Genomic DNA, 144,179 nt, shown 5'->3' on the forward strand with positions numbered 1-144,179 from the left:
CCTTGCCTTGAGATGCCAGGGAATTGAATTTGGGATTTTATGAATGCAAGGCAAATTCTCTGCTGCTGAGCTACAGCCCCTCTGCTCCTCTTTCACACTCCACGAAGCCACTTTTCACATTCCATTTAATTGCTTCCCCTGTGCTTATTTAAGCTCCTGAGCCTCAAGAGGCCCCTCATTAGGCCCTGTGACAGCAGCTGCACCCCGACATGCTTCTTGCTGTACTGGCTGAGCAGCAGCAGCAGTCTTGGCTGCTGAAGAGGTGGATTGGAGCCACCTTAAAGAAGCAGAAATTCTGGAAACTGGTCCAAGGAGCAGCAGCATAGCATGGGTTGCTGGAACCCAGGATGGGGCAAGTGTTGCACCCCCCCATTGGACTGGACAGCTGGGGTAGGGGCGAATGCCAGGGGTGTGTGCGCAGAGGGTGTGAACAGAGCCCATCTCCAACAAGCTCTCTGCCCGCTGCCTCCATCCACCTGACCACTAAACCAACCTGTCTGCTGCCACGCCTCAGCTGCCAGGGCTCCGTGCCTGTCATGGGGGCACCTGACTGCCCTCCTCAAAAATGTGCACCCTGGGCCATGGCCCCCTCCGCTACACCTTTGCCAAGGAGAAATTGGTATTATTTCAGGGACTGAGGTCTCACTCCCGGGTTGTGTCCTCTTTCCATATTTTCTGATCAAACATGTTATTTACACACAATTCGTTATTGCATTTTTGGTTAGCCCCCACAACTGGAAGGATGCACATAATCTGACTTGAGAGGCATGGTGCAAAAAGCGTTTATTGAGGGTAGGGTGGGAATTAGAACATCATTTAAAGGTACAAACAGGTAAAGCTGCTCTTGAGGATTTTGAAACTGTCTGGTGGCCATTTATTAATCATATAAGCGATTCACACTGAAATTGTATCTCTTCCATCACAGGCCAGGAATTGATGTCTAACCTATCCTTAGCTCTATTATGGCTGGAAAGTGACCCAAACTCAAGAATTAAACACAGGGACTTAGTTTTTGTTGTTGTTAGCAGCAGTGCAACTGGCTGTTGTTATTTCACTGGAAAGCCAAATCAGAGCCTCAAATGGAGACCTGGATTAATTATATTTGGGACACAACTCTCTCAGATTACTTTCTGGAGAGAAAGAGAGTAATAAAGGGAGTCTCAAAAAGGGACAGGTCTGAGGAGGCTTGGTTTCTGTTCTACTCCTTCATAAATAAGGGACAGCAAACTCTCCACCCCCAGTCTCTCAAACCCCTGTGTAGAGAGGCCCCGAGGTCCCCGTAAGAGGAATGAAGCATGAGGCACAGGATTCCTGTGATAAGAACCTTCACATGCATGAGAGCAGAGTGCTTACAATATCACATTGATGAATACTTTTCTTGCTTCTACACTATGTTTTGCTTTGTATATGCTTGTAACTGAAAAAACTTTGTGTGGTTTTATTTGTTGCTTGTGGTGTTTAACGATTGTTTTAAATCAAAAAATTATATCCTGAAACATCAGTTATTTATATTCAAAACAAAAAAAAATCATTCCAGTAGCACCTTAAAGACCAACTAAGTTAGTTCTTGGTATGAGCTTTCGTGTGCATGCACACTTCTTCTTTCAGGTGGTTCATAGTCTAACAGAACCACCTTCGCCATCAGGTTCTGGTAAGGACTCAAAGATCTCCTTGCAAAGTTTTTTGCAGATAAAATCAATCAAATTTGGAAAGAGGTAAACTCCACCATGGTAGGGCTAGGGCAGGAGAGTGCCACAGCTCTGTCTAGTCAAGTTGTGTAGGATCAATTTCAACCTGTCACCTCTGAGGATGTGGATAGGCTGCTTGGATGAGTGAAACTGAGCACCTGTCTGCCTGATCCTTGCCCACCCTGGCTCATAAAAGTGAACCAAGTTGGGCTGGGCAATGGGCTCTGTGGGGTGCTGAATGCTTCTCTCTGTAAGGGAGTCTTCCTGGACCCCCTTAAAGAAGCAGTTATTAAACTGCTTCTTAAAAAACCATCTTTGGACCCGGCCATTATGGCCAATTATTGCCCAGTCTCAAATAATCTATTACTGGGGTTGAGCAAAGTAATTGGATGGGTGGTTGCTAAAAAACTCCAGGCATGTCATGAGGATGTGGACTATTTGGATACCTTCCAATCAGGATTCAGGACCTATCATGGGACTGAACCTGTCTTAGTTGCACTGGTTGTTGATCTCTGGTGGGCATGGACTGAGGTGAAAGTTGTTTTCTGGTTCTGCTGGATCTCTCAGTGACTTTTGATACCATCAACCATGGTATCCTTCTGGACCATCTGGGGGGTTGGGAGCTGGGGGCACTGTTATGCAGCGGTTCCACACCTTCCTCTTGGGCCGTGTCCAGAAAGTGGTGTTGGGGGGATGAGTGTTCAGACCCCTAGGCTCTCACTTGTGGGGTGCCTCAGGGTTCCGTCCTCTCCCCCCTGCTTTCAACATCTATATAAAGCCACTGGGAGAGATCATCGGGGGGCTTGGACTGGGTGTTCACCATTATGTGGATGATACCCAGCTCTACCTCTCTTTTAAATCAAAACCAGAAGGCGGTGAAGATCTTGTGTGAGTGTCTGGAGGCACTTGGAGGATGGAGGGTGGTCAACGGATTGAGGTTGAACCCTGAGAAGACAGAAGTACAGTTTCTGAGGGACAGGGGGCAGGTGAGTATGGGGGGTCTCCCTGGTCCTGAATGGGGTAACTGCACCCCTGAGAGACCAGGTGCGCAGCATGGAGGTATTTTGAACTCACAGTTGTCCATAGAGGTGCAAGTTAATTCTGTGTCCAGAGCGGCTGCCTACCATCTCCATCTGGTATGCTAGCTGAGACCATACTTGCCCATGCACTGTCTCATCAGTGTGGTACATGCTCTAGTTATCTCCTGCTTGGACTACTGCAATGCACTTTATGTGGGGCTACCTTTGAAGGTGATTCAGAAACTATAACTAATCCAGAATGTGGCAGCTAGATTGGTGACTGGGAGCAGATGCCGGGATCATATAACAGTGGTCCTAAAGGATCTACACTGGCTCTCAGTATCTTTCTGAGCACAGTTCAAATTGTTGATGCTAACTTTTGAAGCCCTAAATGGCATCTCCACCCCCATTGTTCAGTCTGGACACTGAGGTCCAACTCAGAGGGCGTTCTGGTGGTTCCCTCACTGTGAGAAGTGAGGTTACAAGGAACCAGGCAGAGGGCCTTCTCGGCAGTGGCGCCTTCCCTGTGGACTGCCCTCCCATCAGATGTCAAAGAAATAAAGAACTACACAACTTTTAGAAGACATCTGAAGGCAGTACTCTATAAGTAAGTTTTTAATGTTTGATGTTTTATTATGTTTTTATATGTGTTGGAAGCCACCCAGAATGGCTGGGGCAACCCAGCCAGATGGACAGGGTATAAATAATAAAGTTGTTGTTGTTGTTGTTGTTGTTGTTGTTGTTGTTGTTGTTGTTGTTTCACCTTCAGGTGCAACCCTCATCTTTGATAAAACTTTTCATCAAGTTATTGGTTTTGTTACTGTGCTAGGAGATCACCCTTTAAGAGTGAAGCAAAGGAGGGGCGGTGATGGAAATACAAAGAGTATTGTGGAGACGTGAGATTAGTGGGGAGGCATTCTTGGGAAGAAAAAGTTAGAGTGGGGGATGGACTATCCCCATAACTTTGGAAAGTTGTCACTGCCCACTTTGCTGGAAAAATACAACCAAAGGTGACAGGACTTAGTTATGAAAGGGGAATTTAGGTCAACAATCAAAGCGGCAGTCAGAGGCCCATGAACAAGGAGTTAAAGGTTGGGGCTGTGTTCTTTCTCCTCACATGCTTTAATCGCTTAGTATCAAAGTCACGGCGGAACGCTTGAAAGCGCAAATATTCTACAGGAACCTATAGAAAGCTTTTATCTGTCCAGAGGAAAATAATTAAAAGAGACAGATTTGGGTTAAGTATTCCCATGTTCCATGCAATTGGATAAAGTCGAGGAGGATCCACCCAAACACTTTCCCAAGTTCGGTAGAGATTTCCTCGGATGACTTTGAACCCATTGTGGTTTGTTTGTGTGTGTGCATCTGTATATATGTATGTGGTGTGTGTGTGTGTGTGTGTGTGTGTGTGTGTGTGTGGTATAACTTAGCCTCTCAATTTCCCTCCCTTCCTTCTTCCCCATCACATTCTTCCACGAGACCCTTAAATAATTCAAAATGTCAATGTAAACAAAGCAAAGATTCAACCTGCATAATTGCTAACACCAGTAAAGTGGCCTCAAGGGTCACACAGGGAAGCTTATGGCCTATGAGCAAAAGAGTTATTGCAATTGACAATGGCCTTAAATAATCCCCTCCAATAGAAAGTGCATTCAAGACCCACCTTTTCCACACACAAAACAGCAGCTCCATATAAAACAGTTGTGAGTGGACTTTCCATGGTCACTTTGGAACTGGTACAGCATTAGGCAGAAGGCCAATACTAGGTGGTGCTTGAGTTCCTCCATGGTAGGAGGAACAAAATACAATGATAGGTGAAGACAATTCTAGCCTTGTCTACACTTTCCTCTTCCTTAGTTCCTAAAGTGCAACACTGAGTATAAGCAGGAGGAAGCTGGCAGGTAAGGCTAGCTATAAGAAAAATTAGGCAGGTGTGGGTTTACTGAGGGTGGTGGGGCACTTTTCAGACCATTTCTGACTCCCAAAGTTAAACTGACACTCCTCACTTGCCCTGTGGTCCAAAGCTTGCTTTTCTGGGTAAGTCCACTGTTTCCTGCTTGAGGATAAACTAAGTTTATCAAGAAAGAGTTAAAGACAATGGAGGCTCATGCCCACTGGGACTTGGTGGGGCGGAAGGAAGGGAGGCTAACAGTAGGAGGAACCAGAGCAAATGACTGGCAGAGCTGGAGCCAATGATATGCGGTGAGAACTAATTCATATTTTGTCCCCATCTTTCCCTCTGACAAGTTCTGCAAAGTCAATACTGAGACTCAGGAGGCTGACAGCCAGTCTCCACCCATAGATTATATGCAAGTGAGTAGGCAGGTAGATGCTGGCTGGTTGAGGGCAAACTCAACTAAAGAACCCCTGGAAAATGCCCATTCAACCATTATTTAAAACCAACCAGTGAAGGAGAGTCCATGACCTTCTGAGGTCATCCGTTTGAAGGTCAAACTGCTCTCACCTTCAACAGAAGTTGGGCAGGAGTCACTCTGCCTTCTTTTTAACACCTGTTAAAAATTGTACTGCCCAGGCAGTTGTTGATATCTTATTGTGCATTTATGTTTTTGTTACATATATTGTGTGTTTTATGTTGCACATGGGGATGGTGGATAATTCCAAACAAAAAGTGGAAATTCCCTTCTTCTTTTTTGGTTATTCCTCCCATTTCCAGAATGGAAATCAAGCCAGTGAATACCATTGGTACTCAATTTTGCTTTCACTTTGCAAATGATACGTAATTGATTGCAGCCCCCCTCCCATGTGCATTGTGTTTCCTTTGCATTGTAATTATAGGATGGAATAGCATAATGACAATGTAATTTACATAACTTACATATTTAATCACGTAAGTGACCTAAATTTGTCACAGCAGGCAGCAAAGTGACTGACATTCTTTGTTGACATTAGATGAACTGCAGTGGAAAGGAAACAGCGTTGAGTAACCTGGAGAATAGAAGACCGAGAGGCAATAAGATAGCCATCTTCAAACGACTGAAGGGCTGTGACATGGAAGATGGAGCAAGCCTTGTTTTCTCCTGCTCCAGAAGGTAGGACCCAAATCAACAGATTCAAATGACAAGAAAGGAGATTCCTATTAAGCATTATGAAGAACTTTATGACAGTAAGAGCTTCATTGTGGGTTTTTAAGATGATTAATTGTGATCCCTGCAGTGCAGAGGGTTCAGCTAGATGACCCTTGGGGTCCCTTCCAACTCAACAATTCTATGAATTGTTAAGGACAATTATTTAATTTCCTAAAATGGGAATGTTTACTTATGTGAACATGGATCCGCCCCCCCCCCTCTGGTAGTAGCTCTCATCTGACTGTGAGTTACATGAGAGAGGCATTTCATTCTGTTGTGACTGTTATTCCAGTAACTGTTGTTTTTAATTGCTCTCTGTCCTCTCTCTGTGTGTGAGGGAGAATGGCTGCTGAGAGGCTTCTCTGGATACTGCTGAGGGCAGTGTTGTGTCAGTGTGATCTGTCTGAAGTGAAAAATACAGAGGAAGATCCCTAAACATTAATTGGGAAAAACCTGTGCAGGAGCTCTCTGTAAGGAACAGAGAAAATACTGCTGAGGCGAAAGTAAAAACCTCTTATAAGAAGCTGTAAGGCCTGAGTGAGGTAAAACTCTGGTGCAAGTATCACCACAGTTTTTATTTATAAGTCTAAGGAAGAAGTCTTCCATCTACAATTCAAGTGAGAACGTACCCATGTTTGAATGTAAATATATTATTATCAGTTATATGTTTATGAAAGTAAAGTTCTTCTGAATATAAAGAGTCTGGACATTGTACATATAGTCTTTACAAAGAAGCTATCAATCACCTAGAAGAGTTACTTAGCTCCCTAGCTGTAAGCTACTCTGCTCCTTCACATATCATCAAAATTTATTTTTATATACATGACATGAATGAGATGAACACAGGGCAGAATGCAAAACAATTCTGTCTTGCATTCCTAGTTGCACACCACCTTGCTTATATTTTCTTATAAATATTTAAATAAATATCATGTAATTTTGCCAGCTGAAGGTCACAGTTTCAGTCTCTCGTTAAAGACTCTCAGCAGGACTGGGGAAGACCCCTCTCTGACTCAACATAAGGCAGCTTTGAGTTTTCTTAGGTATGCGCTGCAATCTTATGCAGTGTAGCATGGAAAGGAAACCAGAGCAACTGAGCTGGGTGTACGTCGGCAGTTGTGGCTGTGTTGCTATGGGACATGGCTGGTTTGGGCAAGGGTAATGAAAATGCAAACAATGTTTGCTATTAAAAGTGGCTTTTTCAGAATAATATTAGAGTAGCTCTGCAGGGTTTTGGTCTTTTCTTTTCTTTACAAATGTGCCGTCCCACAAAATACCCCCCTCTTTTTCCCTGTATGATCTTCTGAGACGGCAAAAGAAGGACCAATGACAAATGAACACCAGGGTGAGAGGCTAGTAAATGAAAACAAGGGGCAAAGAAGAACCTATAGATTCACGTAACAGGCTGGGAATGAGAAGTCGGGTTGCCATATTTCATGAAGTGAAGATCTGAGCAGTGGCTCAACAAAAGTTGTTGAGCTTTTAATCAAAGAACATTTTTTGGGAGGTCATAAAAAAATTGTCCACAAACAAGGCAGAGGAGCAGCTCTGGGCACTCTGTGGGCTCCAGCAGCTCCAGCCCTACCACAGCTAATATTCCAAAGAAAGTCCAAGTTCCTTACAGCACAGTTTGGAAACCATAACGCTGAGGCAACATGAAATGCCCCAGCTCAGTGTCCTCCCTCCCTCCGCATAAACCACTTGAAAATTGTTTAGGGTCTTGGTGGACCACTTTATATTTTTGTGTCCATTGTAGCAATTATAGTGCATTTTGCTGGATGATTTTATTGGGGACGCGGGTGGCGCTGTGGGTTAAACCACAGAGCCTAGGACTTGCCGATCAGAAGGTCGGCAGTTCAAATCCCCACGATGGGGTGAGCTCCCATTGCTCGGTCCCTGCTCCTGCCAACCTAGCAGAACGAAAGCACGTCAAAGTGCAAGTAGATAAATAGGTACCACTCTGGCAGGAAGGTAAACGGCGTTTCCGTGGGCTGCTCTGGTCCGCCAGAAGCGGCTTAGTCATGCTGGCCACATGACCCGGAAGCTGTATGCCAGCTCCCTCGGCCAATAAAGCAAGATGAGCGCCGCAACCCCAGAGTTGGCCATGACTGGATCTAATGGTCAGGGGTCCCTTTACCTTTACCTTTATATGATTTTATTATTGAATCAAGGTTAAACTTCTTAATTCTTGCTGCCCATTAGGTAAGCTGCTGATCTTTACCACTCCTTTCAAGTGCAGGGGTTGGACTAGATGATTCTTTGGGGTCCCATCCAACTACAGTGGTGCCTCGCAAGACGAAATTAATTCGTTCCGCAAGTTTTTTCTTCTTGCGAGTTTTTCGTCTTGCGAAGCATGGTTTCCCATAGGAATGCATTGAAAATCAATTAATGCGTTCCTAGGGAAACCGCTTGCCAGGCTGGCGGTGCGGAGAAGGGCTTTTCTCCCCACCGCAAGCCTTCAGGACAGGTACGGGAACAGAGGGGAAGGCGCGCAGCGCTTTCCCTCTGTTCCCGGGGCTTGCGTGGGAGGAGGGTTTTTCCTCCCCACTGCCAACATTCAGAACAGCATTCTGAATGTTGGCGGTGGGAAGGAAAACCCTCCTCCCACCCCAAGTCTTCAGGAAAGCCATCCGAAGCCGGGCGGCGGGAGAAGGTGTCCCCGCCCCGCCGCCCGGCATCAGAGCTTCGTTCCGATGCCGGGCGGCAGGAGGAGGCGTTCCCGCCCCGCCGCCCGGCATCAGAGCTTCGTTCCGATGCCGGGCGGCGGGTGGAGGTCCGAGGACAGTGGGGAAGAGGCGCTGCGCTTCCCTGCTGTCCCGGAGATTTCCCTATGGGCTTTCGTCTTGCGAAGCAAGCCCATAGGGAAATTCGTTTTGCAAAGCGCCTCCAAAACGGAAAACCCTTTCGTCTAGCGGGTTTTCCGTCTTGCGAGGCGTTTGTCTTGCGGGGTACCACTGTATGGAACTAGAAAAGCTGCATCTCTAGCACAATGTTTCTGGACATTTTTTAAAGCATCTTTATCATGTCCCCAAAAGTGATTTAGTAGCAACTAGAAAAATCCGCTCTGTCCCTGGTTGGAATTGTGGAGGAATTTGTTCTGCCCACATTTTTAAAATGGATTTTTATTGAATTTCTCAAAAAATAACAATGTAATAGAACAAATGTAAAACAGTTAAGGAAGAATATGCCAAATCAGGAAATACATAGAGATCTAACTGTTGAAAGGCATGTGCTATTGCAGTTATTGGTTTGGGGTAAAAGGATCGTGCCAAAAAGAAAATTGGGAGACAGGTGAGTGAAAGTTTTTGTCTTTTGTGTTTGCATATATTAGTGACTGAAACCATATTGATGCAAATTTGTCAGTTTTAATTTCACCCCAAGTTTCTCTAAATCGCTGAGTCGGCTTTTCATCTAAAGCTAATTACCAGATCCTAGCATGCCATGCGTTTATGGAGAGATTTATGGGATCTTTCCAGTTGGAGGCTACTTTGAGCTTAGCAGCCAGCAACAGTTTTAGAACCAAATCTTTATGAAGTCACGCATTCCCTCTCTGAAGATATAGAAGAGTGCTAGAGTGGAGTCAGATACCATAGACTGTTACATAATCTTGCTTACAGTAGCAAAAACTGCTCTCCAGAAATTAAAAGCTTTTTCGCAGGATCACCATAAATGATACAGGCTGCCTTTCATAGGACAGCTTCTCCAACACAAAGGAGAGGTGGCAGAAATGCCACCTATGAAATAGTTTTAAATCTGCTTTGTGTATCTTCACAGAGGTGGACTCTAAGCGTAACTCAGTCCAAATAGCTTTCCATTGTGAATCTGTGAGCCTGACACTAAGGAGTTTTTGTTGGCATCCATCTGTCTCAAGCAACAATGGAGTGCAACTCTTGGGGTGAAGTCAAACCAGTGTACTAGTAGCACCAAAGTGACCTTCTGGGGACATAAACCTGAGAAATGTGTATGGAGGTTCTGGGCTGCCCAGATGACAGATCACAGGCCTCCCCTATCGGAGTATTGTATATCTAAGTTCAGTCCACATTTTAAAGCCAACCTACCTAATTTGCTGGTCACAGACTTGCATGCTAATTAGAACACATCTTTCAACTGGATTACTCAAGTGCAATTAAGCTTTGATTTTTAAAATGTGTATAAAATATGGGTTGTATTCAACCAAGTGCTACTGAAATTAATTGGCATGATTAAGTTGGATCCAATAGTTTCTGTGGGTCTACTCTGTGCAGAACTTAGTTGGATGCAACCCCATGTATTTAATGGGGGGAAAGGCATACAAAGTATATTGTGTATACTGAAGGCATACGTTAGGGGAAAGTGTGTACAATTTAAATGTGAATTTTAAAACCCTACAAAAATGCATTGGAACAGATCTATAATTGAGTACATGTGAAACTAACCCCAAATAGAAATGGGCTGATTCATCTATCTCCAATACTTGGGGTGAGATATCTGGACAGTTGTTCATGTTAAACTGAACACAGGTACAAGTTGTCTCTACACACGTACAAGTTTGAATGCATGCACACTTATTCATCTGTACAGCCAACTGTTAGGAGGGTTCACACAATTACATTAAATGAGTATATAATCTATGTACATAAATCACTGCTCACTAGTTCAGTTTCATGTAATATTCAATGGGTGTATAGATTGTGAACACAACAGTTGAGCTACACAAATCAACAAGTGTTCCCTTGCACATGTGTAGAGAGAGCTTGTGCCAGTGTTCAGTGTAACATCTGAACAAGGCTTACATATTATATGTGAATTCCTGTACAAGTGCACAGGTCAGATATTTCTGTACACAGATTCCATGTTGCATTAAACACCCCTTATCTTGGATTTTCAAATCATTTTTAAGTGGTAGCTTTGGTGGGGGTTGTTGTCAGCCCCCACCCCCTATTTTCTGCACATGCTTAAGAATCTCCTTCCACATGATGGAAGGGTACATGCACAAGACAGACCTTTAGACAGGCAGATAGTCACGATCTGCCAAACAGATTTCTACAAGCGGACAGACCCTCCAAGTGTCCCTATTTTCCAGGGACAGTCTTGGATTTGCAGACGCCATCCTGGTTTCTGATTTGATTCCAGAATGTCCTGCTTTTAATATGCCCCTATTTTCATCAGAGAAATGTTGGAGAGTATGGAGTTATATATATATATATATATATATATAGTGATTCATAATGAAGTATACAGTTTCCATTCGCTATAAATGAAAACTGTATACTTCATTATGAATCACCCTGTATTATTATGGAATAGGATGTCCCTGTTTTCATCTGAGAAATGTTGGGGGGTATGGGTGCACTATTGGAAACACCCTGTAGACCCACTGACTGAAAAACCCAGAGAAGGAGAGGGGTGGTGTTTTTCATTTTGTTAACCATCATCTTTCCTTCTGGATTTCCCCTGTGGTAGATGTTTGTAAATGGGAGAGGAGATAATAATCCTGGAGACTGCAATTTAGAACAGTGTTAGAAAGCAAGCTTAGAGCAAAAGCTTCACATGTGTGTTTCTCCTCACAGACACACAAAGGACTCACTGTATAACTTGTCCGTTGCCTGGTCTTTTTGTGTATGGTGTGGGGGGGGTATTTTTGTTTTTTTTACAAGCCCAATAGGAATACGATAGGTGAAGGTATAAAAGCATACAGGCCCATCTTGGAGAAGTGTTTCCCGCTTCCAGCCGCTGAAAGCACAACACACCCAAATTAAATCATTCTCCACAGCAAACAGAGGTCCCGGCCCGACTGACAAGGGCGCTCCTCCACACAACACTGATTTCCCCTGGCGATCCCCATAAATCTCGAGCCTATTTCAGTTTGCAGTTACGCCCGCACACGCATCAGGGAAGCGCCACTAACCTTTGTTCCATGGGTTCATCCCTCCCCCTACTCCCTATAAATCCAGAGTAATTGAGAGCAGAGCTAGGCCCTTGGTGTGCATTATAGGATACTATAGATTGCCAAAAATATGTATATTTCAAGGCCCCACTTTATGTTGGGACATTTCAAGGCCAAAACATTCTCCTTGGGGCCTGTTCTCTCTTTCTCTCTGCCTGGATCTGACCCCACCCATGGTGAACTGCCTGAAAAACCCACCGAGAGCAGAAAAGCTTGACATTTTTTTTTGCAAAGCACAGCAGTTGCTATCCTTGATGTAACTGTTTCCCCAAAACAGGGGATGAGTGGGTTGAGAATCTGGGGATACTGTGCCAGATTGTGTCTCAATCCAGTCTTTGGAATCTTGCCTTCTGTGCCACCAACATACTGGGGCCCCAGAAGATCAGGCAGACGAGGCCATATAAATCCTAGGACTGCAGCTGCAGGACAAAAGAAGTCAGCTGGCATACAGCCTCAAGCTTTTGCATTGTCAGCTGATTCCACAAGCCCATTGCCACAGACCCGGCCCTACAAAACCCTGGAGGCCAAGCCAGCTTGTTAGACTAATCTAAAAGTGGAAATGCTGATCACCTTTCCGCAGGCAAAGCTAGCCAAGTGTCCTATTCTCGAGAGGATGCACTTCAGTTTGAAAGGCTGTCTCATGGAAGTCCAGACAAAAGGTCAAGAAGCGTGAGACGCAGAGGCCTTGATGTTGCCCATCCACAGTTAGCATCTGGACAGCAGACTCAGCAGGCACACTGGTCACAGTCTTCCACACTGTGGTGTGATATCCTAGATTTCTAGTTCAGTCTATTGTCATTATTCTAAAGTTGCCACTATACATATACATTAGCTTATGAAAAATTCACACAAAACGGTACCCTCTTTTTGTCTGTGATGCCTTTCCTCTTTGTTGGCAATGTGTAAAAAGCTTGGTAGAACATCCACACTGCATACAAAAGATCCCGGGTTCAATCCCTGGAATCTTCAGGTTGGGCTACAAAAGAGCTCTGGCCTGACAACCCGGAGAGCCAATGCCAATCAGTGTGATTGATACTGAGCTAGCGGGACAAATGGTCTGACTCAGTACAAAGTTACTTCCTGTTTCCCTATCATCTGCGTGTGTTCAGGGCAACGTTTGAACAGAGAACTCCAGAAAGGTTGTGTTGGAGAAACGGGCATTTTTAGGTGGAGAAGGATGTGAGATGTACACATCTCTGGCATAGAGGACCTGTGGCCTGCGCACATGCGTGCACGCATGTGCACACACACACACACACACTCTGCTGGACTCAAACTCCCATCATCTATGACCATTGGGCATGTTGGCTGGGGTCAGTGGGATTTGGAAGGCACTATGTTGAGGAAGGCTGAGATAGAGCTGTGAAGGAGTTGGCGGAATCCTGAAGAACAACTTCAACAACTCACATGACCCGCCAAATCCCAACTCAGAATGGTGTTCAGAAATTAAGAGTTTACACCAAGGGATGGCAAAGAATATGTTATTTTGCTCCTTTGCCCCTTCATGGTGAACAAGTCTAAATTTAGATTTTCCTATTTTATCATAATATAGATTAGAAGATATAAGTCCGTTAAGTCCAGTCGTGGATGACTATGGGGCTGCGGCACTCATCTCGCTTTACTAGCCAAGGGAACCGACGTTTGTCCGCAGAGTTTTTCTGAGTCATGTGGTCAGCATGACTAAGCCGCTTCTGGTGAACCCAGAACAGCACACAGAAACACCGTTTACCTTCCCGGTACCTATTTATCTACTTGCACTTTGACATGCTTTCGAACTGCTAGGTTGGCAGGAGCTGGGACTGAGCAACGGAAGCTCACCCCAACGTGGGGATTCGAACCGCCAACTTTCGAACCGCCCTAGGCTCTGTGGTTTAGACTACAGCACCACTCGCATCCCTCATAGAAGATATAGGAGAGGTTAAAAACAAATATGACATTCACTGAAAACCAAACACATTCATCATTTGAAATTCACCCTTCTCTGAATTTTGCAATTAATGTGTACAAAATACATGTACTAAAAGTGTGCATATAGATTAGTGAAAACAACAAAGAAAAGTGCATTATATTAGGCAAAATTATTTTGGAAATATGTGTATATTTGGCAAGACTGCATACAAAAATGTGTGTAGTAGAATTTCTCACTAAAATTTAGCTGATGAATCTGCAGGAGGATCACAAACTGATGTGGAACTGTAGAGAACTGAACTTCACAACTGTGAGAAAGAGAAATAAAAATTGACAGATTTTCCCTTCCCTTCTTTCCAGTTGTTCCACCATGACAACTGGGGCTGATGGGAGTTGGAGTCAGCACTGAGAAGTGAAACACATGAATTGTTGCTTCAAGACAATCAACCAACCAGTCAAAAGCCCTGTTCCCCTCTGCAAAGAGCTTGTCTTAACTCCTCTGGAGTCTAGGATGGTGGCTACACTCACATAGTAAAAGGTGAACCGCACAGAGATTATGGTTATCGGGTCCTCTCTGTTTGCTTGTCAAGCTAAATCAAACAGATGGAAATTCTGCCTATCAGGACAGATATGTCAGGAGGGAATCAAGGACACACAGATAGCAAGTAAAGGAAGGAAGGGAGATAAGGGTGGGAGTGAATGAATCAAAAAGTTACACACGTACATCATACAGCTGGGCAAAGTGTCTTGAATAAATATCCTTATTTTTAACACTGGATGAGAAATATTTTGGGATAAGCAAACACTGCTTTTTAAAAATATATTATTTTGGATAGCAGAAGTGTAAGTCAACCAGATCTTTACCAGTCTGCATCTGTATTGGAATTGGGTTTTTTATGTTTTAATCTGAATCTGTATTGGAATTGTTTTTACATCTTTTAATTGTTTTCTCCCTTGCATGTTCGACACCCTGGGCTCCTTTGGGAGGAAGGGTGGTATATTAATCAAACAACAGCAGAACACACCTCATACCTCACACCTCACACCAAAGTCTCTGGTTAGATAAAGCAGACTTAGGATATGTTGAAGTTCCAGGGTTCAAATATTGCCATGTCCACCCATGAGTGCACAGGGTGGTTATGAGCCAAATTGCTAGCTCTCACAACCTCAGTTTTCCCATCCTGTGGAATGAGCACAATTCCAGCTTAGATCACAGATGCCTTTTATTATTTCAGAGAGCATTAAGGCTGTTTGCCTTCCACATTGAAAAGTCTGTTGCACTGGGTTAGCAAGTTGCAGGGACTTCTTGTTTCAGGAATCAAATGTGCTAGATGAGGGAGTAGAAACTTTTTTTTAGTTAGAGTAAGATTACCAGATTTTTTTCAATGAATCCAGGGACACTTTTCAACTTCCTACTAAATAGATGGATTTTGTCGGGGGACTGATTTGTAAATCCGGGGCCTGTCCCCAGGAAACGGGGACGTCTGGTAATCTTAAGTTAGAGGGACATATTCCCTTCTGCCACAAGCCAGCAGTAGGTGGGACCTGAGGCATGAGTCAGTGCAGCAATTAATGTCAAGTTTACCTTTGTAAAGGTAAAGTTTACCTTTTGACTCCTATGGGACGCGGGTGGCGCTGTGGGTAAAAGCCTCAGCGCCTAGGGCTTGCCGATCGAAAGGTTGGCGGTTCGAATCCCCGCGGCGGGGTGCGCTCCCGTTGTTCGGTCCCAGCGCCTGCCAACCTAGCAGTTCGAAAGCACCCCCGGGTGCAAGTAGATAAATAGGAACCGCTTACTAGCGGGAAGGTAAACGGCGTTTCCGTGTGCTGCGCTGGCTCACCAGAGCAGCTTCGTCACGCTGGCCTCGTGACCCGGAAGTGTCTGCAGACAGCGCTGGCCCCCGGCCTCTTGAGTGAGATGGGCGCACAACCCTAGAGTCTGTCAAGACTGGCCCGTTCGGGCAGGGGTACCTTTACCTTTACGTTTACCTTACCTTTGTATAGTAGACTAGTTTCTACACATACTTGGTCATTCCTTTTTATTCTCAATCCAGGCAAGCCAGAGGCATGATCAGATTTGAAGAACACATTCTAGCCAGGCAAAAGCTCTCCAGGAGGGGACAAATCTTGGCCAGTTGAATGTGTGTGGCCTGGGAGGGGTATAGCCTGGAGAGAGGGAGACAAGCTAGGTAGGAGGTGTGGTCTGAAGGAAATCCAAATCCAAAGAGCCAGGCAGAGGGGTCTGGAGGCTGCATTTGGCCCCAGACCTGAGGTTCCCCATCCTTGTGCTACATCACTGAATCTAAACCTTACACGTTAGAACTCAACGTGCTTCAGTTCTCTGTCTACATGTGAACATTAAGGGTGACAGATGCGAACAGATGGATGCCCAAAGGTGGCATGAATTGATGCTCCATGCTGTCTTGACATTTTTCTGCACTGCCCCATAATTCTGTCCTAATTTTCACCAATAATAATAATAAATAATAATTTTTTTATTTATATCCCGCCCTCCCCAGCCGAAGCCGGGCTTAGGGCGGCTAACAACAATAAAACAGTACAAAAGTACAGCATAAACAACACTCTAAAATCATTCATTATAAAATTAATGTGGCTATTCGTTGTCCAGATTGTATCACTTCAGTCTGTAACACATATTGAAGGGGTAGGCACCCTTTCTTTTTTTGTGAAGGGCCACATTCCCTTGCGGACAATCCTGCATGTGGGATGAGAAAAAAATCTTCTCTGAAAGTGTCTTCTGAGAAATTTTGCCTCAGGTCTAGAGTATATATTGTATTAAGAATCTTCTTGTGTGGTGTTTTTACTGATGCTCAAAAGGAAAGCACTTTGCAATAAGAATTACAATGAAGTTGTATGTACAGTCAATTTAATACTGCAGTGTTTTGTTAATGTGCCCATGTGCCACTTGCGATTTTTTTTTTGGGGGGGGGAGATATAAAAGATGCAAATGAATCAAATGAAATTAAATAAATGAAATCTGCTGCAGATGGTGCATGTTCCAGCTCCAGAATGAATTGTAGAAATTCTTCCAGTTAAAATGGCATTTAGAAATGGAACATATAGTAGAGTGAACTTAAGGTAAAGGTAAAGGTACCCCTGCCCGTACGGGCCAGTCTTGACAGACTCTAGGGTTGTGCGCTCATCTCACTCTAGAGGCCGGGAGCCAGCACTGTCCGCAGACACTTCCGGGTCACATGGCCAGCGTGACAAAGCTGCTCTGGCGAACCAGAGCAGCACACGGAACGCCGTTTACCTTCCCGCTATAAAGCAGTACCTATTTATCTACTTGCACTTAAGGGTGCTTTCGAACTGCTAGGTGGGCAGGAGCTGGGACCGAACAACGGGAGCTCACCCCGCCGCGGGGATTCGAACCGCCAACCATGCGATCAGCAAGTCCTAGGCGCTGAGGTTTTACCCACAGTGCCACCTGCGTCCACAGCACCACCCGCGTTGTGGGTGCAATAAATCAGTGGAATGGGGGGCAATTCATTCAACCACTAATGAGGAATGGTGAAAAAAATCAAATCTGTTTGCATTTAAAGACAGACCTACCTAAGCCACACGTTCTGAAATAATATGTGAACCAAAATGCAACCGTCCTTCAACATTCTCACTTCTCTGACTTTTGCAGTGCAATTCTCCAGCTAGGTAATGTGAATATGTGTATATACTAGAGGAAAGGGTGCATATAAAATGCATATGATTGGTGGAAATAATGGAGAGAAAAGTATTACATTTGGGGGAAATTTTTTTGCAAAAATGTGCATTTTTTGAGAGATTTGCACTGATGAATTTTCATGAAGACTCTAAAAAAACAACAACACCACAAATGGATGTGAAAAGAAGCAACTGAGAGCAACTGACAGATTTGCCCATCCCTGTCCCTAACCAGAACTGAGGGCTGTCAGTCTTGAAAGGTCATTGCCTAGGTACTGAGTGCTTTCTGTGCCTGTCCAGTAACGGGCTCAAACTCAGAAGCTAAGCATTCCAAAAACTGCTTAATATGCACAAAGGCCACGATCTGAAGAGAGCTCTGCTGTGCTACCTCTGGAACCCTTCACCTCACTCTCCCCTTTCATCTTGAACCCTGCTGCAACCTTGCTTTCATCAGAGAATGAAAGTTTGGGAAAACGGAGGCGTTTCCTGTCAAGCTGGGCTCCAGTCACTCAGGATCATGTTCCTTAAGCTGGCAACTGGAAAGTATGGAGAGACAGTGAACAGCAGCAACAGAGAAACTCTCGCTTCTCTTGGCAAACACGCCTTTTCCACTCCAACTCATTCATCCAAATTTTGTTTTCCACTCCTGCCCATTAAAGAGTCAACCATCACTTCGCCAAGACTGGAGACCACATAGACGAGGGGTTGTTTGTTTGTTTGTTTGTTTGTTTGTTTGTTGAGGGACTACCCCCTTGATTGCACTAAGAGTCGAGAAGGATTTATTTCTGGTGAGCGCAACCAACTCTGGTTTTGTTTGTTTTGTTTGTGTTTTCATGTATATCTGCTGAAGCAAAAAGAACAACACATTGCAATGTCAGAAATGGCATTTACATCCGGAAAACATACTGAATGAATGTAAAAGACCTACTCACATTTTGATGCACAGATCTTAAAAAAAACAACCCAACCCCAACAACCTCATTTACTTCCCAGCTTCAGCAGCCCCAAAACAAGATAGATTTGCAGCATCTGAGGTGTGGTAGTGTAAACTCCATTTTTGGCATATGCTTTGGGACACAGCGGGCTGAGTCCAGTGCTAATCCTACTCAGAGTAGACTCACTGAAGCTAATGAGCATGACTATAAGTTGTAGTCAATACTAATCCTACTCAGAGTAGACCAATTAGGCCCCCATCTGCATTACTAATTCAAAGCAGTATCATTTCACTTTAAACAGTCATGACTTCCTGCAAAGTATTCCAGGAACTGAAGTTGAAAGCTGTTTCTTCACAAAATGGCAATGGCCAGACTGCCCTATGAAGATGGGTTGACTGTTCAACCACTCTGGGTCTTTCAGCACCCTTATCTCAGCTCCAGAATTCTTTGGGGAAAGCTATTTATTATATATTTAGGGCATTGTTTATTGTAGTGCATTTAGCACATTTGTACCCAGCCAAAAAGACTCCCAGAATGGCTTACATGTAATCAAAACAAGACAGGCTTACAATCCACAAAAACATGGCACACAAGGGAAAAGGAACAGGGAAGGAAGAGGAAAACCAAAACTGAGGGACCAATTTCTAAACAGTTGTTCCTATAATGTCCAACTGGCATAGTTCAGGGGGCAGAAGATGTCTGGTGAAGTTGGGCCTCTGACAAAGCTGAGCCTTGCTTCTATATCTCTCCCTCTGATGCAGTCAGACGGAATGACTGCCCCCAGATAATAGCTATGGGGAGAGGAGGCCTGATAGAGCTGGCCTGTTACAGTGGATCCGATGGAGTGAGCTCTGCTTCCCAACCCTCCCACTGATGGCATGGCTTCTCCAGAGGATGGCTATGCCTGCTTAAAGTGGTACGATACTGCTTTAAATGTCTAATATAGACGAAACCTTATACATGTCTAAACGCCAATGGATCTACACTGATTAAGGATAGCACTCGATAAAGCCCAGTGTGTTGTTGCACACAGGCTATCTGCAAAAGTTATCACACAACCCAGTGGCAAAACCTGTTGGGAGCCATTGATGTGGCTATTCTACACTCTCTCTCTCTCTCTCTCTCTCTCTCTCTCTCTCTCTCTCTCTCACACACACACACAGAGAGAGAGAGAGAGAGAGAGAGAGAGAGAGAGAGAGAGAGAGGGAGGCTTTGCTTTGCTGAACACTGCAGCTGATAGCACCAAAGTCAAACGAGTTCAGAAATAGTCTCAGTCTCTCTCTCTCTCTCTCTCTCTCTGAAGCAGTGTGAAAACTGGCAGCCCTTTGCATCAAGGGCCACCTCCCCCTCCTAGATGAGGGATGGCCCGGGGAGATGACGAGCCCTTTTAATAGTGTTGTAAAATTAGCTCTTTAGAAAAGTCACACACACACATACCACACACTGCAGCTGATGGTGATGCAAAGACAATTTCAACTCCAGAGGAGCAAAGGAAACATGCTCGAAGGCCAAGAAAGGAGGAGGGTGATCCTTTCTTTCAGGGAAGAAAAGGATCTTTGGCACTTTGGATTCTACACCTAGCTTTTATTGAATCTTTTTAAAATATATCTATAATCTATCCACATTTGGCCTAAGAAGTACACCCCCACCCCAAATTCCATGTCTATGCCTATTCTGAAGCCCAGACAGAAGGGGAAGGAAAGAGGCAAAGTTGCTAGGAGAAGACAGTCACCTAAGCCTCCAAGATCTGGTGCAAAACACACAGGTGGCTGCCTCAGGGATTTGGTTTGGGTGGCCATGAAAAAGCAGCAAATCATCAAGCATAAAGTTATTTGTTACTGCTATTAGGGTGTAGGACTAACCCTGAACATTAGTCCATCTGCCTCAGTATGGTCTTCAATGACTGGAAGTCCCCCAGGGTTTAAGACTTGGATGGTTCTGTCCACTGTGGCACTAAGTGATAATGTGAGTGCAAGGACTTATACTTCCCAACTCCTTCCACAGTGCACACCCTAAATCTGTTCTGGGGTTTCACCAGCGCTCTGGAACATATTTGGGGAGGGCAGTGGGAGAAAGGGGAAGGTGTGTCCTAACAGGAAGAGTGCACAGGAGGAGGTACAGTGGTACCTCAGGTTACATACGCTTCAGGTTACATAAGCTTCAGGTTACAGACTCCGCTAACCCAGAAATAGTGCTTCAGGTTAAGAACTTTGCTTTAGGATGAGAACAGAAATCGTGCTCCGGCAGCGTGGCGGCAGCAGGAGGCCCCATTAACTAAAGTGGTGCTTCAGGTTAAGAACAGTTTCAGGTTAAGAACGGACCTCCAGAACGAATTAAGTACTTAACCCGAGGTACCACTGTATTCCCAGTATTACCTCGAGGCAAAAAAACAGATGCCCTGACCACTGGGCTATAGTCCTTCCCCCAGCAGCATAGTATGGGTTGCTGGTGCCTTGGGGCGGGCAAACCACCGATGCTGATGGAGTGACTCTTCCACCATAGCCAAGCTGGGCTGCATTGCACCACCTGCCCTCCAGGCCTATGCAGGCAGATAAAATACATCTTTCCACAGTGGTTAATCGGTTTCTGTTTTTAAACTTTATACATGGTTTTTATTATAAGCTGTGAACCACTTTAATTTTTTTAATGAAATACCAGAAAATCAATACTTTTTCTAAAAACAACAACAACTGCCTCTCCTTGGGTTTGGCTCTCCAGGGCTTCAGGCAGTCTCTCTCCCGACTTTACTTGGAGGTTCCAGGGCTTGAACGGGGGCCTTCTGCTGCAAAGCAGGAGCTCTACCACTGAGCTACAGCCCTCCCACTGAGAAGGCAAATCATTATACAGAGGCAGATCACACACCCATCTAGTTCAACATTTGTCTACATTGTTGGAATTACGGAAGCCAAGACCCAAGTCTGGGGCAAGCACTCTTTGGTGAGAGGACCCCAGCAGAGATTTAACACAGCAAAGCAAGCAGCGAAGAAAAGCTTGGGAGTATAGGTAGTAAAATGGGACGCGGGTGGCGCTGTGGGTTAAACCACAGAGCCTAGGACTTGCCGATCAGAAGGTCGGCAGTTTGAATCCCCTCAACGGGGTGAGCTCCCGTTGCTCGGTCCCTGCTCCTGACAACCTAGCAGTTCGAAAGCATGTCAAAGTGCAAGTAGATAAACAGGTATCGCTCCGGCGGGAAGGTAAACGGTGTTTCCGTGCGCTGCTCTGGTTCGCCAGAAGCGGCTTAGTCATGCTAGCCACATGACCTGGAAGCTGTACACCGGCTCCCTCAGCCAATAAAGCGAGATGAGCGCCGCAACCCCAGAGTCGGCCACGACTGGACCTAATGGTCAGGGGTCCCTTTACCTTTACCTATAGGTAGTAAAACCTTAAAAACATGCGCTTCCAGTGAATCCCAAAATGTCTCCTTTTAAAAGCTCTTTCCAAGCTATCCCATTTCCCTTGCATAGAGACATACCACGCATTAGGGAAGTCATAACAAAACTCTTTGAAGGTCAGATTCATGTGTTTTTCCATGCAACAGCCAGAAAAGATGCACAGGCAGCTAAAACATTGCTTAGTTACAAAATTTAAACGTTTCTAAACTATTGACAGAGGGAAAATGCTAGTTTTAGACTCCATGCTGGCCTGAAACAAAGTAGTAATCAGTCTTCTAACATTAATCATAGAACTGTAGAATTGGGACCGCAACAGTCATCTAGTCCAACCCCCTGCAATGCAGGAATCTCAGCTACGTCTCTTATATTTCACCTGCTCCATTTTGAATTTTAAAAGTTTAAAATCAGAGATATAACCATAATATACTCTTCCTTTCTTAAAGGGTTGTTTTTTAAAAAATATTAATCAATCAATCAATCAGAATTTCTTGGAAATAAAAATCCAACACCATGGAAAAGGAATGTTACCATTAGCAAATGATTCCCCCCCCCCAAAAAAAAATATGTAATCTTTCATTTAAAAAAGTTAAAGATAGCTCCCAATGCAAATGTTATCTGGTATTTATTTACATTACTTATAACTCACACTTCATGTGCAAAACCATTGGGAGGATCTCAAGGTTCACCATTCCTGCCATGATCTACTCTTCAGTTATCCAATTAAATTTCTTCATTTATGTAAAAAAGTTATAATATATTTATAAAAATAGTTATATCAACAAAAGAGGGGGATATCAGAAAGGTTCCGAACAACTGTATCTATATACAATAACAACCACATAAACGTATAAAACAAGAGGACAACAGCTGTTATGGAAAGGTGTTTTCTTTATTGCCTCCATAAGCCTGGCAACATAGGGAAATTTTTCAGAAAGGTTTTAAAGGCTGAAACAGAAAGCGCCTGGTGAAATCTCTGCTGGTGGAGCATTCCACAGAACTGGACCACCGACACTAAAAGCTCCATTTCATGTTGTTAGATGAGTCTCACTAACTAGGAACAGCCAAGTTGGTGCTGAAAAACATTCTGCACCACTGGTCTATATATCTGTATCTAAGCTTGCACTCCACTGTTTTCTATCTCATAAAATAGTATCAGTTGCATCCCTGAGACCCAGAAGTCACAACATTGATGAACAAAGCAAAAAGATTGGAAGATTACAGCTGAAATTATCTTCCTTGCTTAGGATTGCTTCTATTCTCTTTCTTTACAAGATGGGGACCATTTGGTGTACAAAGCAGAAGGATGGGAGAACATGGGGGCCACTAGCTGCTCTATGACTACGATTCCCACCATCCTTAATAATTTGTCCATGCTGGCCAGGGCTGATGGGACCTAAAGTCTCACAACATCTTCAGCAAGTTACCTCCTACAGCATTCTTTCCCCCTCATATCCAGCTGTTTTAAAAGAAAGCATTTGGTTTCTTGAAGCTCCTCATTTTTCTGCCTCAAAAAAGTCCACATAAAAATTAATACACTCAATTTGTGTGCACTGTGTTGTTTGATGCACACATTTTTGTGCTAGTTTGACTAATATGTGCCTTTTGTCTGACTGTACACTTCACCATATACATATGGGGGCGTGGGGGATGGGGGTTGCAGAACAACACCACAAAATTCAGAGCAGTTCAAATTTCAAAGGATAGCTGTGTTTCACTTCACTGATCAGTTTCAGAGAGTGTGAGTTAGGTCAGTTTCACAACTAAAAGGCGAGCCAGGTAAGTTTCTCAAACACCCAGAGTTTAAAAGTGGGAGTGGGGCAGAAAGAAGGACTGTGGCTCAGTGGCAAGGCACCTGCCCTGCATGCAAAAGGCCCCAGCTTCAATTGCCAGCATATCCAGGTAGGGCCGGGGCCATCACATTCTCAAAATCCTGGACAGCAGCTGCTGGTCTGTGTGGACAATATTCAGCTAGGTGGACCAATTGTCTGACTCAGCACAAGGCATCTTGAGTGGGAAAGTGGAAGGAGAGTTAAAGTCTCTCTCCCCCCACCCACTTTTTGCTGTGGCTTCTGTTTTCTTTGCTTCGGGACAGACTCCTCTGAGTGACAGCAATCTTGTAGGTCAAGTATAGGGCAGTCGAGATAAAGAAATAAAAACACTGTAATGTGGCAGGAATGACAGAAAACAGCCCCAGAGACAGAAAAAAAGAGAGGGGAAAAAGCATCTGCTGCCAGAACAGTGTGTGAGAGAAAGGGAATCCCCTCCTTTTTCCTTTAAGAGATCTATGGCTTGGTAATAACAATAAAGTTTAAGCTATATTTAACATTTGCATAGCTCTGCAGACTCTTTCATGTATATCATTTTGCTATAGTCCTTACAACAACCCTGCAACATTGAGAAGTATTTATTTATTGTCACATTGCAGAAGCGAGGGTGAGGGTAAACTAAGACTGAGAGAGTGGGAATAAAAATATGCAATACAAGGGTAAAATTCTTGCCCACCTTACAAGGTTGTTGTAAAGAATGCAGCAAAACACAGTAAATTATTTGAACCAGGGGCTTCCTCAGCGGTATCTCAGGGTACTGCCACAGGTTTAATAGAACTCATTACTGGCTCTCATTACTGACACCCCCCCCCCCCCGAAGAAGCACTATAGTGTACTGGTTAGAGTGCCAAAATAGGCAAGGAAGACCTGGATTCAAGTTCACACTCATCCATGAAGCTCACTGGGGCATGCTGCCATCTCTCAGCCTTATCAACCTCACAGAGGTGTAGATATAAAAGTTGAATAGTGGGGAGGAAGAACAAATGTATATTGTCTTGAGCCCCTTGGTGGATAGTCAATATGAAACTGTAATAAAACAAATTAAAAGTGTTCCAAATCACAGACTTTCATACTCATATCCCAATCCTCTATCTCTAGGGAACAGGGCAAGCCTCTCAAGTCCAACTCCACCAGAGAATATATTCCCCATTTCTCTCTCTTTACTCTTCCCAAGAACAGAGGGATATGTACTGGATGTGTCCAAGCTTCTCCCGGGGCCTCGTTGAATGAAAAACAAGACACATGTTCCAAGACCTCATGATTAATAAAGCTTACAGTTCAACAGTATTTTTTTTTCTTTGGGGGGGGGGAGCGCCAAAACTTTTATAGTGCAACATGATATTGTAGTCAGCTGTTGACATTTGCAATATTGGAAAGAATTTCAAAAATGCTGAAAAAATGTGTGTGCTTTTGGGAAAAAAAGATCCTTCACATATTCTGCCCCGTTGCGCGATGAGGTTTGGGAACTGCAAGCGCTCATGAATTATCACTTTTTTAAAAACTGCCAGCACTTTATACAGTTAAAAAGCACTGCTTTAGGAAACCACATGCTTATTCTAACATCAAATAGCAAAAGTAAAGCAGGGAAGCTTTCCAACATATTTGGAAAGTGAGAACCTTTAAAGAGAGGAAGATAAGCTGCCTGTCCAATCCACTGGAGTACATGTCTAAAGAGACATCATTTCCCCATGATCCTATTCAATATTTCTCTTTTTTAAATGTCCCATTATGAATTCACTGGTGAGGGGAGGAATAAGCTATATAGAAGGCTAACAGGACTCTTGAACAAAAATGAGCAGGATCCAGTAAAAACTTCACCGGGTTATATCCGGCGCTAGTCTTACGCAGAGTAAACCCACTGAAATTCATGGACATGACTAAGTTAGGTTCATTCATTTCACTTGGTCTACTCCGAGTAGCACTTAGATTGGGTACAACCCAAGGATTCCTATAGGACAGAGCCAGTGTACGCTTTACTTAGAAGGCAAGCCCACCCAGTTCAAACGGTTTACACAGGAGGAGGACTAACTTTTTCCTGCCACATCAGCGTGCTTTCCTTGACTGCTGCCCGATCCAGCAGCGCACGTGTACTTAGGGATAAATCCCGCGGGTTTACAGCACAATCCCAAACACACCTACTCTGGAGTAAATCATATTGAATTCAGTGGGCTTCACGCTCAGATTCAGCGGGGCTAGGATACTGCAGTCTTATGCCAAAGCAGCCGTGCTTAGGGCTGAAGCCTTTTTACAATACGCTCCAACTCACGTGGACTAATAAGTTACCTTTCCTTCCCATACCAGCGGGCTTACTCTCAAGTAGGGGCGTCCGATAGGGAGGCACCGTTAAACGCGTGCGGTTAACTCATCGAAAATGTATGAAACCACACTTAAAAGGCAGCCCTTAGGCAGGATCGGGATCAACCTGTCTAAAGGGGAGACGCATAACGCCCTCTCCACCTTATCTCATCCCTCGCTCGCTCGCTGGCCCCTGGGCTATTCTCCTAGCCACGTTTCTTCGGAAGTAAGCACAAGGAAGAGGGTGGGGTTTTTTTTGGGGGGGGGGGGGGAGTTTAGCCTGCTGGATCAGGCCAAGGGCCCGTCTAGTCCACCATCCATTTCTCAAAGTGGCAAAGCAGATCCCTATGGGGGTCCCGTGAGCAGTACCTGTGCATAGGTTTCTTTCCTCCTGCGGTTTTCCCCAAACTTCCTAAGTTTCTGCCCATTCACAAAATAGAAGAGACAGACAGGCGTGCATGCATATACTGGAGACACAACAGCACGTGGCTTTAAAGAAACAACAAACCACGACATAAACACTCAAGAGCCTCCTCCTGCCCGCCGTACACTTCGCATTCAACCAGAGTTGAACAGTAAGTCCAGATGTGGCACGCACAAACGTGGTCTAAACGTCGCCAACGTTCAACACGTAATTCCTTTGGGCAACGGATAAGATCCAACGCCAGTTCCACTCGTAGTAGACCCGTGGACCCGAATGAATACAGCTGAAGTACATTCATTTCAAAGGATTGGATCTCCCGTCAGCCTCACTCAGAGTAGAGGTCTCGAAATCCACGCGTAAAAATCTAACAAAATACATTAATTGCAATGGGTTCTTCTCAGAATAGACCCCGTGGAACGAATGGTCATGCCTAACTGAATTCCATCCGTTCCAATGGATCTCCTCTGGAGTAGAACTGGAGTGCTCAACCCAAGTGTGTGTGGAGGGGTAGGTGTCTCTGGACGCCCCCAGTAGAGGAAGTCCTGCTTACCTGCGACGACCGCCGGAGTCTTCTGTCCGCCCTCGGGCCGTAGCCACGCTTGGACCGTGAAGGCATCCCGGGGTAACTCCACCTCCGCCTTCAGCCGCAGCTGGTCGCCCTCGCCGCGAAAATAGAGCGCTCGGCTGACTGCCGGCTGCTCCCCGCCCTCCTGAGCTCGCCTCCTGCGGCGCGGAGCCCGCGGCGCCTCCGGCCCGCCTGCGCCCGCGGAGGAGCGTCTACCCCGGGCTAACCTGGTGGCGCAGGTGCCCGGGGCGGGGTAAGGCGAGTGGAGAGCGGCGTGTTGCTGCGCCGCCGCCGCCGCCTGCTGCTGCTGCGCCGCCTGCCGGGTGTCCCTTCGAGCCCGGCCGGAGCGCTCGGCCAGCCCGCACTCGGCGCCGCCGGCGTGGGCTGCCGCCGCCGCGGCCGCGCACACCAGCAGAAGGGGCAGGAGGACGCTCCGGCGCTGCATTTCCAGGCTTCCCCCCCACCCTGCTCCCTTGGAAGTCCTCGCGTGCTGCCAGGTTGGGGCTCCTCCTCGCTTTGCGCTTCACTCTTCTGAGGGACTCGCTTTTTTTATAACCCTTCTCAGTGGCTTCTCCCCCCCCCCTTTTTTTTTTTTTGCTTTGAGGATTTCTCTTTCTCCCCCCTCACCTTTTGAAACCAAAATAAAAATGAGATTTTTAAAAACTCAGAGCTTGTCGTCTCTCTCGGTTTTCTTCCTGCCTCCTCCTCCTCTCCTCCTCCTCCTCCTTCCCTCTCTCCCTCTCTCTCTCTCCCTTTCTCCTTTTCTCTTTTCCCTCCTTCTTTAAAAAGAAACAGCTTCGGCTCCAAAGATTCGAGCACACACGAGGTTCCCTCCCCCTTCCCAAAAGATGCTCTAATTCATTTAATTTTTCTCTCTCTCTCCCTCTTTCTTTTTTGGTGCCTCCTTTATAACGTAAGCCACAGCCCCCTTTCTCCCCCTTCTCCCCCTCCTTTCTTCTCCACTTAAATGAAAGGGGGGAAGAGAAAGAGTGGGGGGAAGTTGCCCCCTCCAAGATGATGAGTAAACAAGAAATCTATTGGGGGGGGGGAAGGGTGCTTCACCTCGACAGAGAGATTCCCCCCAAACTGCAGTGATCGTGACTAATCAATCACTTTGAAGTAAGCGAGGTGGGGGGGTTAGAGAGAGCTACATAGGTTGGAGCACTTCGGCGGGGTCTTACAGCACCACCTTCGCTGTTACTTCCCTTATTTATTCGTATTTAAAAGGGGCAGTCAACGTGAAGGTAGTATACTCCAATGTGAATTTCCACCAGAGGTGCTTTAAAACCTGTCCCAAAATACACGCACGCACACACTCCTACCCCCCCCCCCAACACTCACGCACGCACACCACTGCGCTGTACCCTTTTTGGCACTTCTCTCGCACCCCCCAACCACCCCCTTCTCGTGAACCTCTCTGCACTTTGCTGGTGAACCTCATTCTTATACATATTATTATTTCTTCCTACACCGCATAAAGAGTGTTGAAACTTGATTCTCTTTCTCTCTCTCTCTTTCTTTCTTTCTTTCTTTTTGCGCGCTCTCTCTTTCTCCCTCTCCCTCTCCCCTCTGTATTAAACCCCCCCACCAATATTATTTCCTTTAAAAGTTATGAAATCGCCAGCCAGAGCTGCCCCCTTTCGTGGTCCCCCCTCGGAGCAGCTAGACGGTGCAGCTAACCCAGAGCGTTGCATCCAAGGTTTCCCATCGGATCGCCGGGGGGGGGGGGGGGAGGGAGAGGGGGAAAGCCGTTTGCCCTTCCAGAAGCTGGAGCAAGGAAAACGAATAGGTGTGCGGAGGGTTTGCCTCTTCGGTTCTCCTTCTCCCAAGAAAAAGAAATCTCTCATCGATTTAATTTGTGCTTTTCATTCAGAAAAACTAAAACACTGATGTTGGAGACTGTGTTGTTGTTTTTTAATTCAAATATCAGATTTGTTCTTTAGCTCCTGAGTTGTTCCTCTGCTTCCGTTAAGCGGAGTGGTAGCTACAGGTAAGACACTGAACGTTTATTCGTTTGTGGATCTGTTTCTCAGCTGGGACGTTTTTTGGGGGTGCGGGATTGTTGTTTTGTTTTGTGTGTGTGTATATATATATGTTTCTTTAAAGACCTCAAATGCTCCCCCTGATGGCAGCAAAGAGGATTTCCCAATCCTCCTCCTAAGTAAGTGGAAAAGAGAGGGGAGAAAGTCTTTCAAAGGCACCAGCTACAACCCCATTCAGAAAACACACGAATAGAATATTGGCACACACACCCCCCCATCTCGTTAATTCACGTGTCCATTAATTACCCTTCAACCGGGGCGGAGTGTCTCTGTGTGGGGGGCGTAGGGGAGGATAGCAGCAACCCTATAACACCTTTCTAGAGGCAGCCCCAGAGCACAGACAGTCTGGAAAGGGATTTGTTTTGCTTTTCGTTGCCACTTTTAGGAAATATAGATCGGATTGCCATCAGTCTCAGTCTCTCTCACTTTCTGCTTCAGAAATCATTCTCTCTGGTCTTCTGTGCAAATGGGGGTGCTGGTTTGGCTATATTTTTAATAGCCCCAAAAGTCTTGTGCCCAGCATTTCCCACAGACTGATACCTCCCCAAATGTGCAAGCCTACATGTGCACCAAATGCGCAAGTCTCACTGTGCAAGCTACTTTATAATCGATAAAGCTACTTTATAGATTATAATAGTGGGGTGCATACACACAATGCACAACACCCTAGAAACTGTAGTTTGATAAGGATGCTGACAATTGTAATGACCGTGAGCGGTAAACTACAGTTCCCAGAATTCCTAGACCACAGCGCCACCCGTGTCCCTAAAGGTTCCTGATTTTTATTCTGCATCAATATCTATTTAATAATAATAAACCCTATGCAACACCCCCCCACACACACTTTTTCCCTTTTACTTAGGTTTTTATAAGGTGGCCCAAATGGGCTGCCTTCTACATTTCTTTCTTGCTTTTAAACCATGGATGGGGAACGTGTGGCCCTGCAAATATTGTTGGACTCCAAATCCCATCACCCCAGCCAGCTCAGTCAATAGTCAAGCATGATGGGAGTTGCAGTGAGTGGTGGCTGGTGCCTGTTGGGACTGGCAGGGCAGTAGGTAGGAAGCCCAAGTAGAAGGTGGACCAGGAGCCAATGACACATGGAGCCAACTAATTCATCTTTTGTCCCCATGCTTCTTGCTTACAAGAGCAACATTGAGACTAAGGAGGAAGAAGCTGACAACTGCTCCTGGACTAACCTGATGTAAGAAGGCAGGCAGGTGGGAGCTGGCCAAGGGCAGACTGAGATAGGTATATCAGATGGACCAAGGGCAAATGTTGCTACAGTACAACAAGTGGAGACTGGTTCATTTACCCCAATACCATGGGGCTTCAAACTCCCTGTCACTGCTTTACATTGATAGCAGATTCCACTGTGGCATGGGGGCAGTCCACTGTGCCCCCTCCCTCCCAGGGCAATTTGCAGCTCTGCATTTCAACCCACATGGTAAGAGCTTTGTTTCTGGGGCAACCTATTGGCAACATGAGCCACCTCAGTTGAAAGCATTCTACTGTCTGCCAAATTTCTACTGAGCCGCTTTACTACTGGTGTACAAAACACTAAATAGTTCTGGACCAGGGTATCTGAGAATCCAGCACACATCCTACATCTTGGACCTGGTTGACACCAACAGGGAGGAACTGATTGACAGAGTGGAAGTACTCAGAAACTTAGGAGGATCATGTCCTCCTGAGTTTCATGATAAAGAGGCGAGGGAAAGCAAAGTATAGTCAGACATGCACTTCGTTGTTGTTGTTTCGTTAGTTTTTTAATAATTATTTTCAGTTTTATACATTTCAACAAAATTTTACAATCGTTTTAACATTTCAAAACTTGACTTCCTTCCCCCTCTTTCTGTGGTTCCTTAAATTTATTTTTGATATTTTCTGTATATCCAAATTAACTTAATTTGCTCATTTATTCATCTACTTTAAATATATACTCTTATAAAACTGCAGGTTGTTACAATAATCCTGCCAATGTTCTTATCTGTTTACAAATTGTTTGCAAATATTCCACAAATCATTTCCATTCTTTTATAAAAAAAGTTTGTCATCTTGATTTCTTCCCAATACCATTCCATTCATGACTTTTCCCCCAATGTTTATTTCAGTTTTCATTTGTATACCACCTTTTTATATTGCTAGATGCAAGGCTGTTTGCAAGCTGAAGAAACAACAAAATACACAAGATCTTATAACAATCCAATTCAATACAAATAAGTCATAACTTTTATTTTCTCCCAAGCCTTCCCAATTTAAGTCTATTGAATTGTATTTTAAATGTTTAAATTCTGCTTTTATTATTTGTTTTGTTTTTAATATTCTATTTCTGTATTTCACTTTTTAAGCAGAATGTTGGCGAATTCAGGACAGATAAGATAAAGTACTTCTTTGTGCTGCGTTCAGCTAAACTATGGAATCCGTTACCACAAGAGGTCATGATGACCACCAACTTGTATGGCTTTAAAAGAGGATTAGACAAATTCATAGAGGATCAAGCTATCAATGGCTAGTAGCTGCAATGGTAGTATTCTACCCTACTGTTAGAGGCATTAATGCCATTTGCGGGGAACTACAAATTCTGTTGATCTCATTTCCTGCTTGTGGGTTTCCCATAGGTTGGCCACTGTGAAAACAGGGTGCTAGACTAGATGGGCTTTGACCTGGTCCAGCAGGGCTCTTCTGAGCCGATTTATTGTTTAGTTGTGCTGTATTTTGAATTTTTATGTTTTATTGTCAGGTGGCATTGACTTCTGTTTGAGAATGCAAGCTGTTTAGTGGAAGACACTCATGCAAAGCAGATGCTCTACCACATATGCTCTACAGCTCTTCCACAGGTGTTCTGGGAAGCAGCTCCATGCATAGGGCAGTGGAGGCTGGCTCATTTGGACAAATGGGGCATTGCCCCACCAACCTCAGCCTGCTCTCTTCTGCCTGCCTTCCAACAATCAGCCCAGCAGATGACCCTGCCTGTCTTCTTCCTCCTCCTCAGTCTCAGTGTTGTCCTTGCAGAACTCAGCAGGGAGGAAGATGGGGGCAAACATAGAAAGAATTGACTTTGCCTGTCATCGGCTCTGGTGCCACCTGCTGTTGGTCTCCTGCCTTCCACCCTACCAGCACACATGAAAATCTATACTCATTTTTCTGTGCATTTCCCCCCCTAAAATGCGCATTTTTGTATGCAATGCCACTTGTCCAAAGTAACTTAATATATCTGTTTTGAAGTAATGTTGGGTGTTTTTTTTAATAAAAAATTCTAAAAGTAAATTTTAATGTAACTTTAAATATCTTTATGTACAGCATAAAAGCAGATTTCACGCAGAGGCAGTTTTACAAACAAACCAACAAACCAACAAGGTATCCACTGCCTTGTTCTGAGGTAGACCATTAGCCTGTCTAGATTAGTGTTGGATACACTGCCTGACAGCAACTCTCCAGAGATTCAGAAAAGGCTATTTCCCAACCCCACCTGCAGGTGTAGGAATGAATTTGGGACCTTATGCATTCAAAGCTTCTGCTCTGTTACTGAACTGTAGCCCACCTAACATTCCAGTCCTCATGATTCTGAACTAAATGCTGAAACAGAAACAGCAGGGCTTCAGGGAAGAACCTTTCTCAGCTCCACTGCCACACTAGGGCAGTGCTCTCGCTAGGGTCCCAATCCCACATAGGGTTTCTAGTGCAGCACTGTCCATGTGTGAAGAATCATTTATTCATTGCTTCAGGCATAGTGAAAAGATGAGCTTCAGTGCCCCTTCTAACTCTTCATTTCTATGATTCTACAGCAAACCTTTTTGGCAAGGCTTTCCATGAACTACAGGCATACCTTGGAGATATTGCAGGTTCCGTTCCAGAGGACCGCAATAAAGCGAATACAGCAAGAAAGTGAGTAACACTATATATATATATATATATATGCAGGTTTTGGTGTCCTCGGGTGTCTTCCCGTGTAAAAGTTGGGGTGTCTAGGCGACGTTTCGACGAGGTCTCACTCGTCATCTTCAGGCTGTAACAAGAAGCCGAAAGCACCAGCCTGAAGATGACGAGTGAGACCTCGTCGAAACGTCGCCTAGACACCCCAACTTTTACACGGGAAGACACCCGAGGACACCAAAACCTGCATTCCTGTACCCGTGAAAATCTACGAAAGCAAATATATATATATATATATATATATATATATATATATATATTTAATTTCCCGGTGCATATAGAAGTTATGTTCACACTATACCATAGTCTATTAAACCAATTCCCCACCCAGCTGTAAAAAGGTAAAGGGACCCCTGACCATTAGGTCTAGTCGTGACCGACTCTGGGGTTGCGCGCTCATCTCGCTCTATAGGCCAAAGGAGCCGGCGTTTGTCTGAAGACAGCTTCCGGGTCATGTGGCCAGCATGACTAAACTGCTTCTAGTGAACCAGAGCAGCGCACGGAAACGCCGTTTACCTTCCCGCTGGAGCGGTACCTATTTATCTACTTGCAGTTTGACGTGCTTTCAAACTGCTAGGTTGGCAGGAGCTGGGACTGAGCAACGGGAGCTCACCCCGTCGTGGGGATTCGAACCGCTGACCTTCTGATCAGCAAATCTTAGGCTCTGTGGTTTAACCCACAGCGCCACCTGCGTCCCCACCCAGCTGTAGGAGGGGGGAAATCCATAGCCAGCCCATGTCAGCTCCACTCACATGGCCAGAAGTGGGGCAGTGGTGGTCAGGGGCTTCTTTCCCCTAGAAGTATCCAGGCTGCCTGTAGCTGCACCCACATCTTCATAAGGAGCAATACATGTGAAACACAATCAAGTGAGGCATGTGTGTAGATTCTTGTTTTCACAATGCTGGTTTTTAGGTTGCCACCAACAAACACCTTACTCAAAATAGACCCATGGAAATAAATCAGCTCAAATTAGTCATGTTCATTCATTTCGGCGGTTCTACACTGGGTGGGACATAGTTGACTGTAGCCTTCTGTTTCTATGATATAATTTTGTTGTGATAAACTTGTATTTTCTTATACTGTTTAAACGGGATATGGGTGGTGCTGTGGTCTAAACCACTGAGCCTCTTGGGCTTGCTAATCAAAAGGTTGGCAGTTTGAATCCCTGGGGTGAGCTCCCGTTGCTCGGTCCCAGCTCCTGCCAATCTAGCAGTTCGAAAGCACGTCAAAGTGCAAGTAGATAAATAGGTACCGCTCTGGCAGGAAGGTAAACAGCATTTCCGTGCCCTGCTCTGGTTTCGCCAGAAGTGGCTTAGTCATGCTGGCCACATGACCCAGAAAAACTGTCTGCGGACAAATGCCGGCTCCCTCGGCCAGTAAAGCGAGATGAGCGCTGCAACCCCAGAGTCGTTCGCGACTGGAGTTAACTGTCAGGGGTCCTTTACCTTTACATTTTATACTGTTTAAAGCTTTTTAACTTTACGTGGTTTACAAATGCTTTGAAATACAATAAATAAAATAATTTAAACAGTTAATGAAGATATAGATATTATTTTATGGCATATATCTATCCCCAAACCCCCAGCTAACTGTGGGAGAGGTCTTTGTCTCTTCCTTTGTCCTAGGTGCCCTGCTAGGTTGCTTGCATCTAGTTTGAGGGAAGATGTGTTGATTTTTCACATCAAAGCACATTTGATTAGGGGTGAATTAATAGAAAGCTGATTCAAGATGATCTTGTGTGTGTGGAAGTTAACAAGGATTTATTTGGGGTGATCTGCCTGGGGGATTAATTGGTTTCTATTCTGTGAAATTTACATTTGAGTAAATACTTCCCAATCAGCATATATAAAGCTAAAAGTTCTGTCCTTTTCTGCTTTTCTCTAATATTCTTCTTGCTGTTAATCAGACTTGTTAGTCTGCAGGTGTCCAAGAGACTTTTCTTAGGCAGAAAGAACCAGATGCACAAATATAAGGTGGGGGACACCTGGCTTACTAGCAGTGCATGTGAAAAGGATCTAGGGGTCATGGCAGACCACAAGCTTAACATGAGTCAACAGGCTGATGCAGCAGCAAAAAAAGCCAGTGCTATTCTAGGCTGAATCAACAGAAGTCTAGTGTCCAGATCAAATGAAGTAATTGTTGTTGTTTAGTCGTGTCCGACTCTTCGTGACCCCATGGACCAGAGCACGCCAGGCACTCCTGTCTTCCACTGCCTCCTGCAGTTTGGTCAAACTCATGCTGGTAACTTCGAGAACACTGTCCAACCATCTCGTCCTCTGTCGTCCCCTTCTCCTTGTGCCCTCAATCTTTCCCAATATCAGGGTCTTTTCCAGGGAGTCTTCTCTTCTCATGAGGTGGCCAAAGTACTGGAGCCCCAGCTTCAGAATCTGTCCTTCCAGTGAGCACTCAGGGCTGATTTCCTTAAGAATGGAGAGGTTTGATCTTCTTGCAGTCCATGGGACTCTCAAGAGTCTCCTCCAGCACCATAATTCAAAAGCAGTAAAATGAAGTAATAGTCCCACTCTATTCTGCCTTAGTCAGACCACACCTTGAATACTGTGTCCAGTTCTGGGCACCACAATTTAAGAAGAATATTGACAACTGGAGCATATGCAGAGGCGGGCAATCAGGAAGATCAATGGTCTGGAAACCAAGCCTTATGAGGAACAGTTGAAGGAGCTGGGTATGCTTAGCCTGGAAAAGAGGAGGCTGAGAGGAGATATGATAGCCACCTTCAAATTTCTTAAGGGCTGTCACATGGAAGAGGGAACAAGCTTTTCTCTTGCTCCAGAGGGTAGGACCCAAACCAATTGATTCAAGTTGCAAGAAAGAAGATTCCAACTAGACATCAGGAAAAACTTTCTGACAGTAGGAGCTGTTCAACGGTAAAATGGACTCCCTCAGAAGGTAGTTGATTCCTTCATTGGAAATCTTAAGCAGAAGTTGGATGGCCAACTGCACTGGCTCCCAGTGCAGGACAGGGTCAGGTTTAAGGTGCTGGTTTTGACCTTTAAAGCCCACGTACCTACGGGACCACCTCTCCTGGTATGCCCCGCGGAGGACCTTAAGGTCCACAAATGACAACACTTTGGCGGTCCTGAGCCTCAAGGAGGTTAGATTGGTCTCAACTAGGGCCAGGGCCTTTTCAGCATTTGGTGGACTGCTCTGTCACAAGAGACTAGGGCCTTGGGAAACTTGACAACAGGGCCTGCAAGACAGAGCTGTTCCGCCTGGCCTTTGGTTTGGACTCAGTCTGACCCTTATGTTTCCCTCCCCTTATGGTTTTGATCTATGGGCTACTTTTAAAATGAGGCTGCATTTTAAGTTGCATTTTAACCTGTATTTTATATTGGTGTTTTTTCCCCCCGCCCCCCATTATGTTTTTATTGCAATTTTACTGGTGTTAGCCATCCTGAGCTCGGCTCTGGCTGGGGAGGGCAGGGTATAAATAACTATTATTATTATTATTATTATTATTATTATTATTATTATCTGTCATGGATGGTTTAGTTGAGATTCCTGCATTGCAAGGGGTTGGACTAGATGACCCTTGGGTTCCCTTGCAACTCATTCTATGATTCTATGATCCACAACACATTGGAAAACATAGCTACAAATACAATGGTACCTCAGGTTACCGACGCTTCAGGTTACAGATGCTTCAGGTTACAGACTCCGCTAACCCAGAAATAGTACCTCGGGTTAAGAACTTTGCTTCAGGATGAGCACAGAAATCACATGGTGGCGGCGTGGTGGCAGTAGGAAGCCCCATTAGCTAAAGTGGTACCTCAGGTTAAGAACAGTTTCTGGTTATGAACGGACCTCTGGAACGAATTAAGTTCTTAACCCGAGGTACCACTGTACATTATACAGCAAAGAGGGGGGAAAGTCCCAGTAATAATGGAACAAGGCCGTCTCAGTTTATCAAAAGGCCTGGGAAAATACAAGTATTTACCTGGTCCCCAAAATATGTCAATGAAGGTGCCAGGTGGATCTTGCTGGGGTGAGATTTCTACAAACTGGGATCCACAACTGAAAAGATCCTCTTTCCCATGTTACCACCTTCTGAGCCTCCCTCAGACTTGTAGAAAAGTCTTAGAGGACTATCTAAGGGTCCAGTTAGGTTCATATTAGGAGAGGCATTCCAGAAAATATTGTGGTTCTAAGCCAGTTTGGTGTAGTGTCTAGGGTGTTCGGCTAGGACTTAAGAAACCTGGATTTGACACCCCACTCAGCCATGAAGCCCTCAGGGTGAGCATCGGCCAGTCATTGCCTCCCATCCTAAATAACCTCACAGGGTTATTGTGTGGCTTAAATGAGATGTGGGAGAAAATGTTTGGATATAAATGCAATTAATCATCATCCTCTTCTTTATATGTCAAAACCTGCTAATAGGTAAGAGGCAGGTACATTTTGTGCATGCTAGATGTTCTATTATCTTAAAATGGCACTACAAAATTTCTCATTCATTCCCCTATCCCCTATCCACATAATTTCTGTGCTTCAGAAGGCAATGGAGCAGAGGCTACTTTATGATGGCTATAAACAGCCTCTGGTTCAGAGGCATTTGCTTGGCAATTCTGTGGAACAGAAGATTGGATTAGATAGGTCTGTTGTTCTTATGAGCTGTGGGGACAGAATGTGTAGTAGCTTGGCAATGTAGTGATCAAGAATGTGCCTCTTTTGCTTTGTAAGATTTTGGATGCTATGCAAATATTAACATCAGCTCATGTGTAGGAAATCCTTGGCCCTTCAGATGTTGCTGAACTACAACTCCCATCATCCCTTGTCATTGGCCGTGTATGCTGGAGCTGATGAAAGTTGCCCTCCAGATGTTGATGGACTGCAACTCCCACTCCCGCTGCCCCTAGCCTTGCTTGTTGGAGCTGGTGGGAATATAACAACATATTGCAGGCACCCCATCCCTGGGCCAGAGTGTCCAGAAAAATACCCATTCATTAACGAAACACTCCTGTTCAATAGCCTACCTTTGGATTAAATGAACGTGTGGGGTGTATCTCTGGAAAAGTCAAATGAATGCCCTGTTTTATTAACCTGCATAACAGAAACATCAACCTATTGTAAAGGGGCCCTTATTGCCTATTGCAACGGTGTTCAAAACACCATCCAAATCTGCTAAACTAAGCAGAAATTTAAACGGGTGCAGCTATTATGTTTCAGGTGTTTGCTTGTTTTCTTATTGCTAGGTTGGAGTTTGTCCCATGAATGAATGTGCTTTCCTGTACCCTACTGATCCTGGCTGCTTTTTCATCTTAAATATGGATAACTTTTTCTAATACTGAGAAGAGTAAAGCATGGCACATAATTATAACAACAACTGAATAATTTAAAAAAAGAAAGAAAAGAAATGGTAAACTGTGTTTGCTGAAAATGACCACAAAGTTAAACAGGATAAGATTGGTTACTGGATTAACTGATGGTGTCAGAGTTTTTCCTATTTTGCCCAGACTTGTAAGTTTGGGGGCATTCCTGCCTTGTTGACCGTTCCTTTTTTCCTTTATACCTGGCATAGGAAAACTCGGCCCTCCAGATGCTTTGGGACTACAACTCCCATCATCCCTGACCACTAGTCCTGTTAGCTAGGGATGATGGGAGTTGTAGTCCCAAAGCATCTGGAGGGCCGAGTTTGCCTATGCCTGCTCTATACACTCTGACTACCTCTTATATAGCTTGATAAAACCTTCCCTTACTGGTCTTCCTTCCTGTCATATCTCCCCTCTTGGTTCACAAAGTCCTCCATTCAGCCCAACTCTAAGGTTACAAGAAGAATCCTGCTAGATCAGGCCTAAGGTCCATCTAGTGTTCCAACTGTGGCCAACCAGGTGCCCCTGGGAAACTCATAAGCAAGGCATGGAGGCAATAGTCCATTGTTAAAGGTAAAGGTAAAGGTACCCCTGCCCGTACGGGCCAGTCTTGACAGACTCTAGGGTTGTGCACCCATCTCACTCTATAGGCCAGGGGCCAGCGCTGTCTGAGGACACTTCCGGGTCACGTGGCCAGTGTGACAAGCTGCATCTGGCGAGCCAGAGCCGCACGCGGAAACGCCGTTTACCTTCCCGCCAGTAAGCGGTCCCTATTTATCTACTTGCACTCGGAGGTGCTTTCGAACTGCTAGGTTGGCAGGCGCTGGGACCGAGCAACGGGAGCGCAACCCGCTGCGGGGATTCGAACCGCCGACCTTTCGATCAGCAAGCCCTAGGCGCTGAGGCTTTTACCTACAGCGCCACCCGCGTCCCTCATTGTTGCTCTTCAGCAAATGATATTCAGTTCTGGATGGGGGTGAAGGGACTTGGAGTCCAAAACCCTGATAACAAGGAACAATGCAATGTTAGTAGCATTGAGGGGTGGGAAAATATGGGTTGTATCCAATGAAGTTTTTTTCAGAGGAAACTCACTGAAATTAAGAAACCTAAGTTAGTCGTGTCCATTAATTTCAGTGGTTCTACCCTGAGTATGAATAACATGATTGGCACCCTAAATTCCTTGGTAAACTAATAGAATCATAGAACTGTAGTTTTGGAAAGGACCCTAAGGGTCATTTAGTCCAGCCTCCTACAATGCAGAAATCTCAACTAAAGCATTGATGACAGATGGCCCTCCAACCTTACCTTTGTCCCTATTGAAAATGGTTTTGTTAGTTTGAGCCCAGGTCTCTAATTTTTTAAGGTCATCTTGAATCCTGATTTTGTCTTCTATAGCATTAGCTGCGCCTCCCAGTATGGCGTCATCTGCAGATTTGATGAGCAATCTCCTTGATTCCATCATCCAGGTCATCTATAAAGATGTTGAAAAACATCAGGCCCAGGACAGAAACCTGCGGCACCCTTCTTGCCATTTCCCCCCAGGATGATGAGAAAACACTAGTGAGCACTCATTGGGTTCAGTCAGGCAACCAGCTACAAATCCACCTAATGATAACTTCATCTAGTCCACATTTTACCAGCCACTCTGCAAGAATATCATGGGGGACTCAATTAGGGATGGACAAATGTGTCAATGTCATTCCTTCCCCCCTTTTTTCTCAGATCTTAAGTTCCGTTTGCTACATTTCCACAATTTTCCCTAATATGTACATTTGTGCAAAGCAGTTACCCCATATAATGCATATTTGTATGTTATTTTCACAAACATATTCATTCCTTTGCACAGTTTATGCATTTATGCACATTACTGGGGTGGGGGTGGGGGAGGGAATAACTGCATTGCAAAATTCAGAGAAGTGTGAATTTTGGAGGGTGACTTTGTTTCAATGCTCATAATGTTTCAGGAAATCTGAAGCTGGTAGGTTTACCTTTAAATAAAAAGAGAACCAATTCCCCCCCCATACCTATTTGTGACTGCAGGTTTGGAGGAGGTCTCCCCTGAACCACCCTCATGTAGCCTCCTCTGTGCACTGCCAAATGACCTTCTTAGTTCTGCAAATCCTTTTATCAGAGGCAGATTTAGGGCAGCACAACCAGTTCCTCCACACAGCGCATTGAGCTGAGGGGGCAAATTTTCACCTCCTTCCCAAAAAGTCCAGTAAGCACTTGCTTTGGGAAGGAGTCATGAGGGCTCCGGCAAGGTCTGCTCCTCCCCCAAGCCTGGTTAGTGCTTGCCCATCTTTGGAAAGGAGCTGGGAGGGCTCTAGGACCTGCCAGAGCCCTCACACCTCCTTCCTTAAGCTCAGCACATCAGTTACACAGCTTTGGGAAGGCAGTGCAAGGGCTGCTTAGGGCAGCAAAGTCAAATTTTGGCCATATTGCACAGGCCACCATATTGCCAAGATCCAACCTGCTTTCATATCCCCGACCCTCTCCTTGTCTATAATATCTGTTTCCTAGTCCTCTGCTGATTATCCCAGTGGAGGGGGGGGAGCAGCAGTTCTAATCCCCACAACAGGTCAGCGGTTCAAATCCTCACAACAGGGTGATCTCCCATTGCTCAGTCCCTGCTCCTGCCAACCTAACAGTTCAAAAGCACATCAAAGTGCAAGTAGATAAATAGGTACCGCTCCAGCCGGAAGGTAAACGGTGTTTCCGTGCGCTGCTCTGGTTCACCAGAAGTGGCTTAGTCATGCTGACCACATGCCCCAAAAGCTGTCTGCGGACAAACGCCGGTTCCCTCAGCCAATAAAGCGAGATGAGCACCGCAACCCCAGAGTCAGTCACAACCGACTGGACCTAATGGTCAGGAGTCCCTTTACCTTTATGTTCTCTGGGAAGGGAGATGAATTTTCCAAATGTTGGGGAGAGGGCTAAAATATTCTAGAATAATTCTCTTCTGAGAAAGCTTCCGTTTGTTAATGGTGAATGAAACTCTATTGTTAGTTCATGCTGGGGGTGTGTGTGTGTGTGTAACAGAAACAAGGGGCTAAGATGAGAAATTGATAGATTTGGGCCAAACCTCTTGCTTCCATCAACAATATTACACATATTGGGTTGGATCCAGATAATTAGAGTAAACTCACTTCAGTCAATGGGGCTTAAATTAATTCCATTTACTTCAATGGGTTCACTAAGTGTGACTAAGCTCTGATCCAACCAACTGGACCCAGAATTCCCCAAGCCATCCTTATTCAGAGAAGTTGAGGGTGGCAATATTTAAGCAAGCAGCCTCCTGAAGTAGGAGTGACATTGAAATTCTTCAACAGGTTTTTTTGTTTTTGGAGGGGGAAATGGAATCCTCCCCCCCCCAAAAAAAAATATTCTCAGAGCAATGTTCAGAATTTTCCGAGAAATTTTAGCCCCAATACATACGATTATACACTGACTTGGAATTTGTTTTCTAATGGTTTACAATCAACGAATCCTACATAACGTTTCAGCAGTCAAGACTGTCCTTTATGTTGTCTAGTTCTGATTATTGCTCATGTTTCAGAGGAGAAATAAATAAATGTCATGGAGGGAAAAATCCCTTCCATCTATACATCTGAAGGTTAGCAAAGACATACCCATTTAAAACCTCATCATCCCACAGTGCCTTTTGCAAATGTAACCAGCTAGTCTTGAATCGATTTCATCTGTACATATACCCTTTCATACCATAAAGTTGCCTCTCATTCCCCCTATTTACCCAATCAGAGCATTGTCAAGACCAGGAAAGTCAACAGTTGTCACTGCTGTTTTGGATGGACTCAGCGTCAAGGAATAGGCAATATGTTTTGCAATGTTTATTTCAACATAGCTTCTCTACATTTTAATTGAACAAAGAACTGGCCATGATGACGAAGAATGCAGCACGCCTGACTTTAGAGGGGAGATTAAGCAGCACAGACTAAATACATTGACTTAATGTCTAGCCTCCCAGGATAGACGAAAGAAATTTCAAACTGTCTCATTGTAAGACTTCATATAAAATCTGCAGGGGGAAAAATCCTGGCCAACGATGAGAAAACAAAACATAGTGCTGCCTGCAGATCTGTTTATGTGATCATAGGAATAACAGAAGTACGGTAGTTTGGAAACTACTGAGTAGAACTGAGGCAACAGAGGGGACCCAAAGGTCATGTGGTCCACCCTTCTGGCTGAAACAGAACCATCAGCAGGGAATGCTTGTGTGACAGAGGAGAGTCCTCTCTGTAATACGTATCTAAGTGGCAAGGATATCATTTACTAACAGGGAGCAGAGGAAGTGTAGCTTCCTGTGACTCCCAAGCAGGCATTTATAGTTCACCCTGGTTCCCAAGCTTTGATGTCATCACCCATTTGAGGTTCCTTCTAGAATCTCTTTGTATCTAAGGACTTCTTATAGGGCAGATGCAAGAACTCAGAGTTTTGGGTTCATTTTTTTCTCCTCTCTTTAAACCATTCCTTATAGGACTTGGTTCCAGACCACCAACCTGGTTGCCTTCCTCTGGATATCCTCTGGTTTGTCAAAGCCCTTGTGCTCAAGTCCTGCTTGTGGACTTCCCATTATGGCACCTGGAGGACAACTGTAAGAACAAGATACTGGACTAGATGGGTCTTGGCCTGACCCAGCAGGCTCTTGTTTTCTTACCTTTGTTTGACATGCAACTCCACATGTAATATGTAGTTTGGTCCTGGGAGTGAAAGAAATGGGAGCATGTTACACAGAATGAGATGCTGAGTCCATCATCAGGGCCTGCTGGCATCATGATTTATCCATGTCACATTTTCACATTTCATCAAATGGAAATGCAGATGGAATTAGAAAACCCATAAAACCAACAGTTTGAAACCAAAACCAAGAACAGTCCCATGTCTAGAAAGCATAACCAAACTCACCTAAAAGCCAGCAGAGCCAAAACAAAACAGCCATCAAAAAGCAGAAGAAAAAGCAAAGCAAAACCCAAAACCTAGTTGTAGAAAACAACAATACAACTCAGACCCTGCCAACTCATGCTAAAAGCTTTCTGAGGAAAACATGCAGACATGCACCACTGCCACTGGAAAGCCCACAGTGAAGTTGCTGGACTTAGCTGTGTGGCACAGCCTTCCATGGGGTGGGTGGTACCAAAGAGAACCCATGGCTCCACATTTGGATGGGGAAGCTGTGGCCCTCCAGATGTTTGCTGAACTCCAGTTCCCACCAGCCTCAGCCATCATGGTCAAGAATCAGGGATGATGAGAGCTGGTGTCCAGCAATGTCTGGAGGCAGCTCCTCTTCCCTGGCCTAAATTTTTCACCAATTGTACATTGGTAGCTGACTCCAGGACAGTGGCGTAGCGTGGGGGTGCAGGGGGGGCCGGCCGCACCGGGCACAACATCTGGGGGTTAGGGTTAGGGGGCACAAATCCACGGGTTAGGGGGCGCAAATTACTTGCCTTGCCCCGGGTGCTGACAACCCACGCTATGCCACTGCTCCAGGATGTTGTTTTCCAACATTCCATGACTTGCTTCCCCCTAAGCTGAGGTTCCAGAGACTAACACATTAGAGAAAACATTCCATGAGGTGTGCAGAGCTACTGACAAGTTCACAGTCTCATCATCATCATCATCATCATCATCACCATCACCACCATCTGCCCTTCACCCTTAGGTCCCAACATTAAAACTCAAGATTACAATATTATAAATGACTTTAAGCACAATAATAAAAAGAAGGCTGGTCCTAAAAATATATACATCAAGTGTCAAAAACCATGAGGTGCATCTGCAGCATTTACCAGAAGCTGTGCAATGAAAGTGGAGGGAGTTCCACAGCTTAGGGGCTGCCACAGAGAATGTCCTCTCTCAGGTAAACCATCCTTCTAAGATTCTGAGGAACTGCCAATAGGCTCTTCCTACTTTGTACCCCGAGTGTTTCTTGCCTGTCTGGAAAGTGTTTTTGAATTTTGATAAGTTCTCTTGCTTGTCTGGATGGAGAAATATGTGTGTAGAAAGTCAGTGTTACTCCACCCACTTTATGCCAATGTCCCCACCCACTACTATCATGTGCCCCCTAGAAGGTTCCACAGAAGAGAATATGGACTTTGGGCTGGAAATGTTTCCCCAACACTGGCCTACAACTTCAGAGGCAATGGTTTGCTGGGAGTAAAGGGTATCAGTTGCTACTAGCCATGATGTCTACATCCTGCCTTCATAGTAAGAGTAAGCACATAGTTGTTGCACATGCACCAGGACAGCGCTGGCAGGTGCCATGATATTGGCTGTGGGACCTGAAGGTGTTCATTAATTGCTTCTGAGTGCAGGAGAAAACTTTTAGTCCTGCATCCTGTTTGTTCTAACGGTGGCTAACCAGATGTATGTGGGAAACTTGCAAGCAGGGCATGAATGCAAGAGCACTCTCTAATTCTGCAGCTTGAGAGGTTCTCCCCTTGTGACTCTAGATAGGAGGGAGAAGCATATCTGACATCTCCCTCCTCTGCCATTCCAGTGGAGCACAGAGTCTCATCAGGCAGGGGGAGCACTTTGAGGGAGGGGCTGAACAGGAAGAGGAGATGGTGGCAGGAAGGGCAGGCCACAGTCTTGTCACCAATAATCAGGAGCCACCTTCATGGGTGGCATCTGACACATCCACCCAGACAGAATTTTCTTGCAGTGGTTTTAGAGGGAAATACTTTGCATATGCTCAAAGACACTCTGCTGTAAGCAGGCATGAGAGAAGAATGAGATCCAGTTGACATTTAAAGGCAACCTTTCCTAATTTACACAAGATGTGAACCAAAACACAGTTATTCTTCAAAATTCAAACCCCTTCAAATTTTGCAGTGCGCTTCTCCACCCAAGTAATGTGTACAAAAATGCATGTACTATTAGAAAGTGTGCATATATTAATAGAAGTACTACGCAAAGATGCATTATATTATGGAATGTTACTTTTTTTAAAAAGAAGAAGTGCATATTAGGCAGAACTGCATACAAAAAAATCAGGAGAAATTCCATTTCGAATGCCAATGAATTTTCAGGAGTTTAAAAAATAAACCATAAACTGGTATGGAAATGTGAAGAATCGAATGTAAGACTGGCAAAATGAGAGGAACCAAAATTTGTTCATCTCTAGCTATTAATTCACATGTTCTTTCTAGGCAATCAACACCAATCCCCTTTGGCTCAACGCCTTCCTTCATCATTTGCCTCTTTGGAGCTTTTCCTCCTTTTGGCCCTGAAAAACCCACACAGCCTTTCTCGTCCCAGATTGCACTCCAGGCATCTCTGTTCTACTGAGGCTCTCAGGTGGTATGAGTGGAATGTTTTGATTTAATTCAATCCTGGCGTTGCTTTCCTTTCACAGATCAATCCATCAAGAGATTGCTGCCCTTTTGGGTAGGGGGGATGTGAAAATCTGGGGGAGGGGAAGATGGGAGGGATGTGTTCCTGCAAATGTGGTTGGGGAAGTGGACAATAGGCAGAGAGTGTAGGAGTCTGACCAAGGCAACAGCACTGTGGGTGGATTAAGGGCTAGCTGAGGGAATTAATATAAACAGGACTGAGTCCCAGGGCAGTTGATAGTATGGTCACTTCAAACAGGATATTATAGAGTTGGGAAAGGGCAAACAAAATGATCAAGGGGATAGAAACTCACCTATGAATAAAGTTACAGTATTTGAAGCTGTTTGGTTTACAAAAAAAGTGATTATTAAGTGGTGGTATGATAGAAATGTAAAAAATTGTGCATGGCGTGGAAAAAGTGGATGGAAATCTTCCACTCTGCTTGGCTGCTTTGCAGCAGCCTGGAAGTCATCAGATCCACCTCATTGATGATTCTTTGTATGCAGCATGTTAGAGGCTAGGCTGCCCCAAGTCATCCAGCACAACCCTCATGTACCTGCCAGGAACTAGAAGAGAAGGGATCAGTCCTGAGTAGCAAGTTGAGGGACCAGTGGCATGCATACCCCCAGGCACCTATCCCAAAATACAACAGCAACTATTAGAGAGAGAAAAGTAAGGAAGAAATTTTTATCTAGGCTCATACTAGTGCAGGTTCAGTAGGAAGCACAAGGTCCAGGAGTCAAGATTCCAAGTTACATGAACAAGGCAAGAAATTCATAATTGCTAACAGAGGCTCCTCCTACAACCCCTCCTACAAAGTTTTTACAAAAGTGGGTGAGGTGAGCTCAATCACAGAAGTCTCTCACCCTATACCTATCCCTTCTCTGGGAGCTGAGGGGAGATTCCTATTTCCCTCACAGAGATATAATTCCCAGAGTTCTTTAGGAAAATGGGGATTGACCATTAAACTATTCTAAGAATTGTGGCTCTGTGAAGGGAATTGGCTTTGCCTAACAACTCTCAGTACTAGGGTTGCCATTTAAAAGAAAATAAAAGTCTGGACACAAAAGTTGTTGGGGTGGTGGTGGTGGGAACGTTTGGGGCAAGATTGCAATGAAAAATGAGGTTTCTAAGCAAAAATGACACTGCCGACATGGGTTGCCGTACATCCAGATTTCCATTGACATTTTTGCCAATTTCCACCTGGACACTGCTTCTGACAACAGTATTCCAGGCACATCTAGGAAATTCTTGATATATGGCAACCCTACTCAGTACCCTTAACAATATGCAGTTCCCAGGAATCCTAGGGGGCATGTTTAAAGTGGCATGACACTACTTTCAGTGTATAGTGCAGATAGTATCTTATTGTGAAACTCCCTTATTTGGACTTCCTGAAACAATACGTGAACTGAAACACAGCCGTCCTTCAAAATTCACCCTTGTCTCCAGCCAAATGAGGAAAATGTGTTTGGAAATGTTTACATTACTGAAAATAAACAAAAATGTTTTATAGAAAAATTGCAGACCAAAATATTTTTATTAGGAGAAATTTTCACCCAAATGCTAATGATTTTTTGTTGTTGTTAGAGAACTCTTTTTGCTTTGCTTTTCTTAAAATGCAAACTGACAGGGAAACACGGAGAACTGTATATTGAAAACATGAGAAACTGAGAGAAATGAAAATTGAGATTCGCTTGGTGAGCCAACTGGCACTTGTTTCTGAATGAATATTTAGATAATAGGTGCTGACATTATGTGGGACCAGAATGGAAGGATTATCCCCTCCCACCCTTTTCTACTGAGCCTAGGCTCCTTTAGCATATAAGCTGAATAAATAAAACAATTGTGATTAAATAGAGTTGTTATTGCGCTGGGTGCTGTACAGAATATGGAAAAGAGACAGTCGCTGCTAAGCAGGTTTACATGAGCTAAAAGTCAGCATAACTAAAAAATTCAAGCTCTCTACTTACAATGAAGGATATAAGGGTCATTATGAATGGCAAATAACACATGACAACTTCTTCTTTCCATCAAATAATAATAATGGGATGCCTCCAACTAGGTTCTAGTTGAGTAGACCCAGTGAAATCAATGCACCTAAGTTAGTCACCTCCATAAATGTTAATGGTTCTACCTTGAGTAGGACAAACACTGGAGATAACCTAATGATAGAAACTGCCAGATTTGTCCACCCCTAACTGCAGCACCAATTCTTCACAGCCTCCAAGTAATGGATGGTCCACAACTTTTCCTTTTAAATATTTCCTTTCTTTCTCTCTTCCCTGCCTTGTTCTGCTGTAGGGCTCAATCTCCCATTCAGGCGAGTCCAAGCACTTGCTTCCCCACTCTCAATTTCCAGTTGAGTAATCACTCCCTTTGCAATTTCTCATGCTGCTCCCCTCCCCTCCCATTCTTATTTTCCCCTTCCATGTGTATCTTTTCCATGCAGAGTTTGGTCTGTTTAGGCAAATGGGGCACTGCCTCACCATCCTCAGTGTGCTCTCACCAACTCCCCATCTGCCTGCCTTCTTACATACTTCTGGTCCAAGAGATGGCCCTGCCTGTCATCTTCCTCCTCCTTATTCTCAGTGTTGCATTTGCAGAACTCAACAAAGAGGAACTTTGGCTCTGCCTCTCATTGGCTTTATCTCCATCTATTTTGGGAGCCTTCTGCTCCAACAGTCCCAATGGGCATGAACTTCCACGGTGCTTTCCTCCTCCAAAGCCTTCTTCTGCTCTCTTTCTCTCTGTTAGTCAATTCCCCTATTTTTCTCAGTGCTCGCCTCTCCTCCCAGCCAACAACCTCTTTGGTAGTGTCAGCTAAAGTTTAAATGCAGTCGCGCTAATGCTAGGCTAGTTCTGGATCTGATGTCCCCACCCAACGCCAATAACAGTTTGGTTTCTGGCTGACAGCACTGATGAAACACTACAGACGAGCAATCTTGAGGTGCATCAAAATCATTTGGTGCAGAGTTTGACCAATACCTATGTGCCATTGGGCATACTGATTTTTTTTAAAAGCACTTCTCAAAAAGCCACCAGTAATATTAGCTGGTTCAGATGTACAGTGGTAACATACGCTTCAGGTTACATATGCTTCAGGTTACAGACTCTGCTAACCCAGAAATATTATCTCGGGTTAAGAACTTTGCTTCAGGGTGAGAACAGAAATCGTGCTCTGGCGGCGCGGTGGCAGCGGGAGGCCCCATTAGCTAAGGTGGAGCTTCAGGTTAAGAACAGTTTCAGGTTAAGAACAGACCTCCAGAATAAATTAAGTTATTAACCCGAGGTACCACTGTACATACTGATAGAATCCTTGCCAAGAAAAGGGATGTGATTGTCTCAAGGTGACTTTATGAGCAGTGCGTTTTTATCAGTATGCCCATACATTTGCACCACCTAGAGTTCTGAAATAAAGAAATGGAAGGATCATGGGCATAGCTAGGATTTTTGTTGGGGGGGGGCCAGGACTTTTGTGCCCCTCTTGGCTATGCCCATGGTCTTCCCTGCTGCATACCTAATGCACTCGCTTCATACTTTGATGGAGGAAGCCCTCTAATACTAGCCATTGAAATTGAGGGGCCAAATTTACTCATGTCCATTCATTTCAGTGGATCTACTCTGAGTAGGGCTAACAATTGCTACAACTACAGGCTAACTAAGAGGTCCTCCAAAAGACCTGTTGTTTGAGCATTCATCTGGATTTGCTTGCAGAAATATTATGCAGAGGTTAGACTATGATTGGGCTTCACTGAACACTTGTTCTGATTTGTCTGTGGGGTAGTTACTGTATATAACACTGCTGTTCAGCAGTAGAACAGACTCCCACAAGAGATGGTGGACTCTCCTTCCTTGGAGGCTTTGAAGCAGAGGTTGGATGGCCATCTGTCATGGGTGCTTTAGTTTAGTTTCTTGCAGGGGGTTGGACTAGAAGACCCTTGAGTACCTTTCCAACTCTAAGATTCTATGACAATGTGGATTTATCTTCAATTTACCCTGGTTTGCTTGAGCACTTGTGTGGGGTTTACATCTCCCCATTAATCATTCACACATCCCACACTTTTCTGGGCATTTCCCAGTACTTTCCTAATCATAAAATATCTGTGATTTATTTATTTTTTAAGTGTATTTGCTGCACTTGGGTGATGGAGCAATTAGAATGGATTCAAGCTAAGGAGAATTTTGGAAACTTGTTTACTCAGAATTAAGTAAACACACGTGAAATGGGTCAGAATACACATCTGAAAAAGTTGCTGGTTTTTTACATAACTTACTTGTTGTTGTTTTTTAAAAAAACCCCATATACTGCTACTTATAAAAATAGCATTTTACAACAATTATTCATAAAACCATACAATAAAAATTAGAAATCAGCTAATGATTAGAGAATGGTATACTCTTAATTGCCTGCATAAGCCTGACAGAATAGAAAGGTTTTCAGCTGGCATCTGACAGTTGAAATTTAAGATGCCTACTGAATCTCTTTCAGCAGAGTATTCCACAGGACTGGGCCAAAACACTAAAGGCTCCGTTTCTTTTCACTGTCAAATGAACCTCACCAACTCATGGAATGACCATTGACACTCCTACAGATGATCTCAGTGACTGAGCTGGGATAAAAGAGTTCAGCCTTCCCTGAGGTACCTTGGGCCTAAGTTGTTCAGGGCTTTGTAAATTAATCCTGGAAACTTGAACCTAGCTCGGTAAGTGCAGATGCTTTAACAATGGTGTCACATTTCTCAGTGCCACAACTTCAATGCATGTGTTTATGGGACACCCATAAGCACCTGGGCAGTACCTAAAATTGAATAATGGCTTAAAGTGAAACAGTAAAATTTCTGCAATCTGGTGCTTCCCCAACGTTAGCCTAGAGTCAATGGAGGTTGGCCCATTATGGCAAATGGGGCACTGCCCCACCAGCTTCAGCTAGCCCTCATTTCCCTGCCTTTTTATTTACAGTGGGATGGCCTTGCCTGTTACCCTCCTCCTTCCACTCAGTCTCAATGTTGTCTTTGTAGAGCTCTGCAGGGAGGAAGATAGGAGCAAAACTAGCATTGGTTTGCTCTGCCTGCCATTGACCCTGGATCTGGTTCTACCTACTGTGGGCCTCCCTGCCTTCTGCCCTACCAAAGCAACTCCTGACTCTGTCACTCCATTAATATTAGGTAAATGCCAACAACCTCGGCACACCAACTGTGCCTATTATATAAATGCCACAGCTGGACAGGAAGCCTGAATATTGTGCCCTATATTTTGGCTCAGCATTTCCCAACGCTACTGACGTAGGTTTTTGTTTTTATTATTTAAACTAATCTTTATAGGGGCACCAGACTGACAAATCAGGAAATGGGCAGGGCAATGCACTTTGTTTGTACTGGGTCACACAAAAGAATTATGGGGTTTGTTTTACCCGTTTCATGTTTTGCAAGAAGGAATGAAGAAAGAAGACGTTGAAGTTAAAATGCACTGCTGAAATCTTAACGGTTGGGACTCTACCCGTGTGTGGCCTAACAAGACAACCACACCCAGCTATACCAAGGGCTCCTCAATTGTTCTCCTACGATGACTTTTCCTATTTCACTATAATAGGTTACAGACTGAGTTGTGGAAACACTCCAGGGGCCTATTACTTAGCTCCCCTTCTTTTAAGAAAGAAATGTTTTGGGGAAGTTGGGAGAGGGCAGTTTTCAATTAATTCAAAATGACCGGATGGCATTTTCAAAGCTATTGAGCAGATCTGGGGTGGCTGAACTCCATTTGGAAGAAGAGAAACAAGCATTCCAAACCACCCCTTTCATAGGAACAGAAGAAGAGCCTGCTGGATCAATCCAATGTCCCATCTAGCCCAGCAGCTTGTTCACACATTGGGAAACCAACATGCAGGACTTGTGCCCTCTCCCCTCCTGTGATTTTCAGCAACTGATATTCAGAAATATTGCTGCCTCCAGTTGTGGAGGCAGAGAAGAGCCATCATGGTTTGTAGCCACCAATAGCCTTCTCTTGTTTAATCCTTTTTTGAACCCCCCAATATGGTGGCCATCCCTGTCTCTGGTGGGAGTGAGTTCCATGGTTTATCTATACACTATATGAAGAAGTGTTTTCTTTTCTCTGTTCTGAATCTGGCAACATTCAGCTTCATTGAATGTCCACAAGTAATAGCACAATGAGAGAGGGAGAAAAACTTTTCTTTATCCACTTTCTCCATGCCATGAACAATTTTATAAACCTCTGTCACCTCATACTTGCCTTCAAAATTAAAAATCTAAGGTTATAGCTCAATTCAGAGAGTGGAGCTGAGCTAAAATTTCCACCAGCTACAGATCTTCCTGCCTTATGACTCATGAGTGAAGGTCATCTGCTAAGGCTGTCCTCTCTTGTTCCCACCATCCCATGTGAGGTTGGACATTTTTTACTCTTGCAACCTGTCTGCAATGGTGCCGTTGGTGCAGGACTTTGGGGCAGACTTTAGAGCTCCACTCAGCAGAAGATGCATACAATAATAATAGTTTATATTACTTTACTTCCTTCAAAATGTAGTAAAACAGTCCAGTTGCTTGAGTGATTGCAGCTGGACTGTTTTACTACATTTTGAAGGAAGTAAAGTAATATAAACTATTCTTATTCTTATTCTTATTCTTATTATTATTATTAGCTGCTGCTGCTGCTGCTGGTGATTATTGCGTCCAATAATAAACCTTCATAGAACAGATCTATTGAGATTGGTGGACATGACTAACTTCAGTTCATTAATTTGAATATGTTTACTCTGATGAGGATACAGTTGGATACCATCCATTATTATATTCATCACTAAGTTTACACCCCACCTTTACTCCATGGAGACCATGGTATATACATGGTTCTCCCCTGCCCCATTTAACCAAGAAAAGGTGCCTGGTCCTGAGGAACCTACTGAGCTTCATGGCTGAGCAGGGATTTGAAACCTGATGTCCCATGACCTAGGCAGACCCTCTAACTGCTACATCATACTAGGTCATTACCATTTAAAGAGAGAAGTCTCCATAAGATCATTAAGAAAAACACTTAAGTCCAGTGTCTACAGTAATCTAACATATTTTTTGTGTACCAGGAAAATAACTTTTCCTTCCCCTGGTCAGTGTGGAAGTTGCTAATGTAAGTTGCTTTGTTAATTAATTAATTAATTAATTAATTAGATTCCGTACCAGCCCTTCCGCATAAGGTTCCATGGTAGGTTAATGTACAGATTAAAACTGTTAAAATTATAAAACAAGCAAAACAATTCCAAATGGAACAGAAGAATACAAATTCAGCAGAAGAGATCCGGGAGGAGAGGGACTATCAATGGCTACTAGCCATGAGAGCTATGTTTTACCTCCTCAGTTAGAGGAAGCAAATGCTTCCAAATACCAGTTGCTGGAAACCACAAAAGGGGAGGCAGCGGCGTAGCGTAGGGGGTGGCATAGTCCTGGGCGCATTGTTTTGTGGGGGTGCAACAAGCTATCCCCCAATAGGTTTCTTCATTGAGGGGAGTTGTGCCTGACTCGGGGGCAGAAGCAGCAGAGAGGAGGCAAGGCAACTGGTAAGGCTTCCATGGCAGTAGATAAGAAGATCAAGGAAAGCAACAGCTTACCAGTTAGAAACTTTAATGACCACAGTGAGAGAACAAAGAACGCATCTCCTAGAAATGGTGGTGCTCCCAATTAAGGATCACACACCCCCCTTCCGTCCCTATTAATCCATGTCACTCCTACGAATTGTAAACTGAGCTTCTACCCTCTGTGCTTTCTGTTCTGCCACCTTCTGAGCTCTTCTTGACCTTGGGCTGAGTGGAGGAATGTTATCCAGAGACAGTGAGCCTGTTAACCCTCCCCGCCCCAGTGTTTCTTCTCCTAGCTGTTCTCTATCCAGTATTTCCCAGCTTCTGCCTTCTGACCTATGTCCCTCTGAAAACCACTGTTCCAAATCTATACTGTCCTCCTGCTCCTGGGAAGATTCAAGATCCTGATCAGGAGCCTGGGAGGGGGAGGCTCCCACCATTCCTCCTCCATGTAGTCCTCCTCAGCATGGTCGCTGACAGCAGCAGACACTTCACCACCCCTCTCCTCCACTGAGCTGTGACACTCGAGGGAACTGTGGAAGTAGCTTTCTTGCACGGCAACCTAACGCAACCAGCCAACTGCAGTTCCATCCCCTGGGTGAGTCCTGAACCAGGGACAGAAGTGGTGGACTCTGGTGCATGAGTGAGCCGCTCAGTGGTGCCCCACCACCCAGCATGCCTCGCCCACTCCCCTGGCACCCACGCACACCTTCAAGTATGTGCACATCCCTGCCCCCGCCCCTGGTAGTGATAGGGGAAGAATGCCCCTGAGGGGAGGGTGCCCTTTTGCTCATGTTTTACTTGCTCGTTTCCCACAGGCAACTGGTTTCCCACTGTGAGAACAGGATGCTGGGGAAGATGGGCTATTGGGCTGATCCAGCAGTCTCTTCTTATGTTCTTATGTCCCACAAAGGAAAATAAGTGTCAACGGTCAGGGCAAAGAGTTGCATCTTCAGCACAGGGTGAAAGCTGTACAGTGAAGTTGCCTCTTTTGGAAAGGAGGTCCACATTCTAGGGGCTGCCACACACAGTGGCAGAGCTTCATGGTCCGGCACCAGGTGGTTGAGAGCAGGAGGGGTTGGGGCTGGCATGCATCCTGGGACGGGGCATGCCGCCTGCGGGGGTGGGGTGCCCAGCGCGGGTGGGGGGCAGCCGCGATGGCACCCTGCCAAGGGCAGTGCGCTCCCCCCTCCTCTTCCTCCTCCAGTGGCCACAGATAAAGCCCTCTCCTTTCTGGGCAATAATTCCCCACAATTCTGAGGGTGGCAGAACTTCCTCTGTAGATATTCACACCGGAGAAGGTCAGTAGGGCTGGAGCCAATCTTTCTGTCAATTGGCACCTAAGTCATTAAAGGCTTTAAATGCTAATGTGAACACTTTGAATAGGGCACAGAAATGAACTGGCAACCTGTGCAACTGTTTTAAATCCGGGGTTATATGCATTCTAAAAGGGATGCCTTCCAGTAATCTTATTTCTGCACTTTGGACCACTTGAAGTTTTCATCTTCAAGGGCAGCCCACAGAACAGTGTATTGCAATAGTCTGGAGGTTACCAGAGTGCAGAGTATAGCCTCCCCTAGTCTGTTTTGCTGAATGTTATGGCTTTGCTTTTATTTCTGCTTACTGAGCAAGTCTTCTTATGATTTCTGTGTTTGATGTAATTCAATATCTTATGGTACACCTTCCTTGGAGTTAAAACACAATAAAAATTCACATTTTAAAACAGCAGAGAACAATTAGACAAGATAATCGTTAACAGAAATATTTTTTACAAATGCCTGGTGCCTGCCCCGACCTCTGCCAAGCAGTGGCAAGAGCACATGGGGTCACAGGTACATATACAGTGTGTCACTTTGGAGAATAGAAGACACGGCAGAGACTGACGTGCTTTAAGCAATAGGGTTTATTTGCCTATTTACACCTCCAGTCTGCATGGAGGGAGTCCAGATCTTACAGCATGGCCCAAAGCATTGCAGGCAACTGTTTCTTCTGCTCTGCCAAGATGGATCTCCTCCTTCTGCCCAGAAGCCCCTGCTTCAAAACTCCCCTTTTCCTGTCCCCTCAAACACACACTTATCCCAGCTGATTACCCAGGCCAAAGGATCTTTCTATGGCCCATCAGCACCTCTTCCCCCAGCCAGCCAGGTCTGCATAAGCCAACCCAGGAATGTGCAGCTTGCATTCTCCCTTCACACTACAAATAACTAGGTTTATCCTGTCCATAACACTATAAATGAAAACAGCTCCAAATATGGGGACTAGTAGTGAAAGCTACTAGTGCATACCCTCACTTGTGGAATTCACTGTTAAAGGATGTGTGGCTCAGATGACTTTGAAAAGGGGAACACATATATTAGTGGAGGAGAGGTCTACTAACAGTGGTTAGCCACATAGCTCAACAGGCCATAGCTCAGTGGTAGAGCATATACTTTGCATGCAGAAAGTCCCAGGTACAATCCTCAATGATATCTCCAGGTAGGGCTGAGAGAGACTCTGCTAGGAAGACAGATCCTCTGTTTGTGACACATCTATGCCTAGATATGTCCTAACAGACTCCCTGCCTAAAATCCTGGAGAGATGCTGCCTGCTAATGTGGGCGATATTGAGCTATGTGGACCAATGGGCTGACTCAGTGTTAAGCAGCTCCCCATGTGCCTGAGAGCCTTTCTGTGCCATGTTCTGCCAATGTGCAGGGATAAATATGCACTTCCATGAAACACTGCATGAAAACAACATCTCAGCCCCAAGGTCTTGATGACACCAAGATTGCATTTGAAGTGCACTGATAACATGGAGGAGGAGGGGCCTGTGGCAAAATGAACACAATCCTGAGCTACATGGACCAATGGTCTGCCTTAGGACAAGTAAACTTCCAACGTTCAGCCACATGGATCTTGGATATCAGTGATGAGGAGGAGCCACTGTCAGGAGTGCCTCACAGGTGTGTTTGATGGCGACCTCTGTCTTCAAAAGTGGGACCTTCCCTCCCAACCTGGCAAGGACCACTTTGCTGTTCTATCAAGACACTCTGTACCCTCATGGGGCTCTTCTGCCCCTCTCCCATGCAACCTTTCTTAGACATTTGGAAGAGTTCCTAATTGGTTCTACAGCCCAGATTACCTATAGGAGGCTGCTACAGGGAATACATCAGGACTCAGGTATCATAACCAGGGGCCAAAGAGTCATTCCCCTCTCTCCAGTCTTCTCCCCTTGTGACGGACAACAGAGCCAGACGTGATGCAGTTCCTCAGAATTCTACCAGAGGGCTGGAGTCTCTTGCTGATTAGCTACAAAAACAAAATAAAGCAAAACAATAAACAGGATGGTGATACAATTGCTACTGCAATAGACACAAGATAATATCACCAAGGGAAACAAACAATAAACGCTCATAAAGTGGCAAAAGTAGTTTCTTTCCCAAATAAGTTTGGAAATTATCTTTAAAAATTAAAAACACAGTAAATGAAGAGTCCACTTGTTATATGTCGGTGGTTCAGTGCTCATTTTTTTCCTCTTTCCAAAATAGGTTTTATCTTGAACAATTGCAAATGCAGTAATAGAGTCCACTTGTGGTATATCAGTTGTTCAGTGCTTGGACATCACTCTGGTAATCAGATGTTTCATCCCCAAAGGGCTTAGTCATCAAGCTTTGTAGTAAATAATATACAAGAGAAGACAGTATATAAATGGCTTAAAGCAGGGGTGTATCTGTCCCCATCAGCATGTTTCCTTCGAGAGGAGCATAGAAAGAGGATGATGTCCTTCAGTTTGTTAATCCCCCTAGCTGGGGGGGGGGGGGAGGGGAGATCTTCTAGGTAAAGAAGACTCCCAAGCCAGTAACAAGGTGTGAGGGGATCCCCTGGGTCTGTTATACCAAATAGAATACCTCAGGAGTGGGATTGCTAAGAGTGTGGGTAACTGACAAAAAGTGCCCCTCACTCATGAACCAAAGTATTAAGCTGTGAAGGAAGCCGTGCTGTGTCAAAAGTATTTAACTGTAAAGGTAAAGGAACCCCTGACCGTTAGGTTCAGTCACGGATGACTCTGGGGTTGCGGCGCTCATCTCGATTTATCAGCCAAGGGAGCCGGCGTACAGCTTCCAGGTCATGTGGCCAGCATGACTAAGCAGCTTCTGGCGAACCAGAGCAGCGCACGGAAACGCTGTTTACCTTACCGCAGGAGCGGTAACTATTTATCTACTTGCACTTTGACGTGCTTTCAAACTGCTAGGTTGGCAGGAGCAGGGACCGAGCCACGGGAGCTCACCCCGTTGCGGGGATTCAAACCGCCGACCTTCTGATTGGCAAGCCCTAGGCTCTGTGGTTTAACCCACAGCGCCACCTTCTGATTGGCAAGCCCTAGGCTCTGTGGTTTAACCCACAGCGCCACCCGTGTCCCTAGATTTAACTGTAACACCTGCCATAACTAAGTAAGGGAACGAGACTGAAGTAACAGAAGCTGAGTTGAGCATTTTACCACCCATTCTAGAAACCTGAACATCTACCTGAGGTATAACAATAGATCTTTAGCAACGGAAGCTTAAGAAAAGCTGTGCATATACTACTGTGCTTAAGCCTGTGACATCCTTATATAAAGTTTAAATAATAAGTTAGCTTCTACCTGGAAAAGTGCCATATTTAACTGGGGGCAGTTAGTGGGTGAGTCTGCTACATATTAATTGGTGGCAAGGGTGGGATCCACTACAGTAGGGAAGAAAGCATCCATCAACTTTGGTTCCTATCACTAAGTCTGTGACATCCTTATATTTAGTTTAAATAATAAGTTAACTTCTACATGAAATAATGCATCTCCTGACCCAACTTTGTTTCACAAACTTCTTTTTGTCAATAAAACTTTTGTTGTTGTTTGAGACTCTAAATCACTGTGTTTTCCCTCACACAAGACCCCCACAAAATAGCCTGTTGTAAATTGTGGAAATTAGTTTAATTGGCATATCCTGAGGTGCGTCCACTATATTGAACTGGGGACAGTTAGTGGGATGAGTCCACTACATCTCTCCTTCAATACCTCCTGAAGCTGCCCCCTCCCCACTTCCTCCTCCTCTTCCCCCCCTCACTAATCGCTTTACCAATATTTCAAAGGCATTATGTAACGGAAAAGAGGGAGGAAGTTATTCCTACTGACACAGCCAATAAATCATTAACGTTCCTTAACAGGCACACTGCCGCCGCGTGTGTCAGCCTTGTCGTGTTCGCTTTCAAATCAAGGCTTTCCAATTAAATATTCATCCCCGCCTTGAAATATTCATGCCGCCCTTGCTGTTTCTGTAACACATATTAATTTCTTATGGAACTTCCAGGCAATGCATAAGTTATAAACTTTTGTCTACCACAGGAAGCCCACTTCTCTTCCCCTTCTCCGCCTAGGCACTCCTGATTTGCAGCTTCAGGAAAGGCCTTTTGAAAGAAGTGGTGGTGGAGGGAAGGGGAGGGACAGGGATGGTCAATCATTTCAAGTGCTCCCCCTTCTTCTCTCTCTTACAATTGGGCATCCCTCTCCACTTAATTCAGGATATGGATATTTGTTATTGCATCTTCTGCCTACAGCATGACTCATCCCACCATTCACAGTAATTCCTGTTGGCTATATATTTCCAACAGAAATATATTAATGTGTGCGTAATTTCTGGAGAACCCATTCCCTTCTTCAGCTCTTCAGCCCTTAACCCTAGTTAGAGACAAAGGAATATAGCAACTCTCATCACCCCTGCCCATTGGCCATGCTTGCTAGGGCTGATGGGAGTTTTAGTCCAACAGCATCTGGAGGGCCAAAGTTTTCCAGCACCTGGAATATAGGAACATAGGAAGCTGCCTTATATTGAGGCATCTTCTAGCTGAAGATCGTGCACATATCTCCACAGTTTCATTCGTTTGCATTTCCCCACCATTTTATCAATGTGCATCAAAAGCAATCCTGGTGTCAACAATATTTTTGAGATAAGACGTTATTTTCACATGCCACTTTGCAGATGTGTGCATGAGGTTTTGCACATAGCTAGAACATTACAGAGAAAGGCTCCTATGGGCATAAGAAATATCTTATATGGAGTCAGACCATTGGCCCATATAGCTCAGTATTTTCTACACTGGTTGGCAGCAGCTCTCTTGGGATTCAAAGAGGGAATCTTTCTCAGCCCTAGCTGGAGATGCATGTAAAGCTGATGTTATACTACTACCATGGGAAACAGTATTTGGTGCTGCAAATTCGGGATTTTTAACTTCTCAAGCAGAGTTTGCTACAAATTACCTTTCAAGCAACATTAGGTGGCAACCACACATACTCTTCCCATTGACCACGAAGTAAATGTTAAATACATAAGGGGCTCAGGACAAAGGACCCTGTCACATATTTTCATTATATTTGCACATGCAAACCAGTTTCTCAGCAGATCCACCACTCTATGAAAGTAGAGATGCTTAATTTTTCAAGGTTCCCTCCCTAAGCAGAGTCTCTGTGCATACTTTTCTATGTGCATATGTTCTGAATGACCTTCCAATGAATACCTGTAGTTTAGAGCTGGAGCCAGCACATGTGTGACCTCACCACATCCCCACATTCATGGAATATAGAATACAGAAGGAGCATCTCCACCCCCATCATTTGGCCTGGACACTGACGTCCTCCTCCGAGGGACTTCTGGCGGTTCCCTCAATGCAAGAAGTGAGGTTACAGGGAACCAGGCAGAGGGCCTTCTTGGTAGTGGCACCCACTCTGTGGAATGCCCTCCTTTCAGATGTCAAGGAGATTAACAACTATCTGACTTTTAGAAGACATCTTAAGGTAGCCCTGTTTAGGGAAGTTTTTAATCTTTGATGTTTTACTGTATTTTTAATATTCTGTTGGGAGCCGCCCAGAATGTCTGGGGAAATCCAGCCAGATGAGCAGGGTATAAATAAATTATTGTTACAGTGGTACCTCGGGTTAAGTACTTAATTCGTTCCGGAGGTCCGTTCTTAACCTGAAACTGTTCTTAATCCGAAGCACCACTTTAGCTAATGGGGCCTCTTGCTGCCGCCGTGCCCCCAGAGCCCGATTTCTGTTCTTATCCTGAAGCAAAGTTCTTAACCTGAAGCACTATTTCTGGGTTAGTGGAGTCTGTAACCTGAAGCGTATGTAACTTGAAGCGTATGTAACCTGAGGTACCACTGTATTGTTATCTGTCTTACAGCATTGACACATCTAGATTTATTTATTGTTTTCATTGCTGTATGTCATTTATATTCCACTTGTTCTCCAGGAAGCTCAAGGTGGAATACAAGGCTCTTTTCCTCTTCAGTTCATCCTCACAGCCCTGTAAGGTAGGTTAGGCTATGAGACTGTGAATGGCCCAAGATCACCCAAAGAGTTTCCCGGATGAGGAGGAATTTGAACCCTGATCTCCCGGGTCCTAGTCCAACACTCTAACCACTATGCCACACTGGCTCTCTAATAAATAATAGATAAGGGTGAGGAACCTCACACCTGGGGGCTAAATGCAGCCCTCCAACACCCTTCATTTGGCTCTCGTGGGAGTGGGGGGGGGTCTTCCCCAGATCACCCCCTCCTCAAGTGCTTTGGCCTGACTGGGCTATTGAACTGTGATAATGCATCCTGCATGCCTGGAAGGAGGATGGGCAGGTGTGTGTGTGTGTGTGTGTGTGTGTGTGTGTGTGTGGATACTTTTGATTTTTGCATGGTGCAATAGTCATACATTGTTATGTTTACCCACCACTAACTTATGACTGAGAAGTAGGGAGGGAGGAAGAAACTGTCCATTTTGGTTCTCATTTTCCTATGCTTAAAATTCATCTTAAATTCTGTTCCCAACATTTCTGTAGCAGCTTGTGATAATTTTTCTTTGTTCTGTTTTTCTTTTTTTAAAAAAGAAACCTCGTGAAATTAATAAGCATTTTAGTGCCAATTTCTCCAAAATAACCACATTTTTATACCTAGTGTGGACTAAGGTACCTATTATTGCAAGCAATTCTCCCTATTACAATGCACTTGTGTGTGTGTGTGTGTGTGTGTGTGTGTGTGTTATTTTCACTATCATCCTCATTTTTATCCACTCTTTCTCTTAACAGACACATTTTGGTAGACATTGTTTGGAGAAATGCACCACAAAATTCAGGTAAGTGTGAATTTCAAAGGATGGCTGTGTTTTGGTAAGTGGAAATTTGATAGATTTCGCTTTAAATGTGTACTAAATTGAATTTCTCTCCCAACCTTACCTGGGACCTTTTGCATGCAAAACACATGCTATCTTGCTGAGTTATGGCTCTCATCTCCATGAATTTTACTGAGCAAACAAGCTTCTTACTGCAGCTATGCCAAATGAACAGAGCACATGCGCCCAATTGCCTGACCAGCAGATAATCACGAAATATAGTTTAACCGTCATATAATCACAAAGCAAGTTGAGGCTTCAGCAACAGCTGTGGTTTGCACATCCTATCACTGGATGGGGGAATCGGGGATGTGAGTGGCATTTGGAAAACATTAGCTGAGAGAGCAAGTTTAAAGTGAGGGTGGGGGGTGGGAATAAAAAGCAGAGACTTTCCTTCAATGAAAAATTTCATACAGCTCACAGATTGAACGCACCTGTGTCGAGGCAGCAGCAAACTGCAGGGATTTAAGAGCCTCCGACTCCTCATTGATATGGAAAGGTCAGCACGGGGTCAACCTCTGCTTTCCTAGAAGTCTCTAAATCCATTTTCCCAGGATGTATCTCAACAGCTCCAGAGGGATCATTAAAAGAAATCCACCAGCTCCATCACAGAGGTGCTTTAGGTTCTCTCCCTAGGACTGAATTCGTGTTCAAACAGTCTGTAGTCTGGGGCATTTTATGTTGCCACTAGACACATCTCAGACAACAATAGGCCATGGTTCAAACACACAGTGAGGAACCAATACAAACACACACACACAAGTCCCTTTCCTTCAGCCAAACCAAACTCTGGCTTGATTCCAGCATATTTTTTTTAGGATTCTGCTCATCATTCTTATTTTTTCCATCATTCTTTGGTAGTGTTTGTGTATGTGGAGGGGGGTGCCCATTCTTTAATGAGTGCATATCAAGCAGAAAATTAAACAGACTGGTTTTCCCACATCAAAAAATTCATGTTTCTCTCAGTTTTTCATTTCTATAATCTTAAATTCAGCTCCCCACATTTCCACATTTGTTTGTATTTCTTTTCTTTTCTTTATAAAGTCCTCATGAAAATTCACCAGCATTTCAGTGCAAGCTGTTCCTAATGTATGCATTTTTGTGTACCATGTTGCCTAATACTGCAAAGCATTATTATCACTAATATATGCATTTATACACATTTAAACCTAGTCTGTGCATTTGTCTTGCATGTTACTTAGCTGGAGAACTGTGTTGCAAATTGGGAGAAGTGCAAATTTTGAAGGATGGTAGATTTCGGTTAGTTTTGGAAAGTGGAAACTAGGTAGGCTCACAATTAAATGCAAAATGATTTGAATCCCTACATGTGACACAACTTTTAGCACAGAGATGGGGAATCTGAAGGGCTGAGTTTTTCCCATCCCTAGGCTAGATAAACAGTTAGTAACTGAAGAGTTGTCGGCAGCATCTGTGTATGCAGCTCAACTGTACAGTATCTGCAAAGTCATGACAGTAGTATGAACTGCACAGGTACAAACCATAGGTGTTAACTTATAACCATGTTAGTTTTTAATGGCAAAAATGTAGTCTCAGTGCATCAGAGCAGAGGTCTATCCACATGGGAATGACAAACAGATTAGGTAAAGGGACCCCTGACCATTAGGTCCAGTCGTGGCCGACTCTGGGGTTGTAGCGTTCATCTCGCCTTATTGGTCAAGGGAGCCGGCGTACAGCTTCCGGGTCATGTGGCCAGCATGACTAAGCTGCTTCTGGCGAACCAGAGCAGTGCACGGAAATGCCATTTACCTTTCTGCCAAAGCGGTACCTATTTATCTACTTGCACTTTGATGTGCTTTCGAACTGCTAGGTTGGCAGGAGCAGGGACTGAGCAACAGGAGCTCACCCCGTCGCGGGGATTCAAACCGCCAACCTTCTGATTGGCAAGTCCTAGGCTCTGTGGTTTAACCCACAGAGCCACCCACGTCCCATGTTAGTTTTTAATGGCAAAAATGTAGTTTCAGTGCATCAGAGCAGAGGTCTATCCACATGGGAATGACAAACAGATTAGACATGCATTATTGAGTAATTTTACACGTTTTGCCGGCATAAATAGCCCTCATGAAATCTGAAGACAAATAGGCAAAAATAAAAAGCAAACACTCAGCATCTGGGGATGTGATTATATCTGCTGTTAAGTTTGGCCTACAGTTGGTGTCCCCTCACCCAGTCAGCAAAATTGCCCCATAACTTTTCACCTTATAAATATAGGAAGCTATCTTACAGGGGCACAGCCACCTCATTATTTGTGGGGAGGGGGCCAAGCCCTCCTAATATTGAGAAGAACCTGGTCTCTCACCTACAAACATGCCTTCGATGCTCCCCATCCTCCACCGCCGATGGGCGACTGCTCACGTGCTGGGTAGGGGCAGGATGATTTTTAACCTCCATGCTCTCTAGCTCCTGCCACCAGCAGGGTGCAATGGAGATCTTGGGGGGGGGGGTTGCTGGTTCATGTCCCCGCTTGATTGCATAATTCATTCATTCAATTTATACATTGCCCTATACACAGAGGTCTCAAGGCAGTTCACAAATATGACCACAACATATAAAATCAAACCAAAAACAATAAGCCAATCATTCCCCCCCAAAGAACCACATTCTAAAAGGGTGTTGGATTGACATCCAACATAAGATCAGCTAAATGCCTGGTTAAAGAGGAATGTTTTGCCTGGTGCCAAAAGGTGTATAATGAAGGCGCCAGGCAAACTTCCCTGGGGAGAGCATTCCATAGATGGGGAGCCACTGCAGAGAAGGCCTGTTCTCGTGTTGCCACCCTCCGGACCTCTCAAGGTGGAGGAACACAAAGGAGGGCCTTGGAAGATGATCTCAGGGTCCAGGTAGGTTCATATGGTGAGAGGCAGTCCTTGAGGTATTGCAGTCCTGAGCTGTTTAAGGCTTTATAGGTCAAACCAGCACTTTGAATTGGGCCTACAAGCTAATCGGTAGCCAGTGCAGTCGGGCCAGGATTGGTGCAATAGGCTCAAACCATCTTGCTCCAGTGAGCAACCTGGCCACGAAATTCTGCACCAGCTGAAGTTTCTAAACTGTCTTCAGAGGCATGCTGGGGCAATGGCCCCCCTGGCACCCAGCACATGTCTTTGTGTATATGACACCACGTGACACCAACCCCACTCAATGTGGGGGACAAGTTGGTGCACCTGCTATCTTATGCTGAGTCAGTCTATTGGTTCATCCAGCTCAGTATCTTTTACACTGATTGGCAACAGGTCTTCAAGATTTCAGATGAGAGTAAACCTGGGCACTTCTACATGCAAAGCAGACAGTCTACCACTGAGCTACTGCCCGTCATCTCCCAGGTTGACAAAGGTAGGGAAGACATTTCAGTTAATTAACATGATATGCTCTCTTGGCAGGAACTCTAACAGTTCTCTCCCTCCACCCAAATTATTGACTTTGGATTTGGTTTCAGCAGCAGAATAAACAAATAATAATAATAGTAATAATAATAATAATAATAATAATAATAATAATAATAATTTGTATACCGCTCTTCATCAGCAAATCTCAGAGCAGTTTTCAAGACAAAAACACAAGATTATAAACACAAAATACTCTCCCTTCCCAACCCCTCCTTTGGCTTTTAATCATCTTCATTGAGGATAAGGCTATCCATCTCTACCAGCCACGAAGGCTCTGCTCTGTTCTACAATCAGAGGCAGCAATGCTCCTCATTAGCAGTTGCTGGAAACCACAGGAGAGAAGAGTACTCTTGAGCTCAGGTCTTGCTTGCAGGTTTTCCAGAGACTTTTGGTTGGCGACCGTGAGAACAGGATACTGGACTCACTGAACCCCATTGCCGTGATCCAGCAGACTCTTATCTTCTTAAAGGAAGAAAATATTAAGCATTTCACCTTCTCCAACACTGAAAGCTCAGGGAAGAAGAGACAGAGATTCAGCAAAGTTGCCAACTTTGCATTTCTCCATAGCCTGATGGTGAGAATAGAGTGGTGAGGTAGCTGAATCTCTGGAGAGTTCTGGATGCTTCCCCTTTCCCCATCCTCGAGCCTTTAAATCTTATTTATCAGAGTGTTGAATGGGCAACTGGCCCAAGATGGAGATGCACATACTGTTGAGCTAGCAAAATGCCAGGTGGATCATCATAATATTAATTAAGGGCAACCGTATTTCAAAGGAAACTAATGCCAAGTTCATATTGTGAGCTGGAAAAGAGAATGCTATTTTCTACAAATACACACCCCAAGTGCATTTACATTTCCTGTGACTCAGAATGATATTTTCTCTGAGTTATAGTGCTGCTGAAAAGTTCTGATTTCACTCAAGTGCCCCCAGAAGACCACCACTAGTATAATTCATGCAAAGCCCTGTTAACCTACAGAATTCATTGACACAAGACATTATACTGACTGCTAGCCTAAATGGTTTTAGAAACAGACAAACAATAGTGACAACATTCACAGTTACAATTTTCAAAATAAATACCTGTTCTTCTCAAAATGATCTGACAGCATTGCAAAAGGAGTGCTGATCCTTTTTAAAATTCTCATATCAGAAACCACACTGGTGCCCTTTCATCCCTGGTAGCTAAAATCCTTCCAAAGAGAACCTGAGAAACATAGTTCTCCAGGATGTCTATTGTAAATGACAGGTACCCTGGACCCCTGATGAGAGGCTCCATTTCAGAACTGGACTTGAATATAATCTGATACGTTGTTGTTGTTTTTAATTTTAAATAGTGAGTTCACTCATTATTAATTCATAGCTATTGGCTGTATTTCCTTCATCTTCAGAGCATCAAAACATAATTATAATATCTTCCTTTGGCAGCAGTTCCTGCATCACATTGGGTTGGACTAGATGGCCATTGGGGTACCTTCATACTCTAAACTTCTGTGTTTTTAGTGGAGATGTGCCTTGGAAAGAAGATGATGGCTTTTTTAGCCTCTGAGACAAACACCTCTCCTCCCACCCTGCCATTGGGTTAAGCTATTGTGGGAATTCACTCCCACAAGGTATAGTGATGGCCTTTCTTTCTTTTTCATCCATTTATACTCCATCCTTCCTCCCCAAAACCCAAGGTGGGATACATTTGATCCCCACAACCACTAGGTTAGGCTGAGAGGCAGTTATTGGCCCATCATCACCCAATGAGTTTCATGGCTAAGTGGATCCCAACACCTCTCCACAAATCTCCCTCCCTCCCTCTCCATAAACTGGTTCTGTCACTACATAGACTTGCTTGTATGCAATATTGTCTAATATAGACATGACAAACCATTTCCCCTAAAACATGGATTGTTTCCACGAATAAATGCTTTTATGGACACTTTAGCCAAATGTATATGCATTTTGTACACAACACTCGGCCGAAAAATTGCCTTACAAAATCTGGAGAACTGTGAATTTTGAAGGATGTTTGTGTTTCAGTTTGCTTATCATTCGGAAAGTGAGAATCAGGCAGGTTCACCATTAAATCTGTTGAATCCTTATCCTTGGATGAATGAGTCCAGCTGGGATAGTCTGATCATCATAAGCTGAATGATGGAGTGCCCATTGGCTTCTTCTTTCCTTTCTGGCACCAGTTCAGTACTGTTGTTATTGTGGAGTTCTGCTCCTCTGTCTTGAAATAATGTTTTGTCATTACCGCCACCTATTTGACCCTATGTCCTCAGTCACTGTCCTTCATCTTCTCAGTTGTCTTGTCGGAGGCATCCCAAATTCCTTGGAAACTATTAATAGCATTGATGTAAGACACACACTCCGGCAGCGGATACATTCTCAGGGAAGACTAAACATTATTGAAAGGTTACTCCATTCATTCTGATTGTGTGCCTGTTTAAGCCATTTCAAGAAATGTTGCCTTTAATGGCATGGGGATCTAGCCAAGGTGGGCAACCTCAGTCCTATCTGATTCTCAGGACTCTCTGCAGGCCACATTCCTCACTAGCCCTGGTTATGGCTTCCTGTAATCATTGCTGAAGCAATTAATTGCCACTTGAGTAGTCTCTCTAAATTGTGTCAATGTCTTTCCACGGTCCCAAGTTTCTGTTCCCATGGCAGGGGGAAGAATCGTTTCACTAATAATTTCCTTCCCTTAAAAAAACAAAAAACTTCAATAGAAAAATAGTGGAATTTCAGTACAAAAATAAAAGCGGGGGGGGGGGAGTAATTAAAACCACAGGAATAGGAACTGACAACGGGGCAATCACTATTCAAGGGGCAATTAATATCCCACGGACTATCCTCCTCCCATGTTCATCAGGAAGCAATAAAATGGGCTGATGATTGTAAATGGAATAAATGTTTAATTACAGTTGCTAGAAATCCAGCTTAATGGGACTTTCTTGTAAGTAAATAGTAGAGGACAACCTTATGAACATAGGAAGCTGCCTTATACTAAGCCAGATCACTGTCCTCCTTTCTGGGACACCCCCCCCCCCAGGAATGCAGGAAATCAAGTAAGCTGGCACTTAACAAACTACAATTCCCAAGGGGTGCCATTTTCTGGTTTGCCTCAGGCAACAAAATGTATTGGGTTGGCTCTGGATGGCAGCAACCATTAAAGGCAGTGGCAAATGCATTTGTTTATCCACTCTCTTTACTGTAATGTTCTCAGTCACTTTCAGCAGCCAAGAATAGCCATAGCAGTGTGGCCATCATGCCATTCCATAATGCTTTATTACAGGGACTGGGGACCTGTGGCACTCCAGATGTTGCTGGACTACACTTCCCATCATCCCCAACCATTGGCCATGCTGGCTGGTGGCTGATGGGAGCTGGAGTCTCACAATACCTGGAAGGATGCAGGTTGTCTACCCCACCTGGAGGCCAATATTCTTTAACTCTTTTAGACCTAAGCAACCAGCATCCTTTCCCAGTGAGCAAATCAAAACTTCCCAGTGAGCAAATTCAGAACAGAAGTGCTGTGCTTTCCATACATCTAAAATAATTATATTTATATGGCTTTCTTCCACACATGGTTATCTATTTCTGGACATTTTAACTTTTTATTAAATATAAATTGCAACTTCCTAGTTGACTAGCCAATGCAAATGTTTTGCATTCCACAAATGCTTGGCCTCCAATTCCCCCCTTCCACAACAACCCTGCCAAGTAGGTTAAGCTGAGAGATAACAACTGAAGATCCCAACCCTATACAGACACTTCTGATGCACATTGTTGAATGCTTCTCTCTGGCTCATTTCTTCTGCAACAGATTCTCTACTGGCTTCTGAAGCTTGGAATCTGCAATGGCCTAGAATCATAGAATTGGAAGTGACCTCAGGGGTGAATCTGTTAACCCTCTCTCTCCCAGTGTTTCTTCTCCTAGCTGTTCCCCATCCAGTATTTCCCAGCTTCTGCCTATGTCCCTCTGCAAACCACTCTTCCAAATCTATACTGTCCTCCTGCTCTTGGGAAGATTCAAGATCCTGATCAGGAGCAGGGGGAAGGAGAAGGGGAGGCTCCCACCACTCCTCCTCCAAGCAGCCCTCCCCAGCACGGTCTCTGACAACCACCTAATGTCAGAAGGTTTTCCTAATGTTTAGTCCAAATCTCATTTCTTGTATTTTGAATCTGTTAGTTGGGTCCCACTCTCTGGAGCAGCAGAATACAAGTTTGCTCCACCTTCCGTGTGACAGCTTTTCAGATCATTAAAGATGGTGCTCATATTTCCTCTTACACTGAGTCAGAAGTGGTTTACCTGGCTCAGGATTGTCTACACTGACTTGCAACAGCTCTCCAGGGTTTCAGGAAGGGTTTCCCAAGTCCTACCTGGGGATCTTGGAGATTGAACCTTGGACCTGTTGCTTACAAAGCCTGTGCTCTACCACTGAGCCATGGTGCTTGGTCTTTCATCTCCTGGTGCATGAATTTATCATCAAGTGCTCCACAGCCAAAAAGCAATGTCTAGATACATGGGGCAGGGCTGAAAGAAAAAGCTCCAGGACACATGTAAATTAAACACATCCATAAGAAGATATTCTCAACACCTAAAGGGTGTGTGTGATCATCCAAATTTCCTTGACAGACTTTTACTGGACTACAACCCCCATCATTCCTGACCATTAGTCATGTTTGTTAGGGTGGTTGGTCATTGGACTCCCAACAAAATTTTGGAGGGCCACAGATTTTCCATCTTTGGTGTAGACAATGTTGTTGTTGTTGTTTAGTCGTTTAGTCGTGTCCGACTCTTCGTGACCCCATGGACCAGAGCACGCCAGGCACCTCTGTCCTCCACTACCTCCCGCAGCTTGGTCAAACTCATGCTGGTAACCTCGAAAACACTATCCAACCATCTCGTCCTCTGTCGCCCCCTTCTCCTTGTGCCCTCCATCTTTCCCAGCATCAGTGTCTTCTCCAGGGAGTCTTCTCTTCTCATGAGGTGGCCAAAGTACTGGAGCCTCAGCTTCACGATCTGTCCTTCCAGTGAGCACTCAGGGCTGATTTCCTTAAGAATGGATACGTTTGATCTTCTTGCAGTCCATGGGACTCTCAAGAGTCTCCTCCAGCACCATAATTCAAAAGCATCAATTCTTCGGCGATCAGCCTTCTTTATGGTCCAGCTCTCACTTCCACACATCGCTACTGGGAAAACCATGGCTTTAACTATACGGACCTTTGTTGGCAAGGTGACGTCTCTACTTCTCAAGATGTTGTCTAGGCCTGTCATTGCCCTTATTGGGCTAAATAGACAAAGACCTTGGCTTGTCATATGGTGCTTCCTCTGCCCAAGCTTCCTCCACCCCAATAGACTAGGGATGGGGGATCTGGGGGCTTCCAGATATCGCTGAATGACAACTCCCAGCATTCCTGACCAATGGCTTTGCCTGAGATTGATGGGGCTTTTAGGTCAGCAACATCGAGAGGGCACAGGTTCCCCCATCAGCTGTGTGCACTTTCCAAGGGAGAAAAATGGAACCAGCCTCACCACCTCATAACCCAAGTGGGGCTGAGAAGGTTTGTGGACACGAGGGGAAGACCTCAAGGTTTGCATTGTGTCCACAGGCAACACGTTGGTAGGCCCTGATCTGGATCTGGAACTACCTGCCCTCACAGTGCACACAAAAAATATGAAAAACTGCCTCCCTCCCTCAGTTCCTAGCCCATGATCTATAGCAGAAATGCTCCCAGGATTTGTTGTCAGACAGCTCCAAGACCCATTCAGAGGCCATGTGGGTGACCCTTTGAGCTTCACCTTCCTGTATCCATTCTGACCATCTCACCACATCCCATACTGTGTGCAGTATGATGAAGAATCCGGAGCCCTTGGTGGCGCCCCTTGATACCCATCTGTTTTTCTGAGGCAGCTTTCCTGAACTCTCCTGCAAGTTATTAGAGAGCTTTGGACGTCCAGCAAGCAGTGTGTGTGTGTGTGTGTGTGTGTGTGTGTGTGTGTGTGTCAATTCCAAAGTAAACGGTTTTGCCTCAAGAAACATGCAACATAGTAAAGTAATTTGACTTGAGCTTATGTGAATCTTTGGGGCTTTGAGCTGTTTTTGATCTGGTCCCAGAAGTGGGAGTCTGGTTTCAGTATCTTGTTTTTGTTTTGTTTTTCCTCTGTGTGCTTTCTGGGATTTGCTCACCATGGAGGCTTGGATTCCTGCGCCTGACAAGTTCTGCTTTATGCTACTTGCTTTGCCACCTGCATAGCTGGAGTCAGATTTGAAAAAGCCAGCTTTTTTGGCTTTTTTTTCTTTCTCCCCCCCCCCCTCTTTTCATGAACCGTTGAGGGGGAAAAGAGAGAAAGAGGCACAACAAGATCAAGCTTCTTGGTTGGAGCACGACTGTCCTGGCTATCCCAGCGCCCCAACTTCTCCAGAGCATGCCAGCTTTCTGTTCACAACCTGTTTGTCTAATATCACCTTCCCTTAGGACAGCCCTGTTTTGTTTAATTAAACCCTTTCCCCTCCTGATCTCAACTCCTTTCTCTGAATGTAGTAGCAGTAGTAATAATACTGTGTGTGTGTCATTGATACACCACTTTTCAGCCAAAAAGGCTTCCAGAGTGGCTTGGATACAACAAATTAAAATAATATGCAGGTTTGCAATCTTAAAGGATGCGGGTGGCGCTGTGGGTTAAACCACAGAGCCTAGGACTTGCCGATCAGAAGGTCAGTGGTTCGAATCCCCGCGACAGGGTGAGCTCCCATTGTTTGGTCCCAGCTCCTGCCAACCTAGCAGTTTGAAAGCACGTCAAAGTGCAAGTAGATAAATACGTACCACTCCGGCGGGAAGGTAAACAGCGTTTCCGTGCGCTGCTCTGGCTCATCAGAAGCGGCTTAGTCATGCTGGCCACATGACGCTGGCTCCCTCAGCCAATAAGGCGAGATGAGCGCCGCAACCCCAGAGTCGGTCACAACTGGACCTAATGGTCAGGGATCCCTTTACCTTGCAATCTTAAACAAACAAAATGTGGCACATAAGGAGAATGGGACATGGAATGGCTGCTGTTGTTGGGTTGGAGGTGCCTGATAAGAGCTGGCCTTTCACTACATCTCTCTCTCTCTCTCTCTATCTATCTATCTATCTATCTATCTATCTCCCTTTCATGGTTCATAGTTCTGCAATGCAGGAGCTGCTTTGCATGCAGACCTCTCCATCTGCACTCCGTCTCGCTCTCTCTCAAGCCACATCCATCACTGATCCTGCTTCATAACTCTTTGGGTGTATCTCGCCTGGCTGGAATGCATCCTTGAAATGTGTCAATGGCCTCTGGCTTGCTTGGATGTGCTTGTCCAATATTCAAGGGGAGTTATTTCCAGTGCGTGTTTGTGTGCGTGTAGTGAGTGGTGTGTGCGTGTGTGTAGAAACTTCTGGGGTTTGTGTGGCTGGAATGTAGCCACCTGTACAGATAAGACTTGCGTCCATTGCCCTGCACAATTTTGCCATTGACTTTGCTGGCATACAGCCCCAGAAGGTTTTCCATGAGGGAACATGGACCCTTGGTCCCCACCCCTTGAACTAAAGACTGTTAAATCTTTGGTGGTTAAAAGATGCTGTTCCTGGCAGCCTTGGAATTACCGTATTTTTTGCTCTATAAGACTCACTTTTTCCCTCCTAAAAAGTAAGGGGAAATGTGTGTGCGTCTTATGGAGCGAATGCAGGCTGCACAGCTATCCCAGAAGCCCGAACAGCAAGAGGGATTGCTGCTTTCACTGCGCAGCGATCCCTCTTGCTGTTCTGGCTTCTGGGATTCAGAATATTTTTTTTCTTGTCTTCCTCTTCCAAAAACTAGGTGCATCTTATGGTCTGGTGCGTCTTATACAGCGAAAAATACGGTATTAGCTGTGAGTAGTGGTGGAGGAGAAATTCTATTCGTTGCTCATTTAAAGACAAATTCATAAAATCCTCACTTTCTGAAATAAGCAAACCAAAATACAGCTAGCTTTTAAAATCCACACTCATCCAAATTTTGCAGTGCAGTTCTCCAACTAATGTTTACAAAAATGCACATGTTAAAAAGAAGTGTGTATAAAAATGGAAGAATGAGTGAAAATAACTAACAAAAATGCATTACATTATGAAAAAACTGTTTTGCAAAAACATGCATGTTAGTCTACACTACATATAGAAATATGTCTATTAACCGAAATTAATATGCTGATGACCTTCCATGAGACTTAAAAAAAAAAAAAATATTCACAAATTGCTGTGAAGTGTGAAGAACTGACTTTTAAGTTTAGAAAAACGAGAAACCAAGATAACTGAAAGTGACATATCCTTCCATCCCTAACTGAGGATATGTGTTACTAATTATTTTTTTGGCATTCTTAATATTTTAAGTGTTTATTTTATTTTTAAAAAATTGTATTCATTTGCTGCTTTGTGGTTTGCCACAATGGGCTCATTGGGGAGGAAGGGCAGGAGAGATATTTTAATAATAATAATAATAATAATAATAATAATAATAATAATAATTTTGGATGGCTGTTTATTTACTCTTTCTATAGCCCTTCTTAGGGTTTCCAATGGCAAAGAGGACTGTAGCTGTGTTCAGCTAACTATGCTTGTAACTTCCCTTCAGACATTCCCACTACACCAGGGATTTTGAGGTGCTGGCTACTGCTCATTGGGAGTGGTGGGGCAGAAAGCAGAGAAGCTAACAGTAATGGCAACAAGAGCCAATGATGGGCAGAGCCAACTAATTCTAATTTGTCCCCCTACTCCTCTCTGATGTGGTCTATAAGGGGCAAAACTGAGACTAAGGGCTTGCCAAACCAGGGGCACCAACTATAGGGGGCTCTGGGTGCCTGAGCACCCACAATAAATTGCTGTGGGTGCTCAGCACCCATGCTACAGGGCCCCCGATGCAACTTCCTAGGTATTTAAAGGCCTTGGAGGTGCTTTCCAAGGTCTCACGAGGTCTTGGAACCTGACTTCCAATGCCACCGGGAGTCAGGTTCTGAAGCCGGGGTGGGGGTGGGGGGGCTGACTTCATGACATCACACTGCAACATTAGGCACCCATAACCTGGGACCCAGGTCGGCTCTCCTGGTCCACACTTCCACTTGTCCAAGCAGTTTTCTGTTTGTCCCACCACTTTCCCCAAGAAAACTCAATCTTAGCACTAAAATAGAGCAAATGGCAATCTACAGAAAACCTGATTGACGTGTGCTCCAATTCAGTGGTAACGATTGGGTTTCCCTGGGGAAAGCGGTGGGGAAAGCTGAAGTGTGGATGAGGCATTTGCAGGAGGAAGAGGACAGGCACTGCTGCCACCCCCCGCGCTGGTTTTAAATAAGGAGACTTAGAGGTATCTGCTGATTGCGCCTGATGACAGAGGTTGGTTGGTGGGGAAGTCTCCCACTTGCCTCAATGGGCCAGCCCCCACCTGCCCCTCCAGAGGGACAGTTAACAGATACCCGGGACTGGGATGGCAGGGGAGGGGTAGAGCACAGCTGCTAGCCAGCCACAACTCCCGGGCCAGGCCCGACCCAAGGGGCGGAAGTGATGGAGAAGTGGCAGCAGCGTTACCACCCCTCTCTGAAACTGGGATCTGGAACGAGAGGGAGCTGTGGAGGCAGATTGCTCGTGTGGCAGCCCCACTATGGGCTTGGCTATAGCTCCACCCCCGGGGTCAAGCCTGACCCAGAGGCAGAAGTGGCGCAGAGGCGGTGAGCTCCAGCAGTGGATGAGTGCATTATCCGGTGATGCAACCTGCCCCCCACGCATGGGACACCCCCCCCCGTGTGTGTACATCCCCCTGGTTCCTGTGCACCAGCCCAGGGTGGCAACCATGGACACTATGCCCATGATCTGCAGGCTCAGGGGATCCCTTGTGGTTAAGGAAGTAACAATTTCAAAAACTAAAACAAAGAAGCAACCCCCTCCCCTTTACACAGAATAGTCCAATGAAGACTATGATAACTGGCTGGGTGAGAGGCAGAAAACTCGTGTGGGAAGGGAGAGGGCAAAAGGAATATCCTAGAGGAGAGCATGGCTGGTTAGCTAGAAACCTGAGGACTCATTTTGCTGAGCTGCAACATTTTATTGTGAGATTCACATTTTTTTCCAGTTTAAGGATGTAGGAAGGGTGTGCTGGATCAGGCCAATGGTTCACCTAGTCCAGCATCCTGTTCTCACAGTGGTCAACCAGATGCCTGTGAGAAACTCCTGAGAGGAAGTTCCAACTATGCAGTACTTTCTTTGATAAATCTTCAATTTTCTAATATTCAGCTTCATTGGATGTCCATAATTTCTCGAGTTATGAGAGAGGGAGAAAAACTCTTCTCTATCCCTTTTCTCCACATGATGCATAATATTATATTAAACGTGCCATTTAACTTGCAGACTTTGGGAGCATTCTGAATGGTGCTTTCCCCCATCTCTCTCCCTCATAGGTTCTCTCCCTCGCCCCAGTACTAAATTCTGAATTGAGCATGGCAGTACCATGGTGCTGGCGGCGGAAAAGTAGGAGAAAAGGAATAATTAATTCCTCTGTAGAACTATGTCAGCCAATCAAGAAACATGTTTAGGGGGGAAAGATGGGACTCCACATTAGGCATCAACCAAATGCCACTTTATGGTTTTAGCACTTGGAAAACATAGTCAAATAAAACCACATTGACATTTTTGCTTGCCCACTTACTCCTCCACGTTCCTTTCACTATTTGATGAGCAAAACCATTTTTAAAAAAGTAAAAAGTAAAAGGTCATATGCAGTTAAAGGTTAAAGGATCTTTTCACACCCCCCCCCCTTTCCACCATACATCTGAGCTGGATGAATCACCAAGGTTAAATAACCCTGGCAGACTCTGCGGCACAGTAATATGTGAACAAGGCTGGTGTGAGTAATAATCCGTCTGAACTGTTATTAGATGTAAACTTTTCAAAAATTCAAAATAGGAAGGTCAGTGATTTAAAGCTGGGAAGCTTTCCCCAAGCTGTAGCCAGAAGTAAAAATAACACCATTATTTTATCAATTATCTTAACCCTTATGGGTTTTGTTTCTATTTCCCATGAACTAAGCAGGGGGGGAAATGACCTTCCATATGTTGGCAAACTGCAACTCCCATCATCCCTGGTCATTGGCCAGATTTGCTGTGACTGATGGGAGTTGTATTTCATCAATATCAGGACCAAAAGTCTCACACACTTCCTATACACTAAAAGGGCACAGAATCCCAGAGACCTCAAGGTCGGGTTAAAAAACCTTATGTATGAATGAATGAATGAATGAAATAGGCTTTGTCAGCCTAAGGACCACATTCTGTCCTGAACAACCTTCTGGGGGCTGCATGCCAGAGAGGGACAAAAGCAGAGGCAAAATGGGTGGAGCAACAAGTGCAACTATTGCTGTTCAACAGTAGGCTGCATTCCAGTTATGCAGAAGCCAGAGGGTTCTAGACCCATCTACATCTTTCCATCCAGGCAAGCGTAAGTCACCATCACTTTCATAGACACATTCCATGGCACTTGTGAAGCAGGGATGCTGAGGGGTGAAGTCTGACATAACTCTGAGTTCATGGGACCTCCTTCTTAGCAGACATGCATAGGACTGCTCTTTTTGATCAAGAGATGGTTATCAGGACATTCTCTATAGGATCAAGTTCCTCACGCATCCCTACAACCAAGTCTATGGGCCCCCTCCAGATGCCATTTTTTCCTCATGCATCCATGGTGTTATCAGGTAGCCATACGCGATTCCATTTTCAATACTGTTTGCACCAGCAAGAGTTTGTAGAAAGTCACTGCTGAATTTCCAGTCAGTGTGTATTCCATAACTTACTGATGAAATTCCATTATCTTTTCATGTCACCAATGTTTTGGTTTATTTCTGTCCCATTTTTGTTGTGGTATAGGTCCTCTGGAGAGCAATAATTTGGTTGTATTGGGAAACAAACCCATCACTATTTCATTATTAATGGTTCAAGAACCTATATTGCAGAATATGCCCATGATAAAACATCTCTCAGCTATCAACATTTTGGACAGTTTCATTTGCCTAACTTAAGCTTAAACACTGCTGCAGAGAATGAATTACCCAATGTCCAGGCAAAAGTTGACTGAATGCTTAGTACACCCTTATGAGATGACTGATAATAATAATTTTAATAATTTTATTATTTATACCCCGTCCATCTGGCTGGGTTTCCCCAGTCAGTCTGGGCGGCTCCCAATCGAATATTAAAAACACAATACAGCATTAAACATTAAAAACTTCCCTAAATAAAAATAATAAAGAGTTATCTTGGAATCCCGAGAACAGAATAGTTTTTCCCCTTTGAAACAAATCCCTAGTTGGCATCAGCTGCACAACAACTCATATGAAATAAAGGAAGGAAGGAATCCAACTATGCAGAAAAGCAAGACATAGAAAAGGTTATCTAGGCAGATAGGGGAATAAAAATTTACGTCTCCTCCAGACAACCTATTTAATGAGCACCAGTCCTTATTTGCTTGCACCCATTTGATGCAAAGGTTAGATTGCATCCAGTCTTTATTGAGCACTCATTCTGACTTGTTTTGTGAGGTTACATGGCAATCAGCATTCATCCTCATGCACTGCAAGGTGGTAAGAGCTGTTCAACAGTGGTATTAGACTACGTCAGAAGGTGGTGGACTCTCCTTCTTTGAAGGTTTATAAGCAGAGGTTGTCTGGGCATCTGTCAAATATGCTTTAGCTGAGATTCCTGCACAGCATGGGGTTGAAATAGATGACCCTTTGGGGTCCCTTCCAATTCTATAATTCTATGATTCTTTGACGAACAGCAGGGATAAAGACTGAGCCAACCCCTGCCCTCGAGCCACTTCACTTCAACAACCTGGAAACCAGTGGCTGTGTTATAAAATAGGGGCTATTTGAGTTCTAGATGGTACCTCATTCAGTGGTATTGCTACTGCATTTTGGACCAGTTGATATTTCCCAGTCATCTTCGAGGGCAGAGCCACATAGAGTGCATTGCAATAATCTAATCTGGAAGTTACCAGAGTGGCCGAGTACAGAGGTTAAGTCATCTTGTCTGAAAGGGGCAACACTTGGTGATCCAAAGGGAGCTTGAAATGGTCATCACTGAGGACACCTAAGCTTCCAGTGACAATGGTGGATCTATGTTATTGACTAGATGCTCTGTAATGGTGCATGATTTGGTGATCTCCATGTTTTATCTCTCACAGCACTCTAGCACCACTGTCTGATATGCTTACTTGTTTGCTCATTTGCCAAGAAATATGAGTGGTGTCAGGTGCTGAGAGAGACATCAAGGCCTACTTGGAGTCCAGTTCGACTAGAATGTCTATCTGATTACCTTCAGAGGTGGCCTTTGGCTAAATGGCCATTTAATAATTCTACTCAGCATATATGCATTTTTTAAAAGTGTCAAATGCACTTTATGCCCATTACGTGCTGCAGTGAGGAAGCAGGAAAAGCATTGCCCTCACATTCAATCACCGTGCTTAGTCCCCAGGGAAAACAAGATGGGAGCTCCAGAAAAACATGTCATCTGCTTTCTTTGCTGCCAATGTGAGATTTACAGAAATGTGGTTCACATTTGCAGCTGAGTTGGCCAAGTCAATTAACCTCTCTCTCTCTCTCTCTCTCTCTCTCTCTCTCTCTCTCTCCACCCACCCCCTCTTTACAATTGGCGAAAGGGTGGTTGCTTCAAGAGGTCACCAAAGTTGCTTCCATCCTGAATTTCCCTCCTGAGATGATTCTTGCTAAGGTCTGCAATTGTTATGCTAGGATCATGAGTTCCCAGTGGGTCAATAATCACTATGGGACACCCCACATTCCTTTGGATATTTATAGCATTGGATTACTGTCACAGTGCTGTAAGTATGAGATCATTGTAATATCATGAGGTCCACAGGGAAGGCTTGTTATTAGCAATCTTTCTTGCTAACCCTGAGACTCATTTCTTAACGTTGCTTATTTTTTCTCCCCTGTCTGCTCCAACTGACCTCAAGGGTTTCCTTCTACTTCCTAGCTTTTGCATCCTTCTAGATGGTTATCAGGTCTCAACACTTCTACATGGTTCTTTTAATTCTTTTTACATAAATCAGTCCTGGTTCCTCCTCACTGCCCCTCACCCCCACGGCTGCACAATATGCATGTTTCTCAAACATTGCCAACCCAGAATATGAAATATGCATCTACCACAGGAAAAAGAAAAAAACCACTTGCATCTGATTTCAAGGAAGAAATATCTGAGATTGCAAGGCTATGATCCATCCGACAAAATCCCCAGGAGTTCTTAGATTCATGCTTTGCATACCCCTGCTGCAAAATTCCTTGCAAAAAGACCCATCTGGAGTGAAGCAAAAGAAGGTATCAGAATACAAAATAAGTTACCTAATAATTCATGTTGTTTCTGAACTTTGCCCTGCCGGATCGAGGCATTTCCGTCTTTTACACTTTGTTCAATGTGGCTTTAATCTGCTTAGACAAGGGAAAGAATTTCTCAATAGCTCTTTGCATGCAACCTTAACAAGGGCAGGCCCAGGAAAGTTTCACCTGCTCAGTGCTTTGCAGCTCTTCCCTGGTTGGTGAGTCATCACCACCGGATACTGCCAGGGCCCACACCTAGATAGGGGACCCATATCAGTCCCTACAATCTCCTCCTGCTGTTCCTCTTAACCATGATTTTCTTTTACCTGCCAGGGCCAACTCTAATATTAGGCCAAGGATTGGGCACCTGCAGTCCTTAAGTTATACTTGGACTCTAACTCCCATCAGTCCCAATGGCATGGTCAGTGGCCAAAGATGGTGGGAGTTGTAGTTCAGCAAAATCTGGAGGGCGGCAAGTTCGCATTCCCTGCATGAGACAGAATGAGGCAGCCACCTCAGTCAGAAGATCCTAGGATCCAGTAATCAGTGAGGTCCTCTGTGTGTGTGTGTGTGTGTGTGTGTGTGTGGTGACTCGCTGCTTGTGGAATGCTTTCCCCAGGGAGGCTCATTTGGTGCCTTCACTGTGTATTTTTAGGTGCCAGGAGAACACATTGGTCTTTTCCCGGGCCTTTGGCTAATTAAACAATATATGGCCTTTTAAACTGGGGTGCATTGCTTTTGTTTGCTACTATACATTTTGTGTTTTTATATTGTAAACTGCCATGTGATCCTCAGATGAAGGGCAGTATAGAAATTTAATTAATAATAATAATAATGATGATGATGATGATGATGATGATGGCAGGATGTTGAGAAGCTGGAAAGTGTGCAGGGCAGGGCAACCAAGATGATCGTGATGATCAAGCATCTGGAAACTAAGTCTTATGAGGAACAGCTAAAGGAAATGTGTGTGTTTAGCCTGGGAAAGAGGAGACTGAGAGGAAATATAATAGCCATCTTCAAATATCTCAAGGGCTGTCACATGGAAGAGGGAACAAGCTTGTTTTCTCCCGCTCTGGAGGGTAGGATTCGAAACAATGGCTTCAAGTTACAAGAATATGCACTAAACATCAGGGGGGAAAATCTGATTGTAAGAACTGTTCGACAGCGGAACTGACTTCCTTGTGAGGTGGTGGACTCTCCTCCCTTTGAGGTTTTTAAGCAGAAGCTAGATGGCCATCTGTCATGGATGCTTTAGCTGATATTCCTGTATTGCAGGGGGTTGGACTAGATGACCCTTGGGTGCCTTCCAACCCTAAAATTCTATGATTCTATGAAATAGACACCTCGGCATGCATCATCCTCACTTCATCTCCCTCTGCTGGTGCAGACTGAGTACAGAGGGAGAAGCAAACAAATTGGCAGTGTCAGTGCAAAGAGGTGAGGAGGATGGAGGAGCCCTTCTGAGGCTACCTTGCCAAAAGCCCTACAAAACTCAGTACTGGCCCTATACTTACCTCTTCAAGATTCTAGGGCAAATGCATTGGGCTTAAAAAGAATGAGGGCACAAACAGAAATTGACCCCCAAATGTCCATCCATATATTGGCTCATTTTTGAACATTCCCACATGTGATTTATAGAAGGGATCCAGGAGGAAGTCTACTGGTCTTGGGAGTCACCTGAACCTTTCTGGGTTGGTATTTCCAAATAGCCACCTTTTAATCAGGCATCTTCACATAATATATTATGAACCTGACGGATTTACTGCCACAAGATTGACAAGCAGGAGCATGCCCACAGGGCTGCCTTCAGATGTCTTCTAAAAGTCAGATAGTTGTTTATGTCCTTGACATCTAACGGGAGGGTGTTCCACAGGGTGGGTGCCACTACCGAGAAGGCCCTCTACCTGGTTCCCTGTAACCTCACTTCTCACAGTGAGGGAACCGCCAGAAGGCCCTCGGAGCTAGATCTCAGTGTCCATGCTGAATGATGGGGGTGGAGATGCTCCTTCAGGCATACAGGGCCCAAACCATATAGGTCTGAGTACAGTATTTGCATTTCACTTGTGCACATTCAGCTTTATGAGTATGGCTAAATAAAACAAAATAGGGGTGGAAAGGGGGCAGAGTTCCAGCAAAAATAATTTTGGCAATTCCATTTGCCATTGAACCCATTTTGGCTTTGGGCATGATCCCCGGAATGCAACCCCCACGTAAATTGCAGGCTTACTGCATATGTATAAACTGTCTGTGACTTTCAAGTTGCTGGAAAATAGACTGTTGCCCCACCCACTTTTGGTTCTGGCCCCCCACACCTCCAGCATGCGGTCCCCAGAAAGTTGCCTATGAGTAAATGGGTCCCTCAGGCTTAAAAGTTTCCCCATTCCTGCTGTAAAGGAACAGAATGAGGGAAATTCTCCCACACTGAGTTACATTCTAGTGTACAAGAAAAACCTACAGCTTTGCTTATTTTAAGAGCAGTTACTTTTTTAAGACTCATTTTGCCCACATATTGACTATAAACAAAACAAGAGGGATCCCTCACATGATATTGGATGGGCAACCCCATCATGATGTAATTATTTTTATCAACATGTGGCAAATAATTCCTCCGGTCTCATTTTTCTTTTTAAAAAATCCAGTAGGTTTTTTTTTTTTTTAAGCAATTAAAAGCCTCAAGCTTTTTACAGACTGAGCAAAATGAGTTCCAGCCTTCAGGACAGAAAAAGCAAATATATTTTTAACAAGCAAGTGATTGGGTCATTGCTAAATATTTCCAAGAAAGAGAAACAACAAAGACACTTGTATCCAGGAGGTCTTACACATCTAAGAAAAAAAAGGGGAAAGAAAAAAAAAGAAAACCATCATGGAAAAATAATACCGGAGGATTACCGTATAACTGAAATATTATCTGATTTTTAAAAAATCAGGTTGGTGCAGCAGGAGCAACAAAACATTGGAGGAATTTTTAATTCATTAGTTCAAGTTTCACATACACAAGCATTAGTCTTTACATATGTAGTAAAGTTAGTTTTCAGGCTTCAAGCACACTTGGGATTCAGACACTGCTGGACGGCTCTAGGAACATAGAAAGTTGCCTTATATTGTCAGACTGTATTTCAATCTAGCTTAATAATGTCTGCACTGACTGGCAGCAGCTGTCCAGAGTTTTAGCTGGGAAATCTTTCCCAACTTTACTTGGATATGCCAAGGATTGAATCTGGGACCTTCTGCATGCAAAGCGGTTGCTTCACCACTGAGCTACAGCCCTCCACCTTTCTGCATAAACACACACACTTCTCCAGTGCCTTAAATGTCTAAACAGAGAAACATTTATTTATTTGTTTTGCAGAAGCTGGGATGTGAGTCATGAATTTGAGGTTTTCCTTGACACTTCTGTGTGTATGTAATTAAGAACATGTATAAAGACACAAGACTATGAGTGTGGTGAAATGACAAATGCAGTAGGATAAAAGAAGAGCATTTTCCAGGTTAACAGAGTTGCAAATGGATTTTTTTCCTCCCACCTGGAAGTAATTAACACAGAAATGAGTGCTAAAGTTCCACTAGATCCTGCTAGATTTCCAGAAATGGCTTGTACTACTGTACTGTGTGAAATGTCACGTAAAATGCAGAAATTATCAGGTAAGGGGAGAATAATATCCTTACCTGATAATGTCCTGATTCAGCCTAGCTGAGATGGGGGAAATCTGCCCCTTGCCACCAGAAGCCTTTCCAAGGATGAAACAGGAAGTAGGAAAAACCAAACAAACTTAGTAGCGCTCCTCTGCGTTCATGAAGCTTGTTATTTCACACTTGACCATCTTTACGTTGAATATTGCTCTGTAGCTTCAGGACAGGGTGGGATGAAGAAATAAGAGAACTACACTCTCTTAAGATTACTTAATGGATTAGCATGAACTGAATGAACATTTCCAGTGTGGAAAGAAGTTTTCAGGGAGATCATTTCTCCCCCCCCCCCAAAATATATATATATATATCCCCAAAGCATATACAGTATTTTCATGTTAATTCCTTAGGGTTCACAGCCTCAATCAGCTAAAGCTTTTAACAGCAACACACACACACACCATAGCTGTCAACTTCTCCCTTTTCTTGCGAGGAATCCTATTCGGAATACAGTGGTGCCCCGCAAGACGAATGCCTCGCAAGACGAAAAACTCGCTAGACGAAAGGGTTTTCCGTTTTTTGAGTCGTTCCGCAAGACGAATTTCCCTATGGGCTTGCTTCGCAAGACGAAACGTCTTGCGAGTTCTTGCGAGTTTGTTTCCTTTTTCTTAAAGCCGCTAAGCCGTTAATAGCTGCTAAGCCGCTAAGCCGTTAATAGCCACTAAGCCGCTAATAGCCGCTAAGTCGCTAATAGCCGTGCTTCGCAAGACGAAAAAACCGCAAGACGAAGAGACTCGCGGAACGGATTAATTTCGTCTTGCGAGGCACCACTGTAAAGGAATTTCCCTTAAGAAAGGGAAACGTTGACAGCTCTCTCTCTCTCTCTCTCTCTCTCTCTCTCTCTCTCTCTCTCACACACACACACACACACTCTCTTACTGTTTTTCTTCTTAAAGGTTAAACAACAACATATATACAACAAAATTAATCCTGCCTCACACTCAGTACCTGAGCACAACAGTACTCCCCGAACTTGTGATTCCCAGTAACTGGTATCTACCTCTGACAGTGGAGGTAGAACATCAGAAAAGCCCCGCAGGATCAGGTCAAAGGCCCATCTAGCTCAGCTTGCCATGTTCTCACAGATTTATCTGAGAGGACCACAAGCAGGACCTGAGTGCTACAGCCCCCCCTCCGCCTGTGATTCCCAACAACTGTTAGGGCTGTCCTGTGTCCAGAATTTTCCAGGCGTAGTCAGGATTCGGCCGTTGGAAACAATGTGTGGGCGGGAACCGCTGGAATGTCCACGGAAATCTGTACATACGGCAACCCATGTCAGAAGTGTAGATTTTGGTGAGCTTCCTTAAAATTAGCTCTTTTGCGTCCGCATTTTCACCTTTTGAGATATGGCAACCCTAAACAACTGGCATTTAGAGGCATACAGCCTTGGACAGTAGAGGTAGAAAATTGTGGCTAGCTATAACCACTCCACCGTTATTACATTGAACTGTACAGTGGTACCTCTGGTTGTGTACGGGATCTGTTCCAGAGCCCCGTTCACAACATGAGCAGAATGCAACCTGCGTTGCAATTCGCCACTTCTGCGAATGCGTGTGACGTCATTTTGAGTGTTTGCGCATGCGTGAGCAGCGAAACCCAGAACTAACCTTTTCCAGTACTTCCGGGTCACCATGGGACGCAACCTGAAAATGCTCAACCTGAAGCAAACGTAACATGAGGTATGACTGTATCTCTCCTAGCAGAAAGGCAGAAAAGGGATGCACAGCACCAGCATAAGGCTGGGACTTAAACAACAACAACAACAACCACAATGCATTTTGCTTGTGTCTCTTAAACCTTTGCCTTTATACTGGCTGTAAGCAATGGAGCACAGTTGCTGAGCCACTTCCTGTGAGGGCCCAGCCATACACATCCAAGCACAATGATGGCTTTAATCCATTGGGATCCCAGCCACCCCAACCCCGCAATGAAAAAGCACTTGACCATCATCCAAACCCACAGTGATCCATTCAAGGAGGGCTCCCCCCGCCCCACCCCGGCCTTATAAACCTCTGTGACAAGTGGGATGGTCTCTGTTTAAATATGTGGCCTTGTGGGATCCTGCTGACATCATTTCAGACATTCAGTAAACAAGGAGACATACACGGAGCCCTTTTCAGGGAGGTGTGTGGTGTGAGGGGAACGAGAAGTTACTCAGCACTGACTGTCTGCAAAGGTGAGAGAGGCTGGAAAAAAACAGCCACCACTTTATTGTTCTAACCTTTCTGTAAATATAGAGTTGATCACCCGTTTTTCCAAGGGATTGAAAACAAGGCTTTCTGCCATTGACTTTGCAGGCAATGTTCAGACATATTTTAAGCATTATTTTACAGAGCCAACTGTGTTTGGGGTGGTGGGGTAGGGAGGAAAACCTATTTAAGATGTGTGCAAAACAAAAATGTACTCATGGCGGGGTGGGGGGGAGGAGGGGAGTGTAAGAGAAAGATTCCCTGCGGCATATTGGCCAAAGCATGCTTTATCTCTGTGCTGTTGTTTTTATTAAAAATTAAAATAAATATTCCTTCACAGCCCTTCCTGGGTGGCGGTTAGTTTTCAGACAGAAGCCATGCTAATTTCTCCATTGCTCAAGAGTTTGTTTGGGGAAATCTGACTGAAAGGAATATTTGTAGGCCTTGAGAGGTTGAGGAATATTATTAGATGCAATGTTTTTGAATGGAGAGACTTGGAAAGAGAGTTGAGGAAGATAGTCATTATTACTACAGCTACTGCTGCGACTGAAGCAAGGGAGCCCAGGCCATCAATGGCCTGAAGGAACTGTTGGGTAACTCTTCGCCTACCTTATTTGGGGGCTGCTGAAGAACTTGTGCTCTTGGGGAAGGCAGAAGCAAGGGATCACAAGCCAAGAAGCACACATGTCATCAGCTCCCAGTTGTTAATGAGAGGGCTCTGACAGTTTTGTGTGATGTATTTTTATTTTTTTTTAATTGTCAACCATCCTGGGTGCCTTGACAGGAAGGCAGACTATTGGCCTCACCATCATCAAAAGTAACAAACCTCTTCTCCCCTAACACCAGCCCACTATGATAGTATTTATTTATTTAAGGTTATACACAACCATTCCTCCAAAGATCAAGTATAAAAACACAAAAAATACGTAACATAGTAACAAACAAAACAATACCTCCCAGTTTAAAAGGCCATAGCTTGCTTAACCAGCCAAAGGGCTGAAGAAGAATGTTTTTGTCTGGTGCCTAAAGATCTGTAAGAAAAGTTTCAGGCAAGCCTCCTTTGGGGACAGCATTCCACATGCTGGGAGCCACTGCAGAAGAGGCACATTCTTGTGTTGCCACCCTTCAGGCCTCTCACAGAGGAGGCACATGAAGAAAGTCCTCAGGTGGTGATTGTAGGGTCCAGGTCAGTTTGTATGGGGAGAGACAGGCCTTAAGGTATTGTGGTCTTGAGCCACTAAAGGCTTTATAGGTCAAAATCAGCACTTTGAGTTGGGCCAAGAAAGTGACTGGCAGCCAATGGAATAGGGCCAAGAATGGCATTAGATACTCAAACCGCCTGCCTCAATGAGCAACCTGACCTCTGAATGCTGTATCAGCTGAAGTTTCTGAACTGTCTTCAGAGGCAGCCCTATGTATAACGTGTTGCAGTAATCTAACCTAGAAGTTACCAGAGCATAGACAACAGTAGTTAGGCTATCCCTGTCCAGATAGGGGTGCAGCTGGGCCACCAGCTGAAACTGATGGAACACACTTTTTGCAACTGAGGCCACCTGAGCCTTGAGTGACAGCAAAGGACCCAGGAGTACCCCTAAGCTACGTACCCTCTCCTTCAGAGGGAGTCTAACCCCATCAAGAGCAGGCAACCTCCCATCCATCTGGTCTAGGGAACCACCCACTAACAGTTCTTCAGCAGCAGTAGTAGTAGTGATGACCACCATCACCATATTCCTTCCTTCCTTCCTTCCTTCCTTCCTTCCTTCCTTCCTTCCTTCCTTCCTTCCTTCCTTCCTTTCTCCCTTTCTTAAGCTGACTATAGTACTAGCAATATCATCACCATAACTATCACAGGGGAAAAGGTGGTTTTTTTGCATTCCTACAGCCTCTTAACTTCACTGTTGTTTCTTTCGCAGGCCCTTTTTGAGGCCTACTACATATCCAGACAGCAAATCTGTCAGCCTGCCATCCTCCTCTGGGTTCTCATTATATGTCGAAGGAATTCCTCGCAACATACATTCTTGCTTTCCCCTTCATTTCCTCGTGTGTGTTTCCAATACGTTGACTTAGGCTGACAGTTCAAAGGAAAAGAGGCCTACGAAGAAACAGCCCAAACCTCTCTTTGCCCAAACCCAAACATACTAAGGGTGGAAGCAGGGGTTATTTATCTGATTATTGTTTGTTTGTTTCTTACTGCCCTCTGCCTTCTTTTTCTCTTTTAAAGGCCTCTGAAAGAAGTTGACCCTCTCTCATAATGCTAGAATGAGGGAACATCTAAGGAAGCTAAATGTTATAAGATTTAGGACAGATGCAAGAAATAATCATTCACCAGCTCCAAATCCGCACATTTTTTAATGTAATTTCACACGTGCACACACCAAAATTGAAGGCAATTTTCTTTCATATAATGCCTTTTATTCTTGTTGTTTTCACTCATATATCCATTTACATTCACAATTCCTCCCAGTCTATACAGGGTTTTTTTTTGTAAAAATTGTTTGGCTGGAGAACCTCATGACAAAATTCTGAGGAGGAATTTTGGTGGCTCTTTCACATACTGTTTCAGAAACTGCAAATCAGGCATTGTCACCTTGGGATAAAAACTAAACCAAATGTCTCCCCCATCCCTGCTCCTCGCTCACCTCTGCCCATAGCCCAATCTGACACAAGCACAAGCTGGGAATTGCAGGTGGGTTGAGTATTCTTGCATTCATGTTCAGCTTTCAGGCTTCCCACAGGGATCTAGTTGCCCACTATGAGAAAAAGATGCTGGAGAAGAAAGGTTGTTGGCCTGCTTTTTGTTTCCACAAAAGGGTTTTGACTCCCTGATTAGGTTCCTATGTATGGCTGGATTCTTACATGTTAATCAACTACCATGTGACATTCAAAGGCCTCCACAAAAAATGTTGTTCAATGTGCTTTACAATTAGTTATGGGGAAAAGTTTGAATTGGACAAAGAAGCCTTAGAGAACTATATATCTTCAAAGACTTCTTATGCCTGGGATACTGCTGTAATGTTTAGGTTAGCGCTGGACCAAATGTTCTCAAAGGGCTGATCTTTCTTTGGAGGAAGGGACAGTCAATAATGGAAGGGGGTATAGTTCCATGTCCATTTTTGGAGTTGGGTTTGAAATTAAGATAGGTGGCAAAATTTGTGATGTTTCTTCCAGAAGTTGCTAGAGCACCGCAAATGGAATGAGGATCAAACTGGGCCTGTGAGTTTTGCACTCAGTTCATATTGAATTCAGGTCTATTCATGTACTCAGCCCTTCACACAATTCCTTGTAGATTATCACAGTGCCTGGAGACAGTCAGGTCGTGTATCCGCAGCAGTGACCAGAGGAGGAATGACCGCTGGGAGGACTGCAGAGAGAAGAAATGCCACAGTGCACCTGTAGCAGCAAAACCAGATGCCTCCATCTGCCCCACCTGCAATAACATATGTTTCTTCTGTATCGGTCTCTACAGCCACAGCTGGTGCTGTAACACTCCAATGGTTTGACTTTACACCAAAGGTGCACTCTTCCATTGTCTCCTGAGAGAGATGCCAGCAACAATATACAGTTCAAATTATGAGAGGGGAAGGAGTGGAGCCATGCTTGCTGCCCTCTTATTTCCATCACATCCCTCCACTCCTTATTGGAGAAGATCTGAAGAGGGGAGCCTGTTCCATGAAAATAGGGTCCTTCCACCACTTTTAGACATCTGACTGCACAATTTTTTTACATTACATGGGGAGCCTAAATTCACAGAGCAAGCTCCCCACTTTATCTTCTCATCCCACATAGGAAGTGCAGAAGAGCTGGGTAACAGGGATGGGCCTGTCAAACATGGCCAACTCTATGGTGTCAGTATCAGAACTGGAATAGAGCTTTGGTTTTGGTTTTAATTTTGAAGTAATTTCATTGATAAAGTGGGAAAGATACATATCTAACAAATATTCTGACACTGCAAATGGAAATGGAGGTCAGTCAAGAGGAGTTGGCTTACTGATCTCATACAATTCTTATGTCATCCATCTTCACAGGAGTTCCCGTGAACTAGCTAAGGGGGCTAAACAGATTTCAGCTTTGAGGAGCACACCCAGCAAGCTTTATGACTGAGCAGAGATTTGAAGCTGTGCCTCTTCCACCATCACCCTTAACACTCCATATATATTTCCTACTGGCCCCCAAAGATGTAGGATGGAGAAGCACTGCTCAGAGAGTCCAGCTGTTTGCAGGCCAAGGGGCTGGAAAGGGTTGCCAATAGTCAGAGGGATGGAATCATTCACATTCATCTCCTACATCTTTTGACGATGCACAGAAGGTTGGTTTACAAACAAGAGTCACTTGCACTCCAAGCCTGAGTGAGTGCATTTTTCCATATGCATGTGACTCCTATACTCTTCAGCATAAACAAAATATTTTGATGCCAAGAACATGCGCCAAGAACACTGAGACCCTTATTGGGGTCTTCCAGATTCCAGCCTTGCCTGGATCTCCACATTTGACCAATGATCCCTTTTGTCAGATCGTTGGCATCAAATCACTCTTGTGCATTACACTTCTGCCCTCCCAATGACAAACTGTTCTTCTCCCTCCCTTTCAAGGAATGACACTGGAAAATAAATAAATAAAATCTGCTTTGATAAATCAGAACTGTCTACTTACCATTCTGAGCACAGCTGCAGCAGCTGGGAGCATCTGGCACAGGACATATGGAATTTAATTTCCTGATATTTACATAGATTGAAACAATTCTGAGTCCAAGCCTTCTGCACCAGACCTCCAGGCAAAGGCTTTGTGTTCGATTCATTTTTCCTCTCTTTCTCTTCTTTCCGCCAACGGGCTGGGGATAAGAGTTGAAAGTCTGTGCGGGCTTTAGGATGTTGAAAGGCTCGGAAGACCTTGATCTACAAGACTTACTGTGTAAATGCTACTTTTTTGCTTCTGGGGAATCCAGGGGAAAAAAATGCTCATAAGAGCCCTCGCCATTTAAAATATATCCCTCTTTGCTGACCTTGAGTAGGCTTGAAGCAGATCAGCAGCGGGGGAAATAGAGGCCATGTGGGCTTAGGAGGAGAGAAAAGAAATTTGGTCACACAGAGGAGAATGAAGGAGCATGATCAACACAAGCTTTGAGTTGGGGGGGTGTCAATGAGCTCACCTCATTCTTTGCATTGATACTTCCCCTTTGGGATCAACTAGAGATGAGAAAGAAATTAAGCTTTGTTTTTATTTTAGTGCAAAACTCCCTAATTCATACTTCCTGAAACAATACATGGACTGAAACACCTATCCTTCAAAATTCACACTTCTCTGAATTTTGTGGTGCAGTGTGCCAAACACATAATATTTCCAAATATATATATATATATATGGGGGGAATATATTTCTGTGCTGCAGATCGGTTGGTGTGTATGCAGCCACACTTATGTTGGGACTGTATTTATTTATTTATTCGGTATTTTGAAAACTGATGCAAGATCATCACATTCAGAATAAATCATCATTTGAAATGAATCAGAATCACAAACAATGGGATGTATCCAATATTAGTCATACTGAGAGCAAACCCATTAGTGGAAATGAGTCACTTAAGGCCATTAATTTCAATAAGTCTACTATGAATAAAAATGGTTATAAACCAATAATAAATAATCTAGGGATGGATAGATCTCTCTTATATTTAGTCCCTCTCTGTTTTGCATGTTAATCCTTCTGTTCATTCTGTCCTATCTACACATTAATCTGTGGATTTTTTTTTAATTAAAAGTATAAAAAATCATATTTAAATAATAGCACAAAATCCATATTTAAACCCTATTTTATTCCAATGCACACATTCCTAAACATATTTTCATATTACATCTTAAAATATGCATTTTAACACATTTCTGCATTTTTATACCAGGAAGTATTGCAAAATTTGGAGAAGTGTTAAATCTGAAGAGTCATTATATTCCAATTCCAGTCCAGGAATTTGCTTAAAAATATTGACTAAACAAATTTCTCTTGTACTCTAATTCACTCCTATCCTTAAAATAGTCCTAAGAGACCAAAAGGGGATAAATGTTATTAGATGCACATTAATGTACATATGCAGATACAAATATAACTTCATTCCATAGCTGAATGAGACTTTGATCAATTAATATTTCCCCGCAAGAACCTCATGATAACCATATAGAGCCAGATGCAAAATGGGGGTGGGGCTTCTGCACACTTGGGGTCAACCAAGGTCTGAGCACATGCCCTGCCCAGGAATCTGTTTTGAGGACAAGAACTGATTTCTTTGGCTGTGTACATATTACTGCTTGCTCCAGCTCCAGTGTGCGTGTACCCACTGCTAATGTTTGAAACCGAGTACATGTGATAATAGTCACAATCCCTAGGCACCCTGTGGCTTCCTGAGAAATACTCCTGTTTAATGTGTTTTCCACCAAACCAGCTTCCATCCAATTTGAAAATGGAAATGGAAGCTGAAGTGCATACATGTCAGGCATCAGGTGTGCCTGCTCAGATGACAGCAGGTGTGCAAGTGGTAGCTTCAGTGAACTGAACAGCACAGGGGGAGTTCAAGTTGGGCATTGGGTGAAGACATATGTGCTTCCTTGTGGTCATAAGACATAAGAATGGGACTTGAAGTGACATGAAATGACCTCACTGCCTTCCAAGCTGCTAAACGTGTACACAGCTTTAGTCTTTTCACAGACACTCCTTGTCTCCTTCAACTCTAGCAGACTGCCTTCATTTTCAGCAACCTAATGAACAACACATTCCGAGGCACATCTACTCAGAAGAACATCCTACTGATGTCAATGGAGCTTACTCCTAGATAAGTAGAGTTAGGATTGCAACCTAAGGAGAAGGAGTCTTTTGTTGTCGCTTTGGATGAACTGTTGAGAGTCTACTTTACATAACCTGAAGATCTACCGGTAGATTCAATTAGCCTGCCTTGCTCAGTGGTGACTGGTCCATTAAAGTGAATGAGGAATGGCACCACCAACCCTGGTCAGCCCTCAGCCAGCCTCTACCTGTCTGCTTTCTTACTTAGAACCAGTCAAGAGAATAGCACTGTCAGCTTCCCCCTCCTTAGACTCAGTGTTGCCTTTGTAGAACTTTTCTGGCAGAAAGATGAGGAGAAAACAAGAATGAGTTGGCTTTTCCTGTCATTGGCTCTGGCTCCACCTACTGATTGGTCTCCCTTCCTTCTGCCCTACTGGTCCTAATGGGCACAAGCTACCATTTCTCTGCCTGGAACTATATCTTCCATACTGCCCTTCCTTTGACCCACAGGAGAGACCATATCAGTTCAGCAATTAACACAATACAGGGATGGATGATTAGAATGGAAGGTGTAGATACAATTAGAAATTCTAGGCAAATCTGGTTTCTGTACAAGTTGGAGACAATGAGCTAAACATCCTGAGAAACAAAACCACTTCGCAAACTGTACTAGTAATCAAGACTGGGCTTTACTCTCCCCGCTCTTGCACATATCATTAAAGGATTTTTATTTTATTTTTTTTAAAAAATCAATTTAACAGAAGAAGAAATGAAGGTTTTAAGAAAGCAGACTCCAAAGCAGAGATCTCAGTCTGGCTAGCTACCTGAAGCAGCTGCAATGTGTTTTAATTGCAGGATCAATACTGGGTTCAAAGAGTGCTTAGAAGCTGCCGTGACTACGAGGTCACAAACATTATTTGAAGGATAAAGAGATATCCCACTGAAGGGAGTGGGGGAAGAAAAGCACACACACAGGAATTCTGCGTTGAGGGAGACCAGTCAATAGTAGATTTGTTTTGACTGTGTTAAGAATCTCTGGGGCTGAAGAGGGCAACAGAAAATGGGGAAAGGCAGTTTCAGTTGCTGCTGCAAGGAAGCAACTCGTCTCCTGCAGGCACCACCATGAGCAATAGCTTAGATCTTGACTCTGACCAAGACAGGAACGCAAAGAATGCCACCCACCCCCATGGGAACTCCAGTAAGGGACTGGAAGTAGGAACAAAAAGCAGTAGGGTAGGCCAAAAAGATATTCATAATTCCAATATATTTCAGACCTTGCTGGACCTTTTTCTGGGAAGTAGGACAACAATTTTAAAATAGATTTTTAATTACAGAACCAAACTTCCCTTGGGCAGGGGCCTTGTTCAGTGGTTAGAGCATCTGATTTGCATGCAAAAGGTCCAGGGTTCAATCCCTGGTATCTCCAGGTAGGGCTGATAGAGACCTTGGTCTGAATTCCTGGAGAACTGCTGCCTGTCAGTGCAGACAATACTGAGCAAATGGGACCAGTGGTCTGCATAAGCTTCCCATGCTCCTATGAATGGTATATTGTATAAAACTCTCTCATTAGCCCATGTGTGTATAAGTCATAATCTACTTTAAAAGGATATTGATTAATATCACATGTTCAAAAGCACATTTTAGGATGTAAAGGTAAAGGGACCCCTGACCATTAGGTCCAGTCGCGGATGACTCTGGGGTTGCAGCGCTCATCAGGCTTTATTGGCCGAGGGAGCCGGCGTACAGCTTCTGGGTCATGTGGCCAGTGTGACTAAGCCGCTTCTGGAAAACCAGAGCAGTGCACAGAAACGCCGTTTACCTTCCTGCCAGAGCAGTACCTATGTATCTACTTGCACTTTGACGTGCTTTTGAACTGCTAGGTTGGCGGGAGCAGGGACCAAGTAATGGGAGCTCACCCCGTCGCAGGGATTCGAACCGCCGACCTTCTGATCAGCAAGTCCTAGGCTCTGTGGTTTAACCCACAGCGCCACCTGCGTCCCTTATTTTGGGTTGTAGAATATACATATTTCAAGGGAAAGTATTCTAACAGAACAGAGAGTGGATCATAACAATTGCTTCTTCCTTTTTTCAGATGGTACAGATTAAAAGGACCAGTGGGGTCCCCAATGTCCCTGACCACCTGTCAAAGCTGGCTCAGAGAGGTGGCCAAGGTAAGGATATGGTTTTGCTGGTGATATCATTACCTTATTCCTGTGTCATTCTGTTGACTGGATTAGCAGGGGTGGGGGAATGTTTTTCATTCCGAGGGCCACATTTCCTTATGCGTAACCTGTCAGGAGATCACATGTGAGGGCCAATTGCAGATGTGGGCAGAGCAATGATGTTATGGTTACAGTACATTTATATGGTAGACTGCATTTCAGCTATAAAAACACTGCGAGATTCCTATCTTTTCAGCTGCAGAAGCAAGAAGCATCAACCCAGTTCCAGGGTTAATTTCAGCCCAGCAAAAGCACTACAGGGGTGTGTGGCCTGACTCATGCCCCAAGGGCCAAACAAAGGGGCCTCATTAGGCCCCTGGGCCTGAGATACCCCCACTCCTGTTTTGCAGCAACCATGGACGCATAAGGTAAAAATGGAACGGAGCTGCATGCCTGATACAAAGTTATATTACCCTAAAAATAATAGCTTGCACTCTCAGAGTTGATAAAACACAACCTGCAATATGCTCATTTGAATTAGGGCTGTTTCAGTAGCTGACAAAAGAAATCGAAGCCTCATAAAATGAAGCTAAGATAGAACAACCCCTTCCTGGACTACCTCATAAAAAGCGATATTATTCATTATCAGAATTTAACATTCATGATTCAACCAAAATCTAAGTAATGGGGAACCTGTTCTTCCTCCTCCTTTCATCCGGTTGTGAGCTACATTAATCCTAATTGAAATCTACTTGGCAGTAGCAACAGAGAGGCAGCCTGTGCTGGTCTTCTACTTACCACTGCCAGTCCAAACCACAGACGGCAGCAATGATGGAGTGAGCAGAGGCTATTTGGTCGACATAGCTGGAGTTTTGCACTAGCAATGTGGCCCTTTGGTTGAAAATGATTCTGCCATCACTGGCCTACCCGGTGCCTGCCTGTCTTCTTCAACACATCCTGCTGACAAGCTACTTTGAAAAGCTTTTAAATACAGTTATTTGTGGGTTTTCACTACTTTATTGTAAGCAGCCTGGGTGAAAATTAGAATGGAAATTCTGTACGTAATGGTACTTGAAAGTATGGCCAAACAGTGGCCCAGCAGTGTTTCGCATAAAGAAGGACCAAAATCACTATACAATACAAGATGGTGACTGTGGCAGGGGATGAGGTGTCCTGCCACACACATTCCACTGGCCAGAGCCCACAAAATCCACTGTAAGACTGAGTGACAAAAGACCAAGTGATGTACACACATGTGTGAATTGGCCCTCCTCTTCTGAGTTTGCTTTTAGCACTGGGTTGCCATATGTTTGGAATTTCCTGGACATAGCCAGTATTCTGCCCTCTTAAACAGTGTCCAGAGATTTTGCAAAGAATTGTAGAGCAGCCGTATTCAGCTGCGGGTCACCTTCTGTTGTCCTTACAGAGTGGGACAGTGCTTCCAGCGACGCCTCTAAGCAACTGCTAGCAGCAGATGCATCTGCTTCCGACAGACCTGCCAAGGAAGTGTCTGGGAAGTGTCCCACGTGTGGTGTGTGTGTGTGTGTGTGTGTGTTGGTGAAGCTCATCTCAGTGCTCCACTGAACTTGAGGGAACGAGCCCCTCTCCTCCTTAACTGCTTAAATAGGATTAGCTGGCTTCCTCCCCGAATAAATCTGCTTGCTTCTCATCTTCAGCCATGCGCACCGTGAAAACAACCCTGATAAATGAGAGGTTTTTAAGACACTTCCTACAAGAACTATCAGCCATACATCAAAGTTAGGCACTTCCAAGAGCTCCAGTGCTCTGGCAATCTGTCTGTGGGATGCAAGATGACGCTCCGATGCCCTGAGCCGACGCTGTCTGGAAGCGTTGCTGGAGCAGCAAACTCAGCCCCTCAGGAGGCCTTGGAGAGGGCGGGGGAGGAAGAAGAGGTCTGCTAATTCTGGCCTTCTCCAGAGAAACACTGATGTGACATGCTGGGCCTGGACAAGCCCCTGCTGTCAGAAGGTCAATCCATCAATCTCAAGGACTTGCGTGACCCTACCCCCATCCTATGTTTTCCCTTCCATGTAAAAGGAGGGCCTCACAGACTTTAATGGTGTCCTCACAATACCCCTGTGAGGTATCAAGTGCTGTCTCTCTCTCTTTCCCCTTCCCACTCTCCAGATGGAGAATGTTGGAAGGCAAGAGATTGTGGGCCTGGTTTCACTGAGCTGGTAAAACGGCTTCTGAGATGTACCACTTCAGAGTGAAGGCAGGGAAATGCACACATCTCTTATGCTGGTTTACTGCAATGCACTCTCTTTTGGGCTGCCCTTGGGCCTGGTCCAGATCCTCCAGCTAGTGCATAATGCAGCAGCTAGACTGCTGATGAGGGCAGATGACTGAGGGCATATAGTGCCTCTGGCAAAACATCTGCAATGGCAGCTTGTATGCTAGCAAGCCAGGTTCAAGGCTCTTGTGTCAATATGCGATATGCACAGCCCTTAACAACTGATAGGTTAATTGTTGCCTGCTTTATTGATTTCAAGAAAACAAAATAGAACACCTTTGAGTAGACATACGTAAGAGAATCCAGTTATAAACATGGATGATATAATACCTAGTACAGAGACAGAAGAGATCAAAGCAGTGGATTGTCTCAGAAAGTAAGTTACCAACTCTGTGTGATTTTCAACTGTTAGTATAGCCCCTCCAAAGTGAGGCATGGGTACTGGGTGGGCCTGAAAATTCAGAGCCCTTATTAATACAGTAAAAAATAAGATAAAAATCACACTTCTTTGAAACAATCTTTTTTGCTTCACCTCCCACCACTTGTCTGTGTTGTGTTAGACATTCAGTCAGGACTATATCCCAGAAATTATTGACTCATGCCTCTTTAGGTAGCATTGTACACAACTTCCATTGTTTGTTTGTTTTTCCTTCTTAACTTTATTTTTCAGTTTCTTAATATAACAAAAAATACCCATATGCTGCCATTCCCGGAGGAACATTTCATGTATACACAACATAAATAATGCAATCAAACATAGAGGGCTTATCCTCACTTCCTTTGCTCATTCCATGCATGGTCTGTACTTTAAAGCTCCATGTTTGACCATCCTTGTTTTTGCTATGGAGCTTTCCCCGCAAAAAAAGCCCCTCTCTTTAAAGCTCAAACAAAGCAAACAGCAATCTGTGGGAAACCTGAACTGATGTTTGCTCCTACTGAGTGCTAAAGAGCAAGTTTTTGAAGGGAAAGCTCCTGGGCAAAAAGACCATAGCTTGGACTCAGAGCTTTTAAGCACAGACCTGTGGCAAAAAAGAGTGGGACAAAAGGTAAGTATGGACAAGCCCTAAGTTTGTAAATGGTTTAGAATTGATTACATCAGTTAGGTGTATTCTACAACATGACTTAACATGATGGTCCCAGAGTGAGTCATGGGTAGCTGGTGGTAAGAGGGCAACATTGTCTTTTCCTCTATATGAAATAAACATGCACCATACAGTATCAAAACTGTCTTTGGTCTTTGCATTCCATATTCTATCTGATCATACCTCTAGAGTTAAGTTGGTAGCTGTTTTCCAATATTGTATTATTATATTTCTAGCCACAGATATGAAAAAGATTAGTAGCTCTTTAAACCATAGATTATCACAGATTTAATAAAGCTAGTCTTGGACCATCCTGCCAACAGTAAAAACAGGAGAAGATCTTTATGCTAAACAGTTGGATTAAAGTCACTTTCCAGTGACTCCTTCCTTAGCCCTCTTATCACTAGAAAGTCCCCGCCATTCCCAAGCTGCCAAAATCCCTTCCTTCCATGAGCCTACAAACCCTTTCCCTGCCTCCCCACTTACCTATAAACTTCCAGGCCTCCTCTCTTCCACTCACTGCTGCTGCTACCAGAGCAACAGACAGCTAAGCAGAAGTGAGGAGGGTTTGAAGGCTCACCAGAGGAGGGTGGGAGAGGAAGAGGCAAAGGAATTTCTTTTATCATCTCAAATTAAAATCAGTGTCTGAGAAGAATTTGGAAGTCACAACATGACAGAACCCTGTGGCACCCACTTGTAACTTTTTTCCAGGATGACTAGGAGCCATTAATGAGTACTCTTTGGGTTCGGTCAGTCAACCAAATCCACCTAACAGTTACCTCATTCAACCCACATTTTACTAGCTTCCTCACAAGAATATAATGGAGGACTTTGTCAAAAACCTTACTGAAATCAAGATACACTATGTCCACAGCATTCCTCTGATCCACCAAGTTTGTAATTCCATTAAAAAAAAGAAATGAGATTTGTCTGGCATGACTTATTTTTGAGAAACCCATGTTGGGTCTTAGCAATCACATCATCCTTTTCTAAATGCTCACAGACCAACTGTTGAATTATCTGTTCTAGGACCTTGCCTGCTATTGATGTCAGGCTCACTGGTCAGTTGTTATTTGGTTCTTCTCTCCCCCCCTTTTGCCCTCCTCCAGTCTGCAGGGACCTCACCTGTTTTCCAATAATTCTCAGAGATTATAGACAAAGGCTCTGAGATTGCATCCACAAGCTCCTTTGGGTGCAAGTCATCAGGTCCTGGAGATTTGAATCCATTTGAATTTAATCTAGAAACAAATGAGCAGCCAGTGGGTGCTATGTGCTCATGGCAACTGATGCCAGAAATTGCAGTTCCTAAACAACCCTCAGTGTGGTGTAGTGGTTAAGAGGGGTGGTCACGTAATCTGGGGAACCGGGTTCACGTCTCCGCTCCTCCACATGCAGCTGCTGGGTGACCTTGGGCCAGTCACACTTCTCTGAAATCTCTCAGCCCCACTCACCTCACAGAGTGTTTGTTGTGGGGGAGGAAGGGAAAGGAGATTGTTAGCCGCTTTGAGACTCCTTAAGGTAGTGAGAAAGCGGGATATCAAATCCAAACTCTTCTCTTCTTCTTCAATGATAATTCCACATAGAGTGTATTACAGTATCTCAGCTGGGATGTTACCAGGGCAAGCCCTACTATAATGTTCATCCAGCTGGTGGGTGTTGCTTCAATTCCATCATCCCAGTGTTTTGATTAGTGCTACTGTTGGCATTTGTCTGATCTGGTGCAGCCTATGTGTTAATACCTGGAACCAGATAGGAGAATTCTACTCTAAAATAATAATATTTAAAACAACTAAAACAAAAAGCACCATAGGTTTGGCAGGATATTTTAAAATTTTATTTTCCTTTGACTTGAAGGCTACAAGTATGGGAGGAGATTGGAGAAAGAAGGCCTTTCCAAGCCAGTCCTCCAAGAGACGTTCTCAGCATTTAGAGTTGTCTTTCGGCATTTGGAGAAGCTGTGTGTTGCAGCCTGGCAAAGAACCAGGAAGACTTGGATTGCGAAACCCTTTCTTGCTCCTCAAACTTGCTCACAGATGACAATTCCCAAAAGGCTAGAGCATGAGATGTGGTGCCAGAGACCAATATTATGAATTTATTCAATTAGAATTTTATTTTTTAGGGCTGAGACCAAACAGCCCCTCAAGTCTGCCACCCTGTTTTCAGTTATTGAACTCCTTCTCTGTGTCTTGATTGGTTTTTCTCTCTCTCTCTGCATGGGGAGAATAAATGGGGATGCTCATTTAGGAGCAGTGGAGAGTCTTCCTCTTTTCTCTTTCTTTTCACTTCAGCTTTTAGAGGTGGTGATGGAAGGTGAAATCATGAATACCATCCATTTTATGTTTATTTTTAGAGCTGAAATCAAATGGCCCCACAAATTTGCAAAGTGACCTCTATGATTGTGTGTATCTTGCATTTGTGTGTGTGCGTGTGTGAGAGAGAATGGATTGTGTTTCTCACTGTTTCCTAGCAGTAGAGAGTCTTCCTCTTTTATCTCTTTTTCTTCCCTCTCTGCTGCTGCTTGGAGGGTAATGCTGATAAAAGAAAATATTTCTTCACACAGCACATAGCTAAGCTCGCTCCCACAGGAGGTAGTGATGTCCACCTACCTGGATGGCATTAAAAGAGGACTAGCCAACTTCATAGGGGATAAGGCGATCAATGGGTACTAGCCATGAGGGCTCTGCTCTGCTGCCACAGTTGGAGGCTGTAATGCTTTTGAACGCCAGTTGCTAGAGACCACAGGAAAGGAGAGAGGGCTTGAATTCTGCTTGCAGGTCTTCCACAGGCATCTGGTTGGCCACTGTGAGAACAGGACGCTGGAGTAGATGGGCCATTGTCCTGATACAGCAGGCTCTTCTTATGTTCATATGGGCAATGTGTGGCCCTATCTCTCTACATACTCTCTTTTACCTAATTTTATATGAGTAGCAAGGAGAAGGGATATGGGGGAAAGAAAGACAGAAAAGTAGCAGTTGGTTCCACCCACTTTTGACTTAAGCTCCAGTCCCCGAGAGATTACTCCCAAGGGAATGTGGCCCCCAGAAAAGGGGGGGGGTGTTGCTCACCTCCTCGAGGCAGAGACATTTCCAAGAATGATCTGGGGTACTGGAACAGTGTCTACTCTTATCGCCACATCATTCCAATGATATTCTCTTAAGAAACCGTGACATCATCTCAAAAAAGGACCAGTGCTGTGGTCATTGAGGTTTCTCTCTCTTTCTCTCCATGCATTAACATGGCTGCATCTCCTAGATTCCCTCCCACCCCAACTAGATCATTAATTTTTAATGGCACATTGCTTTAAATATGTGCAGGACAATGTGTTCAGCCGATGAGTCAGAAGAGTTGTCCTTTCCCCAAGCTCGTGCCACTGTATCTCACACAACTATGACACATGCATCTGTAGAAGTTCCATCTTCTCTCCCTCTGCCCCCCTCTTCCCACAAGTCTTGTGAGTTTGAGGTGCTCCTGGACTCAGATTTGTGCCTGAAGCTTCAGACTGTAGTGAGTGGGCCAGAGATATCTTTTGCCATCTCTTGGTGAGAAAATGACTACATCTTTCATTCAAGAACAGTCTATTGAGCATTTGCCATGACTCTGCCTTAGATACATGGAATCAGACCTGGAGTGGGTCTTGTAAGGCCATCTAGCCCAGTGCAGGAAATCCAGAGCTAGAGCACCCCCAAGAGATGGCTTTCTATCCAGCCTCTGCTTTAAGACCTCCAGTGAAGGAGAGCCCACCCCTCTAGTAACCCATTGGTTCCCATTAGCAAAATTTGATGGTACTTTGGATTCTAGACATGAAAAAGCTTTTTCTTTTCTTTTTTTTCGGTGGGGCAGGGGGAGAACGTAATGTAAGAATCTGAGACAACTGGGCACAACATGAAAGTCAATGGGAGACTGGGTCTCCCAACACTTTTTTCAAAGCTGTAAAGCAGATGTGGACCTCCAGGTGGTTTTGGACTACATCTCTCATTATGTCTTGCCATTGAGCATTAGTTGCAGTACAGTAGCATCCCAGGGGACAAAGATTCCTCACACCTGCCTTAAAGCTGCCACAAGATCAGGCCGTTTAACCATGTCCTCTGCACTATTTCACAGAACTAAACTACACATGCCCTAAAGCCACTATGCATATTATTCCTGTCTTAAAAACATAAGAAGAGCCTGGTGGATCAGGCTAATGGCCATTCTAGTCCATGAGCATCCTGTTCTCACAGTGGCCAACCAGATGCCCTAGTGGGAAGCCCACGACAGCATGATTTCTCCCCACCTGCAACTCCCAAGTGGGTCTTTTTTGTGACCATTAGTGCCTTTGGAGCAGAGGCAGATTTCATTCAGTGAAATTGCATTGTGGAAGGGATTCCCACTGCCACACCACCATCACCACAGTCCAATCCAATTTAGCCTCAAACCAATTCAGTCCCTGTGGCTGCTTTGAAGAAAGATGACAGAGGATCTTTGATTTCATCTTCTGCATCTTGCCTCATTTGGCCCAGCAAGAAGCTGGATTCATGTGGATATGAGTTCATTTCCCCAATCACTCTATATGGGTAGGGGCAGCAGGAATTGTCAGGTTGCTCAGCCTAATGCCATTTCCAGTAATAAAAATGTGTAGATATATCTCCAGTAATGTAGCTGAGCTCAGTTTACTGGATCTCTGTCGTCTCAGAATAGCTTTATGTAAAAAGCACCTCCTCTGCAGACAGCAGACCGAATTTATAGGGCTGTATCTCATCCATGGGCTGACCATTAAAGTCCATATTGCTGTTGTCAGCCAAATGAAGAAAGGATCAAATATTGGAACCTGAAAGCCAAGTCACCATTAACCTCTATGGAAATCAAGAGGAAGAGGCCACTCCTATCCCAGGAACCTGCAGCCGCTAAAAATTCCAGCCTTCTATAGCGATCCACTGGAATATCATTCAAAAGTGGATTGTAGCCTCCTGTGTCGTTTGCTTAAGATGGATGTGCGGGAATATTAATGATGATCTTTATCTACCCCCCTTGCATTTTGCATGCATGCCAACTCTCTTGAAGAGATGTATTTCAAATTTCATTTCTTCTGCCTGTACATCTCAGCTAGCTGGAATAGGATGGCGTGCAATGAACATTTTCCATGGGCCTGGACGACAGCAAGTTTATTCGAAGAAAGGGGGAAATGAAGAGAACTAGGAAATATAATATGCTATCAAAACACAAGGCAGCACTGGAAGTGGGTGAAGCGGGCAGGTAGGTGGGAATTAGCTGCAATTTCTCCCGTTAACAGCTGTTTTCCTTCCCTCTTAAGGCAAGACAGTGAATGGCACGGTTAACTGCCAGTGAGAACCACTGGGCTGTAGGGATTGCATCTAAAGTTAGGGGAAGCTGGAGGGTGTGGGAGGAGGAAAAACAAGAACTACTACAAGATTTTGATTCACAAACAAAACAACGAATATTTATGGGGGTCATTGCCACCTTAGTTTCCACAGGACAATTATTCCCTTTCAGGTTGAGAGGGACCTTCCTTTAAATGGGGCAGTGTGACATAGGTGTTGATGTGAAAATAGAAAAGATGCAAAAGGTTAAGGCTAATCTGAGGGTTTTTGTGGTGCCTTAATCTGTAGGGTTTCTGAGAAATGTCCTTGTGTTCTCTTGAGGATGTGTTTATATGTGGGTAACCTTTTTAATTCAGCAGAGAAAGGAAGACTCGGGCAAGGAGGGTAATTATCACCCCAGAATTAAACTGCAGAGAAATGCATAAATAAACATAGGACGTCCTTCATTAAATGAACCATTTCATTGTGCACAGGAGCTGGTGATGAGGACATTGAATGGAGAGCAAATGTTTTGTGTTGAGAGGCATCACATCAAATTATCCTGAAACTGAGGAACATGATGCACAATCTGGGTAACAATTGATATGAATCAACCACCACACTCAGCAAACAATATATATTGATAACTCCCCCACCCCACCAGCAAGATGTATGTTTTTTTATTATGTTTTTGTTATTAAAAAGTAAATGAATTGCATTGGGTCCCTGCATTGGGGCTGTAAAATGTCTTAATGGCATTATTTTAGAGAAACAGGGTTTCTCCTTTGGCTACAAAGGAATCTGATGAAGGCATCAGCTTTTCAGGTTCAAGTATCAGACAGGTGTTGCCTCATGCTGTGTCTCAACAAAGATACAGGCTAGAACATTTCCTAAACTAGAGGTTGGGGGCCTCCTTCAGCCTGAGGACCATGTTTTTCCTTGGACAACCCTCTTGAGCGACACAGGCCAGCAGTGACAATGGGCACTGTAGTTGGGGCCATTCTATACTCTTCTAGGCACACTGCAGCAACATAGAGGATAGACATGCATGTACAGAGGTGTGTGTGTGTGTGTGTGTGTGTGTGTGTGTGTGTAGAAACTAGCTCACTATACAAAGGTTCACATAGCTTCCTCTGCCCACTTTTGCCTCTAATTCCACCCACCATTGGCACGTGGCCCCCAGAAGATTGCCCCAAAAGGAATGTGGCCCTGATGCTGAAAAACATTCCCCCTATACTAAGCAGTAAAGCAAGGATGGAGAATATCTTGCCTCAAGTCCCATCAGCATGGTCAAGGATGACTGGAGTTCCCCATTCCTGGCCCAGGGTTTGCAAAAATGTTGTTGGTTCCTGCTTATCATCTTTAATGAGATATAGTAGAATGGCTCAGAGTATGAGCTATGAAGTTCATAGGTTCAACCTTCCCTCTGTATTGTAATTGCTGCAAGGCTTTAGACGGGAGATGGAGAACCTGTGGTCCTTCAGATGGTATTGGACTCCATCAGCTCCACGCAGCGATGGCAAACGGTCAGAGATAGGAGCCAAAAACATCTGAAAGGCCACACTCTCATGGAATGAAGAGTGATATTGAGGATGGTCAATGGCTTTCATCACCAGGACTGACTAATGAGGCTTCTTAGTCAGCCTTGGGCTTTGTCTGAGCAATGACTCCAGATCTTTCCTGGCACCAAATCCAGCACCTCGTCTGGTTGCCTGACTTGGACTTGGCTCTCACATTTTGGCACTGATAGCTCATCTCTGACAATATTTGTTTCATCTCCTTTTAGATGTCCACCAAATCCTTAGCTTGCTTGCTTTACTTTTGCAATGCAGAAAAATCAAAGTACAGCAAACAGGCCCTTTCCCCCTTAACCACTCCAGCCTCTTTCACCCTCACAACATTTCCCCCCTCTTTTTTTGTGTGTGTGATCATTTATTTTTTAGCTTGTTGCTGGAATCACAGCTGAACTTCCTATTGGCCCTGGGGGAATGGACAGCAATAATTTTAAATGGTTTGGTAGACACAGCTATGGCACAAGGCCAAGACTAATTTCAAGCCTTGTGGTGCTGTATAAGAGGCAGGGAGGGGAGGGGAGGAAGACTAGAAACCCTAACCCAGAACCAGAATTATCCCTCAACATTAGTGGGAATCAGAAAGGCCTATGTATGTATATAGGTGGGGCAAAAAGCTTGAGGAATGCACACATTTATGGTTCTATGTTGTTGGAGGGGTGGCGGTGGGGTTAGAAAATAAATAAATAGAATAACTAGACTTTGGGATATCGGTTGGGTAGCTCTTTGATGGGACTTGGAATTTGCTGAAATTGTATAAAAGAATTGTGCAAAAGGTTGTACCTTGCCTACTTTGCTTTCAAAAGGGTAGGCCTTGGTCAATTGAATAAATCTGTTTGAGCCTTCTCTCTCTGTTGTCTGTTTTTCCTTTCATTTGAGGATTTCAGTATCCCGCCAAGGAAGAATATGGCTCTCAGAAGCAGAACTTTTTTTTCAGCCAAAACTCATTGGAACTCAGTTCCAGCCATAGGTATCAATTCCGTGGGGCCCTGGGTGCCCGAGCACCCAAAAGCTCCCCATGAAGGGTCTGGGCACCCACAAATTTTGATGCCAGAGCCATGCATGCTGCATGGTACCCACAGCCCCGAGCACCCATGGTCATAGGACCAAGCTGGCACTCCTAGTTCCAGTACCTCTCAGGTGGGCACCATTGCCATTCTAAGGAAACAAGGGAGGTGTTCATGTGAGTTCTGGCATCTCTTTTTCTAGGAAAATAGCATTGCTCAGAAGGTTGTTCAGAAAGGAGTGCAGGCCTCAGGCAGAAAAAAAGTTCCCCATCTCTGCTGGTAAGTCTTGTGACACTCTGACCACAGCTATAATGCCAGCAAAGGAGAATTTGCCTGGGCCAGCCAGACTTGGTGACCTCTCAGGTGTTGTTGGACTCCAGTTCCCATCGTTTCAGACCATAGGGCCTGCTGCCTGGGGCTCCTGGGAGTTGTAGTCCAGCAACATTTAGATAGTATTAGGTTGGGGAATCTTGCCTACAGCAAACAGAGTATGCTTTTTAAAAGCAACAAATACAACAAAGAGAATCATTAATTTTGAAAACTACTTAATTATGATGGGCATATTTATACTTCCTTGCAATTTACCGTCAAGAAGGTGATGATTTGCCAGCTTCACTCCAGTTGCCCTGTGTTAAGTATAAATTTCAGCTCCAGCGTAATCATGACAGTTGCCTTAGTTGTTAGGTATAAATTTAAGCTCTGGTCTCAGGTGCCCATTCCCTTAATTTCAACCGAAATTATTAACAAAGGAGCACAGTAATCCTTTTCGTTTCACAGAAAATTGCTAGTTAAAAATGATAACCCCTAAAATCATCAGATTTCATCCTGCTTTTAAGAGTGCCATCAATAAGCGTAAGCTGGTAGTTTCCCCTTTTCCTTCAATAAATAATAGATATATTGTATTTTATTTTATAAAATTTTATTTTATAAAAAAGAAATCATTAATTTATTTTGAAGTAAAGAATTTATTATTCTGTTGTTGTTGTTGTTGTTGTTGAGCCAGTGTGGTGCAGTCCTTAAACTGTCAGACAAGGATCTGGGAGTCCAGGGTTCCAATCCCCACTTGGCCATCAAGCTCAGTGGGTAACCTTGGGCCAGCCACTGCCTAACCTACCTCACAGGGTTGTTCTGGGGATTAACTGGGGAGAGGGAGAACCATTAACTGAGGAGAGGGATCACTACCTTGAGCTCCTTGCATAAAAGATGGCATAAGGTAAAGGTAAAGGTACCCCTGCCTGTACGGGCCAGTCTTGCCAGACTCTAGGGTTGTGCGCCCATCTCACTCAAGAGGCCGGGGGCCAGCGCTGTCCGGAGACACTTCCGGGTCACGTGGCCAGCGTGACAAAGCTGCATCTGGCGAGCCAGCGCAGCACACGGAAACGCCGTTTACCTTCCTGCCAGTAAGCGGTCCCTATTTATCTACTTGCACCCGAAGGTGCTTTCAAACTGCTAGGTTGGCAGGCATTGGGACCGAACAACGGGAGCGCACCCCGCTGCAGGGATTCGAACCGCCGACCTTTCGATCGGCAAGCCCTAGGCGCTGAGGCTTTTACCCACAGCGCCACCCGCTGTGGCATATAAATGTGATGAATGAATGAGTAAGTATTATTCATACATTATCCGAAAAGTATATTTATTTGAGATTTCTTACCTGCCCTTTACCATAAGGTCCCAGGCAGGTTGTAACAATATAGTACAGAATTATAAAAAGAGATAAAAGCAGGTAGAAAACACATGAATAAAACTTCCAGCCAGAACAGAGAAGTGTTTCTCCCTCTCAAATCTCCCCTCCATACTGATCCCACCAAAGGTCCAGTCCCTACATGCCACCTGAACCTACTATAATATTTTTGTGTGTCTGTCTGTCTATCTGAGCTGTACCAAAACGTTGCAGTGCAGGGTTCTCCTTTTTCAGTGTGAAAGTCAGCCAGCCATGCTCTTTCAGGATGTTCCATTCCATTCCGTTGAACCTTGTTTTCTCCTTAATTTTTTGTGTCCAACAAGTTGCCAGCACGGTCCTCGTTAAGATGCACATGCACACACACACACACACGGCTGGCACTTAGACAATATCCAAAAAGAGGATCAAACAGATTTCCATGGATTTGGGCATATGCTTTTGGGTTGCCATATTTTGAAGAGCAAAAAGGAAGACGCATTTGCCTACTTCCAGGTCTACACTGACTGGCAGCAGCTCTCCAGAGTTTCAGGCAGTGACTTTTTACCCAGGTCCACCTAGACATGCCGAGGATTGAATCTGAAGCCTTCTGCATCCAGAGCAGATGCTCTGCCACTGAGCTACGGCCCTAAAACAAGCAGAAGATTGCACGATCAGGGAGAGGTTTCAAGAGATGGACAGACCCTGGATGAGGCTCTCACTCAGCATTAGGCAGAGGCTGGGCAGTGTAGTGTAGGGGGAGAACTCTGGACTTGGAGGGGAGAGGAGGGGAAAGCCCTTGGCAGGACGAGGGAGTCAGGGGAGCGAATGGAAGAGGGATCCCAGCAGAAGGAGAAGAGAGAGAGAAGGAAAGGAAGAGGGTCTGGAGGAGGAGAGGGGAGTGCTGGGGGGCGGTAGGGGCAAGGGAAGCACTGAAAAAGGTATACAATGGCGAGAGGCTGGGATGGGGGCAAGGGAATGAAGCAACAGAAAAAGGGAGAGCAAGCAAATGGGGAGCGATCAGAAATCGAAGCAGGAGGAAAACTCGTTTGGGGAAAAAGTCAGGGAGCGCAGCAGAGATTGGGGTAAAGGAGGGAGGAGGGAGATTAAATCAGTAAGTCCCACTTGGGGAGAAGAGGGGTCTCCCAGAGCCAAAGATAGCCTCATTTTCTGGAGGACGCCCCCCAAAAGGGGAGAGAAAGGGGGTTGTGTGGTGTGGGGAGGGATCGTTGGATGGAAAAAGAGAGGGGGAGAGGGGGATGCGGAGGAGGGCACACTGGGGGAGGAAGGGGAGGGAGCCCGAGAGAGAGTGAGAGAGAGGAACTATCGATTTTGTCCTGGGGGGCTTCAATCAAGAAGCGCTGCTGCAGTCGGATGCCGAGAGGTTGCTGCCTGTCTCTCTGTCTCCCTTCCTCCTGCTCTTTCCCTCTCCCTCACTCGCACGTATGCATACAAACACACAGGTTGGTACGCCTGGGGACAGGATGGGCAGGCCCAGGAGGAGACGGAGGCTCTCACTATGTGGCGATAGTGTGGGGGGAATCCAGGCTCTGCCGCCACCCCATCTTCTCCCACGCAGAGGAGGAGGAGTATGAGGAAGAGCAGCGGCGGCCCCAGCTAAGCCCAGTCTGAGGCAAGTCTCTTCCTGCCATTCTCTCTCTCCCCACCACCTCTTTCCCCGCCTTTTTTCGCTCCCACGATGTTGCCGCCGCCGGCCAAAGTCAGAAGAAGAAGGAGCTCAGCTCCAGCCACGATGGGGCGACGAAATCTCGGACAAAGAGCAGTTCCTGCTGGCGCTCGCGGACCAAGGGGCGGGGCTTGCGCACAGCCAAACAAAAAACCCTGGACATTTTGCCACATTTTAAATTTCCGCCCGGGCACAAATTTTAAGCCTGAAAAAGAGCGTGTGCCCAGGGGAAACACGGACATATGGCAACCCTAGATAAATGCAAAATTAGAAATAACGGCTATTCTTGAAATGGAACTGCCATACCTTTCCCCAGATAAGGACGGCTATAGGAGTTGAGGGGTCTTTGGCTCCCCAACAAAATAATTGAAGGGGCTGCCCCCCTCAAGTTGAAGGATTTATTATGTGAGGCAGGGCTTACCTGCCCTCCCCCAATATTTTATTCAATAAAATATTGAATTCAATATATATTCAATATATTCAATTCAAAATATTTGATTCAATAAAATATTGAATGAGATCCTGGGAGCTGTAGTTTGTCAAGCATGATAGTTGCTGATAGTTGTTAGGACAGCTCTGTTCCCTTTACAGAGCTACAGTTCCTGGAGAGGTTTGACAAGCAACTCCTCTTCCCAGGGAACTCTGGCAGTCATACAGTAGTTCTCAGGTGACCTGCATGCCTGCTCAGTATAGGGGCTCACAGTTGATTGGTAACGTCAAAACTCCTCCCTTCTGATCTCCTTTCTTTTATGGAGCAGTCAAGTAATTTCGTTGTCCCCGAGAGGGGGTAATGACAATAAAGATATTATTATTATTATTATTATTATTATTATTATTATTATTATTATTATTATTATTAATTATTCTTGGGGCTCTTTATGTTAGTAAAATCATTTATATAATGTAGACTGAGACCAGAGAGAAAAGAAATCCACAGCTAATCAGATGTAGCCTCAGCAAACATCATGCCACTCTGCCAGGTTGCTAAGCAACACCTCCCCCATGGTTATATGACTTACTGATAATATAATTAACCCTTACATTACAAACTTAATGATCTTGTGTATCTGCACTTCCAACACTTTATCTTTAAACTGGTCTGTGACTGGTAAGTTCTTTGCATAGGCTGTCCACTGTAAAATAGGGCACAGGACTTCCATACCCTGAAAAGAGAGCCTACTTAAGACACTTACCTTGGGCTGCATGCCCAGAAGTGATGCTACTTTGGCAGATATCATCAGAAGGCTCAATGGACGCTCAGATACCTTGTAGAAAATCAGGAGCAGCTCTGCAAACTTCTATATTTATACAAATATAATTGGAAGCAGGATTTGGAGTTACATGTCTAAATAACCAAAGGCTTGAATAATTTCTTGGTGTGTGTGTGTGTGTGTGTGTGTGTGTGTGTGTGTGTGTAAAATCAGCTGTAGGCCCCTGTAGAAATTGAGACACATTAGGCAGTAAACAAATGTTAATGTCCTGGGTTGAATCTGCTTTGGAAGAAGGTAATGAACTTGATGTACTCAAGGCAGCCTAAGAAGTGGACATGGGATCCATCAAGTGGACCTTCAAAGGATGGAGGATAGAGAGGGGAAAGGAAGGTGAGTGTGTCTAAAAACTAGCTCACCATACAAAGACTACATTTACATTTGTTGCTCTGCCCACTTTTGATCCGTGTGGCCCCAGGAAATTTATCCAGATGGGAATGTAGCCCTTGGACTGTAAAAAGTTTCCCACTCCTATCCTGATATAAATGATTTGCCATCCGTACTATATATGATTCTGGCATTTGCATTCATCATAATATCTGCAGTATATGTTGAAAGGAGGAATAAAAGATCTACTGGAATGTCCTAACTTTACATAACTTTGTGTGTGTGTGTGTGTGTGTGTGTGTGTGTTTGTGTGTGCGCGCGCATGTGCGCATGCGTATGTAATTTCTGTGAGGCAGTTGAGCTGACTCCAGTGAAACATTTAATGTTGTAAACAGATCCTTGTAGGTCTGGGCCAGGGGAGAATTCAAACTAAGCCTGAACCAAAAACTGGTGTGAATAATCTGTGTTTTTTCCCTGAACCAGAATATAATTAGAACCATTAAATACAACCCAGGTGGGTAAGAGAGCCCATCAGAGACTCCATCTCCTCAGAGTATTGTGGAAGAATGATGTCAATCAACATCTGATGATCTCCTTCTACCGGTCAACAATAGAAAGTGTCCTTTCATACTGCATCACGGTGTGGTATGCTGGTTTGACATCATCTGATAGGAAGTGCCTACAGAGGGTGTTGAATACAGCACAAGATATTATGGGCTGTCCCGTGAATCCACTGGATGAAATAGCAGAAGATCGTTGCCTCAGGAGATTGAGGAAAATTCTCAGGGATGGTTCACACCCTGGCCGGCACTTTCTTGATCTGCCATCAGGCAGAAGATATAGAAGCATGATTAGTCGCACCAACAGGGTAAAGAACAGCTTCTATCCGTGGGCTGTTAGGCTGCTGAATGAAAAGATAACAACAGGGCGACTGACTTTCGGTTTGGTGGGTGTGCGCCAGTAAACGAGGGGAATTAAGACTAAGAGAGCTGAGGGGTGTGTGTGTGCTCATGTAATCTCACTGTATACAAGTTGTACAAGTGACAATAACGTATTTCAATTTCAATTTCAATTGTTGATACCAAACCAGCACAGAGCCTGGTTCACATTAATGGGTCAGTTTAAAAACATCAACACTGATGCATTGGTGCTCTTAGCTGGAACAACTGGACATTATAAGGGCTCTGTCATGGGCAAAGCCCCCCTAGATCCACAAATATTATTGAAAAGCATTGAAAATACTCTATTATCTGAGGTTCTACCCCCGCCCCCAGCCAAAGCCTGCCCCTGCTGCAATGCCCTCTTTCCCAAGAAAAGCTCAACAACTTTGATTTCTGAGTTTTGGCATGTCAAAGGGTTCTGAGTGCCCTCTACAGGCCAGCCTATCCCAAATTACCCTGGGGAAGGTTGAGAGAAGGGGTGGAGCAGCCAGCTTCCCTTCTGTTTCCCTGGCAACTGTTTGCTCCAGACCACTGTCTGGAACATAAGAACACCAGGAGAGCCCTGATGGATCAGCCCAACGACCCATCTAGTCCAGCATCCTGTTCTCATAATGGTCATCTGGACACCTGCACTCTCCCCATTCACAGAAAGTGATGTGCAGAAGCATAATGTCTCCAGACATAGGAGGAGAACATAACCATTTTGACTAGTAGCCACTGGCAGCTTCTAAATTGGTGGCAATTTTTCTTTTTCTTTTTTATTTTAGAGTGAATTCCATAGTTGGCTTTAAACCTGGAAGGCTTTTTGATTCAATCAGTGGAGGATAAGGCTACCCATGGCTACCAGCCATTATGGCTATGTTCTCCCCATACTGTCAGAGGCAGTATGGCCCTGATACCACACATTTTTGTATGCCCCGCCCCAATATTTGCATTTTGATGTACAGTTTCCTCTAACATATGCTTCTCCTGTACCTATTACTTGGCTGGAGAACTGCATTGCAAAATCTGGAAAACTGAATTTCAAAGGAAGGCTGCGTTGTGGTTCATGTAATGGTTCAATGAAGAAATAATTATTCAGTTGCATTTAATGGCAAACCTACCTAATTCTTTAAATGTCATTCATTGGAGTTTTTAAAAGCAGAGGTTTGGTGGCCACCTGTCATGGGTGCTTTTAACTGAGATTCCTGCATTGCAGCAGGTTGGAGTAGATAACCCTCAGAGCCCCTTCCAACTCTACAAACTCCATATCTAAATCTTATATACACTTTTGTTTTGCTGCGTTTATGAAATTCTCCATCACTTTTGAACACTGAATCTGTTTCTTTGTATATCCATTGTTTTTATGTATATATTGAAAACCACCTAGGGAACTTGGGCCACATTCACACAATACATTAAAAATACCATGATACCTCTTTAAACAGGCATGGCTCCTCCCAAAGACCTCTGAGACCTGTAGTTTGTTAAGAGTGTTAAGAGTTGTTAGGGGTGCTTGGACATCAAACTTTAAAATGCAGGACCATACCTGGAAAGAATGGAGGAAAGGTAAGTGTGGATAAGCTCAAAGCTACAATTCCCAGAATGGTTCATCAATCAATTCCTCTTCATAGGCAAATCTGGAAATTGTAGCTCTAGAGAGGGAGAGGGAACTCCTAGCAACATTTGGCACCTTTAACAAGGTGCCTATTCCCAATTTGGGGGAAGCCATGACTGCTTAAAGTGATATCATAGTGCTTTACATGCATGATGTGAATGTAGTCATTCATTCATAAATACTTTCTTTAAGTTATGTAAAACAACACCACTGCAAGAAATTCAATTTGGTTCTCATTTCATTGTGAACATACCTACTTTATATTTCTTGGGAAAGGATGTGAGCACACATACATGCTTCAAAAATTGCACTTCTCCGAATTTTAAGTTGCAGTTTGCCTACCAAAAAAAGTATCCAGAATTGCATATGTTAGGAGAAAGTGTGCATATAGTGCATATATTATGGGAAATCACAAATGTATTAGAGGAAATAGCTTATAGAAATGCATGTTTTGAGCTACACTGCATACAAAAAATGTGCAGATTAGGAAAGTTGTGGTTTTTTATTAATTGTCACACATTGATTTGGATCTGTGGTGAACTGAATTTAAGAGTCAGACAGGGAGAGAAACTGAAATTGACAGATAATAATAATAATAATAATAATAATAATAATAATAATAATAATTTATTTGTACCCCGCCCATCTGGCTGGGTTTCCCTAGCCACTCTGGGCAGCTTCCATAGAAACCAAAAAACACTAAAATATCATACATTAAAAACTTCCCTGAACATCTTTATACCCATCTTTAGATATCACTTGCTCTTCTTTTCCATTTGGGGGGAAACACAGATACACACACATACTGGAGAGTCACATAGGGGCAATTTTGTTTGCAGAAAATAACCAAGAAGGGCTCTAAATACTGGTCCTCCAAATATTGTTGAACTCCAACTTCCTTTATCTCCAGCCAACATGCCCAATGACCAGGGATGATATAGCCCAGTTGCTAAAAGACCTGTTTTCCTTCTCACTGCATTGAGCACTGGCTGTGAGTTTCCTCCTCTGTGGTCTCAATGTTACCCCTTGTAGAACACAGCAGGAAGGAGGAGGATATGGGCAAAATTAAAATTACTTTGCTCAACCTCTCATTGGTTCTCTGCTGTCTGCCCTACCAGTCCCAATGGGCACCTGCCACCACTGAAGATGCCTAGTAGTTTAGCCCTTAGCTGGGGCAAAAATACAGGCCACAGAGAGCTGGGAACTTATCTGGACCCTGATGACCCGTGCTTTTAGCTACAGATTGCAAGCTGCCCTTCCTTGGACCTTCCAGGCGCTACTGGATGTGACCTTTGGTTGGGAATATTATTGCCGTTATAACCCAAGGTTGTGTACTTGTGGCCCTTTACATCTGCAACTCCCATCACCACCCCTGTCATGGACTCATTGGATGCAGAGGAATGGTAAGAGGAAGCAGCTGGAGAACCACCAAGGGAAGAAGGCTCAGAGCCTAGAGAGTGGTGGTGGGACAACAACAAGTGGTTGGAGAGAGAAGAGTGGAAAGAGGAGGTGTCAGAAGCTGAAGGAGTAACAGGGCTTAGTGAGACAGAAGGGTCTGTGGCAGAGGGAAGTCCAGAATCCAAGGCAGAAGCTGGCAGGTGTCAAAAGGGAGGTCAAAAGGCAGAGATGAGTCTGGTTGGTGAGGGTGTCTGCCCCTCCTGCTGTGACAAGCTCCCCTCCACCCTGTCTCCTAGAACCAGGAGAGGCATGAAATGGGCAGAGGAGAGACTGGCCACATACCAGCACAGTCTCTGATTGCTTGGGGAAAGGCCTAGAGAGAAGGAGACATAGGCAGATGTGAAGAAGCAGGGACCTTTGGTCTCAGCAACTGATTTCACAGAAATCGGTTTTCTATGAAACCGATTCCATAGAAATCCATAGAAATTTCCACGGGGAATGAGCTGCTGTGCTCATTAGGCCTGACACTTAACCAAGTCTGTGGAGATTGTGTTTTTGCTACTAAAGAGTTAATTCCAACCTTGAGCTAAATGATGTACTGTCTGACATACTCTGCGACAACCCCTAACCATTGATGATCTTGGGTAGCACTGATAGGAGTTGGAGTTCACAGTCTGGAGGGCCACAATTTCCTCATCTCTGCCCTAGTCTCTATAGCCTACAAACTCCATGATGCAGGGATGGGAGACCTGTGGCCATTGGCCCTCCAGATGTTGCTGGGATCCAGCTCCAATAACCACTGATCATTGGCCATGCTGGCTGAGGCTGATGGGAGATGGAGTCCAACAACACCTGAAGGTCCACAGGTTCTCCACCTGTGGTGTTAAAATGTTTACTGAGCTGGGTGGACTAATGGTCTTGATCAATAGAAAGCCAATTCCTATGTTCCTTCCTGTGTCTATCCCAGGTTAGGACCTCCCCATCCTTTTACCCTTTTACCTCCCTATACGCAGGTTCAGGGCCTGTAGAAAATAAGTTTCTATCATCACGACTGGAAGTGGATGCTTTACACAATCCCCTGTAGCTCCATAGCTGACTCCCCCGGCACATCAACCCTTACTAGGACTAAACTGTTGTGATCCAAACAAGCCAGATTCCCAGACAGCTGCACTGACCATATCCCAAATCCCAGCCCCAAACCTTGGATCGGATCGAGCAATATACAGAAGTTCTTTTGTTTGTTGTCCTGTTTGTCTTGTATGCAGCTGCCTCTGGGCTACAAACTTCTCCTCTAACAACTCAAACTGAAAGGGCTACAGTATGTACAGCTCAAAGACAATGCCCCCCTCACAAACAAATTTCTAGACTTCCCGAAGTGGTTAAAAGACAACATTTTCTGCATATCGTTGTCTCCTCCTCCAAACCCTGTCTTCATCCCTGCTTCTTCTTTCTCTCTGCCTTTCTCTATTTAACTTTTCCCTTTGGAGATAAGAATAAATTGAGCTGCAAGATTCTCAGACTCTCTGTTTTACTGATCTGTGAACTTCTTCCTTCTCCTGGATGACACATTCAGAGCTGATGAGGTGGGCAGGGTGAGGGATAAATTTTAGAAATGGGGGCCTCCAGCATGAAGCACCGAGGACTCTGCAAAGGCCAAGAAAATGCTTGCAGCACATGGGGCCAAGCAATGTACAGCCTTGGACAGATGCGCTGAGGGAAGAGGGTGGGGTCAAAAGAGTTCCCCCTTCCATCAGTATGGAGGGCAGCCAAACCGGCAGAATGGACCCTTTTCTGGACCTCAACTGTTAGGGAGAGCCCCAGAGGCTGTCTTGGCCATAAAGTAACACACACACACACACACACACACACACACACACACACATGCATACACGCGCGCACACACGCACACCAGAACACTTCAGCAGCAATCAGAACCCAGGAGACGCAACACTTTTGTCTTAATTCAGAGCATATTTTAGGCTGCAGCTTGTGTGCACACACACATAACCCATGCACTTTTTTCAAGCCAAGCAAACTGTGTTGGGGAGGGGTGGATGAGAGGGAATTGAATGTGGAGAGGAGTGAAAGTATTGCCCCCAAATGAAATGCTGAAACAGCTAAGTTTGCAAAGGGGAGCCTCTCACCACCCACATATTTTTAGGAGTCTCATTCTAGCTTTGAAGAAAGGGAAGGTGTGGCAGCCCCCAAATGCATCAGCAAAAGTGGGGATGAAAGAAGGCGCAGGTTTGGCAAAATTCTGCATGTGCTCATTTATAGGTGAAAATTTAGAAATAATGCAGGCAATTTAAATAGAACTCTGCAGTACACCACAGTGAGAAAGACTTTTGACCAGGTGAACTGTGTGCCACTCCAGTCTGATGTCCAGGTGCAAACTAATGGGCAGCTTGAAGGACCCTGATGTTCTCTCACTTCTGATGGTAATTTATTTTTAAATCAGATGAACTAAGCAGGTATGGGAAACCTTTGGCCTACAAAACATTGCTGTGCGACAACGCCCATCATCGTTGGCACTTGGCCATGCTTGGTGGGGCTCATGCGAGCTGTAGTTTAGCAACATCTGGAGGGCCAAAGGTGCCCCACTTCTGAAATAAAGGATGCCTTCAGGGGGTACTGTCTTCTGATGGCCCTACGAAGAGAGGCTAGTCCTCTGTACAGTATGACATACTGTGGTTACCCTAGGGGAGAGGGGGAATGGGGGGAAACCACTCAAATAATGACAATGGAGAGGAAACAAATATCACCATCCAAAGCTAAATTGAGTTGAAGCTAAATTCCAAGATGATGAAGGAAGGTGCTTTGATTAATAATGTGCCATCATTGTGCATGTCCTTTACAATGTTGCAACATGCATATAGGTCTCTGCCTTTAATTTACAAGCAAATATTTAAGATGGGATATATTTTAAAAAAACATTTAAGAACTAATTATAGGTTGTAGCCAACTAAATTTTACCCAGAGTAGACCACTGGAAATTATTTCACCTGATGCAGTCATGTTCATTAATTTCAATGGGTCTACTCAGAGTATGACTAACACTAACACATCTCATTGTTATCCCACTTTTCTTCCAAGAAAGATCATATGCTTCAAGGATAGTCAACACATTGCTCTCCAGATGTTTCTAGACTATAATTTCCATAATCCCTGGCCATTGGCTGTGTTGACTAGGGTTGATGGTAGATGTAGTGGCTACCCTTGGCATTCAATGTCTGTCCTCTCCACCCCTCCACACAATTTATCCTCAAAATAACCCTGTGATGTAAATAAGGCTAAGAATTCACAGTCACTCAGTCTGTGCCTAACACTAACCACAGCATCACACCAGCTCACAAGAACTTGGTAAGAGTAATTAGGGGAAGATTACATAATTGATATCTAACCACAGGGTTTGGGGGGCTGTCTATTTATTGAGCAAAGAGCATCCCTGCATAAATAAAGTTTCTTCTTCAGTAAAATGTTTAAAATTCATTTCCTTGAGTAGAAGTGCCAAGACAGAGAACATAGATGTTCTTATATGGAACACCAGGGACAAATATACACTACCCATAGGTTCCCCTACTGACATCTAATTACACCATGACTTCAGGGTTTGTGATGAAATTTGTAATTTCACAGCGATCATTTTACATTTCCACAAATGAAAACAATTATCAGTGTCTGTTAACATTATGGCAGACTCTTTCTTTCTTTCTTGTCTGCTTTGTCATTAACATTGACATGAGTGCTATTAAAACAAACATTTTAATCATTTTTAATAACTAGGGATCTTTTCCCAGTTGTTGCATGCCCTCCTGTGCACCTAGGGAAAGCTGATCCATCAGAGCAAATGGGGTACTACTCCACCAGGCTCAGTCTGTCTTCAGCTAGCCGCCACCTCGGCTAGCATCTACCTCCCTGCCTTTCCCCCCACTTACAATCAGCCCAGAGGCTCTGGCTATCAGTTTCTTCCTCCTTAGTCTCAGATTTGCACTTGTTGGAGAACTCTGCAGGGTTGAGAAGGGAACAAAATCAGGATTAGTTAGCTCCTACTGTCATTGGCTCTGACTCCACCAATCATTGACTCTGACTCCACCTACTGTTGGCCTCCCTGTCTACCACATTATCAGTCCCAGTGGGCACTAGCCACCACTGCCTGCACTAATACCCATCATAAACTTATTATTATTTGCTTTAGAGGCAGGGGTGCGGAATCGTCAGCCACAGGACTTCATTGCATAGTGCTTAAAAAAGGGATAAACAAGACCTGACTATCTAAGGTCACCTGGTGTCATTGTGATGACAGGTGATATGACACGTGGCTGGCTTCACTTGCCTACCAAATGGCTGAGGGAGATAACAGTTAGTCTCACCAGCCAGATCTGGTTCACCTCTCCTGCTTTAAAGGTATTCATGGCTTGACCCACCTTAGTTACTTACTCATTTTTTAAAATTTCTATTCTGCTCTTCCTCCCAAAAGAGCCCAAACAACAAACCAACAAGAAGATACAATTTTAAAAAAATGCAAATATATTTAAAACCTCTAAAATGTAATTAAGAACATCTAAAAATACTTAGGTAGGGGTGGCGCTGTGGTTTAAACCACAGAGCCTCTTGCCGATCAGAAAGTCGGCGGTTCGAATCCCCGCAATGGGGTGAGCTCCTGTTGCTGGGTCCCTGCTCCTGCCAACCTAGCAGTTCGAAAGCATGTCAAAGTGCAAGTAGATAAATAGGTACCACTCCGGCAGGAAGGTAAAAAAGTATTTCCATGTGCTGCTCTGGTTCACCAGAAGCGGCTTAGTCATGCTGGCCACGTGACACGGAAGCTGTCTGCGGACAAACGCCAGCTCCCTCGGCCAGTAAAGCGAGATGAGCGCCGCAACCCCAGAGTCGTCTACAACTGGACTTAACTGTCAGGGGTCCTTTACCTTTATCTTTTTAAAAAATACCTAAAAACAATCACATACCCTCCCATCTGAAAATTTCAAGGTTACTAGGGACAATATTGAATACCTGGATGAATAGTAATGTTTTTAGATTTCTTCTTAAAGTTAACAATGAGGGAGCCAGATGCATGTCACAAGGGAAGACATTCTACAGATAGGGAACCACTACCAAGAAGGCCATGTCACAGGTCAGTTCCTTGCCACACCACCAAGATACCTTGACCCGTATTGCCAGCTAAATTCATGACACCTCTGCCCCTCCACATCTGTCCCTCTCTACTAACCAGAATGATTCTGCCAGTTCTCTCTAGCTGCTCTTCATGACCTGATTAGGAAACATGAGACACTTACAGCTTTATGCTTGGTTATATTATTGGTCCGTATACTTTCAAAGGCAGCAGCCCTCTAGAGCCAACAGCAAAGAATGGTGCTCCTCGTCAACTGATACCTGATTCAGAGTTGCCAGGGATTGAAGTTGGGACCTCCTAAAGTTGACAAGCTACCACTAAGCTAGAATTCTCTCTCTGAAAAATGCACAAAGCATCACCTCTGCCTCCAAAGCCCTCTTTAAAAAACCCATAACCCTTTTCATGATGCCTGTGGCTTAGCTCCACAAAGCAGGAGTTCTTTTGAACGTGAGGGCTCCATTACCTTTTGGGAGTGGTAGTTACATGCCAATGGTGGGTGAGGCTAGAGGAAAAGTGGGTGGAGCAAGACAATAAACTTTACAATTGTACAGTAGCCTAGTTTCTACACCCACTTGCACACCACTCTTTATCTACCATCCAGACAAGCAGGAGGCATGATCACAGTTCAAGGGCTCATTCTCATTGGCCAAAAGCACTCAGGATGTGCAGCCAGTACAGTGAAGAGTGTAGCCTGCATAGAGTTCTGAGGGTCAGAGAGGCCTGGGGTGCCACATTCAGCCATCAACCCCCGGGCCTGAGGTTCCTCAGTCCTACTTAGCAGGAAATGTTGAGAATTGAACCTGGGACCTTATACATGGAAATTCTTTGATCTCCTGCTGAATGATGATTCATCTAGGCCAGTGTTGTCTCATCTGATCTCCAGAGTAAATCTCCAAAGACTTGGGCAGAGAGGGGACTTTTAAAAATCTCAGGCAGGAGGACTGAAGGAGCCTCCAGAGAAGAGCCTCTGGGCATGGGAATGAACAATTGTTGTCTAGATGGATAAACAGTCCTGCTTTCCTATGTTCTTGTATGCCCAGATGGCATAAGCACAGCCTGCTGAAAGTGCTTTCAGGGGTTAGATTTCAGGGAAAGAAGGATTTTCTTTTGCTGGCTTTCCAACACCAAAAGTGCAATTGCCATGGGAAGATGAATGATTGCATCATTTTGCTTCCAGAAATAGCTCTCAGGCCATTAAACACACACACCAAGAAAACAAAATATGCACTGAGGAATTAGTTGAAATGTAAGCTGGGCAAAAAATGTTAAAGCTTCCCAAGATACCAACCCAAAGCCAAAGTGCGAAGGTGGCTTCGTTTGTTATAAAAAGTCAGGGGAAGAATGCATTTGTAAGGCTGGTCTCTAAAATGTCCACATCTTATGATCGCACAGCTGGGTTTTTGAGTATGAAAACAAAAATAAAATAAAAAGTACAATTAAAGGAAGGAAGGAAGGAAGGAAGGAAGGAAGGAAGGAAGGAAGGAAGGAAGGAACTGGGGTGGGCGGGGAGGAAGTGTATGGAATCACAGATTAATTTCTGAAAGCAAGTCCCTCTCTTTACTTAAGCCAAAATTGGCAAGCCTTTGACACTGCAGATGTTGTTGGCCTACAAGTTCCATCAACCCCTGCCCATATGCCATGCTGGTAGGGCTGATGGGAACTGGAGTCCAATAATTTCTCTTGCACCATAGGCTTCCTACCCTTGTTTTATATTGAAATAATAATACTTTAATATGAACATTACTACTAACAATTTGTAATATGAAGTTAAACAAAGCTAGTAAGAAGGAAAAGAGGACAGTGAAGAATGTGAAGGAAAACATTATAGTGTTTCTCCATAGAATAAAAGTGGGGTGAACCTTTGGCTCTTTAGATGTTGATGGACAACAGCTCCCCTTGATCATTGGCCATGCTGGCTGGGGTTGATGGGATATGGAGTCCAACAATTTCTGGAAGGCCACAAGTTTCCCATGCCTGACGGAAACTTTTCTACTTGGCCTGCTACCCAGTTAAAGACATTTCAGACTCGGTCTAGTAACAAGTTTGTGATAAAATGGCTCCCAGAGCCAATTTCCAAGCAGTGAAACTAAGAGTACGGATTCACTGAATATTCACCAGAGGGCAGGGGTTTATCCAGGAGTTTTGGAACTTATCCAAGAATTTTGGAACTTCCAAGATTTAGAAGTGGCTGTGAAGTAACCCATGGCCTACATCCATCTATCATCTATATCTATCTATTTATCTATCTATCTATCTATCTATCTATCTATCTATCTATCTATATCATCTATCTATCTATCTATCTATCTATCTATCTATCTATCTATCTATCTATCTATCTATCATCTATCTATCTATCATCTATCATCTATCTATCATCTATCTATCTATCTATCTATCTATCTATCATCTATCTATCTATCTATCTATCATCTATCTATCTATCTCTATCTATCATCATCTATCTATATCTATCTATCTATATCTATCTATCTATCTATCTATCATCTATCATCTATCTATCATCTATCATCTATCTATCTATCTATCTATCATCTATCTATCTATCTATCTATCTATCTATCTAATCATCTATCTATCTATCTATCTATCATCTATCTATCTATCTATCATCTATCTATCTATCTATCTATCATCTATCTATCATCATCTATCTATCTATCTCTATCTATCTATCATCTATCTATCTATCTATCTATCTATCTATCTATCTATCTATCATCTATCTATCATCTATCATCTATCTATCTATCTATCTATCTATCTATCTATCTATCTATCATCTATCATCTATCTATCTAACATCTAGTGTGGGAAAATGAACCCCTCAGGATGTTACTGAACTACAACTCCCATATGCCCCAGAAAGAAGGGCCAATGGGTAGGGATTATGGAAGCTGTAGTTCAGCAATATATGGAGGGCCAAAGGTTCCCCATCTCTTATCTGTTAGGTTGAAATTGACACTTCTAATTTGCCACTTTGTACATAGGGGGAAACTGCAGACAGGCATTTGTGGGGGGGGGGGCATGAATCAACCCGAATTGACCATTCACATTGCATATTGGTTTAGTAAAGGTGGTTGGGAATTTACAGAGAGCTTTGTGGTTGGGATGAGCAGTCGTGGGGCTTTTTTTAAAAAAGGAGGGACCATACAGCCCCCACCCTCTGCAAGAAAAACCTTCCAACCACTTCATCTACTCAAAAAATTCTACTCTCTTGCAAACTTTGGTGAAATTCAGTCTTTGAGAACATTTCTCTCTCTTTCTGCCACTGTCTGCATTTAAAACAGCATCGTGCCACTTTGAATAGGCTCAGCTTCCCTAAAGAATCCTGGGACCTGTAGTTTGTTTAGGGTGCTGTGAGCAGTCTGGGGGGCTTAGGAAACACCCCTGTCACCCTCATAGAGCTACAATTTCAGAGTTTGCTGGCAAGAGGGATTGATTGTCTAACCACTCTGAGAACTGTAGCTCTGAGAACTGTAGGGGAATAAGAGTCTCTTAACAACTCAGTGGTCTGAAAACTGCTTTAAATGTATAGCACAAATGGGTCCTAACTTCCCCCACTAGAGGTCAATGGGCAAAATAAGTTGCGTTGAAAGGTTTGTCCTAACTCTAGCACTTATTTAGTATTAAGAGTACAATATAAACCTCAAAAGCCACAGCACAGGAACCATCAGGCTGTGCACTGTGGGTTATCTGAATGATTTTGTGCCCTTAAATGCCCTTAAATACATGCACACAAGAAACAAGAGCTTAACTCAAAGTAAGTTATACTCAGAATAGTCCTGCTGAAATTCACTGACATAGTTAGAGCAATATATGTAAATTCTAGTGGGCCTATTCTTAGCAGGACTAATGTTGGATGCAACCCAATATGTTGGATGCAGAAAAGGGATGTTCTCTGGTAAATCAGGTAAATTCTCTGGTAAATTAGGTTGGGGTTTTTTAAGGGTCTGTCAGGATCTCAGGAAGGCTTTCCAAGCTCTGCTAACTAATATCTTTCTAGCTAGAGATTGTAGAAATGGAACATGGTGCATGTAAGGCAAGGATGGGGAACCTCTGGCCTGTCATTCCCATTGGCCTGCAATTCCCATTTGCCCTGCCCATTGACCACACACAGTGTTCTCTAAGGACAGAGGAAGAACCATTTTGTAACAGCCCAAAAATCCATCTAATCCAGCATCTTGTTGTCCCTATTGGAAGCCCACAAGCAGGATCTGCAATAACACTCTATGCACTTGCATTTCCCAGAAGCTGGTATTCTCAGGCATACTGCCTCTGATGCTGGTAAAACATATCCACTGTGGCTGATAGCTTTATTCCTCATGAATGTGTCTGTTGGCATCTGTCTGTCTCGAGAGACAATGGTGTGTGCCTCCGGGGGTGACAATCACAGCGGCCACTATGGCTGCAGAGAACAGTAACACATAATTGCTGTCTCCCACGTTGTTTTTGCTCTCCTCTCTGGGGTGCAATCCTAGGCAGCATGTTTGGAGATTCTGGGCTGCTGAGATGACAAGACCCTGCTCTCAGCCTTGCTGATATGGTCCAAAGGAAAAGAAAGCAATACATTTGGCACCAGCTTAGCTGCAGGAGTTGCTGGAAGCAGGCATACAAGATGCTATCCAACTACTTTAGGGACTCCATTCCAGATTTGTGTAGGGTTTACTCCTTAGCCTTTTCATCTCCTGAAGATGTCCCACAAGGCAGCAGGTACAGATTTTTCCTCAGGGTTTACTCTCAAAACCTTTCTCATGAATGCATATAACCACAAAGCCGAGGAGGTTTAGGATCAGAGTTTTCCTTCTCCTAGATGGAGAAGCCCACCTGCTCCTTCTACAGCATGAGGAGAAACCATGTTCTTGAATCTGTCTAATCCTCTTTTACAGCCAGTCAAGGTGGTGGCCATCGTTACTAATTCTATTGGAATCAAATGTTTGTTTGTTTCTCCTGAGTCTTTCAGCATTCAGCTTCTTTGGATGACAAGGGGTGCCATCTAGGGGGGCTGGGGTCTGCAAAAATTTCAAGGAGGGTACCAGGCCCCATCAAAATTCTACTGCAGCCATGCATGGATGCCATGGGGCATGCTTGCGTCACGTGCACAAGTAGCATGACATGTGCATGACACATCAGAACGCCCTGCAGCATGCACAAGTGACATCAGTGCCGCTCCTTGCATTTTCTCTTAACTAAAAAGCCCCAAACATGTAACCTTTCTTCACAAAGGAATTTCTCTAGCACCTTGATCATTTTGGTTGCCCTTATCTGAAGCTTTTTCAGCTGTGCAACATCCTTCTTAGGGTGAGGTGATCAGAACTGTATGCAGCATTCCACAATTCTAACCCTGAGCCATGGCTTTCCACAAGTTATAGGCCTATCTGGCCTATCTCCACTAGCTGTTAAGTGCTAATATGACACCTAGGCTGTTCTTGACCTGTTTTTGCACCAAGCAGCGGTTGGGACCCAATTGTCCAAAAAGACCCCTTCTAAATCCATCCATGATTGTCAGTTGCTCTTCAGAGTAAAGAAACAGGGAAGTTTGAGCAGATTTAACAGAGTTACAAGTCTGGCCTTGCTCAGAAGACACAGATTATGTAAGCCTCCAGAGATGAAGGCCTACAAACAGATTCAACATCTGTGCATGACTCTTTCTGTGTGTGCGTGTGTACATGCAGACCCAGCACCACAAAAGGCAATTTTCAAAGTCTCGTTTGCTCAGCGTATGCGTTCTACGTGCAAATATCTCACACACAAAAGTACAGTTCCCCACAACAGGGCCCAAGGTATAGCATGGGTTGCCAGATGTTGCGTCTGTAGAGTGGGGGTGGGTAACACTACTGCATCAGCAAGTGCTGCAGTTGATAGATGTGAGACAGGAGCATCATACAGTTGTACACATAATCACAAACAAGAAGATACGGAGCTGCACACTTGCTACTGAGGGTCAAGAAAGGTGAGCTCCTAGTTACCTGGGATCAAGGAATCAATTAAGTATCAACTAAGTTTTACTCAGAGCAGACCCACCAAAATCAAAAAGCATAACTAAGTTTATTCCATTAATTTCAGTAGGTCCATTCAGAGTAAACCTTTGTTGACTACTGCCCTAGAGTTTGAGAAGGCCTTGTAGACCATCAACTCCCAATTTAATGGTGGAAACTAGAGAATCCTCAACAGACACTAATTTAGCATTTGTCCGAAGACCTCTATAGAAGATCCCACCAGTCCTCTTAGTCAAGTAAGGGAACCTCAGGCCCAGATCCCAAATACAGTCCTCCTGGCCTCTTTATCAGTTTGGTTTCTTGTTTTTGTTTTTGGATCTCCCCAGGCCACACCCTTTACTGGCTTCACATCCTCCCTGAGTACCTTGCCTGTCTTGAATCTGCCCTTGAATCCTGATAAAGACTCATTTGCCTAGAACAGGAACAGAGGTGTGTTAGTGTGTGCAAAAAGTAGTCTACTGCACAAAGGTAAAATTCACATTCATTGCTCTGCCCACTTTTGCCTCTGGCCCTGCCCCCACCACTGGGCTGTGGCCCCCATAAGGTTGGCAAGATAAGAATGTGGCCCCGGAGCTGAAAATGGTTCCCTACACCTATACTTGGTAAAGGTCTGCTTTGTTGAACTGCTCTTACTATTGAAGATGTTTAGCATATTTTTGACTATGGCGAAGATCTTACAGAGGTAATGAGCCTGCCCGTGGGCTGTATCATTTCCTGGGCAGATGGATGGAGACTCACACAACTGAATGCTGCTCCATGATAACAAAGGCATAAAATCAATGCACATTAAAACAACAACAATGATAATGTCAGGGAGAAAATTTCAGTCTAGCCTTCTCCATGACCAATGGTGACTGTTGCCCACTGGGACTGGTAGGGCAATGAGCAAAGAGGCCAACAGTAGGTGGCACCAGAGCCAATGGCAGGCAGAGCCAACTCATTCTAGTTCTATAATGGCAGCACTGATGGCTCATCCACACTTTCACTTGACCCCTATTTTGATAATATTTTGTACATTGCTGATTATTCCCCCTGGGTCTGAGAACTTCTCTGCAGCTGTGCCTTGCAAAAAACCAATCTTACCAGCTTCAAATGTTGTTATCTATCATTAAGGATCAGGCAGGTGTACTATAAAACAAAGAACTTTATTAACTCCTAACTCTCTGGCCCTCCTGCTGCCTCCACATGCTTTTTGTGCTGAATCACTTCCTGGTAGCTGCTCCCTTAACCTGTGCCTTACCTCTGTGTCACTAAGTTTCTCTTCCTGACCATTGTCCTAAGCTCTTACTTAGTTCCACATACATTAACTGTTCCTTTTATAACTTTAATAAAAACAAAACAAGAACAAAAAACTGGCTATTAAGTTGACTATATAGTTTCAAAAGTCCATGTGCCCACTTGAATTTAGACAGAGTCTCAGGCAGTGGTATTTTTCTAGAAAAAATAGGTGCAAGAACTCACCATGAACACCTCCCTTGTTCTCCTATAAAGGCAATGGCACCCACCTGAGAGGTGCCGGAACTGAGTTCCATCAAGTTCTGGCTGGAAAAAATGCCATGGTCTTAGATGATGGGGTTTCTATACTAGTTAACCTGTCAGAGTCTTTATCTGTTTTGCTGCAGGTGACATAATTATTTCCCGGTGGTGATTGCAATATGTGGTATCCAAACAGGATTGAGGTGAGTGTGAGCAGTAGCGGACCTTGGGCTCTCAAATTTCAGTGTGAAGCCAAAATTCAACACACCACCATTCTAAGTCTTAGTTGCAGCATCCCCTATGGAGCCCCTGAGACTCTGCACCTGGTGTGACTGAATCAGTCATGCTCCCCTAAATCCACCTCTGGTGTGAGCTGTCATTCACTTGTGCAGGAGAAGCTGGGCACTCTCCAGGATATGGGTTTTCACTACTACTATGGCTCTTCTGGCTCCTGAAGATGCCTTTCCTCCATCATCCATCAGTTCTGAGTCTATGGGCTGCCCCTTAACCTATGGCTTCCTTCTATGTCACTAAGTTTCTGTCCCAGCCCTCTTACTTAGTTCTATATACACTGATACATTTACTCATTACTCATCTGAGGCTCATTTAAGCAAAATATCTCTTTGAATTTTCTGTGCACCTGAGAAGATCCAATTCAGCAGGTAAGATTGGATTTTCACAAGGCACAGCTGTGGAACAACAGTTAAAATGCTCAAACCCTGAATAATTATTCGCTACACAATATGAGCAAAATACAGGTCAAGTGAAAGGGTGGATAAGTCCTGAGACTTACACCCCCTGTACGCAAGTAAGGTAGGCAGATGGAGATGCCTGAAGGCAGACCTGAGGTTGATGGGGCAGCTCTCCATTTGCCCTAACAGTCCAGCCTCCACAGTGGACCATGGCATGCATGCCCTCTATCAAAGTGCGCAGGAATTGGTTTGTCTGTCTTAGGGAGAAGTGGAGGTGTGCACCTAGGTGTTAGACCAGATGTTCTGATTAAAACCAACTGCTTAATTCCCAGGAACTTGAAGGCTGGATTGTGAAATATCTTTACCTGAGGCCTTGGAAATCAGTTGCTAGTAACTGTAGCTGGACTGGGCCAGACAGGACAATGCTTTGACTGAAAATCAGGCATCTCATTATGCATCCCTCAAGATTTTCCCTTCGAAGCGTTTGGCACGTGCAACATGTTCTGCAAACTATAATGGTAAAGGGTGCCAGAGCATCATCTGTGGGGGCAACATCTGGCAACATAGCAGTCTTTAGGAGGGCTGTACTTTTAAAACATGTGGTATTTGCACGTAAAATTCATATGCTGAGCAAATGAAAATCCAAATTTGGACTTCACAGTGCTCTTCACAGGCAGACTCCTATGTCTTTTACTAGCAACATTATAGGTTACTGCAGTTTTCTGATTACCGATACTAATTTTTTATTTAAAACACTAAGTTTGCAATCTTATTAAGGTAAAGGTAAAGGTACCCCTGCCCGTACTGGCCAGTCTTGACAGACTCTAGGGTTGTGCGCTCATCTCACTCTATAGGCCGGGAGCCAGCGCTGTCTGCAGACACTTCCCGGTCACATGGCAAGCGTGACAAGCTGCATCTGGCGAGCCAGCGCAGCACACGGAACGCCGTTTACCTTCCCGCTGGTAAGCGGTCCCTATTCATCAGCTTGCACCCAGAGGTGCTTTCATTTTTTTTTTTTAAATATTTTTTATTGCTTTGTTTTCCAGGGTCAAAGTACAACATTAATACATCGTCAATAACACAACAAAAGCTCTTTTTTTTTTACAAAATAAAGAAACAAGAAAAAAAGATTCACTTTTTCAAATCCTTTTTCAACATCAACTGGACTTCCCCACATCCTCCATCCCTGCATTCTTTACAATAAAAATCAACAGCAAATTAAAACCTTGTTTCATGTGTATTTGTATTTTCATCTAATTATTTACTCTAAAAGTTAAACTTTTCTCGAACATAACTTAGTTTCAATCATTTCCGAATCTCAATACTGAAGCATGTTTTTCTCAAAGCTTAGCAAATTCTCAACATTCATATAACTTAAAATGTTTTTGTAAATAGTCCCTAAGGACGATTTAAGCACCCGGAGGTGCTTTCAAACTGCTAGGTTGGCAGGCGCTGGGACCGACCAGCGGGAACGCACCCCGCCGCGGGGATTCGAACCACCGACCATGCGATCGGCAAGTCCTAGGCGCTGAGGTTTTACCCGCAGCGCCACCCGCGTCCCTGCATTGCAATCTTATTAGGCATGGGCAAAACTGTTAGTTTCAGTTTCGCTCAGTTTCTCAGTTTTCCACATTTTTATTTTTTTTAATTATGATGAAAATTTATCAGCATTTCAGTACTATTTTCTCTTAATTTGCAATTTTTGTATACAATTTCCCCATGCATATTCATTTCTGCAAAGCAGATTTTGCTAATATGATATGTTTTTGCATGCTATTAATATTAATGGAGGGTTGTAGTGGTGGGAAGCCCCAACAGCAGACTTAAAGCAAGCTCCATGTGGGGGTGGAGGGTTTGACTTGGTTAAGAAAAGGGAGGGAAAGAATCTGCCCTTCGCAATTACATCTTTCTTCATTTTCGTCTGATTTTGAACCTCTTCCTTTAGAAGATAAATACCAGCAGCTGGAGCCTTGTTAAGTAAAATCATAATCAAAGTCTCTTGTATATAAACTGAACTTTTGGAATAATGAATTGATGTCAAACTTTTCTGTGTGGGAGAGATGTGGGGGAACAGGGCTGGGATGGGGGATATGCTGTATCTCCCTACCACTTTCCCCCTGTGTGTATGTTTTATTTAATAAGTTCAAAAGCCAAGCCTTCAAGATATGCACAGGCATGTCTGAACATGCCTGAACTTGCCCGGAGTGGATAAAAGCCATAGAAACAACTGACTCCTCTTATTTAAGGCAGGAGTTAGCTGTACTGTGTAAACTGGAGTGGTGATATCAGAGGAAATGAAAGTTTAAATACAGGGTGGGGTGTCAGAGTGCTTCTAAATCAGTAAAGAGGCTTACATTTTGCTACCTACAGTGATACAGCCCTAACACCATCACTAGATCTAATGGCATCGCTTCCCCCCTCCCCAGAGTCTCTCTGGACATTATTTTTTTTTGGGGGGGGGGGAGGTTATTCTGCAACATGTCATTGATTCAATAATAGGGCATTAGTGGTGAATTTATACTGGTGCATCCACATCATTCCACTTTGTTAGTTATTCTGAGATGCTTCCCCAGTGTTATTTATTGTGGTCATGCACATCAAAAGCAGGACAACATACACACCAGGAACATTTGTGGTGTTATAAGTTACAGGATTCCAGTAGGAAGGCATGGCATACATGCCGCCTGCAAATTGTGTGACTATAAGGCATTGTGTCCAGCAATGGCTACTAGCCACAATGGCTATATTCTACACCCGCTGTTGGAGGGAGTATGCCTCTGAATTCAAATTGCTTATTTTACCTCCACTGCACAGGTGGGGAGATGTCAGGGAATGGTCTGAAGATGAGTACTGGGGAATGCATTCAATGGCAGACCAGCTTGTCTCTGATGGAAGAATCACCCCCCCCCCCCTTGCCCACAATGTATTCAGAAGCGGAGAGAGAGGCAGAAACTGAACAGCTTTGAGGGGAGTTACCCAGTTATGAGATGATGACGACAGAACCAGAAGGGAGGCAGCAGCTAGCTGAGACATCTCTTCAGAGCGTGGAGGACCTCCCCTTCCCTTGGACTCAGAGGCCTGAACGTATCAGAGAACAATGGAGTCAGAGGGCGGGAGGAACTTCCCGTTGGTGCTCAAAATGCTGCGGAAGTCGGAAGGATGATTAGACCAGGCAACCATTCTCATTGCAGACAGCTGTGTATTTGTGCTTGCAACATGACGCTGCAATAAAAGGACTATAAATCTATCAACTGCTTGTTAATTCTTACCTGTGAAGTTACCTAAGGGAGGGAAGGACTCCCCGTGCTTGACAGGAGAGCACTGTTGCACTCAAGTTCTGCTTGTAGGGTTCCCAAAGGTATCTGGTTAGCCACGGTGAGGACAGGATGCTAGACTGGCTTTTGGCCTAATCTAACAGAGTTCTTCTTCTGTTCTTAGGGTGACTTCTGGAAGACATGCCTCAGCCTTTATCTCATTAAGCCTTATTTGAAGCCAGCAAAACTTCAGGACTGTCTATGTAAGTTTTATTAAAGGCCGTTTTCAAAGCAGCAGGAATGCCGGTACACTTCACGTACAGATATCACATATTGCACAGCTATTTTAGCTATTGCTCTCTGTGTGAGAGAGAGGGAGGGAGGGAGGGAGGGAGGGAAACATAGGCCATAATTCTATATCCGGTGGAAGCAACTTTTTGGAGGCAGACACCAAATTTCTATATACATACATATATAAATAAAAAAAGTGTTGAAGGTGTGATTATATATAACTGCCCTGAAACCATCACGAGAAGAAATAATCATGAAAGCACAATAAAAAGAACACCTGGAGAGCCCTATCACATGAATTCACCATCTGCCAAAGGGGATTAGGATACTTTTACTGAGTTCATACAACAGTTTTATCCCACACTTCCTGTTGCATTTTTCCATCATCTTCCTTATCAATTTTTATATGATGATGATGATTATTATTATGCTGTATTTTTGTGCAAGATCTCCCAGACAATCTTAACTGTGCAAGCTGCATTTGCTGGTGTGTAACTGAATTCCACCTGAAAAGGCTACAGTGTTGATAAAGATGTAAAGCCTGTGGACCCTCTGGACCAAGACTGAACCATCTAAATTGTTGAAGGGCAGAACATGATCCATAGCAAGGGTCCATGGTGCACTCCATGGCGGAACTACAGCTCTCACCATCCCTATGATTGACAATGGTGGCTGAGGTCGATGGGAATTGTGGTTCACCAACATCTGGAGGGCACCATGTTGGCTACCCTTGATCTATAAGAAGAGACCTCTTGTCCACTTGTTGGAGAAAGCGCCAGTAGAGCTGAGTCACTGCCTGCAAGCCCAACATACGTATATATATTATTTTATGGTTCGTTATTGTTTATATTTTAAATTAGGTATGTATGATGGCAATAAAATCTTTTAAGTGCTTACGTCCTCTAAAGGTCTTAATCTAGTCCTAGGTCAACTATTTGTGTACACAGATAGTACATTCACTGAATATAATGTGTGGACACCCCTGTTGTGTCATGGTTTTCAAGAGAGCAGAGTTCTGAAGTAAAAGTGGGAGGAAACAGAGAGAAAGACTGCAGTGGCTGGGAAGGAGAGGGGTAAGGTAAGAATTGTATAAACCTTGAGCTTCTGAATGCCTTAATTCCATTATTATCCTTCTCTTCTTTCTTTCTTTTTTTTGAAGCTTTGTTGACTTCAGTAGTTCTAAGATGAGTTAAGCTCATAGCCCTCAAAGCACTTACTCACGAGTTGTCCTGTCAATTCCACAATTAAGTCATCTGCATTAAGTGGCTTTAGGACTGCTGCCAAGCTGAGGCAATAGCTCCCTGCTGGATATGAAGAATAGAGGAGATCAAATATGTAAACCTTTTCCCACTCAAGCTACTTTGATGAACAGGCTGTAACTTTGACTAAAGGCCTTGTGTATTTACAGTTGGCTAATGACCTGTATAAACAAAGCATCTGTATGCTAATTGTGCTAGTCACACAAAACTGTTTTGCTTAGAGAGGCTTGTAAAGAATTCCTTGCAGCTTGATTATCAGTACTGTAGACTGGAAAATGCCACAGGTGGAAAACTGGGGGGCCAGTGGCATGGCTGGTGCCCACTGGGACTGGTGGGGGAAGGCAAGAAAACTAGCAGCAGGTGGAACTGTGGCGAATGACAGGCAGAGCCAGCTAATTCTAGCTCTGTTCTACAAGGGCAATCTTGGGATTAAGGAGGAAGAAGTTGACAGGCAGTGCCATCCCTCCAGTGGTTGCAAGTAAGAAGGCAGGTAATGCTGGTGGGGCAGTGCCCCATTCACTCTAACAGAGAACCTTTCACTGTGGGAGACCTGCCATAGGATTTCTTTGTGAATCCCTTTCTTGCTGTGTATATGCCTATTTTATTGCTATGACTGTGTTAGAACATGTTTCACTGAGTGGGGATATGATAGCAGTCTTTAGATATCTGAAGGGCTGTCACATAGAAGATGGAACAAGCTTGTCTTCTGCTGCTCCAGAGGATAGTACCTGTACCAATGGATTTGAATTACAAGAAAGGTGATTCTGACTAAACATTAGGAAGAACTTTCTGGTGGTAAGAGCAGTTCAAGAATGGAATGGGCCATGTTGGAAGGTGGTGGGCTCTCCTTCATTGGAGGATTGTAAAAAAGAAGTTGGATGGCCACCTGTCAGGAATTATTCAGATGCAATTCCTGAATTGCAGGGGGTGAACTAGATGGCCCCTGGTGTCCCTTCCAACTCTACTGTTCTATGATGTATATTTATCTTATAAGTTTCATTATATGTTTTTGGCGCTAGGACAGAGGGCGGGCATTCGTGTGAATAAGGAATGGGCTGCCCAGATTGGGCCTGACTTTCAGGAACCTACGGGTATCACAAACAGGGCAAGGGCCATTGTATGGCGAAGGGGCCAGCATTAGGGTTGTGCCCCTCAACAGTTTTGGAAGAACTAATCAGTTTCGGAAGAACGTATTCTGAGCTTTAGAAAATGCCATGGAAATTTATATCCTTAATACTCAATCCAGCATGGGGCGATGATGCTGCGCCCCCAGCGCACTCGCCAATACACAGGGCCCCAAGGAATATGCAGCTTGGAATAACTGGACTTCAAAACTGGACCAACAAATACTGCACAACTTGCCCCAAATCAGCTGCAAAGTCTTGACAGTAATAGACTTCCTTGTGTCTGGCAACACCAGGTGCACATGACGCCAGCCAGTGATTAGCTTTTTTATGTGAAAGGTATTACAGGGATCAGGTATCCAAAGACATTTGCTAAAATAAGAGATAGCCGCCCTGTGGAGGCTCATGGTGTTGATTGTCAAGCCTTTCCATTTAACGAAAACCAGGTGTTTTAGAACGTCAGATTCCATAGCGGAATGCCTGTGAGATGAGCAGAACTGGGCTCTGAACCCTTCAAAGGATGACCATGCTCTTGTGTAAGCCCTCATTGTGGAGGGTGCAAGGACCTGCAATAGTCCCTGTGTCACTTCTCTTGTTCAATTTCCCAAGGCTCCTTCAGGAAGGCATCTGGTAGCTGGGAAGCCTCAGGTGCCAGGTCGCAAAAATGTTCCATCTGGAAACGAGACAAGGCATCCACAATGACATTATTAAGGCCAGGAACAAACATAGCTAAGAAGGAAATGTTACCTCGAAGGCATTCTAACACAGAGGCAAAGCACCCGGATAACTTGTTCCAGTTTGGTTGACTGCTTGGCTATTATTTTTACCACTACCTGGTTGTCAGACCAGAAACAAACCCTGTGGTTCCTGAACTGATGGCCCAAGTGTGACTAAAATTGGGGGGGGGGGGGACTCAAGAAAAGTTAGATCATGTGTGATGTCTCCAGAATGCCACAATGCTTGCCATGGATGGGCACACTAGTGGCCTGTGAAGTAGACTCTAAAACCGCAGCGAGCGGAGGCATCAGAGTGCACCTGCAGGTCCTCTTTTGTGATTAACGACTCCTGCCAAAATGAGCCCAATAATTATTGAGGAACGTCAACCATATCTTGAGATCCTCTTTTATGCTGTGTGTCACCCTAATATGATGGTGAGGAACAACTCCCCCCACCATGAGATGCGCAAGAGAGGCACAGAAAGCTCTACCAAGCCAATGACCCAACATGTAAAACTGAGGTGCCCTAGAAGGGACTGCACCTGACACAGGGTGGTCTTTTTGAGAGAAATCATGGAATTTAACAAACACCTAAGAGTATCTAACTTAGCTTATGGTAAACAAGATGTTTAGGCTCAATGCCCAAGTATGACAAATTGCTGGCCGGGCCCTCTATTTTTTCCGCTGCTAAGAGTATGCCAAAATCTGTAGCAATTTTGATAAACGAAGCTAATGCCCCGAAGCAAGCATCTGAGTCCGGAGGACCCATTATCTAGCAGTCATCCAAGTACTGAATAACATAGGGGCAGCCTGACTTTACCTTCATAGCCCACTCAACAAATGTGCTAAAAGTCTCAAAGTTGGCACTCACTATGGAACTATCCATGGGCACGGCCTTGTCAAAATACCACTGATCCTGAAACTTGAAACCCAGCAACCAGAAGTCATCCAGGTGAACCGGGAGTAGTCTGCGGAATGCAGATTCAATGTCACAATTTGCCAAGATGGCGCCAGGGTCACACTCTTTAATTTATTTGATTGCATGATCCAATGGTGCATATTTAACTGAACACTTCTCTTGCAAGATGATGTTGTTTACTGAACCACCTTTTGGGTAAGATAAGTTGTGAATCATGCGGAATTCACCCAGGACCTTTTGGGGAATAATATTGAGGAGTGACACTATAAATTTGTTAAAAGGCGAATTTGGAAACAGATCTGTGACCCTGCCAAAGTCGCACTCATTTTCAATCTTTTTCTGAGTGATGTGTAGCATGTCTCTCACTGACTTCTGATTTGGTGGGTTAGTCGTAATCAGAGTACCTTCGGCTGGGATATGAAAGCCTTCACAAAATCTCTCCTCCAGGTATTTCACCGCCTTCCTGTTGGGGTATACGCACAAGAGAGGTAACATAGCTGCAAGAGAGACTGGGGAGGGGGCTAGGGAGAAAAGCATGTCATTTTTGAGCAGATCCTTTTGCTGACTAGGAGCCCAAAGTACCAGCAGCCACTCTAAACTCCTTCTCTCCTGAGGTGAGTCCTGAGTTCCAGAAGCTATGAAAAGAGGTCCTGGCATGAAAACATTTAGAACAGGGATGTGAACCACCACAGCACTCACATTCATGAGGTCTCCGCAGCAACCAAAGAGGGAGAAGCAATGGCCACTGAAGTGGCATGGCTTCGGGAAGATGGTGAGGCTGCGCACCGGCCCACCAACCTCACCCACCACTGGGACCTGGTGAGCGGGCATTATTGATATGTCATTGGGATCTAAATATTCTGAGCAGGTATGAATAGTATCATATTTATTATTAACATTAGAAAGAGACCAGACATTTATTTTATATCCCATGTATAGATTTTTAACTGGTCCAACCCTCATGGGAGGGGGGATTTTTCGCTGGGGCCCAAACCCAGGCACTCCCACACACAATTTTTTAAGCAGGACACTCTTTGCATCCTCCTGACGTGTGGCATCCCTTAACAGCTCCTCTTCTCCTAATGTCTTTGCAGTGTATCAGGCAAGCTGGGGAGCCATACACAGATTGGCCATGCCAGCTGAGATCCCTTCACAAAGAGAAAGTGAGAGAAACCAAAACTGAGATTATTTCTTCCCTAGCTGGGACTTCATTCATTTCCTATGGGTCTCCTGAATTACTAAGGTTGTGTTTCCAGTAGATAGCTGGATGACAGCAATGAATATTATATGTGGTGGTTCTTCCAAGTCATTGTTCCATTCCAACGTCTTTTTTCTCCCCCCCCCCCCCAATCATAGAATCTCTTAGTTATGTTCAGTGTAAGACAGTGTTGTATCTAGAATAGGATTTAAGGAGAAGAGAGGTGGGAGGTGAGAGTGGTGGAACGGGGTGATAAACTTGTATATTATTTTTACTTTTTTTTCAAAATTGGTATATGATTTCCAGCAGTTTGTGCCAAAGTGATTCAGTAAACGGACCGGGCTATCAAATAATCCTTTAGCACTTAATACATTTTTGTGATACCAGAATGATAATGTTTGGTTTAGGGTCTTTATTTTCCCTTATTTTAAAGCATTTATGTAAATCTTGAAAATTAGTATTTTATCTTTTGTATTTAGACCCCCATCACAATCCGAGGTCCTAAACTGAAGCTTATTTAATTTGTGCATAAATACAGACCTGTATGTTGGTGAAACAGGATAGTTGACAATTAGATATATAATAATTACTTAATTGCATTAATAGCCCAGCTTTCCTCTCTGATGACCTCAAGGTAGCATACACTGTTTTCTCTCCCTCCCCCCCCATCTTATTCAATCCCCACAACAACCCTATGAAGTAGGTCAATCTGGGAGGCAGTCACTAGCCCAAGGTCACTACTGCACCAGCACTGGCTATATATAAGAGGAGGAGAGGAGATAGTAACAATAGAGCAACTATAGAAACCAAACAGTTGGAGAACACGTGTTCCTCTCTTTCTCCTTTCCCCAGCTCTTACATTTTTTCCTAAAGGATGCCTATTGGCCTGGCTTTCTGTTTTAAACCAGGCCTGGAGTTTGGGGATCATATCATGTCTACTGAGGTGCAATTGGTGATGTAATGGTTTGACCTTCCCCAGAACCTTGGAAGCTAATGGAGGGTGTGGAGATGGGGAGAAAGAGACAAGATTCTTGTCTGTTGAAAAAGAACAGTCTGTTTCTGTGCTTATGAAGGGCACAGTGTACAACAGTTAAACACTTAAGTGCCATCCATTAAATTTGTAATAATCTCTAGTGGCCAGAGATCCAAGAAATGAATTTTCTGCAATACTCTCTGTTCTTAACACATTGTGATAGGTTAGTGGAAAGCTCTCCAGAGAGCAGACCACAAAGATTAAAATAGATAGGGATGTTTCCAAAATGATCCCAGTTTCTCCTGATGTTGTGGAGTTTTGAATTACCTAGACTTGTTTCCAAAGTGGAAATGATGCATTAAGCAAACCTCCATTTCATTTTTTAAAAATGAAAAAACTACAAATTTGGTACAGCTGCATTGGGGAACTGGTGGTTCTCCTGATGTTGCTGGACTATAAGTCCCACAGTTCCTGACCAATGACAATTCTGGCTTAGGCTGATGGTACCTGTAGTCAAATAATGTTGATGTGAGACCAATTTTCTGCATCTTTCAGTTCATTTGTGCTGGTTTATTTCACACACCGCTCCACTACTGTATCAATCTTCTTGCATCAACTGATGAAACATGTCCCCTACCAAATCAAGCAACATGATGGTATTGTGCATCAATAACATTTGCGCACATTTTTTTATTCAGTATGTGAATCAGTAAAACAGGAATGGGGAACTTGTGGCAGTCCAGCTGCTGGACTCCAGCTCCCATCATCCCCAGCCAGTATGATTAATGGTCAGAGATGAAGACCAACATCTAGCAATATCTTGAAGGTGACAGGCTACCCACTCCTGTACTAAAACACTGTACAAAATGAATCTTGATGAATGATTGTGCGTGCGCGTGCGCGCGTGTGTGTGTTATTCAGCAAACCAGTAATGTAGGTGTATGTAAATGAGAAGGGAATGCAGTGGAATGGGATGAGAAGGGAATGCAGTGGTATGTAAATGAGAAGGGAATGCAGAAGGGGATGCAGTGGAATGGAAAACCGTGCATGTGCCAAGTCTGGAATTAATCTTATAAATTCTCCTATCTGAACTGGAATTTAAGAGGAGAGGAACCCCAGAAGAATAATCAAGGAAAGGAATGGGAGAAACCCACTGGTCCATTGAATTACAAATAAAGCCCCCTGCACCCCCAAGTTTACTGCTCCCTGTTCCGACTATATATAGACACAGATCGCTATGGGTTTGGTTGGATTACCCAGAGGGATCTGGCAAGAGGGAGAGTCAGAATTTGTGTTTCCTACAAAGGTCTGAAACCTACCTGACCTTGCTTCTGGAAATGTCCAGGATTTGGGGGTTTCTTTTGGGCTTGGGCTTGGGCTGCTCCACAAGCCCCAGCCACTGCCAGCCCAAGGAAGGAAAGAGGTGCATGGGTGTGGGTGCTCTGTATGCTTTGACCACTGCTAGCCTGAATCAAGGAAAGAGGCACGTGGATACAACTGTGGTGGGTCTGTGCACGCATGCCTACATGCCTCTTTCCCTGGCTCAGGCTGTCCTCTTTTTTGCTCTTCAAGATATGGCAACCCAACATTCATGAGTACCACTAGGCAGTTCACTCCCCAGAATCTCTCTAAGTAATGCTAGGTCAGGGCATTACACTGTTAAATCCATCCACCTATCCATGGCAAATCCACAATATGGGCAGGGAACAGTCTTGGCATCTGCCCAAGGATACCAGGCATTGATGCCACTCACAGCATGGAGAGCTATGCTTTGGGCTACACAAGCAACAACACTTGGAGAATTTTACATCACTAGTAGTTATGAACTAGGTCACCAATGTGGCATCTGCACATGTGCCAATGTGCCAACCAATATCTCCTTTGGCACCTGAGAAAGGTCTCAGACAAAAGCCCACCTGGGCTGAGAAACAGTTCACTCTTCTGGCTCAATTCCTGCTTCCATTGTCTCAGTCTCTCCTAAATTAAACACACACCTTAAAAAAGAGACAATGCATGTACTTTTGTAAACCAAGAAAATCTTTAATAATATGTTTGTTTGTTTGTTTGGTTATTTGGTTATTTTAAAAGGGCCAGGAAAAAACCCATCAGATGTTCCTTCTAATAAAGCATTGGAAAATGAATCAGAAAATAAAGAACCAGTCATTGTAATATAAAGAAAAAGTGTGCACATTTCTCCACGTGTCAGGATTGGACACGTATTCGAAACACAGGAGGTGCAAAGAGAGTCTCTCTCTGAAAAAGTGTAGCAGTTGGCAGGGCCGTCTTAAGCATATCCAGCGCCGTGGTGCAAAGCTCCCTCCGACCCCCCCCCCCCATTTTCCAGAGTGTTTTAGGGAGGACGGTGCTGGAGGAGGCAGGCAGTGGCTGGAGGGCGGCTCCTCCAGCAGGGAAGAGGCAGAGGCTGGACGCGGCTCCTCCCAGCTCAGTTGGCCACTTTGTGCCGTAGTGGCAATGGCAGACAGAGGCTCTGGGCGCAGCACTGCTTTGGCGCAGCATGGCAGAGGTGGGCGAGGGCGGCGAGCTGATGCCGGGAGGTGCTGCGTCCAGCCTCTGCCTCTTCCCTGGCACCCTCCAGAACTTGGTGCCCTGTGCCACTTTCCTCTATGGGTAAGACGCCCCTGGCAGTTGGAAATGTACATAAGAATAGCTGGTGAGGGTGAAGAACATTGTTTACACTCTTTTTTCAAAACCCCTTTTAAATGTGGCAGTCATTTTGTGTTATGCTATGTACCTGACAGCAGCCACTTTGTGACTGGCACCCACAGCACTTCCACAACATTCCAAATGTTCCCAATGGCCTCAAAAAATTGGCAGCTCCTGCTGCCTCCTGATATAGCTCCACAGACAAGTATCATGGCATGTGTCTTCTGCTTTCCCAGGGAAGCAACAGAGGAGGTCCACCCACCTGAGAAATGTATGATCCTGAAAAGAGCCTGCAGACGCTTTGTGTTTTATGACTTCATTGTAGTGCTGTTGTAATGCCAGATGACACTGATTCACAGTGAACCAGTAAATGAATAAGTAAAGTATTTTGTAAATGTAATGAAGTCCTAAGAAATACGAGATCTTACTGAAGTGAGTTGACTGTTAAATCTGTGTCAGGAAGCTGTCTTCTTCTGCCAGAATCTTGGGGGATAACAGTTATTAGACTGGCAAACTGACAAAGTGGAGAGGAGTCAAAATCTATTACTCAGGTTCTGATTGCTTCTAGGTGGGCAACTAGAGGATGTGGGGGGCTGGGAAGTACCCCTATAAATTCTATGTCACTATAAACACTGCAGCTCTGCTGATGCAACAGATGGAGGTCTTCCAATGGGGCACTTTAGTTGGTCTCCCCCATGCCCCCTGAGGTGCAGATGGCCTGTACCAGAACCCAAGCCTTTTGCGTGGCTGGCCCTGTGGAACTCCTAGCCAACAGAGGTCCAGCCGGAGCCTATCCCTGCTTCTTCTTAGTCATCTTCTTAAAATGATATTATTCACACAGGCCTTTCAAATCTGAGATTATTTGATAACCATTTCGTATTGGTGTGTTTGGTGTACTTATCGTAACAGTGTGTTTTTCGACTGCATACTGCCTTGTGATATTTCATATGAAAGTATAGTTTACAAATATATAAATAAATATAAAGGAATTCTGGAGGGTTGGAGGCACCCCAGAACAGATTTTGGCAGAGACACTGGGGGTGGGGAGGAAATGTGTCAGTGAAACTATGTGCATGGGGCACTGGATATATAGCCCATTGTTTTGTGCGCCCATGCACAAGCTGACAGTGTATGGAGAAATTAATAGAGGTAATGGGGTTTAGAGAGAATTTGAGTAAAGGAATTAAGGCAATATATTTGGAACAATTTGCAAATGTTATAGTAAATGATAATCTTACTGAAAAGTGTTCAGTTTTGAAAGGTGCAATACAAGGTTGCCCATTATCGCAATTGTTGTTTATATTGGTATTAGATGTATTGACAAGACGAATAAGAGAGAATTGTAAGAAAAACACTGGGCCTAATTTGAATAGTAGAGTGCCTGGTATCTGGTGGGCGGGGCTTGTGTGCTTTGCTCCAGAATCAGCCCCTCTCTTCAGGGTGTGTTCAGTTGAGAGTGTCAGTTATGAGGGACAAACTGCCTCTTCTTGTTTCTTGCCTCAGACTTGCCTCATGCTATATTTAGCTCCTCATATCATGTTATTTTGTTGTAGTTTTCTTTATTACTAAAGCTTAGTTTACATTTACATGAGTGACTTATTTTTCTCAAAGAGAAAGAAACTGCTGAGGAATGGTGTGGAATGTCCTAAACTGCACGACTGAGGTGATATACCCAGTTTGCCAGGAGGATTGATTTTGTTAATCATCCCCCGCTGCACAACAATTGGGTTATGGGCCCCGCCTAGCAGAGAGAAAAGAAATTATGGCCACGTATATAAACGCTGTGGAAGCCCTAGAGCCTGCTGTGCCTGTTCTCACTTCAAGTAAGTACAGTGGTACCTCGCAAGACGAATGCCTCGCAAGACGAAATTCCCTATGGGTTTGCTTTGCAAGACGAAAATGTCTTGCAAGTTTGTTTCCTTTTTCTTAAAACCGTTAATACCCAGGGTGCATTGCTTGAAGAGGTGCAGTTGCAAGTGGTGTGGTAGCCTTTTTTGAGGTTTTTGAAGACTTTGGTGATTTTTGAAGCTTTTCCAAAACTTCTTTTGAAACCGTGCTTCGCAAGACGAAAAATTCGCAAGACGAAAAAACTCGCAGAACGAATTAATTTCGTCTTGCGAGGCACCACTGTATCCTTTATGGAAATCTAGAATGGAGAATGAGCTGGTGAAGGAGGATTTGTGGGAAACAATTGAAAAATCTGCACCAGCAGAAGAGGCAGAGAAAGTGAAGTGGGAAAAGCAGGACAGAAACGCTAGGGCAGACAGTTCAACTCATGTGAGTGACTTACACCACATAAGCAATTTTAAGATTGCCATGGAGTTGTGGCAAGGTCTGAAAGAGTTGTATGAGAGGAACACTCTGAATGAGAGGCTGTATTTATCAAGAAAGCTGTTTAGTATTAAATTGAAAGAAAATGGAGATTTAGAAAAGTCAAGTGATAGAGTTGATGGATCATTTAAATACTATAGGCAAGAAATTTGAAGAAGAGGACAAAGTGATTTTAATTCTGCAAGTCTGCCTGAAAGTTACAGTTCTTTGATATATGCACTAGAGACTAAAGATAAACTTGGCATAAAAGTACGTTGTATCAAGACTTAAAGAGGAGGCTGCTAGGAGAGCAGAAAAGGCAGCAGAGGGTGAAACGCAAGTATTTGCTGTACAAAAGATTGGTAAGTATAATTTTAAAAATAAAAGTGCTTTTCAAGGCGCAGACAAAAAAGAAACAACTGGATGCTTCTCATGTGAGAAAATGGGACATTTTGCACAGAATTGTACAAAACAAAGTGGCACTAATAAAGATAGGTTCCAGGGTGGTACTATCAGAACTATCTAGCAATCTCAGGTTATAGGAAAACAGATGCTATTAACAGTAACTCCTCTAGCTGGTTAATTGATTCAGTATCTTCATTGTACATGACGTGTGATGCTAATTTTTTCAGAGAGTTAAATGAAAACGCATCAGAGACAGTTACAGTTGCAAATGGCCACAAAATTTCTGTGCAAGGAAAAGGAGCAGGTTCGGATAAGTGTGTTGAAGGCAGAAAAACTGTTTGTAATGAAGTGAGAGATGTAGTTTACTTGCCAGAATTAACAGACAGTTTGCTGAGTGTGTCAACTCTGACCAAGCATGGTTTTGATGGAAATTTTAATCACAACAGATGTGCAATTACCAAAGATGGAGTTCTGTATGCACAATATTTTGAAAAGAATGGAATCTTTGTGCTAGATATAGGTCAAGAAAGGGTGAATATGGTCAAAAAGAATTCAAGTGCAACCTGTATTCCTCAATGGCAGAAAATGCTGGGACATAGAAACTTCAAGATTATTGCAGACCTGCCAAAGAAAGGTTTGGTGAGAGGAATGGAAATTAAACCTTGTAAAGTTGACCTGAATTAGTGAAGTATGTGAAAGTTGTTTGCTGGAGAACAATACCTTCTTTCCCCAAGCAAAACTAGAGAAGCTCAACAGAGCCTTTGCAACTTATTCATACTGATATATATATATATATATATATATATATATATATATATATATATCTGGTCCAATTCAACCAATGTCTCATGGGAAAAATAAGTATATCTTAACATTTATTGACGATTATTCCAGATACTACACAACTTATCTTTTAAAGGACAAATCAGAAACTGTAGAAAAATTGAAGATGTTTGTTGCAAGCATTAAAAATCAATTCAGAAGGAAGCCACAAGCAATACTTTCAGACAGCGGTGATTTTAAACATTTGCACACTACCCCATTTACTCCAGAACAAAGTGGAATAGCAGAGAGAAAGAATTGCTCTCTGATGGAGATGGTCAGATGTATGCAGAACAGACTGCCAACAAAAGCTGCAAATAAAGCAGCATTTGAACTTTGGTTTGGAAGAGTACCGAACATCAGTCACATTAGAGTCTTTGGAACAAAAGCTTTTGCATATGTGCCAGCACAAAGACATACCAAACTTAGCACCAGTACTGAGTTAGGAATATTTGTCAGCTTTGAGAAGGGGTGCAAAGGTTACATAATTCTTAATCCAAGGACAGGAGAAGTGAAAGTGAGTAGTGTATTTTAGAGAAGGAGAGCAATCTTGTGCATGTGTTCCTAATCAGAACAATTTTAAAGAGAAACAGACTAATGCTGATTTGGTAACTGAAGAGGTTCCAGTAAAACTGATCACAGAAGTTGAAAGAACAGAGAAAACTAGTCCAAGTAAGATACCGTACTTTACCAGGGAAAACAGAGTCAGGACAAGAAGCTGCGTGTGATGATATGGATGAACAATTAGAACCTTTAATCAGACACTCATCATGAGTTAACAAAGGTGTGCCAGCAGAGCAACTATCATACATCACAAAAGCAGTGCCTGTGTCGACCACAGCAAACTATGGCAAGTTCTTAAAGAAATGGGAGTGCCTGATCACCTCATCTGTCTCCTGAGAAATCTCTATGTGGGACAAGAAGCTACAGTTAGAACTGGATATGGAACAACTGGTTGGTTCAAAACTGGGAAAGGAGTACGACAAGGCTGTATATTGTCTCCCTGCATATTTAACTTATATGCAGAATTCATCATGCGAAAGGCTTGGCTGGATGACTCCCTAGCCGGAATTAAGATTACCAGAAGAAATATCAACAACCTCAGATATGCAGATGACACAAC

At 44.2% G+C, this 144,179-nt stretch overlaps 1 protein-coding gene and 1 long non-coding RNA gene across 2 annotated transcripts in view; one reads left to right on the top strand and one right to left on the bottom strand.

The window, feature by feature from the left end:
- Positions 1 to 27,634, bottom strand: part of PAPPA (pappalysin 1) — a 242,765-nt gene extending 215,131 nt beyond the window's left edge. The window contains exon 1 of the mRNA XM_028715818.2: positions 26,725 to 27,634. Coding sequence (XP_028571651.2) covers positions 26,725 to 27,184 — 460 coding nt within the window. The 5' untranslated portion in view covers positions 27,185 to 27,634. The remainder of the gene's footprint in view (positions 1 to 26,724) is intronic.
- Positions 27,635 to 28,495: 861 nt separating this feature from the next.
- Positions 28,496 to 89,424, top strand: LOC144326196 (uncharacterized). The gene is made up of 5 exons (XR_013391392.1): positions 28,496 to 28,729; positions 32,570 to 32,669; positions 60,232 to 60,292; positions 61,058 to 61,104; positions 88,083 to 89,424. It is a non-coding gene; the product is annotated as an uncharacterized LOC144326196 (long non-coding RNA).
- The last annotated feature ends 54,755 nt before the right edge of the window (positions 89,425 to 144,179 follow it).

This window comes from Podarcis muralis, chromosome Z (assembly GCF_964188315.1).
Source record: "Podarcis muralis chromosome Z, rPodMur119.hap1.1, whole genome shotgun sequence".
NCBI classification, from domain to species: Eukaryota; Metazoa; Chordata; class Lepidosauria; order Squamata; family Lacertidae; genus Podarcis; species Podarcis muralis.